Source organism: Hemicordylus capensis, chromosome 5, assembly GCF_027244095.1.
Source record: "Hemicordylus capensis ecotype Gifberg chromosome 5, rHemCap1.1.pri, whole genome shotgun sequence".
In the NCBI taxonomy this organism is placed as follows: Eukaryota; Metazoa; Chordata; class Lepidosauria; order Squamata; family Cordylidae; genus Hemicordylus; species Hemicordylus capensis.
Window position 1 is genome coordinate 38,221,272 of NC_069661.1, and position 144,179 is coordinate 38,365,450.

The 144,179-nt window shown below is 45.3% G+C and overlaps 1 protein-coding gene across 2 annotated transcripts; it reads left to right on the top strand.

Annotated features, from left to right (window-relative positions):
* Positions 1 to 446: 446 nt before the first annotated feature.
* Positions 447 to 103,329, top strand: ENPEP (glutamyl aminopeptidase). Of its 2 annotated transcripts, XM_053251608.1 has the most exons (20): positions 447 to 1,322; positions 19,964 to 20,105; positions 29,298 to 29,429; positions 42,013 to 42,133; positions 45,713 to 45,867; positions 49,797 to 49,910; positions 52,746 to 52,880; positions 56,884 to 56,949; positions 65,065 to 65,130; positions 68,812 to 68,963; positions 71,621 to 71,700; positions 76,523 to 76,662; positions 76,769 to 76,824; positions 88,593 to 88,743; positions 92,232 to 92,305; positions 94,786 to 94,887; positions 95,050 to 95,220; positions 97,599 to 97,739; positions 100,052 to 100,133; positions 102,758 to 103,329. In XM_053251608.1, the coding sequence occupies exons 1-20, from the start codon at positions 697 to 699 to the stop codon at positions 102,893 to 102,895; spliced, it is 2,844 nt and encodes a 947-aa protein (XP_053107583.1). In that variant the 5' UTR covers positions 447 to 696; the 3' UTR covers positions 102,896 to 103,329. The 2 variants fall into 2 exon arrangements, with proteins under 2 accessions (XP_053107583.1, XP_053107584.1); XM_053251609.1 differs by lacking the exons at positions 88,593 to 88,743; positions 92,232 to 92,305.
* Positions 103,330 to 144,179: the final 40,850 nt, after the last annotated feature.

The window sequence follows — 144,179 nt, forward strand, 5'->3', positions numbered from 1 at the left end:
TTTTATGGCCAAGTGTTCTTTCTACAACCACATGGAAAAACAGAGTGAAGCAAAAATTTTAAAAACCCTCCATAACTCAGACGGGGAAACCCCAAATAGAGACATGTAGTTTTAAGAAGAAAAAGAAGAAGAGCCATGGAGATTTTCTTTCCCAAATGTTGCAATGGCAGAAGTTCAGGGGAATCCTTGCTCATCAAAGGAACAGGAGGGGAAAGCAAAGGGTAGTAACAAAGGTTGCAGTTTCCGAGCAGTTATACCTCTCTGTCTATGATCTCTCTTTTGGAAAGCTGCTGACTGAGCCTTGGCATTTGATCATCTCCAACTGTTGATTAACACAGCTCTGTTTTATATTTAACTCTGACCAGAGCAGGAGGAGTTGGGGGTGGGACTGCATGGCTTATAAGAGGAGCAGCAGCGGCCACAATATTCCTCTGTGTAAATTTCCTCTTCCTCCCTCCCTAGCTGCATTCTTCTCTACCGGTCACTTTTCTTGGGTGAAACTGAATGTTATTTTTTAATTAACGGAGTGTCTAATAGGAAAGGAGCTGGGGGAAGAGAGAGAGAGAGAGAGCTATTAAACATAAACTGAGCCGGCTGAACCAATACTAAAACAACGATTACTACAGCACTCCTGTTTAATAAGCTTCTTTTTTCTTTTTAATGTTTAATGATTAGCTGTGGCACAGGGGAGCTGAGATGCAGGGAATGGATTTTGAAGACAAGTCATCCAAAAAGTACTGCATGAAGAAGAAGCATGTGGCTATCATCTCTGGTGTGGTAGTTGCTGTAGGTTTAATTCTGGGACTGGGACTGGGGCTGGGATTAAGATCACAGCCCTGTGGAGGTCCCGAGCTGGTGACCACAGAACCACCCCAACCCTCTGGCCCCACTCCAGGGGTCGAGGACCCTTGCCCAGCCAAAAGTGGTGAACATGGAGGTTGGGAAGATTTCCGACTGCCCCTCTATGTTAATCCGGTTCATTATGATTTGGAACTGAAGCCCGAGATGGAAGCGGATCGTTACACTGGAACAGTCACTATCTCCATCAATCTGACCAAGCCAACTAGGCACTTGTGGCTTCACCTCCGAGAGACAAAGATCACAGAAATGCCCTCGCTCAAGATATCCCCAGACAAGCCTGTTGCGTTACACCAATGCTTTGAATACAAACTGCGGGAATATGTGGTGATAGAGGCAGAAGGAGAGCTTGCTCCTACCAGTGAAAGTAACCTTTATTACCTGACTATGAAGTTCCAAGGCCATTTAAATGGTTCCCTTGTTGGATTTTACAGAACAACCTATGTGGAGAATGGAGAGACCAAGTAAATCTCATTTTTTCTCTCAAAATATTTGTACTTCACTTATTACTCCTTGCTCAGAGTTTCTCTTTGTTTCCCATTCTCTGTTTCTCTCATCTTCCTTTTTCTCTACATCACTATGAAACTGTGTATTTTCAAATTAATTTAGTGAATATGGAGAAAGATGGAGGCTGGGTGGTGGGCACATGGATCCTTCACGGTGTTCATCATGGATTGGGGGAAACTTTCCCAGCCCTACCTGGAGATGCTGAGGATTGAACCGGGGACCTTCTACATGTAAAGCAGATGCCCTACCACTGAGCTATGGTGCCATCCCCTTCTAACTCTTGAAAGGTTTAGCATTTAAATATGACAAGGGATATTTGAATTCCTTCTATAATGATGGGTCAGAGTTTGTTTTTATTTGGTGGTCTAGTTTAAATACATTCAACTTGTATTGGAAGCAGTAAGTGTAATGTAGTTTATTCATGCATTATGTTTCTGTTTTTGTTTTCCTACAAAAATACTTAAGGCAGCTTTTGAAAGTATTGGCAAGTCCTCTTCGGTTTTAGTTGTCACCTACAGGACATCTCAATGTGCAATTGTTTGGCAGAAATCTGGCAGCTTCCAAAGTAAGAGTTTTTGAGTTGAGTCAGAATTAACCTGCTACATTTCTGCTCTCTTTAAACCTGCTACATCCATAGCCTTGTATGCAGGCTGCAGAGCTGCACTGCTTCTTTCATTGTTGCATCAGGGGCAAGGAGCTCATCCATTGTGCTGTATGGCTGGAACACCTCACCCCAGTTTACTTTATTTCTGTAGCTGTTCACAGCCATGATGAGCACTGCCATTTTGTTCCACCAGCGTTGCATTGTAGCACAGAGTGGGAAGAAGACAGGGAAGTGTCGCTGCTTTGCCTAAGCAACCAGGCAACTTGCCAGCAAAATGGCGGTGGTAATCGTCTGGCAAAATGGTGGTGATCATCACAGCTGTGAACAATTACAGAATACTCTCTTTTTTGGCAGGGGGGGAGACAATGTTTTTGAGGAAAGGGATTTTACACTCTCTGTTTCATCCCTGAATGTTCTGCTGGGTGATACTTTGGCTTACCCTTCAATAATTCCCTCTACTCAATAGGCTGTGGAACTGCATAAAAGGCAAAGTAATCAGAACCAGGTTAATACCCATCACCCTCTTTATTGCAGCAGTTTTAAGATAGCAGGTGTTTGTGGGGGCAGGAATGGAGTTCTTAGTGAGTGCAGGGTCAAAGGTCAACATTTCATAAATGTATATAAGATCATGTCTGTATGAACTACTTATATTTTCTGCCTTCTCTGGGAAGTAGCAGTGGGACCTGCATGTTGAATTGACTGTGTCGTATGTATTTCATACTTTTTCCTTTTTCCAGCATAGCACAGTTATTCATACTTACAGTTAACTGCACTACGCTACAACAAACACAGTGAGGCGATTCTCACAATCGCCAGGGGTGGGCTGGGAGGGTGTGGGGTGAAGGCTGTTCTTAACCTACCTTCCCCCCAAATGACCAAACTGTCTGTCGTTGATGCGCCTCCTGAGTGCCGAGACAGGCAACCCTGCTCTGTGCAGCTCCATGAGGAGCAGGGTGGAGGGAGGAGGGATCAACGGAGCAGGGAGGAGGGATCCAGAGCCAGAACCTTTGATCCAGGGCCTGAACTTGTTCCAGTCTCTGGAGATCCCACTATGCAATGCGCAATATGCATGTTGCATTGTGGATTCCCCAGTCTCTGTGTCTCTTTGGGCTAAACTCAGCCCAAGGAGACACATGATACCAAGTATCTGGGGTAAGGGTGCAAGCGCACCCTTAGCCTCTGCTAACAGCTGAGTTTCTTAGAGGGTTAGGCAGATGGGGAGTGAAGGGATCCCCAAGGATCCCGCAGCTTCTCACAACCAGTCAAACTCCATCTGGGCTGCCCCAGGCTGGGTTAGGCTGGTTGTGAGAACAGCCTCAGTATTCCACATATTAACAGCTGAGCCCAGGCAAATATTAGTCTCTGCATTATTCCAGAAGACAGTCCTCCACAATACATACCACCTAAGGTATCACGGTACCTGAAGCAAGGTGCAAAATGCTTCCTTGTCTTACACCTCTGGTGGGAACATAGGAAGCTGCCCTATGTCAGATCATTGGTCCATCTAGCTTAGTATTGTCTCCACCGACTGCCTGTGGCTCTCCAAGGTTTCAGGCAGGAGTCTCTCTTAGCCCTACCTGGAGATGCCGCCGATTGAACCTGGGACTTTCTGCAGGCAAAGCAGATGCTCTACCTCAGAGCTATGGCCACTGTCCCCATGGGGACTAGGCCCCTTTCAGAACCAATCCTTGCAATCTGAAAGTGCATGAAGAGCAGTCCCCTCTTCTCCTTGTGCTTCTTGCAAGCTTTTCAAGGAATGTGAGGAGAGGTATTCTTTGCAAAGTTTTCAAGGGTCAGATCAGTCCCAAAGATCTGCTCTGATGGTAATGGTGGGGGGGGGCATCTTGCTACCCTGATGACACCCTAAAAATATGCCACTTGAGGCAACTGCCTCACCTTACCTCATTAAAAGGGTCTTCCCTGTACAGTGCTCTGGTTGGAAATTAGTCTCATCAGTTTCATTTGCATTTGTTTTCCAGTGAGTCTTTTGCTATGGTAAATACTAGAAGCCAGATTGAAGGAGTGCAGATCAGCACCATGTAAGGGGACAGATTTAAAGCCCCCCCCCACCCCATAATAGTCATGCTCCATGGAGACATGTTGCTACTGACTAAAGAAAAAAGAAGTCCATCAGACCTAAAAACACATTTAATATCATACATTTTTTGTTCCTTAGATGTGATATGCAGATTGGCTGTGCTAAACTCTTGCATGTGGAATTTCCTCCCAGGGCCAAACTACACATGATGTTGTCACTGTTGTGTCCCCCACTGCCACCCCACATTTAAAATACTAGCTGCTGGAGAAGTGATCCAGATCAAGATTATGATGAAAAGAGAGAAGAAATTGATGTTTTCCCTTCATGGCATTGGCCTTCTCAAAACTCCCTCCCCTGCAAGTAGGTCTTTGCCCCCAGAGGTGCACTTCTGAGGGACAAGAAGCCACTTGGGGAGGAATCTTTTACATAAAAATGACACGGCATAAAGTGTTAAGCTTTCCATCTGCACCAGATGCAGGTGATGCAGTCCTAATCTGGATTGGACTCTCTGCTTTGATTGATTGATTGATTGATTGATCAATTGATTGAATTTCTATACCACCTAATATAGACATCTCTAGGCGGTGTAATTTTTAAATTTTATTTAAAAGGGGAAAGGGGAAAATCACATATGCACACATGAAAGGCAATGGGTCTTAATTTCCCATCCTGATTGATCCTCTGTAGAAACTCACTTGAGATCAAATCTTCAGACTCTTCAAAAATAATGCAAAACATTTTTTTAAAATATCCTGATAGACTAATCTAGTCTAGACTAGATAGAATAGTCAGAAATCAGTATGAAAGAGACACTGAGCAGCATCTAGACTATTAATCATGACTAAACATTATGGAAATCAATGAGACAAAGCAGTCATGACTGTCTTAAGTGCCATTCATTTCAGTGGGACTTAGTCTTCACTCACTTTGTCTGGAAGCTGTCAAGTGTGCTTTTAAACACGCTTCCATGGACATTTTAATTTATTTGTCTTTTTAATATTGAATATTTAATGCAGATGTGTTTCTATTGGGTTTCTTATTGAACTCCACTGCCTGTCTCTACACATTGTAGAAGTTTCTGTTATTAATCTGAAATAACTTCCACTAAATGCCCCATATCACACTTTAGCATATATTAAATGTGTAGGAAACTGCCACCTTTTCACCTTCTTTATCTTTCCTGATTATAAGCCAGCAGGGGTGGCCCTTTTATGAGGCAAGGTGAGGCAGTTGCCTCCAGCAGCAAATCCCTGAGACACCAGAATGGTGGCAAGATGCCCCCTGCTGTTGCCATCTGATCAGCTCTTTGGGACTGATCAGATCCTTGCAGACCTTGCCAGGAATGCCTGAGGAGAGAAAAGGAGGCTGCTAGTAAGCTTCCCGTCTCCCCCTGCACTTTCAAAGCTTGCAAGAGCTGATTCTGAAAAGGTCCTGGCCCCCACCATTTTGCACCTTGTCTCCAGTCCTGCAATACCTTGAGTCATCCCATATGACAGAGTGGTTAAAGAGTGTCTTTGTGTTAAATAGAGAATACACCTAACAGCAGTGCAAAAGGGAGAACGAGATCAAAGAATGGTGAGCTTGTTTTTCGCTCCCCTCTCCTCTGTATACATAACTGCTGCCTCCTCAACAGATGTCCTATGAAAAGGGCATCTTATCTTCTGCTGCCTGCTAATATACCCTGCTAATTTTCAAATAAAGTTGGGTCCTGGAAGGGCATGCAAGGCCAGGATTGTGGTTTGGGAGAAATCCAAGGGAAAAAAGCTGCGGAAGAATATGGCTGTGAATGGAAGGGTGTGACCTACACCTTGGTCTTTGCCCCTGTGGGCCTCCTTAGGATTGCTGAATGGCAATCCAACATTCTGCAGGCAGATTGAAGGCACAGATGGGGAACATTTCAAGAGGTGCTTGCTATTAATTAAGAGTCAGTCACAAGTTATATAAAATGAAACCTAGTTTTTTTTTTTAATTGTGTGCTTAACCTCCTCTGTTCTGTGTCACATCCTGATGGTTGTTCTCTCCATCTGTGCTATTCCTCGGTATCATCGAGTTCTTCCTCCTTTCTGCTTTTCTAACTTCTTTATGGAGTGCCAAACTAGATGAATGGATGGGGCAAATTTAGGGACTTGGCTTAGGGTCAAACTTAATAGTGCTTTGCACCAGTGTATTTCACCAATGGGAGCTTCCCACCCAAGCAGCTAGGGAAGTGGAGGGGGGCACTCTGCATCAGAACTGCACTGGGGGCAAAATTTCCTTCCCCGTATGCTGTGGATTGCCCATCCACCCCCTGTGGCTGGTATTTAGAATCACAATGAGATTAGATCACACGTTAAACATCACATTTGGAAACATTTCCTAACTGTGACAACTGTTCAACAGTGGAACAGTCAGCCTCATACAATGGTTGGTTCTCCTTCACTGGAGGGTGGAGAGCCATCTTTCAGGGTCACTGTAGCAGTTTACTGCACTGAGCAGTGGGTTAACACAGAAAACCTCCAAGGTCCCTCCCAAGTCTAAAATTCTATGAATCTATTATTTCGATTAGCACACAGTTCCACTCTAACACAGGAAGTGTTTATAGAATGCAAGAGTAAAATTACAGGTTAGCACTATCACTGCATCAATAATAATAATAATAATAATAATAATAATAATAATAATAATAATAATAGGCCACAGAAATCACCATCGGCCAATTACAAAAAGCAACTTTACTGGGAACAGCCTATATTCTGTGATGATATCTATAACAATTGAGAATAAAATTCAGCCATCCCAGGTCCTTGGGAAGGACTCGATGTCTGGATAAAACAAACCAGTCAATAACACCTGTCTGACTGTGTAAACAAGAAATAATATAATAATAACAACAACAACAACATAGGGGCCACAACACCATAACCTCAACACCATAGGGGCCACAGAAATCATCATCAGCCAATTATAAAAAGCAGCTTTACTGGGAACAGCCTATATTCTGCGACGATATCTATAACAACAGCAACAACACTGAGAATAAAATTCAGCCATCCCAGGTCCTTGGGAAGGACTCGATGTCTGGATAAAACAAAACAGTCAATAACACCTGTCTGACTGTGTAAACAAGAAATAATAATAATTCAATTTCTATACGACCCTTCCAAAAATGGCTCAGGGCAGTTTACACAGAGAAATAATAAATAAATAAGATGGATCCCTGTCCCCAGAGGGCTCACAATCTAAAAAGAAACATATGATAGACACCAGCAACAGTCACTGAAAGTGCTGTGCTGAGGGTGGATAGGGCCTGTTACTCTTCCCCTAATAAAGAGAATCACTACGTTAAAAGGTGCCTCTTTGCTAAATTAAGCTTTAGCTTTAGTGAGGCTGTTCACATGATGGAGGAAAATTGGGCTAAGGGAGCCCAGCCCGGTTTTTCTGCATCGTGAGAACCACCAGGATCATGGGCGTGCCCAGTGGCTCAATGGTGGCTAGCCCATCAAAGTAGCCCTCCCCTTAAATGAGGTTAGCAGAGTGAGCGCTCTGCTAACCCCATTTTCTTTATTGTGAGTTACCATGGTGAGGCTCTGCACCATGGCGCCTCACAAGGAGATCCCCAGCTGGGGGGCTCCAACAAGCCTCCTGGCATCAGGGGGCTCCCCAGAATTCCCTATGTACTCACATGGGGCATTCTGGAACCTATAGGAACCGGGCACACACACACCCAATCCCCGCCGCCCCAACCAGCTCTGTGACAACACTGGTAATTGTGTGGGCAGCCAATCCAGCAGCCCCGGGGCAAGTCGGCGATTATCTGTGGGGTGGGGGTGAGTTAACCCGCTTTCTCCGCAGACCCGCCCAAAGCTCTTCTCCCTGATCATGAGAACAGCTTCAGTATGTCTACACTACAGCATATCTGTTATATTCTATCCAGTGAATGTTTGCAGTTTGGACATTTGTCCGGGGGAGGGGGGGTTTCCTGTAGAGTGTGTGGGGAAGGAGTCAGAAAGGAAAAGGGAGGGAAAGGAGAAAATCGAGTTGTTGCTGATCTACATAAGATTTTAGTCAAATCTACATAAGATTTCAGTGAGGCCATTCACACAATCAAAAACTGTGTTCTACCCAGGTTTGGGAGCCATGTGTGCTCCCAGTTTTTGGTTGTGTAGAAGCAAGGCAGGAGGGGAAAGGCTCCCCAGATTTTCCTCCTACCTTGATACCACACAACCAAAAATTGGGAGCACACATGGCTCCCAAACCTGGGTAGCATACAGAGAGGCTGCTTTTACAAGCTGCCTAGCCCAGGCTAGGACCAGGCTTCTCATGCGGCATGCCAGGATCTGCATGAATCCTGGCAGTCCTGCCCAGCCTAAACCTGCTCCTAAGGCCAGCTCTAAGCTGAGGCTAAGGGAACCAGAGCTCCCTTAACCTGGCTGCCAGGCTCGTGTGCCTCCATGCAGCCCGAGGAGACACAGAGATGAGCGTCTAGAGTGCCCATTTGATTGACTGATTGATTGTTCTGCTCCCCCCGCCACCCGCCGGTGCTTTCCAGGAAAGTGGGTGCGCTGGGCTGCAGCATTCCCTTTCTTTGCAGCCCCAGCTTTGTCACCACACTCATGGCTGGTGTGCATGCACATGTTGTGTGATGTGCACATGCGCGCTGGCCATGAACGTGGTGACACTGCTGGGGCTGCAAGCAGAAATACTGCAGCCCAGCGCACCCACTTTCCTGGAGAGTGCTGGTGGGGGGAAAGCAGCAGGATGGGGGCTGACAGGCCGCGCCTTCCCTCTCATTGAAAGCAACCCCCCGCCCTCCGAACTGATTCAAATGCCGATGGACAGAACTGGTTCAGAGCTCCAGGAAGAGAGTGCCGAACTGGTTCCATGCACATCCCTAATGCAGAACATGTCTGATCCCCTGTGAGCCTTACAGGTTCATCTCAATCTAAGACCAAACCACCTCCGGTTCGGTTTGCAATCGAAATGTGGAACGGATCTGGTTCGAATCAAACCAGTTCACCTCGGACTATTTGTGCACACCCCTACAGCAGTGTTTTAATAATAATAATAATAATAATAATAATAATAATAATAATAATAATAATAATTCAATTTCTATACCACTCTTCCAAAAATGACTCAGGGCGGTTTACACAGAGAAATAACAAACCAATAAGATGGATCTATGTCCCCAAAGGGCTCACATTCTAAATAGAAACATAAGATAGACACCAGCAACAGTCCCTGGAAGTACTGTGCTGGGGGTGGATAGGGCCAGTTACTCTCCCCCTGCTAAATAAAGAGACTCACCACATTAAAAGGTGCCTCTTTGCCCAGTTAGCAGGGCAATTTTTAATATTCTCAGGGCTGGTTCAGTCCTTACTTCCAAAACTACAGCAATGACTATAGCTGCAATTTTTGAGCTTTCTGGCCCCTGGTGGCGCAGTGGTAAAAACTGCCACCCTGTAACCAGAAGGTTACAAGTTCGATCCTGACCAGGGGCTCAAGGTTGACTCAGCCTTCCATCCTTCCGAGGTTGGTAAAATGAGTACCCAGAATGTTGGGGGCAATATGCTAAATCATTGTAAACCGCTTAGAGAGCTTCGGCTATACAGCGGTATATAAATGTAAGTGCTATTGCTATTGCTATTGCTTTCTTCCAATGCATATATTACAATGCTGATGCAATTATGATTCTTTATGAAGGAACAACATAGCCAAAAGTCACGACTGGGTGGCTCCCATTCTGTCAACGTGTTTCATTTTAAGGTATATTGCTAGATAAATTACTTGGTCCAAAATCTGAGCCCTCCAAGACTGGCCTAATCTCTCTAAGAGAATTAATTTATTCTTGGGGGTGGGGGAGTAATCAGTCACAGCTTTGGTCATATCTTATTTTCAAAACAACAGCTGGATGCAGTCATAGAAGCATGTTATTACTCATCATGCTTTTACCCATGTCTAGGCATTATAATATGAACTACAGAGGTCAGACAAGCTGCGGGGAGGGGGACCGGGGGCGACAAAGCTTAATCTTTAAGACCACATAAAATGTTTTGAAAATGATCGATAATATTTCATTTGTACTAGCTGGCCCAGGTGCAGAGCAGCTGCGCCTCTAGTTCTCTCTTTTTTTCCTCCCCCTTCCTCCCCCCTCATTCTTGGCTCTCCCCGCGTTCTTGGCCCCACCGGCTGCCACCACCACTTTCTCTCCCTCCCAGCCACTGCCACTTTCTCTCTCACCCCAGCCGCCGCCGTTTTCTCTCCCGGCTGCCACCACTTTCTCTCCCCCCGGCTGCCGCCAATTTCTCTCCGCCTCCCGGCAGCTTGCTCGCAAACTCTCGCGAGAGCTGCCACACACTGGATTAGCCATGGGTACATCTTAGCAAATTATATATACAGATTATCACTTTCTTAATACAATGAATGAAGGCATGGCCTCACATTCTTTGAATTATTCTTTAAGAAATACAGCACAGAAAATGTTTGAGGTGAAGAGTATGTGGCAGCAAACATGAACTGTCCCCTTTGCTAAGCAGGATTCACCTTGGTTTGCATTTGGATGGGTGACACGTGAGCACTGTCTGCTGCAAGATATTCTCCTTAAGGGATGGGAGTAGCTCAGTAGTAGAGTATCTGCTTGCATGCAAAAGGTTCCAGGTTAAATCCCTGGCACCTCCAAGTAGGGCTGGGAGAGACTCCTGACTAAAACCTTGGAGAGCTGCTGCCAGTCAGTGTAGGCAATACTGAACTAGATGGACCAATGGTGTGACTTGGTATACAGCAGCTTCCTATGTTCCTATGACTGGACACAACTGACTGGGAACAATTGTGTCCTGAATTATGTTATCTTGAATTTGTGGAAGTGAATGGGACCTGTGCAAACATGCTCATGCATTGCTTCCATTCATTCTGATGGGACATGCAACCCTTCCATACACCATGGTGGGGGGGAGGAGTAGGGGCCAATACTTTCCCAACGGGCTCAAACACATACAATTACATGTATGTATGTATGTATGTATGTATGCATTTGTTTATTTTTTACATTTCTATGCTGCCCCATCCAAATGGCTCTGGGCAGTGCACAACAACAACAAAACAACCCACAAATCAGTCCTTTAAAAACAATCCTTACAGAACAATTTTAAAATAGCATAATATAATATAACAGCATGCAAATAATGTGCCATGAGCATGCACAGTTTTCTCCTTCTTCCAGGATGCTGAAATGCCTTTTCATAGTTGCATGGAGGGGCCGTTCATCTGACCCCTTCCTCTGTACGTGCTACAAATAGTATTTGCATTCGCATGCTGGGAGGGTGGAAAGATATGTGTGCTCATGGTGCACACAAACATCTGGCCACATGTGCTTCGACTGAACTGGCCTTAGAGGTATTGTTCATCATGATAATTCTTTTCTTACTGGTTTTGAATTGCAAGGACAATTTAATATAGAACTGTTGCTTTAAAAGGAACAGCTTATAAAATATGTTGTAATCACTTATATAGCAGAATATTTCAGGAGCTCCCATGTCAGCAGAAGTTAACAGGGTCTCAGGGGCAATAGCTTGCAAATGATAAGCATGGAGATTCATGTAAGGTTATACTAATCTAGTTAATCCAGAAGTCCATGATGACAGAAAAGACCTATATCTTACTGCTGGCTACATGGTGGTCAGAGAGAAAGACCTATAAAATCATGGTGCTCAGAGAGTGAGCTAAAAGCATTCTGGGAAGAAGAAGGAGGAGGAGGAGAAGGAGAAGGAGAGGAGGAGGAGGAGAAGGAGAGGAGGAGGAAGTCACTCCCAGGGAGTTCCTGACTATACTCTATCAATTGAGGTGTCAGAGAGGCAGAGATAAACAGGAAAGAGAAAGAGACCCTAACTGACTATCTCTACTCCCAATGCCCTAATGATCATTAGGGTTACTGGTGCAAAAGGTTGATGCCATTTGGAGCAGGATCTCCAACAAAATATTGCCCGTGTAGCTAGGGGAGAGGGGCCCATGTTTGCCCCTCTCCGTGTTGGCCCCTCAGAGTGAGGGAGATAATGAAGAAAATAGGGAGGTTTGGAGTTGGGGGGCTCTCAGGAGCTGGGGGGGGCAGGTTCTTTGAACCCATCCACTCAATTATAGCTACACCCCTGCCCTGGAGGTAGATGTTAATATAATATGTGAACATCTTGTAGCCCTATGAAGAGGAGATAGGAAGGAACATCACGTAATTGATAATCAGTTATGGCAAGGATTATCTGGTTAATTGAAAAAAGATGGATATACTTATGTCTTCTCTTAGAACACAATTTTTAATGTTTGGCACAATTGTGCCCAGAGTGGTTCACTACTGAACCACAAACATACAAATACAAATCAAAAAATGGTGGCAATGATTCAGCAAAGATATCAACTAATTTATCTCCACTGCTGGTTCAGCTGGGGAAGCATATTTCAATGGCCTCTCCTTCCCCAGAAAGTGCTCTGTGCCACCTGAAAATATAGCCCTGGAGGTTGCACAGCCTTCAGGGGCTGAGACTTCCAGGGGCAAGGGGAGGTTGTTCAAATGTTCACACACACACTAGCAGCAGAGTTCTTCTGGAACTCTTCAGAAGCGATGGTGCTACACTGAGAGGCAAGTCTCATGATCAGTGAGACCTGCCAGAGGGGGTTCTGTGGGGACTATGGGCTTAGCCCGCTCTCCCCACAGACGATCAAGGCAGCAGCCTGGGAAGCCGGATTGAAAAATATATAGGGGGAGAGTAGTACTGACACAAAAATACAAAGAAAGATACCACTCAATAAATCAAGCGTGAACGCATATATAAAACAATGGAACCAATATAAATATGCCAAATATCATTTCATATATCACTTCAATACTTCATTCAACAAGGTTTCACATGTCCTCGTTTCACAATAAGCTTCATCAGAAGTACATAAACAATCGTATAATACAATCGTGTGTTTCATATACGTTTTATTGTTTTATATATACTGAGTGGTATCTTTCTTTGTATTTTTGGGAAGCCGGATTGGCCGCCCACACGACTGCCGGGATCAGGGGCTGCGTGGCCCCCAGAAGTTCCAGGATGCCCCGTGCGAGTGTGCGGGGCATGCTGGAGAGACCCCCGAGCCCAGGAGGCTGCTTGCAGCCTCCTGGCAGTGGGTCTCTTCATATGTTGCCGCAGCGCGGAGCAATACACGATCAGGAAGCCCGGGTTAGCGGAGCGCCCGCTCAGCTAACCTGGGCTAAGGGGAGGGCTACTTTGGCAGGCTAGCCGCCAGGGAACCACCAGGCTCGCCTGCAAGCCCGCTGGTTCTCACGATGACTGGAAAGTGGGCTAAGCTCCCTTAGCCCGCTTTCCACTGATCATGAGAATACCCTCTGATACTTCTTCCATCGCACCAATGCGTTGTTACGATGTCCAGCCACTTAGAATACTTATATACCACTTTTCAAAAGGAATGAGAAGATGGTTCCCTGTCCTCAAAAGGCTTACAATCTGAACAACAGCCACTGGAGGGGATGCTAAATGCTGGGATTTATGAGGGACAGTTTCTTTCCCTCTGCTAAACATAAGAGGGCCACTGTTTTAAAAAGTGCCTCTTTGCCCAGTTAAAGGTAAAGTGTGCCCTCGAGTCGGTGCCGACTCCTGGAGACCACAGAGCCCTGTGGTTGTCTTTGGTAGAATACAGGAGGGGTATTCTATTGCCTCCTCCCATGCAGTAAGAGATGATGCCTTTTTTTAGCACCTTGCTATATTGCTGTTGCCCAATATAGGTGAGAAACATACCAGTGGGGATTCGAACCAGCAACCTCTTGCTCCCTAGGCAAGTTACTTCCCCACTGCACCATTAGGTGGCTGCTTTGCCCTGTTATCAGGGGGTCAATTGTTTCAATAGGAGTCAACAGCAAATGTGATATCATCAGCTATAGACTTTTCAGTTCTTGACTTTGAGGTTGAATATTCCTTTGTTTGCTTCCACTGTAATTTGTATTGCCATTGGTCCCAGGCTAAATGCAAATAGTTATGTTGACACAGGGCAGCACTGCATGTTCTCTTACACACACACACACACACACACACACACACACACACACACAAACACACATACACACACACACACACTTTGAAAGTGTCTGTTCTCTAGAATATTCACCTCTATATATTGTGTTTATTCTTTAAAAGAAAAAAGTATCCAACACTGAACACCCTTTCAGCTTCTAGAAACACTGTTCTTTCTCATAGTGTTAAGCTATACTCAGAATGGCTATAAGTTTCCTGATATAGTTTTCCAATAACCTGTCAACAAAGCCAACTTGACCTTTCTCTCCATAATGAGGAAATGCATTATGAGTCTTATTTTGAAAACCAAGATAAAAATTTTATAGCTATTCGATAAGAACATCAACCTATAGCAATATGGTGTGGTAATAGCTTCATGAGGCTTAGCAATCACTACAGTTTTGACTTCACTCTATGGTTTTGGTATTTATCTAGACTATAAATGCTTATTTATAACTGTCAAAGGCCTTGCTATTGCACCATAAAATGGTTTATAATATAGTACATGGATATGAAGCCACCTGGACTTTTTTTTTTTTTTTTTTTTTTTGGCTGGCTTTACTTTCTCTATTGCATCCTATATTCATTCTACCTTTATAGCCTTTTCAGGTATAACCCTATGTTAATCCAATATTTTTGAAACAGGGAGTGAATTTAAATATCCTTGAATCTCCTCCATTTTAGGAGTATTTTTGTATATAGTATTTTATTTTATTTTTCAAATAATTTCTTTTTTTAAAAAAAAGAAAGAAAGAAACACAGCAAAGTCTACATAGTTCTTTTACTGGAGGTGCTAACTTTTTCTTATGACCCTCCTGTATTTCATATGCTAATAACTGGCAAAAGAGCTAGTCTTGTGGTTGCAGGCATGAGCTGTCCCCACTGCTGGGCAGGGTCAACCCTGATTTGCATTTGAATGGGAGACAACGTGTGAGTGATGTGAGACATTCCCCTTAGGGGATGGGTCAGCTCATGGAAGAGCACCTGTGTGCAAAAAGTCCCAAGTTCCCTCCCTGGCATCTCCATGATAGGACTGTAAAAAACTCCTGCCTGTAACCTTGGAGTTGCTGCTGCCTGTCTGTGTAGACAATACTGAGCTAGCTGGACCAATGGTCTGACTCAGTATATGGTTGCTTCCTCTGTTCCTATGTCCCTATCATTTTTTCACTTATTTCCAAAATGTATTTGTTTTGCTATATATTTATTATGTTTGTTATATATATTTGTTATATGTAATATATAATTTGCTTTAAAAACAACAACACCAGGTTGTTTTTTTAAACATTCTAATGTTCTCTGGTCTGCTGCTTTGGGAAGATGCATTGTCTTTTAGGAACATAGGAACATAGGAAGCTGTCATATACTGAGTCAGACCATTAGTCTATCTAGCTCAGTATTGTCTACCCAGGCTGGCAGCGGCTTCTCCAAGGTTGAAGGCAGGAATCTATCTCAGCCCTATCTTGGAGAAGCCAGGGAGGGAACTTGAAACCTTCTGCTCTTCCCAGAGTGGCTCCATCCCCTAAGGGGAACATAGGAAGCTGCCATATATGGAGTCAGACCATTGGTCTATCTCGCTCAGTATTGTCTTCACAGACTGGCAGCGGCTTCTCCAAGGTTGCAGGCGGCAGGGACCTCTCTCAGCCCTATCTTGGAGATGGCAGGGAGGGAACTTGGAACCATCCCCTGAGGGAAATATCTTACAGTGCTCACACTTCTAGTCTCCCATTCATATGCAACCAGGGTGGACCCTGCTTAGCTAAGGCGACAAGTCATGGAATATCTGACAGTGCTCACACTTCTAGTCTCCCATTCAAATGCAAAGCAGGGTGAACCCTGCTTAGTAAAGGGGACAATCCATGCCTGCTACCACAGGACCAGCTCTCCTCCTGTACAACGGGTCACCCACCAAGCCAAACACAGCCCGGCACTCATTTATTGTGGCCCTTCACTCTTCTGTTTTTATAGTCCTAGAAAGCATATTAAACTTCAGATAGGTCACCATACATGGCTGGTTTGTTACAGGTAGACTCCGCTTTATGGGGAATTAGGGAACTCGGCACTTCAGCTCTTGTGTAACAGACTCTAACCAGGGCTCTTTTGCCTGAGAGAGAGAAATGCCCAACCATGCCTGGAGTGTAGAATGTATGCCGTTTTCTTAATTTATAGGAAGTCAAAGTCAGAAAACCTATGAAAGTCTCATCCTCATACTGTCCATATGTTGGTTATATGAATTGCATTTCAGTACTGCTTGTATGAAAGTTCCATGTTTATGGGCAGTATTTAATTGTCCCAATTTCTACTTTTCCGCATCAAGCACAGACATACACTCAGATGCACACCCTAAAGTACGCTTCAGTTACCAGCCTACAACTTATCAATCTAATTTGTGTGCTACCTCTGCTAACTGAGCAATGAGGCACCTCTTATATTTAGCAGGGGGAGAGCAAGTGGCCCTATCCAACCCCAGCACAGCATCCCTCTAGTGGCTGTTGCTAGTATCTGCCTTGAGTTTCTTTAAAGCCAGAAGTTGGAAGCTCGAATCCCCGCTGTTATGTTCCCCAGACTATGGGAAACCTATATTGGGCAACAGCAATATAGGAACATCTCATACTGTGTGGGAGGAGGCAATGGTAAACCCCTTCTGTATTCTACCAAAGACAGCCACAGGGCTCTGGGGTCACCAGGAGTCGAAACCAACTCGATGGCACACTTTACCTTTAACCATCTTATACATTTATTATTTATTTTTCTGTGCAAATCATTTGAGAACTTTTGTTGAAAAGTAGCATATGAATTTTCAAAGTCATCCCCTTACCCATTACACCATCTCCTATCCAAGTGAGATATGAAAGAGAGCCGGTCTTGTGGTAGCAAGAATGACTTGTCCCCTTAGCTAAGCAGGGTCTGCCCTGGTTGCATATGAAAGGGAGACTAGAAGTGTGAGCACAGTGAGATATTCCCCTCAGAGGATGGGGCTGCTCTGGAAAGAGCAGAAGGTTCCAAGTTCCCTCCCTGGCTTCTCCAAGATAGGGCTAAGAGAGAGATTCCTGCCTTCAACCTTGGAGATGCCGCTGCCATTTTGTGTAGACAATACTGAGCTAGCTAGACCAATGGTCTGATTCGGTATATGGCAGCTTCCTATGTTCCTAAGTGCTGGTCGGGCACTGGACAGAATTCAGGATCTGCAGTGTCAGTGAGGGAGTCTTCCCACATGCAGCATGGGCATCAGGGAGGCTGCAGTGAAGAAGCTACCTGGGTCTCTAACTTACCCCCCTTTATAGCTTAATAGTCCTGGGCTCCTAATGGGCTGATAGTGGGGTAATTTGTCACAATTGGTCACTTTAGCTCACCTGACATTAGCCTCCCACTCCTACCCCAACCTTATGTCTATTAGACAACTGATTATGGTTTCTGCATTTTCTCTTCATACATGGCCTACCCACTTCCTCTTTACCTTATCTTTCTCCAGCTTGCTTAGTTTCTATTTGGCTCACAGCTACATATGTAATTTCCTAATTTCAGCTGCGCCACACTTATATAATCTCTTAATCTTAGTTTGCCATGCACATTATGTGCAGAAATATAACACTGCAAGCCAGCATCACACAGGCATAAAATGTTCCAGAGAATTCCTTATCTTGTTAACTTTGCCAGGTTCAATTCCTAATGAGAGTTCCCTTGCTATAGTTTTGCTTTAATTTCCTATTCCCCAATATCAAACATTCAACTTTTCCCCCCTCAGCCTTTCAGTCCTTTTATTTCCTTAAACCATACTTTGCCTCCCAAACTCATGCTACACAACAGGCTGGCTTTGTTTAGCTTGGTGCGACACAAGTTGTGCAAGTTTATTTTATAATAATGTCCTGATATCTCTTATTGCAGAGACAGCTCTGCAAAGTTATCTCCATGATCTTTTTGAATCATTTCATTGGTGTGGGTAGAAGTTATATCACCTGATATGTGAGAGGGTGAGAGAGATAATACACTGTGTTTGGGAGGGACTTTGGTCCTTTACCTCAGAAAATCCCCCAATTGCACCTTCCTGTCAGATGCTACATATGTGAATAGCACTGGATTCTTCTGCTTTAGAGAAATGTCTGTAAGCTCTGCAGTCGTTTCTCCAGACCCCATCCAGTCATTTCTCCAGACTGCCATTGAAGGGAAAGTGGGAAGGAAGAATGGATGAGATGGTTTGAATGAAGCGAGGGGGAGGGAAAGGAAGGAACCAAGGAGAGCCCCTGGGTCAAAGCCTGCAGGGGAAAGAATTTGGCCCTTATCCATCCACTTAGCCCCAGACCATGATTCATTGCCAATTTCCCATCCATAATTGCACCACTTGGTGGGCATCTCACTAGGAGGCAGTAAAACATCAAACAAACTAGTACATTCAGGCTTCAGTATGCCACTATAAGTTTTTTATGATCAGTTAAGCATTTAAGTACTGCAGGAAAAATCCAAGGACACTAGAACATTGACAAATAATCTGTCAAGATAACGTATAGATCTTCAGGAATGTTACAAGTTCTGATCTTTATTCCTAATTACTTTTTGATTTTTTTTTCTTTTAAAAAGAAAAGTGGATGTTATACAGCTCTAAGTATTTGCAGACATGTGGTTGGAAAATAACCGACATTTTAGATTAATTGAAGAGACAACTTAGGTGCATTCTCCCATCAATCAGAAGGAAAGCATGCTCCATCTCTGAGTACTATGTTGATAAGAAGAGCTGTATTCCATTTAGGGAGCAGATATGCATTGTACACCCCAGCAACAATCCTAATGATCCAATTTTCTATAGTCGTTCATTACCTGTGCAGGTGAGATATTCTAATACCCACTGGTATGGTAAACATCACCAGTGTGCTCCATAGCAATTTGTTTTCCTACATCCTATCACCATTCCAGACCATTCAAAATTACTATTATGCAATGCTCCATGAACAATGAAAGGCAGGCATGCAAGGTTATCCCAGAGTGATCAATGTCTCTGTTATGAATGTGCTGTTTCCAGCTAACTTTTGACAAGCTGCTTAAAGTGATCCATCACTCATAAGAGACAGACTAACATGGCTGCCCCTCCAGAAATATTACTTCAGCATACAATCTGTGCGTAGCTTAATCCACATTTACTGCGCCACCATAAATTGCCAAAAGTGGGGTTTGCTGTGGGATGTCCAAGTCAGTGCAGGCAGGTTAAGTAGCAAACTGAGTGCATGCCAAAACCATTACATAACTGTGTTGACACACGTGGCATTTTGCATGAGATCCAAATCCACATTCTTAAAATGCTTGCTCACAGATCTTCATCTCTCATCATACGCTTATCCAAGCCTGTACAGCTGGTTACTTCAAATGAATGGTAACCCAACTGTAGTATATTGGCCCTCCTGGCTTTTCATCCCAGGAAGTGCCCAAGTTCAGCTCTCAGGTTCCATGTTTTCTGTTTCCAATCTAATTCAGTGTTGCCTGCAGCTAGCTGAAAGGGTTTTCTATGTTGTATTAAGTAAATTTGCTAGTTAGTTTTGCACCATCTGTGTAGCCTCCTCCTCCTCCTCTTCATGATACTTAATAACAACAACTTTGATCTTTCAGTTCTTACTGCTTGCCTAGAACAGTAACAAGATGGAAGGCCCAAATACATAGTTGTTGGGTTGCACTTCAGTTTGGCGGATAATTGATTGTGTAGACTTATCTTACACCTTACCTCAGTTTTAAAACGGATGATATTTCAGTGCTTAATATTTTGCAGGACAATCTCTTTAGGTTATTAGCATGTGAGCCAGAAGGGTAGGATTCTCCCTTTTATTTATTTTGATGAAAGATTTGTTTTATTGCCTTTACGTTTGGGAAAATTAGGTCTAAGTGCTCATTTGAGAGTAATGGTTTGATTCAACAATCTTTCATTTATTTCAAAAGGAGCATAGCAGCTACAGATCATGAACCGACAGATGCCCGGAAGTCATTTCCTTGCTTTGATGAACCTAACAAAAAGGCAACTTACACTATATCTATTATCCATGAAAACTCATATCAAGCTTTATCAAATATGCCTGTGGAGGTATGTATTCTGCCATTCATACCTGTGTATCATGTGTGCATGATAGATGCATTCTGGTGTCAAGGATCAACAAATCACTTGCTCTGAATCGGAAGTGTGCCGTTGAGTCAGTGTTGACTCCTGGCGACCACAGAGCCCTGTGGTTGTATTTGGTAGAATACAGGAGGGATTTACCATTGCCATCTCCCGCGCAGTATGAGATGATGCCTTTCAGCAGCGTCCCATATCACTGCTGCCCGATATAATCTGAAGCAGTCCTTTATTACTTCAGGAGATTCAAAGAATACTCTGGAGTGGAGTAGGTTGATTGTAGCCTGTTAGAGTAACTCAGATCAAACTTACTGGATATCATTTATAGAATGTTTGGCATTACAGAATATATTTCTATTTTTCTAATCATAGATGTGGATGTTTTGTCAAAACCCTTTCCCAAACAAAGTACATAGGTTGAAAACAGGCTATTTTTAGCTATTCTGGCCCAAATTCCACTTTTTCTATGAAGTTAAGGACATAAATTCCCTGTCTCTAGGATTTGCAGCGGAAAAAGTTTTTATGAATTTCAGCCAAAAGAATTTCCAATGAATAGCTTGATTGAAAGTCAAAGCCAATGCATAACTTTGAGTGAATGGTTTCCAAATGTCCAAATTAAGTGAACAATTAAAATGCAGATTCCAACCACCCAAGCTTCTGGCTAAATATGTTTTCCTAGATATTTTACATAAGCAAAATATCAGCTACAGTACACAGTTCTAGAAACAGTACTGCTGCTGCAGAAGAGAAAGATATAACCCATAAAATCACATCATATTAATATCATTTATATTCCTGTTAGGGCAGATATCTTATTTAATCTGCTATGGTTGGGAGTGTCACATTGTGAATAGCCAAAATCCATTGCATAGCTGCATGAGAATAGATCTCATGTATTTCATTGGGGTTAATTGCACATAACCATGCACTAGATTGTGGCCAGTGTCTGTTCATGGTTTTAGTTATTATTTATCAAATTTTATTATTTATCAAATGTGTACACCAACCCAAACTTTCATCTCTGAGTAGTAGTTGCCATACAGCTACTACCATTTTGTGGTGAGAAACCTGTGGATATTCACTAAGTCATAGGCTTGGACAAGGGCTTGTAGAACATCTAGTCCAACCCCCTGCTTGATGATCCAGACTTAAAGAATCCCCAACAGATGGCTATCTAACCTCTGCTTAAAGACCTTCAGAGTGGAGAGCCCACCACCCCCTAGGTAATTATTCATTGTCAAATTGCTCTTATTGTTAGGAAGACTAATTTAAGGCCATTAGATCTAGCCCTGCCCTCTGGGGCAGCAGAAAACAAATCTTTGTCCTGTTCTATGTGGCAATTTGTCAGGTATTTGAAGAGTGCCATCAAGTCTTTTCTAAGCAAAAAATATACCTCAACCTTTTCTCATAGGGCTTGTTTTCCTGATCCCTGACCATCTTCATTGGCCTCCTCTAGGCTACCATATTCACCCTCTTGGATTTCTGTGCAAGTGTACACAATTTTGACATCTAATGCTACCCTTCCCTTCTGTGAGGGATATGCACAAAACCAGTTTGCCCAGTTAAGTTCAAGTCTGAACCGGGCCCGAACTGGCCCTGAGCCAGCCTGGAGGGGTCTGGCTCGACCTTGAACAAAACCAGGGCTGGTCCAGCTTGAGGGTGAACCCTCAAGCTGGACCAGTTTGATGGCGAACCGACTTGAGGTTGGGCCAGTTCACACATCCCTACCTTCTGTTACAGTTTTTTCAAACAGGTTATATACTTAAAATCATTGCATTCCAATCCTGAAAGTCATCCCACTAAATCATCATCATCATCATCATCATCTCCTCCTCCTCCTCCTCCTCTTCTTCTTTTTGTTTACACATTGCTGTTCAGTCCCCCGCAAAAGGGTTCGCAAAGTGGTTTACATATCAAAATGAATGAGAAGATGGTTCCCTGTCCCCAAAGGGTTCACAATCTGAAAATAAACACAAGAGTGGGAGCCTTTGGATAGATGCTATGCTAGGTTGAATAGGCACAGTTGTTCTCCCCCTTCTAAAAAGAGAGCCACCACTTTACAAGGTGCCTCTTTGCCCAATGTGCCTATGAAGTCATATTTAGCAGTTCTAAAAGAACATTTGTGTAGTTCAAAAATTCATGCCATGCAGACTTTATGTTAGATTATGTAAAAGGTGACTGATGACAATGAGAAAAGTAAAGTGAGTCATCCAGGCTCCTCTAGAACCCAGACCACAATCAATTGTATCCATTTCTCCACCCCTACCAAAGACACTTCCTATAGATGCCACTGCTACTCTCCAAATAGTCTTCACCAATGAATAAAACATGCTCTCCAATAGTGTTGTCAGATTCCCAGATCTGAGGATTTTCCTCCCAGCCTGACATTTAGGCTTCTAAATGTCATGGAATGTGACTCTAGTATTTTCTAGTATTATCTTCTGTACTGTAATAACCATAACCACCCTGGCATGCACACAAGTACAGACATTCTTGCCACATTTCCCCCACAAAACCTATTTCCTCTGCTTCTAAGGGAGCGGTAACTAGCATAACCACAGATGCCCTTATTACTGGGTGCATAATGGTATGCCATCCAGGAATTCATGTGCTGGGAGAAACATCAGTTTAGCAAAACAATCACAATATCCACATCATATTTCAAAGAATTTCCTAAGAACTATGGCAAAACAATAAATAACATCACTCAGATATGATGAGTTTATTCAAGTAGTACACATCAGGGATGTGCAGGGATGGCTCAGGCATACGCCGGTAGGGTGGTGAGCAGTTCCTTTAAAAAGAACAGGTAAGCTGCTCCTCTCCTGCTCATCCTCTGCTCCGCCAGTTTTCTGCAACCTGCTCCTGCTCTCTCAGAGGCTGTGTGCAGCTGCAAGGCTGTTCCCTGCAGCCTCCATGCAACATCGGCATGCACATTTATTTATTTATTTATTTATTTATTTTTGCATTTTTATACCGCCTTTCATTAAAATATAGCCCCAAGGCGGTTTACAAAAGTTAAAAACATACAATAAAAACACAATAAAAACATCATATTAAAAGTACAAAAACATATAAAAACAGGCATAAAAACAACACAACAAATACAACAAATAGAAACACAAAGAAGCCGCAGTAGAAAACAATCATGTAAAAGCCTGGGTAAAAAGCCAAGTCTTTAAAAGCTTTCTAAAAGCCGTGATGGAGTCCGAGGAACGAATGGCCGCTGGGAGAGCATTCCAGAGTCTGGGGGCAGCAACAGAGAAGGCCCTGTCCCGAGTGCACGACAACCGGGCCTCCCTCATTGTCGGCACCCGGAGCAGGGCCCCCTCAGATGTCCTCGTCCAGCGGGCAGCAACCCTTGGGAGCAGGCGGTCCCTCAAATACCCTGGGCCCAAACCGTTTAGGGCTTTAAAGGTCAAAACCAGCACCTTGAATTGGACCCGGAAACGAACCGGCAGCCAGTGCAGCTCTTTCAAAATGGGAGTGACATGTTCCCAACGGGCAGCTCTGGATAAAACCCTCGCTGCCGCGTTTTGCACTAGCTGCAGTTTCCGGATATTCTTCAAGGGCAGCCCCACGTAGAGCGCGTTACAGTAATCCAGCCGCGACGTGACTAAGGCGTGGGTAACCGTGGCCAGATCTGCCTTCTCGAGAAAGGGACGCAGCTGGCGCACCAGCCGAAGCCGTGCAAAGGCACCCCTGGCCACCGCCTCCACCTGAGCCTCCAAAAGCAGAGCCGGGTCCAGTAGTACCCCCAAGCTGCGTACTTGCTCCTTCAAGGGGAGTGCAACCCCATCCAGAACCGGTAAAATCTCCTCATCCCGATTGGCTCTCCTACTGACCAACAGTACCTCCGTCTTATCCGGATTCAGTTTCAGTTTGTTAGCCCACATCCAACCCATCACGGCCTCCAACCCCCGATTCAGGACATCCACCGCCTCCCTAGGATCAGATGACAAGGAGAGATAGAGCTGAGTGTCATCCACATATTGCTGACAACTCAGTCCAAATCTCCGGATGACCTCTCCCAGCGGCTTCATGTAGATGTTAAACAGCATGGGGGACAAGACCGATCCCTGCGGGACCCCACAGGCCAACGGCCAGGGGGCCGAGCAGTAGTCCCCCAGCACCACCTTCTGAACCCTCCCCTCAAGAAAGGACCGGAACCACTGCAACGCAGTGCCTCCGATTCCCATACTCGAGAGGCGGCCCAGAAGGATACCATGGTCGATGGTATCGAACGCCGCCGAGAGGTCCAGCAGAACCAACAGGGACGCACTCCCCCTGTCTAGTTCCCGGCGTAGGTCATCCACTAGAGCGACCAAGGCAGTCTCAGTCCCATACCCGGGGCGGAAGCCAGATTGAAAAGGGTCCAGATAATCCGTATCATCCAAGACCCTCTGCAGCTGGGACGCCACCACACGCTCCATCACCTTGCCCAAAAAGGGGAGGTTAGACACAGGTCTATAGTTGTCCAGGTTGGAGGGATCAAGGGAGGGCTTTTTTAATAGAGGTCTTACCACCGCCTCCTTGAGGCACGATGGCATCCTGCCCTCCCTTAACGAAGCATTAACGATCACCTCCAGCCATCTACCTGTCCCCTCCCTGGCAGCTTTTATTAGCCATGAAGGGCAAGGGTCAAGAGCGCACGAAGTCGCCCGCACACTGCCCAGGATCTTGTCCACATCCTCAGGCCGCACCAACCGAAAAGAATCCAACACAACGGGACCAGATGGTACCAGAGGCACGTCTGCCGGAACTGCCAAAACTCTGGAGTCCAGGTCAGCACGGATGCAAGCGACTTTATCTGCAAAGCGACAGGCAAACCGATCACAAAGAGCCGTAGATGACTCCTCCCCCATTGTCCGGGGGGATGTGTGGAGCAATGTTTTCACCACACGAAACAGCTCTGTTTGCCTGCACTGAGCAGACGCAATGGAGGCGGAGAAAAAACATTTCTTCGCCGCCCCCACCGCCACGGCATAGTCCCTAAAATGGGCTCTAGCCCGTGTTCGATCGGATTCGTGACGACTCTTCCTCCACCGTCGCTCCAGCCGTCGTCCGAGTTGCTTCATCGCCCTAAGCTCCGAGGAAAACCAAGGAGCAGAACGGGCTCCACTAAGCCGGAGAGGGCGCTTGGGGGCAACCGTGTCAACAGCCCTGGCCATCTCTCCATTCCAGAGATCAACCAAGGCCTCGACAGGGTCACCAGCTCTGGACACTGGAAACTCCCCGAGGGCCATCTGAAATCCAAGCGGATCCATAAGCCTCCGGGGGCGGACCATCTTAATCGGCCCACCACCCCTGCAGAGGGCAGACGGAGCAGTCAAACTAAACCCCACCAGGTGATGATCTGTCCATGACAAGGGAGTGATCTCAAATTCCCCCACCTCCAGATCATTTATTTCCCGATCGGCAAAAACCAGATCCAGAGTGTGTCCCGCCACGTGGGTAGGGCCCGATACCAACTGAGACAGGCCCATGGTTGCCATGGAGGCCATGAAATCCTGAGCCGCACCCACTAAGGGGACCTCAGCGTGGACACTGAAGTCCCCCAAGACAATAAGCCTGGGGGAACCCAAGGCCACCTCCGAGACCACCCCCGCCAGCTCAGGTAGGGAGACTGAAGTGCAGCGGGGTGGTCGGTACACCAGCAGAATCCCCAGCCTATCTCGGAGGCCCACCCTCAAGGACAAACACTCAAAATTCTGAGATTGCCTGACCGGGCACCTGGAAACGGGGAGGGTCTCTCGAAAGATGACCGCAACGCCTCCTCCCCGACCCTCGAGGCGGGGCTGCTGCACGATCTGGAAACCTGGAGGACAAAGCTGAGAGAGACCAACCCCGCCCAGCGCATCCAACCAGGTCTCCGTCACGCATACCAGGTCAGCACGCTCATCCACAATCAAATCGTGGATGAGAGATGTTTTTGCGTTAACTGACCTGGCATTTAGCAGCAGCACCCTAATCCTCGAAGGAGTGTTCACAGAGCTCCCTAGGGTCAGAGGGTTGGGGGAAGGGCCGGAAAAAGGAACAGGCCTCAATTGCCTGGACCGTTTTCCCCTGTAACGGCCTGCCCAACTCCCACCGCCATACCTCCCTCTGCCCGCTACCCATGATATTGCCGCCCCCACTCCAGACCCACTTTTTTGCTCTCCCAGACACATCTCCCCAGACTATTCCACCACGGCTACTTGGCTTAATTTAAAACCAAGACCAGACTCATACAGTCCCTGCTGACTTCTTGCTTGGTGGAAGATGGATCGTCAAGGCAGGAGGAGAAGATCTTCAGGGCTCCAGGCAGCTCGCCCCACGGCTGAGAGCCACAAGGACGAGAGCCCTTATGCTCTCGCCCTTATGCTCACGCCAAGAGGCTCACGCCCCTGGCCCAGCCCCAGCTTTAAAGCCACAGAGGCTGAGGGTAGATGGCACACACCTGGAGAAAGAGGTGGGGCAGAAGCCCAAACACAGTCACTGCCCTGCCAAGATGTTCCCTCTTCCCTTCCTCAGTCCCTGGCCCAGCCCCAGCTTTAAAGCCACAGAGGCTGAGGGTAGATGGCACACACCTGGAGAAAGAGGTGGGGCAGAAGCCCAAACACAGTCACTGCCCTGCCAAGATGTTCCCTCTTCCCTTCCTCAGTCCCTGGCCCAGCCCCAGCTTTAAAGCCACAGAGGCTGAGGGTAGATGGCACACACCTGGAGAAAGAGGTGGGGCAGAAGCCCAAACACAGTCACTGCCCTGCCAAGATGTTCCCTCTTCCCTTCCTCAGTCCCTGGCCCAGCCCCAGCTTTAAAGCCACAGAGGCTGAGGGTAGATGGCACACACCTGGAGAAAGAGGTGGGGCAGAAGCCCAAACACAGTCACTGCCCTGCCAAGATGTTCCCTCTTCCCTTCCTCAGTCCCTGGCCCAGCCCCAGCTTTAAAGCCACAGAGGCTGAGGGTAGATGGCACACACCTGGAGAAAGAGGTGGGGCAGAAGCCCAAACACAGTCACTGCCCTGCCAAGATGTTCCCTCTTCCCTTCCTCAGTCCCTGGCCCAGCCCCAGCTTTAAAGCCACAGAGGCTGAGGGTAGATGGCACACACCTGGAGAAAGAGGTGGGGCAGAAGCCCAAACACAGTCACTGCCCTGCCAAGATGTTCCCTCTTCCCTTCCTCAGTCCCTGGCCCAGCCCCAGCTTTAAAGCCACAGAGGCTGAGGGTAGATGGCACACACCTGGAGAAAGAGGTGGGGCAGAAGCCCAAACACAGTCACTGCCCTGCCAAGATGTTCCCTCTTCCCTTCCTCAGTCCCTGGCCCAGCCCCAGCTTTAAAGCCACAGAGGCTGAGGGTAGATGGCACACACCTGGAGAAAGAGGTGGGGCAGAAGCCCAAACACAGTCACTGCCCTGCCAAGATGTTCCCTCTTCCCTTCCTCAGTCCCTGGCCCAGCCCCAGCTTTAAAGCCACAGAGGCTGGGGGTAGATGGCACACACCTGGAGAAAGAGGTGGGGCAGAAGCCCAAACACAGTCACTGCCCTGCCAAGATGTTCCCTCTTCCCTTCCTCAGTCCCTGGCCCAGCCCCAGCTTTAAAGCCACAGAGGCTGAGGGTAGATGGCACACACCTGGAGAAAGAGGTGGGGCAGAAGCCCAAACACAGTCACTGCCCTGCCAAGATGTTCCCTCTTCCCTTCCTCAGTCCCTGGCCCAGCCCCAGCTTTAAAGCCACAGAGGCTGAGGGTAGATGGCACACACCTGGAGAAAGAGGTGGGGCAGAAGCCCAAACACAGTCACTGCCCTGCCAAGATGTTCCCTCTTCCCATGAACACTGGCCATGTGTGTGCCAATGCCACACGGAGGCTGCAGGGAACAATGCCATACCAGTGCACAGCCAGAAAATCATGGGGTGGGGGACAGTGGGATCTGCTTACCTGCTTTTTAAGGGAACTGCTCCACACCCCGCCAAATTGGTTCGAATGCAAGTGCCCGATCCGGTTCGTCACTTCCCAGAGGAGGCGCCAAACTGGCTTGGGCACATCCCTAGTACACATGATGTACATGGGATGTTCAAAATGCTTGTTTTGATGGGGACCCACTAACCTATATAATAAGCACATGGACAGATTTTTTTTTCCCATTCTGTGTTATGGAAATAGCAGACACGTGACCATATAGCATTCCCAAGAAAGGGAGATATGATGGTTTCAATGTTACTGGTGGCTACATAATGCAGTGCTTTCCTCAAATTATCTAAATTTTTATCATAATTTGAAATAAGTCATTCCTGCTATTTAACTTGTAGGGACAAAACTGCAAATGCTTACAAATGCAGACCGCACTCATATGACCAAGGACAAGGCTAACTCACCTCTTACCCAGGATAACTCACCCAACATGCTCCCGATTTTTGCTCTTCTGCGAGTGGAAATGCTGGCTAACTCACTCAGAAACTATTGTGTGCCGTGGTAGTTGGCACAGGGTAGCCGGGATTTTAAATCTAGAATCAGATCATGGCTAGCTAAATAGTGTCTCCATGCAGCATATGATCATTTTCAGATGATTTGACTGGGATTTCTGAATGTAGATGTGCAAAAATCAGGAGCAGACTGGGTGAATTATCCTAGATAAGTTAGCCTGGTTGTGTGAACACAGCCATAGTAAAGCTGTGGTTTTGCTGAGTATATTTTCTTATGAAAAACCCACAAAAATGTTTTGAGTAAAATTGCAGATGAATAATTCCGTTGAGGCCTCATAAAATTTGCACGTATCTATCTGGAAGCCAAGGACTATTCCTTGACAAAGCTAGTCTGTTTCATTAAAGCTGTGCATGATATGAAAAAGATGGTCACCTTACCCTCCATGCTTTCTCCAGAAATGAAGACTCACTTGATTTAGCTCCCCCGCCTGGCTAATATTTTATGCTTTCATGACTATCAGGAGAGCCTGCTTACAGAAGGAACCAGCTGAACATAAATCAAATGGCTTTCAGCCCTTTTTGAAATTAGAATTGGAAGCTGAAAAATCCACTCTGAGAGCATTAAAAATGAAAAAGCCATATTATATAAGTGTAGCAAAAAAATAACTTTAATGATTCCACTCTGCAAAGCACAGAAGGAATTATAGTAGCGGGGGTTTACTTACAAGCATGTACCATTTGTAATTATTTTTCCCCCCACAGGAAACAGTTTCATTGGATAGTGTTTGGAATCAGACAACATTCAAAAAATCTGTCCCAATGAGCACTTACTTGGTGTGTTGGGCTGTGCACCAGTTTGAATATATAGAAAAAAAATCATCTCGAGGAATTCCTGTAAGTCCCATGTTAATTCTTAATCAACTTCTTCAGTGATTGTCAATGACTTTTGCTTTGCAACATGAAAACAAAGCAGCTACTTTAGTTCATGGTCTAATGGGTTTTTTCTGTTCTGGTATTTTGCGGAAGAATAGCAACGCAGTTTAGAAAAGCTTCTTCTGTTTTCAAAGATCCTTGGGCCCAGATTAAACATGCTGGCTTCTGTTCAGCTACAGTTAATTGTGACTAAGTTGCATTGATTGCATATATTTCTGACCAACTTGTTCCATAGGTTTCAGTGTGACTGAGTCAATCCAGATTTAGCTGGATTTGGGCTAGTGTGCATGTCATGTTGCAGTGAATGGGTTGTGTCCAATGAAAGTTAGTCATGACTAAGTCCCTCAGGGGGTGGGGCTGTAGCTCAGTGGACGAATACATGCTTTGCATGTCTAAGGTTTCAGATTCAATCCCTGGCATTTCCAGGTAGAGCAGGGAAATATACAATAGTGCTTAATATCTAACTTAATATCTAAGTAGTGCTGAAACTAATTTCTTCCCAACTTCCCTTTTTGCCAATGCTGACATTGAATTGTCTCCAAATGCTTGAATGTTGGTCTGCTTTAAAAAAAATAATGCTTGAACATTGTTAGATCTTGGTAGAACGTTGAATGAATGCTTGAACATTGGTAGATTTTTTTAAAAAAAAGTTGTTTTGCCAGTTCCTTCCAGGCATGTCGGGATGCTAGTGTAGTAGGAGATTGGTAATGAGGGTGTTTAAGATATCTCGAGCCCAGTGCTTCCCAGCCCTCTAAGGGTTTCAGTTCCGCTAGCTTCACTTGAGCCAATGCTGGCTTTTCCCCTTCCATGCCGGCTTGTCAGTGTTTAGCTTGTGCGATTAAAAACGTGTTATGATACAATCTAAGATTCACTAGGCTGAAGCCCCCTTTGTCTGCGGCTAGCTGGAGTTTATTATAAGCAATCCGAGGCCTGCTGTTTCCCCAGAGAAACCTCTTCACAGCTCTGTTTGAGCCCTGTGCCCACATGGATATGACACTGTGGGGAAACTTGCACGTATTGATAGGCAAACAGCCAATTTTATGGAAACATTGGGCAGAAAAAGGAATCAGCTGGTTATCACAGCTGATAAATGAAGATGATAACTACAAACCCTTTGCACTCTTGCAAGAGGAGTTCCATTTACCACCGGCAACTGCCTGGCAGTATATGCAACTGAAACATAACATATCTGCTCAATTTGGTCCGGACGCCCTGGTGGCCCCAGCAACTCCAGTTATATTAGTGCATGCCATTAAGTTGTCCTCTCTCCCAAAACTAAATAAATACTTATATGCCTGTGTGCATGGAGACATGGATCCTGGATTAGGTCTACTTAGAGACAAATGGAATCTGGAACTTACAGATAAAGCGTCACCAGCAGAGGCGTAACTATAGGGGGGGCAGGGGGGGCACGTGCCCCGGGCGCCATCTTTTCTGGTCATGTGGGGGGCGCCGCCATGACCAAATTTTTTTTTTAAAAAAATTAATTTTTTGTTAATACAAATGTTTCCTACTCAGTGCAGCAGCGCTGCAGCAGTCAAGGGAGCACGTCGGTGCCCCCTTCCCTACAAGCGGTCCCTTCCACACCGCCTGCCGTCCCCCCATTGCTTTGCTGGCGCCTGGCGGCCAGTCAGTGGCCTGGCTTGGCGGCGGCGGTGGGCGCTTGTGAGGAAAAACCTAAGTATAATGTAGTATGGGGGGGCAGTGGGGGGGGCACGGTGTGGGGGGGTGCCATTTCAGTGCTTGCCCCAGGCGCCGTTTTCCCTAGTTACGCCTCTGGTCACCAGCGCAATGGCAAGATATTTTAGGTAGTGTTAAATGCAGCTCAGTGGATCTCAAATTGCACCTAATCCAACAGAAGATTGTTTTCAGGACCTATTGGACCCCTCTACATCTTAAGTGATTAGAAATTTCCTCAAATAGTAACTGTTGGGGATGCAGTAATCTGCATGCCAATTTAGCACATATGTTCTGGGACTGTTCCATAGTGCAAGGCTTCTGGAGGGAGGTTACTATGCAAATTAACTTAGAGATGGACTCATCTCTTGCACTGAAGGATCTGCATGTAGTTTTGGGGTTTATCCCTTCTGAATGGGGACTAAAATCCAGTTCTAAACAATGCCTATGGCAGCGCTTGCTGGTAGCCAAGAGGTTAATATTGAGGCAATGGAAATCTCCCAGTCCCCCTCGGAGTGAGGATTGGGTGCAGGACCTGCTTGAGCTAGCAGCAGATGAAAAATGGGCCCTCTTAAAAGTAAGCAAATTGGATAAATGGTCCGAAATCTGGGACAACTTCCTTGAACTATTCTTAGAATAGAAATCCTTCTGATCTACCCACACCTACTAGTAGTGCAATGGTGAGTATCCCTTTGCCCCTCCCTCCCCTCCCCTTCTGCTTTGTTCATCTCTCTTTCTCTTTCCTTCTCTCCTTTCTTTTTTCATCTCTCCCCCAACCAGTGCTGAGGGGGGAAGGGAGGCTTGGGCTTGGGGTGGGTGAACTGGGAATGACGTCAAAAAACTTTAAATGAAACTAGCTGAACCCGCACAGAGCATCTGTGCAGTAGTTTACTTACTTTTAGGGGTTTTGTTAGGAGAATTTGATTGGTCGGTTGTTCCTTCTACACCCCCCCCCCCCGCCTCCTGCCCCAGTCTCTCTGGTTCAGAATTATAGATATATGTTAATAAGTACTGATTTTTCACCTTTGAACAAGCATGGTTCTGAACCATTTGGTTCTTTTTCCTGTGGTCATTGTTCGGTATGTTCATTAGCTGTTCCTACCAAGTTTGTACATCATCCTGTTACTCACAAATCATTTCCGCTGCGGGTTTTTTTGCCAGTTGCAGTTCTAAAGCCATTGTTTATGTGATTCAGTGCCCATGCAATCTTTGATACATTGGCAAATCAGAAAGAAGTGCCAAAGTTCGGATTGCTGAACACCGTTCTCGCATTTTGCATAAGGTGGTACAAGCTCCTCTTGTGATGCATTATATTGAAAAACAACATTCTGCTGATTATATTCGTTTATTTTGTATAAGTACTGTGGATCTTCCTTTGCTCTAGCAGACGTCCGTCCAGGGGCGTAACTATAATAGGGCAAGGGGAGACAGTTGTCTGGGGGCCCACTGCCTTGGGGGGGCCCCCAGAGGCAAGTCACATGACTGACTCCCCCAGCCATGCACCCGCCTGGGCTTCCTTCACTTGTATTCATCCTCCGAAGTTGATGTGAATGTTAAGACCTGGAGCTACCAGAACAGCATGTCTTTCTCTAGTACCATTAAATGACTTGCATCATCCACAATTTACAAAACCTTTTAAAAAAACAATTTAGGATGATGTTCTGTTGTGGCACATAGGATAGATAGATAGATAGATAGATAGATAGATAGATAGATAGATAGATTTTACTATCCTTTTTGTTACCACTATTCAGCCTCATTTAAGATTTCTTTACTTCATGAGCTGAGCTTCAGCGACGGAGCACATTTTAAAATCTTGTCTCGGGGCCCACTCTAACATTGCTACGCCCCTGTGTCTGTCAGACTCTTCTTCAGAAAGAAGCTTTTTTCATTCATTATTATTCAACCAAGGTACCTCAAGGTCTGAAATACCCCAATGATCTGTCCTGTTTCTTATGGTATCTTCTGCCTTGAGACCATTCACAGGGTTTCCTAGTTTATACCCTTTGGATTTGTTTCATCTCAGTTTCCTTTTCAGTTTTTCGTTAGTTATTTCTTATTAGAGGATTATCTGCGTTTGTCTTCCTCACCCTTGGCTACAGCTTATGCGGCATTTAGTTTTTTGTTAGTTTGTGGTTTTTCCCTGGTGTGATTTGTCTTCCATCATCAGTCATCATCAGTCATCACAGAGTATGTTGTTTGCTTTTTTTGAATGAAGGATACATGACTTGAACTATATGCATTTACAACATCTCACTGAGTACATCGTTTCCTCCCTTTGGATTTGGGACTTATCACCTGTACTGCATGTACCCATCATTTCCTCATTCTGAAGACATCTCAGACTCTGTCTGGACTCATCATTTCCTCATTCTGAAGACATCTCAGACCTCTGTCTGGACCTGTATACACTGTTTTCTTATTTTTCCATTGTATGTTGTATTTTCATTTGGTATTATGTCATTGTATTTTTACATGTGTTATACAGATGCATTTGATTATTCTCATGTGTGCTGAGAGCTGGTTATTCATTATTTATCATTCATCATTTATCATTCACTATGACTCTTGAGCAAGACTGCCAATGCTTCCTTAGATGTCCAAAACAGTGTGGGCTGATTGGAAATATCTGTGCAACGGTGCACAACATGTGGGCCACAGTATCTAATGACTGAAGTTTAGGTAAAGACTCCCGTTGATTGCAATGGTTTTTAGTCTCGTGTTTAGTTTAGTCTTGCGCCCAGTCTCCTCACTGACTCTTTCCTTGACAAGTTTCTTAACAAGTTACCAAAATCTTATGCCTTCATTTCCGTATCTGCAAATGGGAGCATCTCATTTCCAATGCAGTTTGCTGATGTACATTTCCCCTCAATATTCCTAGGGACCTGGCAAATATTATTTAGCTTTCAAACATAATTTTCTTCCATAATTAAGTTGTTATGCTATGCTTTTGAACAGATAGCTAATGCTAAACTAAGTTCATCTGAGGGAGCAAGCAAAGCAGTGAAGCAGCCTTGATATTCATCCTAATTGTGCTTGTTTCTTTAATTGCTAATCTAAAGATAAAAGCATAGGGTCAGTTAGTCATTAGTGAGGGGAAAATAAAGAGATTAACAGTAGCTCTCAGATTTGTAGCTCTGTTTTTAGTATGAGGATTATCTGGCCAAACACACACATACTCCTTGAAAATTAAGCAACTGTGAAAATCAGAATGTCTTTCGGGCTTTTGGAAAACATCATTAGGAATAAACTTGAAAGAACACAGTAGTCAAAAAATGTGAGTTATGCTAATTTTTGTTTTGTTCCTATGTTCACCAGTTACACTAACAGAGCCTTATTCAGTAGAGACGTGCAATTCTATTCAACCTCAAATTGATTTGGGTCAATTGGGGGCAATTTGCTGATTTGACAGCGAATCACCCTCAAAATAGAGGGCCCAATTCAGGGTTGAAGATAATCACCTCTGATTTAACCCAAATTGATTTGGGTGATTTGAGCACCATTTTGAGGCCCATTCTATAGGGAAATGGGCCTCAAAATGGTGCTTTTTCTGGGGAGAGCTGGTCTACTAATTGGGGCTGGCAAGTAGACCAGTCCTCCGCTCCGGACTTAACATGTCTGCCTGCCTTGGAGGACTGGTCTACTGTGTAGGAGAGAAGGGCTGGTCTACCTACTGACCCCAACTGGTAGACCAACTCTCCCATGAAAAATCACATCATTGTTGTGAGCTTCCCCAAGCAGCAGTAGTGTACTGGAAGGGCGAGGTATAAATAGTTAAAATAAAATAAAATAAAATAAGGCCTGTTTTTCCGGGGACAATTGGTCTTCCAATTGGGGTCAACGTATAGAGGACACCTCCAGTCCTCCGAGGCGGGCTGATGTGCTAAGTCTGGAGCGGAGGGCTGGTCTATTCCCTGACCCCAATTGGTAAACCAGTGCTCCCTGGAAAAAAGCACCATTTCTCCAGCAAAATGGGCTTCAAAATGATGCTTGAATCACCCAAATAAATTCAGGTGATTTGAGGGTGATTCGTTGAGATAGCTGGCCCAGCCGGCTATTTTCAATGAATCAATCTGATGATTAAGCAATTCAATTTAAGCTCAAATCAAATTACAGAATTGGAATTAGTGCACACCCCTACTATTCATATATTGTGCATGTGCAATCTATATAGTGCATGTGAAATTTATGTACTTTGCATGCACATACAGATCTGTACATACCTACACATATACTAATTTTACTCGATGAACATACAATGGAGCATTTCCTATCTGTACTCTCCGTTTGAAGGTCCCTGTATCCAGGTTCACTTTTTGAATGAACTTGGATACAGGGATTTACACACACAATTTACAGCCTGTATGCACATACAGTAAAATATCTGAATAGGGCTCAGGTCTATACATGTGCCAAATGCAGCTCAACAGCCAAGTATGCTGGCTTATCCGATGCCTGAGAGATCCCTGGTTCGGCAGACCCCAGCAACAAATGCAGGACATTTATCAAGGCCCTGATTGGCTCCCATACAAGGCCGGTGGGTGGAGTTAGGCTTGGAGAGTCACAAATTGTCAGGCCCAATTTCAACTGTAAATAGGGAAGGTTTTGTTATTTACAAGGACTAACAGATAATATAACTTATAGATTTAGTTACTCTCTCACCTTCATCTTAAAAAGAGACATGAGAGTTAAGTGAAAATGTTAACTAGAGACACCACAGGCCTGCACAACTTACTAGCCACTAAGCTGATTACAGGATACCAGCCATGTGTGCTGGCAGTGTGTGTGTGTGTGTGTGTGGCCCCAAAGCCTTGCTAAATCTCCTTTGGCTGCTTGTCTCAGATTACCAAAATAGGGTGTGTGTGGTGCGCTTGGCAGATCCCAAGGAAAGGCTGGTGGGCTGGCCACATTTTGGCAAGGAGGCTCACATGTTGTGCAAGCTAAACACTGTTTAAAGGAGTTCTACTTCATTAGTATTTCATGTAAGCATGAAATAAATGCTTCCACCATAGTAACTTCATTGGGGGGGGGGGTCACAGAGGCCAGCTTCCTAACACTGCCTTCACAATTTACTTACTTACTTCCTTATTTGATTTCTTTACCACCCTTCCAAAAATGGCTCAGGGCGGTTTACACAGAGAAATAACAAATAAATAAGATGGCTCCCTGTCCCCAAAGGGCTCACAGTCTAAAAAGAAACATAAGATAGACACCAGCAACAGTCACTGAAGGTACTGTGCTGGGAGTGGATAGGGCCAGTTACTCTCCCCCTGCTAAATAAAGAGAATCACCACATTAAAAGGTGCCTCTTTGCCAAGTTAGCAGGGGTGACTTGGATGTTGAATGTTTTGCACATGCAGTGATTTTTCCTGGTTCCGCCTTCTCTCTGTTGCCCTCATGTATGTCCCTGAAGGTCCCCCAGCTCTGAGGGACATACTTTCAGTGGCCATTAGAGGCAGCAAAGGAGAGGACCAGGAAAAACTGTGTGATTTATCACATTTTAATGTGAAGGTAGCTTTAGTCTGGATGTTGCCCAGTGTTGTGTAATCAATCCTAAAACATTTCGCTGAGAGTCTTTCCAAGAGATCTACTTAGTCAAGAAAATGTATAAGGAATATATTATTAAGATTTTATTAATAATGATTATTATTAATGATATTTTTAATGATTATGAGCAATCCATGCTCTTCCTATGGTAGCAAGCATGAATTCTCCCTTTGCTAAGCAGGGCCCACCCTGGTTTGTATTTGAATGGGAGACTACATGTGAGCACTGTAAGCAGGGCCAGAGCCACCATTGTGCGGACAGGTCCAAAGAACCAAGCCGCCACTCCCTGTGCAGCCACCCTGTCCACCCCCTGCATCTGACGTGGCCCCGTTTGTGAGACGCTTCAGCCAGTGCTGGGTTCCCAGCCTGGTTGGGAATGTGTCTCCCTGCCTTGCGAAGCAGGGAAAGGTGCTTCCAGCCAGGCTAGAAACCCAGCACTGGGTGAAGAAAATGGGTCCCCATGGTCCCATGTCTGCATATGGCTATGGCCCCTGCATCTGATATCAGACACAGGGGGTGTGCCTAGGGCACCTAGGGGCCACCAGTGGCTGGTTGCACCTATGCTGCCGATGGTTACCTGCATGCTTGTCTGTAAGATATTCCCCCCTAGGGGATGGGAAGAGCTCTGGGAAGAGCATCTGCATGCTTTCAGCTTGCAGGCTGAAAGTTCCAAGTTTCCTCCCTGGCATCTCCAAGAGAGGGCCAAGAGTGACTCCCACCTGCAGCCTTGGAGAAGCTGCTGCCACACTAGACAATACAGAGCTAAATGGACCAAGGGTCTGACTCAGTATAAGGCAGCTCCCTAATGTTCTTCTGTCCACTAAGAAACAAACACAGGTTCTTAACCCACTCGTCCTGCACACTCCCATACACTGGCTTCTGGAAGTACAAGAACTACTCATAAGAGCAGTTTGATATTTTGGCAAAGGCAGAAATTTCATGCAGTCATCTAAATCAATAAAAAGATTATCAGAGAGTTCAAAGGGCTTCGCAGAACACTTAGTACCATCTGTGGCTGCCTTTTATGTTTTACACTTGGGTGCTGCTCATACTAAATGTGCCATGCTGAGAACATTTAAAAAAAAATGAAAGAATCCCCAGACAAATCAGTTTATGCAAAGGGAGATTACACTCTCATACAGGGTTGAGTATATGTGAGAATTGCCAAGAGCAGAAATAGAGAGGGGAGCAGAAACAGAGAAGAAACAGATAGCTCTGTGAGCTATCTGGAGGGGAACCCATGCCCCTAGTATGAACTTTGCGGGGAGGGCTACTTATCATGGAAGCCACTAAAGATTGGCCCCAAAAGGGACTCTTCAAGAGCAGGACCATGAATCTGTTGAAGGAATATTCCTGGTGAGAGCAGGAGTGGACCCAATGTTATCCGAGAAAGAGTAGGTTGTAAAGTTGGGGGTCCCTGCTTTGCCCTTTAGGGCAGGGTTTCTTAACCTTGGGCCCCCAGATGTTGATGGACTACAACTACCAGAATCCCCAGCCACAATGGACATGGCTGGGGATTCTGGGAGTTGTAGTCCATCAACATCTGGGGGTCCAAGATTAAGAAACCCTGCTTTAGGGAATAAATGTAGTGGGGTTTTTGTGTGTGTGTGTGTGTGTGTGTTTTGTTTGGCCTCATCTGCTGGTATAGTCATTTTATTGCTTTTCCAGGGATATGTTTGAGAGAGTAGGCCTTGAAATGGGAGAGAGTAGAGTATGATCCAAAGGAGTTCTTGGGGGAAAGGGAGATACCGCACTGACAGGGCAGGTGAGGGGAAGGATGGAGTGATAAAACCCAGAGAGCTATTCCTGCCTCCAGTCCTTCTCCCACCCCTAAACATTCCACGAATGGGCTTGGCTGTTCACTGAGGCTCCAGCTGCTGCTCTGCAGTGCCTGGTCGGTCATCAATCATCCAGGATGATGATTGCAGCAATCATCTAGGATTTTATCTGGGATGAGGCCACAGACCTAACATGATTTACTGAAACCCGGCTTGGTGAGACAGAGGGAATCTATTCTGTCTTCCATATTCCTAATCATATGCTTTTGGTTGTAAAAAGTGGTGCAATGCAGTTTTTAATGCAAGGAAAGACATGCAAAGAGGTGATTCTACCATTTTCATATTCCCTGTCAGAGCTTCTATTGCTTTAAAAGCTCTAGAGATTGACAGGAAGAACTTCCTGTCCCTACAATAGGAGAAGTTAGACCTGTAGAACTGTTTGCCTTTGTCAGGGGTGAAATGACCACATGTTCAGTGAACACTGGTCGTCCAATGGTCAGTGCTAGCAAAGAAAACAGAAAAAGACATGTAACTGGGTTCACCCACAACCAATTCATTTACAAAAGATCCCAAAGCAATAAATTTTCAAATTATATTGTCACATAGAATAATCCTAGTAAAATGTAGTGTGAACAGTCAAACCATATCTTAGCAAACAATCATAAAAACTATATCCACAGAATACAAACTTTAGAAATTAATATCAAAGACACAATAAAAATGTGCCAGTGTCTATCCCAGATGAGTCCATATTCAGTGTACAAGTCCAAAAATGATCCAGTGTTATCAATCAATCAATATCTTTATTTTGGGCTTTGACCAGCATAAGGTAGAAGGAACTGCTATGGCATTAATAACAGTAAGGTCTATGCCTAAAGGCAAATAATAACTATAGAGTTAAAAGATGATAACATAAGAATTATAAAATTTCCCTAAAGCTAAAATATATGAAAATCTACAAAGCTATGAAGTGAAATCATGACTATAAGCTATAATAAAAATATTATAAACTATAATAAAAAATAATAAAGAATTGCTTTGTGCTATCTAAAAAGCTAAAGAGATGAGTTGTGACAATAAAAGCTAAAAAAAAAAAAAGCTGTAACAATAAAAGCTATAAAACTAACTGGAGATTAGAGGCAACAATACAGATATGAGCTGCATCAAGCCAGGTTAACTCTCACTGACATTTAGACCTCGATGAATTTTGCATGCTGCCACACAGAACTTGGTAACATTGAGGCTGTTCTCACATGCAGCCTAATCCAGGCTAGGGATGACCATCCTGGGTTAGGCTACATGTGAGAACTTCCAGGATTGGGGCCCATCCTGGTGAGGCAGTGCTGCCTAGTCCTGCTTCTTAGCCAAGGTTAAGGGAGTGAAAACTCCCTTAACCCAGGATACTGTCTCATGTCTGATGTTGCCTGTCCACACACAGAGATGGGCACCTAGAGCACCCGTCTCTTGGGGGAATTCCCCCAATGCATCATGCAGTGCATTGTGGGATTCATGGTGGCCAAGATTACAGGTCCTGGCCTCTGTTTACCAGTGCTGCTAGAAGCAGCATGGAGATTCGCCTTTAAAAGGGAGGACAGCAGTCCTTATCTGCTTTCCGCCATTCCATGCAGCTTCCTGTGGTAGTGGCGCTCCCCGCAACAACCCATGTGTGGCGGAGGTGGTGGGGTGGTGGCATACACATGCCCTCTGCACATGCACAGATGCCATGGTGTTGCTGACCATGCAAATGGCCTCCGTGCATGTGTGGAGACCATGTGCATGCCAGTGCCACCCTGCCACCACGCATGGGCTGTTGGAGGAAGCGTCACCACAGCAGGAAGCTACATGGAGTGGCGGAAATCAGGTAAGGACCTGCTGTCCTCCCTTTTAAAGGTAAAAAGTGCCCTCACTGCCCCCGCCCCGGCAGTGCCTCTTAACGCCAAACTGGTTTGGCCCTCGCCCGAACCAGTTTGGTGCCAAACTTTTGCATGAACCTCAGTTCATGCACATGCCTATATGTCAAGCATAAGCTTGTGAAAACATTCAATAAGAATAATTATTGAACTCCTAGGACCCTGGAGTTTCTATTTGTTGGTTCATAGATGCTAATTCCACCCCCACACAGTCTCTTGTTCCCCTGTTCATCCTCCAGACACTAGTTCACGGGCCAGTCATTTACTTTGACAAGCAGTCTGACCCTCTTATAGGTCAGGTTCTATAACAAATCTAGCAATAATGTCTGTACAAGTAGGATGGATGAGATCACTGAAACAGATGTGAGAAGAGGGACTGAGCTGCTTCTCAAAAGATACCTGCACGATGCAGAATGGCAGCAGTTGCAGAGGGGTGGGGTTTTTTTGCCCTTCCAGCACTTGCATAAGATGGAGGCACATTAAAAGGTATATGAAATACTGCAAACATTATTATTTTTTTAACCATGCCTTGACTAAAATTTGGAAAGACCTTGAAGTGAGAGCCTCTGTCAATCAGAGCAGACAATCTTGGATGAGATGGACCAGTAATCTGGCTTGGCATAACATAGTTTCAAATGACCCTGGGAATCATACAAAGTTGCTTTGGCACCCAGATCCAACCAGTGGGCTACCAGTTGGCCATCTCTTTCTTAAAGGAGAAACCCTACTCTCAGAAACAACATCATTCATTCACTTAATTTATATCTCACCATTCTGCAGCTCACACATTAAGTATGGCAAACCAAGCCACAGAAAGCAGTGTCACAGACCCTTCTGATTTTGTTTGTAATGTTGATATATTTTGACTGTTTTATGCTCTGGGGTTCTGATCTTTTTTATTTTTCTAAATGGATTTGCAGTTTAGTATGATTGTATATTATCTTTTTATTATTTGCTGTGATGGCTTTGTATTTTGAACTGGTGCCTACTTTGCCGACTGCCTAGAGCTTTTCCTGATTAAGAAAGATATTATTAAATCTAGCAATATATGTGACTGATCCCAGTCAGGTTTCTAAAGCTGCCTGGAGAAGGCAGAAGTCTTCACTTGTCCATGAAGGCATTTGGGTACAATGCATAGCCTCCCTTCAACAAGTAGTTTTAAGGTGCCCCAAGCATAATATACTGTCAGGGCCAGGGGCAGCCCAAGTTATTTATTACAGTGCCTGATGTGAAGTGCAAAATGCTGCCTTACCCCACACTCTTGGTAGGGCTCAGCCCATTTCAAAACCAACCCTTGAAGCTTTAAACGTGCATCGAGGGGGCCAGAGAGGAGAGCAGGTTGCCTGCCGCCTGGTCTTCTCTCCTCAGGCTTCTTGCTAACTTTGCAAAGATGTGAGGAGAGACATTCCTTGCAAAGTTTGCATGGGTCGGATTGGTCCCCAAGAGCTGGGGCTGGGGAGCATCTTGCCTTCCTGTTGGTGCCCCCAAAATCTGCTGCTTGAGACAACCGCCTCACCTTGCCTCATGAAAGGGCCCATCGGCTCTCTGAATTGCACCAAAGCACCCTGATCCTAAGCAAATATTGTGTCCAGCTGGAAACACCTCTGATAACATATCGGCCTTGTTTTACAGCTCCGTGTTTACGCACAGCCACAGCAGATAAAGACAGCAGAGTATGCAGCAAATGTAACAAAGCTTGTTTTTGACTTCTTTGAAGGATACTTCAATATGAATTACTCTCTTCCAAAACTGGGTAATTATTACTTTTTTTGTTCCTCATTTGCTAGTTTATTGTCACAATTTTGTTTCCAGTCTCTCAGACATCTAAAAACTACAAACCCGGGTGATGTTTGAAATACAGGCATTTAGCTGCTGGGTTCAGGCCAAACTGAACTGGGTTCAGGCCCTTGTTCTTAAAGATCCACTATGGACATACAAAGCTGCCTTCTATTGACTCAGACCATTGGCCAGTTTGGTTGACTCTGACCGACAGCAGTTTTGCAGGGTCTCAGACAGAGACCTTCTTCAGCCTTGTTACCTGAGTTTCTTTTAAATGGAGAGGATGGGAATTGCACCTGAGACCCTCTGCATGCAATGCCTGTGCTCTGTCATTTTAAAAGCTGATACAAATGCACTTAAAATTGCACGTTGGTCTTTTTCATATGCACACCACCAGCAGGGAGGATGTCGGAAGACGTCTGAAGTGGCACACACAAAATCAGAAAGCAATGTTTGCAGGCTTATGCACCAGTGGAGCACTCTTTAACTTTGCCATTCTTTGAATCAATTTGAATTCCATGCTAGGCCAAGTAGCTATGCTGTTCAGCCTCTCAGAGGAGTCCAGAGTCCATAATTCTCACTTAAGCTGATATTGATTGCCAGCCATGAAGACATGACCCTACATGTTGTGATGAGTAGAAGCAGATGCCGTTCATTACATGGGGATTTACTTTACTTAATTTGCCAATAAATATTTCTTAGCCCCATTTGCAGAATCCTTTTACAGCCTAATCACAGGAAGGCATTGAAGAGATTAGTTTGGCATTACCAATAAGGCAGCAACAAGTATCCCCAGTGCACGGCGGGCAGCTACCCAGCCTCTGAGAAGCTGCAGCAAGATCCAGACAAAGTAGCAGCTGCCAGCTGCCCATTCACCCAGGCTCCTCTGTTGTTGTTCTCCTCATGGGCAAATGGACTGACAGCAAAAAGAACAAACAGCAGCAGGAAACCTTGGCCAATTGAATAAGCAGCTGCTCACTTACCTACCTGGTTTCTCTCCCCATTTCCCCCAGAATGAGACAGGAAGTGAGCAGGCAGGCACTCAGGCAGTGATGATGGCTTCTGCTGCTGCTCTTCCTTTTTCTTCTTTGCTGCCAGGGGAGGCTAAAGGTATTGCAGTTCCTGAGGAGAGGTGTGGAGTACTACTTTGGCCACACCACACCCCTGAGGTTTCAAAACCAGCCCTTGCAAGCCTTCAAAGTGCATGGGAAACAAGGAGGAGGGAATGGTGCAAGCAGCCTCCTCTTCTCTTCTCATGCTTCCTGCAAGTTTTGCAAGGAGTGTGGGGAGAAGCGCTCCTGGCAAAGCTTGCAAGGGTCAGATTAGTCTCAAAGAGCTGCTCCGCTGGCAATGGCAGGGGTATCTTGCCACCCTGCTGGTGCCCCAGTAATCTGCTGCCTGAAGTGACTGCCTCACTTTGCCACTTGAAATGGCCACCCACATTTGCTGCCAACCCATGTGCCCGTCCTTTCCCTCTGGAAAGTGAGGCTTGTGCGGAAGGAGCAGCAGCATGCTCACTCCCTTGCTTTCTTCCCTTCCTACTTGCCCCTCGTCTCTCTTCCTATGTTTCTTATTTTACAGGCAGAGGACAAGTGCATGGCTACTAGGATGCTTCCTTCTTCTTTGCCCTCGGTCCACTCACTTGCCCTGTCTCTCTGGTGGAACAATGGAGGAAGAGCATCAGCCATCATCCAGTTTAAGGACAGGGGTGGACATACAGACCAAGGATGCACCAGTGCAGTGAGAGAGCAGCCTAACAGGATTTCCCAACTTAACTGGTGCACCGGGTAGGGGCAATTTTTGACAATTTCTCCAGGAAGACCTCTATGCCACCATAAAATATGTCCCCAAGGGCTGCACAACCTTTAGGGACATAGTTTCCCCAGGAAGCCCACTGTGCCATTAGAAAATATGTCCCCAAGGGCTGCACAATCTTTAGCGACATATTTTTGGGAGGGCTTCCTGGAGAAGGAGAGGACATCAAAAATTGCCATTTCCCCACTGCACCAGTGCTGTTAGTTGGGAAGTTCTGTTAGGCTGCTTTCTTTTACTTCACCTTTTGATGTGTTTTAGGTGCCTCTAAAATTCTGGAGCCATACTGCCTGCTCCCGCAATACTATTTTTAGCTTAATTCCAAATGTCAATTCTAAATTGCAAAGTCATTACACTCAGTTTTCAGCTCAGATTGGTATTACTGTTCCAACAAGACAAACAGGCTCAGGCAAACAGTCAGGCAAGCTCCTGCTTTAGAAAGGACTGCAGGATACATGATGCAATGGTTCACATTCATACTAAGAAAAGAGGGGCTGTACATATGAAATAGGACCATTGGAGGGCAACCTTTCCTTTAATACTTCTGTCCTATTTCCTCCTTGCCCCTTGGCATCAGTCTCTATGCCTTCCTCTTGCTGTCTCTTTTCCTACCCCTTCTCACTGGGCACTTTCCAGGGTATTGCAAAATGTGCTTGTATCCCATTTATTGGCAGAAAAATGACAGTAACTGTCTTGAGAATGCTGACTCATACCTCAAATACTAGGCATCCATGCCTTCACTCCTTGTGTTCTTACTTTCAGTACCTTAAACAGAGGTTGCGGGGGTGGGTGGGTTGATCAGGACTAGGATTGTGGCATGGGGTGAGGAGGGAATAATTTTCTCTGCTGTGGCTCTGGTCCAGATCTGCCCTCTCCCAGCTGCTTTCCCTCCGAAAGGTAAGCCCCCACTGAGGCCAATGCAAACTTCTCTTCCAGGTGAAATAGCAGCTGCATGGGACCCTGAATCCCATTCAGGACTGTTAAGCTTGGAGGTTAACCCTTCTGTACATGCCACAGGTCTTGTCTGGAGCCCCTGTGACTGCTATTTAAGCCACAGAGAAGCATGCTGGCCCAAACCATGCATTTATTATTATTTATTTACACAGTCAGAGAGGTGTTATTGACTGGTTTGTTTTATCCAGACATCGAGTCCTTCCCAAGGACCTGGGATGCCAGAATTTTATTGTCAATTGTTATAGATATCGTCGCAGAATATAGGCTGTTCCCAGTAAAGTTGCTTTTTGTAATTGGCTGATGGTGATTTCTGTGGCATTATTATTTCTTGTTTACACAGTCAGACAGGTGTTATTGACTGGTTTGCTTTATCCAGACATCGAGTCATCATTATTATTATTATTATTATTATTATTATTATTATTATTATTTCGATTTCTGTACCGCCCTTCCAAAAATGGCTCAGGGCAGTTTACACAGAGAAATAACAAACAAATAAGATGGATCTTATTTAAGATAGATCAAATAACCGTGAGTAATTTAGCATAACTTTGGCTGATAATTGCACCCGCACTGCCCCAGTGGAAACGTGGGAGCAGGAGGAATTTTCTCCATAGAAATGTGGAATTGGGAACAGCAGGAAGTAGTTCAGCAGCATTGCTTAGACATGACAGCGGCCCAGAATTAGGTTTCAGACCTTCAGGGGCACCAAGCAACCAGCTTCTACATAACCCCAGTTCTGTGACTCCATCATTGCTTACGTATAATTTTCTCTTTTTCCATGTAGACAAAATAGCCATTCCAGATTTTGGTACTGGGGCCATGGAAAACTGGGGGCTGATCACTTACAGAGAAACAAATCTCCTTTATGACCCCAATGAATCTGCCGCATCTAACAAGCAAAGAGTAGCAGCCGTGATTGCCCATGAACTTGTTCACCAGGTACAACTTACAAAGTGTTTCAGCTTATAAAGTTGGTGTATTCTATCCAGTATCTTGTACAGGAGAACCTCGTTACTAGCGGAGATTCCGTTCCTTGCCTACTGCTGCGAGTAATGGAACTGTGAATAATGAAGTATTAGGGCGGGGTTAAGGTTCCAGGCTGGAGGGGGGGGATTTAAGTGCCAAAACAGTCCCCAAACACCCTCCAAATGGTCCAGTATTTACTGTTGCATGTAATATGCCCAGGAATGCCCCCCAATGTGTCCAGGAATGCTCTCCAAAGGGCAAAATGCCCCCCAAACCACAAAAAGTCATGGGGGGAAGTCTGTTATTTTTAATGAGCCACAAAATGGCTCCTCCTGTCTCTTCCTGTGCTCTGAGAGACACAATGGCAGCTGGTGACCTCCGTGGTCACTTCTGGCCCTCTAGGAACCACAGATATGTGGGTTTTAACCCTTTCATATCTGCGGACACTGAAAAAGGGTGTCTATGAGACACCTCGCAGATATGCGGAACCACAAATAGCGGTTCTGAGAATAACGAGGTTCTCCTGTATGTTTTGTTGTTTGGAAGTTTGTCCCCGTGGGGATTCTGTGGAGAGTGTGGGAGGTGGAGTGAGAAAGGAAAAGGGGGGAGAAGGAGAAGGAGAAAATAGAGTTGTTTCTGTATAAACTCTTAGTTAAATCTTAAACTCTTAGTTATAAGATTAATAAACTCTTAGTTATAAGATTACTTTGTGTTTGTGAGGGAAGCAGCTATAAAACAAAAGTGTTTAAAAGCACTAAAAGACAGTAAGGCTCTCCACATGAGTAGTGTGTGGAGCCTGAATGGGGTTTGTGGAGAGAGCAGGCTTGACCCACACGCACCACACACAAGCAGGAAGCCCTCTCTGGGCAGCTGGATCGTCTGCCCAGACGATTACCAGCTCTGTCACGGAGCCAGTTGGGGCAGTGGGGTTCGGGGGCCTCCTGGCCCCCGGAAGTCCCAGAATGATGCTTGCAAGTGCGTGGGGCATTCTGGGGAGCTCCCCGATGCCAGGAGGCTTGTCGTAGCCTCCCGCAGTTGGGAGGCTACTTGTGAATCATTGCGGTGCAGAGCAATGGACAGAAAAACAGGGTTAGCAGAACACATGCTCAACTAACGTCGTTTAAGTGGTGAGCATTTAAGCGGGCTTGCCTCTGGGCGCTGCACAGCTCCTGTTGCAAGCGCACGACCGGGCAAAACCGGGCTGGGCTCCCTTAGCCCTGTTTTTGCTGGTCGTGAGAATAGCCTCAGTGTTTATGCTTGGGGAAAATAATTTGGTTATCCTGTGAATCTCCTTTTTTGGGAATTGTAACTACCTTTGCTTCCCATGTGCAAATTAAGTGGGTTCATTTTAAAGCTTCATAATGCTGAAATACTTTTTGCTTCCCTTAACATTCTTGCTAGAGGTTTATTGTAGGGGGCTACTACAACATGAAGCTGTAGTCAGTCCTCGGCTTTCCACAATCCTTTTTGCTAATGTAAATCCCCATACACGTTGCAGGAGATGCTGTGCATACCTAGGGTTGCCAGCCAGGGGTGTCTTGTGGGGAGGATGGGCTGCCAGATCTCATCAGCCACCTCCTTCTCAATTGGGAAAGCAGCAAGGATGGCTTCTCATTTCTGCTTTTCTAAATGATAAACTTTACCACCTTCAATGTTGATTTCCACGGGGAATATTGCTGCCCGTATAAACAACGTTGGTGCCATTCCACACTTTTCTACCACAAATAGCCCTCAGATCCATGAAAAAGGTAGATTTAAAACAAAACAACCTTTTTGCTGCGTTGATATAGGAGTTTTTGTGTGCATTAGATTAGTGTGTAAACATGGCCAATGGGTTTCTGCAGGAGATGTAGGTGGGACCATTACCTTCTGTGGGCAGTGATGGGTGGGTTTGAGAAGAAGGAGGGTGGGTTTGAGGAGGCTGGCAACAGTGACAGCAACTTCTGTTCTCCCCGACCACCTGCAGATTTGCTTGGCTCTCCCCAGCTTCACTCTTCAGAGCAACTGTTTGGCCAGGATGGATTACCAAATAGAGTTGCTGTGAATCACAGTGGCTGGAGAGGACAGAGGGGTAGTGCTATGGTGGATGCTAGGGATGTGCGGAATGTTCCAATCTCAGAACATTCCACCTTGAAATGGGCCATTCAAATGAAGGGCCTGTTCTGAGCTCCGAATGCCCCGTTTCAAGTGGAAACATTCTGAGCGCCATTTTGGATTCCAAAATGGCACTCTTCTGGCCTCTGTGCACACATTGCAGCCATTTGCATGGCCAGCACCACAACACAAATGGCTACCACGTGTGCCATGTGTGCACAGAGGCCAGAAGTCACAGTGGCCACTCGGAACACTCAGAATGTTCACACTCAAAACGTGGCATTCCATTCCGACCTCAGAACAGGCCATTCATTTGAATAGCTCAACTGGTTGTTCTGACAGAACATTCCAGGGATCTAGCATTCCATTCTGGCTTGGAACAGAATGCTAAATCAGTTTTGTGCACATACCTTGTGGATGTTTGAGGGTTTATATAGCCTGCAGTCACTTTGAATAGAATTAAGTGCATAAATCCACCAATCCTACCCCAACAAACCCTCTCGTTATGAAAGGCTCTGTCTCTTTACTAGGAGGTGCTGTGTTGGGGACAAAATAGATGCTCTAGCCCCTAATATAGCATTTGTCTCCTCCAGTTTCATTTTGGGGAGGAGTCACATGCTCAGAAGCCAGTAGGTGGTTGAAGATAGGGGTGTGCATGGAACTGGTCTGGGACGTTCAGTTTGAATTCATTAGAACTGGCCAACGGTTTGGTTCATGCAGTTGAACTGGGTCAAACTGGTTTGACCCAGTTCGACCCAGTTTGGGATGCTTGTAAAGGGGAATCTGGTAAGAATTCCCTTTTACAAGTAAGGGGGGGATCCCTAACTCTAAAAGGGGGTTGAAAGGGCAGGTGGGGGTGGGTGGGTGAGAGGGCACCTCTAGACCCTGTCAGAGCTTTCCCCCAGCATCATGGGCCAGTGGGGCCCCAGTTCTGGCCTCCTGATTCCCCTTTACAAGCATTCTGAACTGGGCCAAACCATCTCAATCTGAACCGAGCCCAGTTTGGTTCAAACTCGGATCAGCTCCCTTTGGCGGGGCCGGGCCAGTTCGAGCTCAAACCAGTCGAACCGGTTCTGCACTCCCCTAGTTGAAGAGCAGCAGCTGCTGCTGCAGCACTGGACAAGTAACAAATGGGAGCTTAGCCTGGCTGCCAGGGATCTCCTGTTGCTGCCACTGCCTCTTCAGAAGGTAGCTGTGAGAACAGCAGCACTGATTTATCTCCATCCCTCTCCCTTCGCTGGGATCAGAGCCAGCAGAGCTCCTTGTTTCTCTTCAACTCTAGCCTCCTTCACTTCCTCTTCAGGAGGAGTGGGAGAGGAGATACAATCTCTGCGTAAAGTCATTAACAGGGACTCTCTCTTTTTCAAGAAAAGGGAGTCTCTGGCTGGCACATTGAAAAAACAGGACCAAGTCCAAGTTAATGACTTTAAAGACAGTGGTGGCCGGTACAGGTGGGCTGGGGGAGTGGAAAATGAGTCACAGGTGTGGCTACTTCTCACTCTTCTCTCCCCGACTGCCTCACTCTCTTCTGGCCCACCCCACTGTGGTGGAATTTGCTGGGTTGGCAATTGCAAAGTGATGAGCCCTGAAGTACATCATTTATTTTGGGGGGGGAAATGATGGCTTAGTGGACAGCAGGAATAATTCTGAGTGAGGAACCCTCCTTATGTTAACTTTGACCTAGCAAGAGGTAAAAATATCTGTATCTATAAACTAAATAGCTGCATTAGATGAAGGTTTGGTAAGCTAACTAGAGAGCTATTCTCCATAAAGATTAAGCTGGTTTTTTTTAATGCTTCATTTTCTAGTGGTTTGGAAATATTGTGACGATGGACTGGTGGGATGACTTGTGGCTAAATGAAGGATTCGCCAGTTTCTTTGAGTTTATGGGTGTAAATGCTGCAGAAGAAAATTGGCAAATGGTAAATATTCATATGATATTTTATTTGGTATTGGAGAAGAAAGATATCTTTATTACTTATTTCTGTGGATGTTTAGCTCATGGACGTGGGTAACAATTATTTACCAAAAATCCAAATCTATGAATAATGTGCAGAATAAAATACGTTTTGAAAAGCCATTATGTGGTACCTGCTCACCCAGAACTATTATTTAATTTTCATAGGTTAAGTGCCAAAGATTATGCTGGATGCTGAACACTTAACTCACCATTAAGGGTACGGATCCCCCTTAAGCTTTTGGTGGGTTTCCCCTTCATTTTACTGAACTCCTTCCCCCATCAAACCTAATAACCCATATCTTCAATCCCCCAAATACATTTTTCTCCCTCCAATAGTGTCTTTCCTCTCACTGCCACAAAACTAAGCTACTCAAGCTTTCCCATTATCCTCACCCCTGCCAATTATCTCTGAAAATTAGCCTAATTTAGAAGGCATCACTCTGCTTCTAAATACTCAGGCTAGGAAGCTATGAGGATCTTCAGGAGATCTCACTGAATATTAGGGAAGACAGCTAAAGAAATGATTGAGCCGGGTCTCACAATCGGTGAGACCTGGGTCAAACAAGCCGGGTCTCACAATCGACACTGGGGTGGGGGGTGGCTTTAAGAGCGGGTGGAGGGTTTACTTACCCCTCCCACCTCTTTCCCATTCTGGCGCCGTAAGTTTAGTAGTAATTGGGGGCCGGCAGGATATCTCCCTGCCGCCCCTTCCCCGCTGCTGCTCTGCAAAACTCCAAGAAGTCCATTGCGCTTCACGTCTCTGTGATGTGCGCTCACGCAAAGGACTTCTGGGAGTTTTGCAGAGCAGCAGCGGGGAAGGGGCGGCAGGGAGGTATCCTGCTGCCCCAATTACTACTAAAATTATGGTGCCAGAACGGGAAAGAGGCAGGAGGGGTAAGTAAACCCTCCACCCACTCTTAAAGCCCCCCCCCGAACCGGACCATTCCGGAGGCCTTTAGAATGGCCTCCGGACTGGTCCACTCCCATCCCTAGATGTAGGGGGTGGCTTTTCACCTCCCTCCAGGGCTTTCCTCATGAGTAGCCATGGTGTGGCTACTCACGATTAAAAAAAAAATGCGTTCGCGGATTGTTTGCTCCGCAAACCCGGTTTTAGGGGAGGGGTATTTAGGCAAGTTAACCACCTGGGAGCCACTGAGCTCGCTTGCTCCCACTATCAGCCAAAATCAGGCTAGGCTCCCCTAGCCCAATTTTGGCTGATTGTGGGAATAGCCCCATTGTTGAGGAAAATATTCTCTTTAGGCGCAGACCAGAATTTCCATTTTGTTTAAGTTTTAAACCTCCATTTGCTAAAGTGTGCACCTCGCATATGCTCGTTTCTTGTTTGTCACAACTGACCATTTGGTGCTAATAGAGAGCCATTAGCCCAATTCAGACATTATGCCATACAAATGTTCAGATGTCTCTACACTTGTACGTGTGTTTGTGTGAATGACTGTTCCTGTGCTCATTTAAAAAATGAACCTGGATACAGGCCCTTCAAATGCATGGTACAGTTAGGGAGTGTACTTCTGTACCTGAGTTCAGTATAATGGGAATGACTGCACCTGTGTGCTCTGTAGAGAAATTGCTGAGGCTCTCTGACCATGCTCAGAGTTCTTTACACCTCAACCACCCTGTTAATTCAGGGATCTGTCTCAGAAGTGTGAGATAACTGGATACATCTTTTGCTGTTTGAAATTTACCCTTTAAGAGGCTCCTAATTCTTTGTGTGAGAGTTCTGTGTTCCATATTCAGCCCAGAACTGGAAAGGAGAGATAACTTCTGAGACTAGGCAGAGTTATTTTGTCCTGATGTGAGACTAAAGACTCCTACAACAATGCTTTGAGGCTTGAGATTCAAAATCTGTCTTTTTGCAACTAAGACTTTTAGCCTCTTGGCTTACTAATAGCTACGCTAGGATGTAAGTAGAATGCTTATGCTTTCAGTATTTTTTTTTAGCCTCTAAAGCTCTTTTGATTTTTTCCATAATAAATGAGATTTTTTATTTTTTCACTATACTCCTGCACTGTGCTGAGGGGTTTTTTTTGTAACCATGTTCGTTCTACACAAAAATTCAGGGAGTTACCCATGTGAGCGTGTCTGAACATTCCCCTGAGTGGTTGTTTTTGTTTTGTTTTGTTTTTTGGTGGGGTGGGGGGAGATTCAGGGTGTTTCAGGTTTCCAGTCTGCCTTTTAATTATTGGTGGTCACAGCAAAAACCCATTTGGAGGAATCATGGGATATAAAGGCTTGGAAATTAAGTCCTTGCACATCTGGACCTCCATCACAGTGATGACAACTGGTCAGTGGAAAAACTGAATTAAAGAAACTGAAATACCTTTTCCTCTGCAGAATTTAAAGACGAGACCAAATATGAATTTGTCAGGTATTGATTGAGTATAGGACTACTTTCAGTTCAGAGCATTGGGATATATGACCCTCGGAGACCCATCTAGCCCCGTGAGTGAAGGTTCAGTAGAATTCAAGCCATGGTCTTGGCTGATAAAATAATGTTCCCATTCTAGAAGTTTTTGCTAGAGGAAATATACTGCACAATATAGTGTGTATTGTACAGTGGTATAGCCATGTTTGTCCCATAAATCAAAATATTTATGATCATACCTGGCATTTGGCATGATTCTATTGGTGAAGATGTACAACTAATTCCTAATGCATCTGTTTTCATTTGAACTAAGATGCATCTGAAATGTCTACACTGTCATAAACAAAATAATGATTTCCTATTATTGTTCTAATTCATTGTGTTTTGCTCTCTCTTTTGTTTTCCGCTCCATAGCTGGACCAAATTTTAATTGAAGATTTGTTCCCTGTGCTGAAGGAGGACTCCTTGCTGTCTTCCCATCCTATTGTAGTGACTGTGTCTTCTCCTGCTGAAATAACTTCTGTGTTTGATGGCATATCTTACAGCAAAGTAAGAAAGAGTGTGTGTTTTAAACATTTCCACACAATGGGGAGAATGGTGACCCAAATCAGTAGTGTTTGTGTCATTCAGTGGTTATTAGAAAAAGGCCAGGAGATGGAGTGTGAATGGAGTAGGTTTTGCAGCCAGTATTCTAAAGGGGGGTGTCTGCATTGTGTGAAGCTGCAGGTTCCACAAGGAGAGAGGGGCTATTCTTCTGATCAGGAGAGCCTAGCCTGATTTTTGTTGATCGTGTAAACCACCGGGCTAGCAGGCGAGCCCGGTGGCTTACAAGCAGGTAACCCGCTCAAGTAGCCCTCCCTAAAGCTTTCTGATTGTGAGTAGCTTTCTGATTGGGCTTTCTGATTGTGAGTAGCCGCGGCATGGCTCCACACCGTGCCTACTCATGAGAAGACCCCTGGAGGGGAGGCGAAAAGCCGCCTCCCAGCTCTGGGGGTCTCGCCAGCATGCCCTGTGTGCTTGTGCAGGACATGCTGGAACTTGTGGGGGCCAATTGGCCCCCGCTCCCCCCCAGCCCCCGCTGGCTCCGTCACGGAGCCTGCAATCATGTGGACGGCCGATCCGGCTGCCCAGGGCTCCTTCCGCGATTGTCTGCGGGGAGAGCAGGCTTAGCCCGCTCTCCCCACAGTATCGGCAAAAGCGGGTCTCACTGATCGTGAGACCCGCCTCAGGGACAAGTGGAAGAAGTGGGTTTCTTTAATATCAGGAAACATATTGTGGGGGGAACACAGCTGACACAATTCCTAAGGATTCAGGAAGAAATTCCTTCTGAGAAATGTCAGTTATCTTACAGAACATGGTGTAACTTGTCTTGAAAATTCTCAGATGTTTCACCTTAGGAGGAACTCCTAATTTGCTTTGAATTTCACTTTCAAAATTTCTGTGCCAAGCCTTGCAGGGCACATGTTGAAACAGCAGTCAGATTGGCACAGTAGGGTTGCGTGCAAGTGTAGACCCAAGCAGGTGCATGCTGTATATCTTATACTCACTCACTCACTCACTCAAATTTTCATATTTGGGGCTAGCTATTCAGGTACAGACTACACATGCAACACATCAGCTGTGAATGGCCTCTTCTCTCTGCTATGTATATGGCAGTTCACCATCTCTCCCTTAGATAATGCAGGGGGAAGTGGTCATTTAAATGCAAAGGCACAATTTGCAACTGACACGTTACATATGTGTTTTGCACTTGAGGGAGCTAGGCCTAGGTACAAAAAATAAAGTCTGAATTAGCCCTAAGTCTAGGACTTTGGCAGGATGTGCCAATTACTGTACCTATACAGCATCATGATCTATGATATGCCATAGGCAGAACCAAAGGGTGGGGGTGAAGGGGAAAGCAACCCCCTGGGCAGATAGCCCATCCACCCCCTTCTCCACTTTGTTGAATCATAGACTGGAAATGCAAGTAAGCTCGCAGTCCTAAACACAATTACTTGATAATTCACTTCTTCAAAGTAAATAGGACTTAAAGGTAAAGTGTGCCATCAAGTCAATGTTGATGCCTGGCTTCCACAGAGCCCTGTGGTTTTCTTTGGTAGAATACAGAAGGGGTTTACCATTGCCATCTCCTGAGCAGTATGAGATTTATTTTATTTTTATTTTTATTTTATTTTATTTAACATATTTCTATACCGCCCAAAACGCAAGTTCTCTGGGTGGTTTACAAGACAATAAAAGATTAAAACATTTCAACAATTAAAATTTAAAAAGTTAAAACTATAAAACACAATTAAAACAGTATCTAATTAAAAGCCTGGGTAAACAAATGTGTCTTGACAGCTCTCATAAAAGTTGTAAGAGATGGAGAAGCTCTTATTTCAGCTGGAAGTGTGTTCCAAAGCCTCAAGACAACAATGGAGAAGGCTCATTCCTGAGTAGCACCAGACACTACAGACGAATCTCTCCAGATGATCTCAGTGGGCGGTGTGGTTCATAGCAAAGACGTTCTCTTCTTTCAGCATTTTCCTATATCATTGCTGCCTGATATAGGTGTTTAGTCTGGGAAACATACCAGTGGGGATTTGAACCAGCAACCTCTGGCTTGCTAGTCAAGTCATTTTCCCACTGTGCCATTGGGGGGGAAATATATTTTGGGTGGGAACATTAATGTGAAATGGACTGTTGTTTGCCTTTCAGAACTGAAACATGTATTATTTATTATTTATTATTTATTCGATTTCTATACCGCCCTTCCAAAAATGGCTCAGGGCGGTTTACACAGAGAAATAACTAACAAATAAGATGGCTCCCTGTCCCCAAAGGGCTTACAATCTAAAAAGAAACATAAGATAAGACATCAGCAACAGTCACTGGAGGTGCTGTGCTAGGGGTGGATAGGGCCAGTTACTCTCCCCCTGCTAAATAAAGAGAATCACCACATTAAAAGGTGCCTCTTTGCCAAGTTAGCAGGGGTTATGTAGGATAAAACTTACCCCCCCCCTTTGCCCCTTCCTCAATAGATGTTTTCTGATTGCCACCACAGTTATTATGCCTGTTCTGCAGGAATATTAAGGTCCAGGCACATGTGCATTTTGCTATGGATAAGGCATGAGCCTCTCTCATCATTCATGGCGATTAGGTTATCCCAGGTTTTTTTTTACTACAAATTGATGCCATTTAGTTTGGTTGAATGGTAACGAACAAATCTGCTTAAAACAAAGCGTTCAGCCAGTCCATTCATCACGAGCGTGGGTTGCCACAAGCCAGGGCTGGATGTGGGAACGGGGGACCTCACCATGACCATAGTAGTTGTGGGAATTGGCTCTTACACCAGTGCAGATAGTTAGGATCAGTAGCTGACTTTCTGGCTAAGGAAGAGGACACACTTCAACTGCACCAGAGCCCTTAGAGTTTGGAGCACTCCCTGAAGTCCAGAAGGGCTCTGCAAGATTGAGAACAAGTTGCTGAGGGTTAGCAATCTCTTCCAGAGGGTAGGGAGTGCTCTGAACTCTAAGTAGATGTTTTCATGCACTGAGGCTGTGGACTGCAGAGCTCCTGCCGGCATCGAGGGAATCCCCTTAATGCACTGTGCACTTGTGTGGTGCATTATGGGAGTTCCGGGGGCCAGGGCGACGCATCCCGGCCCACGACCCTCCGCACTGCCCTCAGAGGCAGCTGCACATCCACCCAGACCACCAGCGAGGATCATCCGTGGGGGAGGTAAGCTTTTTGAAGCTCCACCCCCCCGCCCTTTCAAGCGCTTTCTCGCAGATCGTGAGAAAGGGCTCTAAGAGTTTGAAGAGTGGCATGAAATATTCCCCGCAGTCCCTCGAAGCACACCCACTTTGTGCTTGGCAGTGTGCCAGGCAGATCGCACTCAGATCCACCTAAGGATGGGTTCGTGGATCATGCTATAAGTGGCACACGCAAAGCTCTTTGCACAGTCCGCTTCCTTGCATGCAGAAGTGAAGCATGAAAATTAGAATCTGACCCAGACTTGAATTTCTGAGAATATTGGTTTTTCTTAGTCCTTTTTTCATTTGAAAAGAAAATATCCAGGCTTCTCAGAAATGGCAAAACATTTGAAAAATCTGGCTGTGGGCAGTATCCGTTGAAGCCACAGAAAACAAACAAGACCTTGGGCTGAGCTATTTGAGGCCAGAGGGTGGAGTTTTCCACCCTTTGGTACTAAGCCATCTGTCTTAACACAGGCAGCTTTTAAGGTAAGCCTCCCACAAACTACTGTGAATTACTGAGATGGATGCCTCTTTGAGCTCTGTGGCTGCTGCTTCATTCTGGGTTGTGTGCATTCACATGCTGTGAGGAGGAAGCCGAGAGTTTTAATCTAAACATTGTAATATAACATACACAACATCTGTATGTAGCTAAATTGTGGAAACATAAGGAAGCTACCTTTTTGGGGGGGGATCAATTTCACTAATTCAGGCAGGCAGGCAGGCAATGACTTTTTCAGGCATCAAGAGCATGGTCTGAAATAAGTGCAAAATATGTGTGTGTGTGTGTTTATTCCCAATTTCTGTTTGTTTAGGGTGCATCAATTCTCAGAATGCTAGAAGACTGGATCTCACCAGAAAACTTCCAGACTGGATGTCAGGTATGAGCTACTCAGTTGTGTGTTCCAAAAATCATCATCATCGTCGTCATCACCATCACCATCAAGTAACATTTAATAATGTTAAATAACTTGCACCATAGCATTGCATTTTGATAGAGACATTAAGGATCTAATTAGAGACAAGAACATAAGATGCTGCCTTATACGGAGTCAGACCACTGGTGCGTGTTGCTGGGTATTGTCTACTCTGATTGGCTGAGGCTCTCGAGGGTTTCCCAGCCCTAGCTGAAGATGCCAGGGATTGAACCGGGGACCTTCTGCATACAAAGCAGATGCTCTAGCCTGCACTATGGCCCCATCTACCGGACTGAATTCTGGTTCTTGAAGGAGGTAATAAGAATGCTTGTGTATCTCTATATTAAATCTCCTACAGGAGCAATTGTTAGCTTACAGACATGCAGGTGTTCTCTCTCTCTCTCTCTCTCTCACACACACACACACACACACACACACACACACACACACAATCCCAGGAAGCCCAGTTCTGAGATTCTGTATCCAATCCAGATGTATCTGGCACTCCTGTTTAACAGCAGGTAAATCCCCTCATAATCACTCTGCTGCTTAAAATCATAAGATGGAAGCACTGATTAGTAAGGCCCAATTTGTATGTGTTACTATGGTATCATGGGTTGCCACCATGTTGTCAAGGCCCCACACTGCAGTTGTAATGCACTGGAGTAGCATACATCCCAACATGTCCCTATTTTCCCATTCACCTGGATGGGAAAATAGGGACATGTTGGCAGGTACAGAGTAGCAGCCCATACCTGTAAGTGGCTTGAATTGCTTCTCAGCTTCTCAGCACCACAGAAGAAGGTACAGTGCTGGTATGGGAACTAGCCATGAGATCCTGGACCCACAGAGGGGCTGTTTGCCCCTGTTGTGGGTTCTGTGTGCGACCCTAGCCATGTGAGAGGTGCTTCTCTTATGGTAACGGTATCATCTTTGACCCAAAGAAAAAGGCTATAAAAGCACAGGCACTCGCTGCAGTATTGTTTTAAAGAAGTGATTTCCTCATCTACTGCCTACTATTATATCATAAGTTCCTAAAGCCCAGAGCATATGTGTATCGAAGTGATAAAGACATTTGAAGAGATGCTTCAGTTGCTGTCCCTATGCTCGCACAGAAAAGTCAATTATGTAATTATGGAGGGTGATGGTTGATTATATTACTTCTTGCCCTTGTTTCTGTACCACCAGCCAACTCAGCTCTACAAACAAGAACCACCCAGTTTACACAGTACATTCCTTGTCTGCCATAATAAAGCCTGGCATCCCCTATCCTTATGAAAGCACCAAGGTAGCGATGTCTGAGAGTGAGACAAACAGCACCATCTACTGTCATACTGTAGTTTAACTAAAATGCTATGGAGCAGCCAGGAAACATGGATGACACACTACTGGATGTAACTTATCCAACAGCACTTCTGAACTAGAGTGAGGAATGATGCTTGCAGTCAGGTCATCCATATTAATTGAGGTGGTGGTGGTTGAAAGACCTTATATGGTGAGTAATTGCTGCTGATGTTGCATACCCTCTAGAATTCCAAAGATGAAAATAGGGACATATACCCTAATACCTGTGCCCTCATGCAAAGATGGATTTGCCGCCCTGAGACCTTGGGTTAGGGTGGTATAAAAATGCACTAAATGAATGAATGAATAAATGGCCATGGCCTTAGCCCAGCCATTACACACTGTATAATAAGATCTGCTCTCTCAGCAGCATGCTGAGAGATCTACGAGATCTAAGGAGATCTACTCTTTCATAGGAACATAGGAAACTGCCATATACTGAGTCAGACCATTGGTCTATCTAGCTCAGTATTGTCTTCACAGACTGGCAGCGGCTTCTCCAAGGTTGCAGGCAGGAATCTCTCTCAACCCTATCTTGGAGAAGCCATGGAGGGAACTTGGAACCTTCTGCTCTTCCCAGAGCGGCTCCATCCCCTGAGGGGAATATCTTATGGTGCTCACACTAGTAGTGTGTCCGAACCAGTCCGGCGGCCATTCCAAAGAATGGCCGAACTGCCGGACCGGTCCGGCCCTGCCTGGTTCGGGTCCGAGTGGGGGGTATGCCTTTAAGGGCGGGAGGGCTTGCTTAGCCCTCCCGCCTCCTTGCCCCCGCCAGCGCCCGTATTTTCCAGTATAGGGGCGCTGGAAACCAGCCGCCCTCCCGCTGCCGCCGCCGCCGCAGCGAAAGAACTCCCAATTGTACTGCCAGCCCTCCCGCCCTCCCTCCCAGCTAGCTGTGCCGGAGCTCCTCTTGTTTCCTATCTGTGCCGGAGCTCCTCTCGTTTCCTATCGGGTGAGCGGGCGGGCGGGCAGCTAGCTGGGAGGGAGGGCGGGAGGGCTGGCAGTACAATTGGGAGTTCTTTCGCCGCCGCCGCCGCCGCGGGGGGGCGGCTGGTTTCCAGCGCCCCTATACTGGAAAATACGGGCGCAGGCAGGGGCAAGGAGGCGGGAGGGCTAAGCAAGCCCTCCCCGCCCTAAAAACAAGGCCCCCCTTCGGTGCCGGTCTGGACTTCTCCGGACCGTGCACATCACTAGCTCACACTTCTAGTCTCCCATTCAGATGCAACCAGGGCAGACCCTGCTTAGCTATGAGGACAAGTCATGCTTGCTGCCACAAGACCAGCTCTCCTCTCCTCTCAACTGCATGCTGCTTCCATTTGCCCAACCCAACTTTCAAGAACAAAGGAAATGTTAAAGGGTTAAAGATATGCTAAAGAACTGTAATTGTCCCACAGTTTGTTACTGACAGTCCAAAAATAAGCCTTACCAGGACATGCAATGGCAGGCAGTGCACTACAGAACACCTCACATGACAGACACTACATGACATCTTCAGATGTTAAGAGGGCAAGTGACACCCGTGGTTACAGTGCTGAAAGTGTAGGAACTTAGGAAGTCCTGCCCTGGCACTGGCACTCACCCCTCTCTCCAGCCATTCATGGCTACGGTGATGTTGATGTGAAAAGACACACACTGTTAGGGTTATTGATTACCAGTATTCCCCAGTAGCCAAATTTTAGTGATGAGGTTTCGCGTCCTGACCAGCTGTTTGCCCGCTGCCTAGAAAAATGAAGCACACGCTCCAAGATATAAAGTTAAAATTTTCTTTGAGATACATTTAAAATAGGTTAAAAGAACTAATCCTAAAAGGTATAAACATATTAAAGAGTTCACAAAGTATCTCACCAATCCAGGCAATCTGCAAATCAGTTTCTGCAACACAGAGGATTGGACAGGAGACCCGATGAAAAATGCAAAGAAAAATAAGCTGTCCACACAAAACCAATCTTTTTGTTCTGAAATTTTGAGTCTAACAACGCTGCAACCATGTTGGTGCCACTTCTGTGATTGGTAGCCTCAGCCGCCCCCCTCCCCTTCTGCTTCAGGGCTGCAGAAGAAGGAAGAAGCACAGCTAGTTGCCAAACTCTTGGGGTCCCTGCAGGCCTTCTACCATCATCCCAGCACTGAGGGTCATGTCAGCCTCTACTAACACAAATACGATACAAAAACAACAAATATTTATACAAATATTTCTTTCCAACAGAAGTTCCCAAAGCAGTTTACATAGATATAAATAAATAAAATGGCTCCCTGACCCAAAGGGCTCACAGGAAGGAAGGAAGGAAGGAAGGAAGGAAGGAAGGAAAAACAGACAACAGCCACTGGAGGGATGCTGTGCTGGGGATGGATAGGGCCAGTTGCTCTCCCCCTGCTTCCCTCTAAAGAGAATCATCACTTTAAAAAGGTGCCTCTGCCCAGTTAGCAAGGTTGGGTTAAGGAAGACTTACATAAGAACAGGCACTTCTATCTGACTCAGTTCTTTAGCCTCCATCCCTGAAAAGCCTAGTTCAGGAACAGGTATATGCTCAGTATCCTCTGCCATCCTCTGAACCTTCGCATCAGGCAGGCAAGTCACCGCGTAGTCAACATGCGGATCACAGACCCATCTCTCTGTACCTCTGATTGAACCGCCCACTACAAGGAGGCCCCCCCCGAAGAGTATCCCCTGTGTGAGAGGATATGGGCTCATCACCCATGGAAGGGGTCCCTTCTAAAGGAGCATTTCCCTCTTCCTCAGACTGATGTCCTCCTTGCCCAAGACCTTCATTCTCCCTGACAGCAGAGGAGCTATCAGCCTTGGAGTGGGATGCCTCTACCACCTCCCTGTAGGTCTCATCTGCATGCCTCTGTCTTTCTGAGCTTCTCCAGATTCTCTGTCATGGTCTCAAGGGAACGAACTTGTTCCCTGAGAGCCAGGAGCTCCTTGCACCGAGCACACACCCATGACTTCTGCCCATGGTGCAAATAGTCATACATGCGACACTCTATGCAATATACTGGGAAGTGTATCCTCCCCTGCTGGCTTTCTATCTTCATAACTGTTTTTGTTGGCTGTTTACAGAATTTGAAGATAGTTTATTAGAAAGTTTGGTCTTAGCTGTTTTGGTCAGCTATTTATCTGTTCAAATTTCCTTTCTCAAGAATATGAAGAGAACTTACCTTATCTTCCCATTGGGCTCCTTGTGATCAAGGGGACTCGTTTCAGGTTACCCCGCACACTTCCCCACCTAACTCCACACAAAACTCCAATAAACAGTTTGCTATCCCTGTTGGTGAATCTCTCAGGCCTTCACTTTTTCTAGAGAGAGTAGGCTTCAAACTGAGACACAGGAATGTGGGCCCTCCCACCAGATGTGACTCACTACAGCCCTAACTGACTCCTCCCTCTGTCCCCCTGCAGGCAAGGAGAAACTAAATTCCACAAAGCCCCCAATGCAAGCCCTGGAAAATGCTAGCCTGGAAAATGCTAGCCCTGGCAAGAAACAAATACAGATACACACACTAGGACGTCTCCCTTAAAGAGAAACCAGTCCCTCAAAATCTCCCCTCCTTCTGTTAGTTAGTTTTAAGGGAAAAGGCTTGATGTTGTTTTGTTTAGAAAAGCTTGCTTATCTCCTGAATCTGCTTCTGCTCTTCTCACAGTAGGCTTCAAACTGAGACGTTCAGTTCCTTGACTTGGCTTAAGGAACTGAAACCTGAAGAACAGCAAATTAGCAACTCCCACTATTAAAGTTTTTTAAAGACATCTTCAAAAGGCAAAAATAGGGAGAATGATTTTACAAGGACCACAAAATAAGGAATGTCTATAGATAGGTGGATCATATAGTGCCATAATATCCCCCCCTGCTCTCTCGCTCTCTCTCACACACAGAGAGTTGCTGCCAACTTCACAGCTCAGTCTTTGAAATGTTTACAAACTGTCTCCATTGTTGTCTTATTTGAGAGAATGTGTCATTATGTGGGCCATAGTCTCTTTAATACATTCCTGGGGGTCATGTGAGAGCAACCAGAGACATAGTGTCAACCACATCACCCCAAGTGTATGTAAAGGGAGCCCAAGACACCAGAGTTATTCAGGCACATGTGTCCATCATGGCTTACACCTTTCAGTCACTGGACGAATGCATAATGGCTGTTTTCCAAGTGGTAACTTAGAATGGTGTGCATGTAACCACTTGGTATTTTTGTTAGCTGTATCATTCTGACAAGTGGTAAGGAGTATTTGACCACACATCTGGACTTGATCATAAGTCTGGAGAAGCAAGGGAGTGGTTAAAATGCTCCTCGCCACTTGGCAAGACATTATGGCCGACTGGCTTACCAAGAAGTCACATGCACACTGTGTGGTAAGTTCCCACTTGGCAAATGTCAATCAGTGTCCAACCCTCCATTTCCTAGCAAACCAGGCATGAAATTATAGCCATAGGAAAAAACATAATCTAGTAAAGTAGTTCACATACATTCTCCGTACCCAGCTCAGCTGTTTCTTTTTAAAGCTGATCTCAGGTATAAGTTGGAGGGGGGGCGGAATCAATCTCAATTAAGAACAAGAGAAGAAAGGACGCAAGACAATTCAGCAAAAGCACAGCTGTTCTGCAACAATACAGTCCAGGGTGAATCATAACGTTATCTTTACATAACTAGCTGGATCCATTCCTCGGTTTGCTGGATCCATTTGCTGGATCCATTCCTCGGTCCCTGCTAAAAGCACATTTCAACACTTTCCAAAGGACACATCTATTCTTTATCCAGCGGTGACACTGGGAGTCAGAACTTTCCATCCTGACACATTTACTGGGCAATATATTAGTACTGGAGAGCTTGGAGAGAGCGCTGGCTGTGTTCTTTTTTGTTTACTGAAGCTTACATGGTGTACCTACATTATAAATTCTTGTCTTGTTAAAAGGATGAGAGCTATTTTAAGATGTGTTCTTGAATAGTGGGAATAAAAGGTGGGCCAGGATATAATGAGAGCAATCTGCACTCTAACATAAATAGAATTTAACTGGGGGAAATAATTAAGGTCAGTGAGAGAGGTACATTTGCAACTGTGTTTAAACAAAGGGCAGATTTTTTTAAAAAACAACTGTCCATTTATTCATGTTGCTGCACTTTCCTATAAAATCAAAAGCGGGGGGAGGAGGAAATTTGGGTGCTCAGCACTTTCCAAATCAGGGTGATCTGGGATGCTTAGCATCTTAAACCTAGATCCTATACATTTTTACTCATAAGTACCACTTTGTCCAATGGAATGTGCTTCCTAATAAGTCTGTTTAGTCTCGCAGCCATTCAGCTCAATGCTATGCATGCTTACTCAAGAGTATAACCCATGGTGTTTATTGGGCTTACTCAATAAACATGTGCATAGACTCATAGCTCTAAAGTCAGAAAATGAATTCTTTTGAGAATCTAGCTTTAGACAGTGGGTTTTGTTGTTGTTGTTGTTGTTGTTGTTTTTGCAGGGGGCTGAGGTTTGTTTACCTGCCTGTTATCACCTTGTTTATATGCAGGTTGCACTCTATGACAGCTCAATTCTAAGATCTGCTACCCCAACGCAATAGCGAAATGCACAGAGAGCAACACCAGTGCTCTATCTAAAGTCATGCCACCACACTGGCATTGCGGCTTTCTTTATTGGCTTTCATTGTTATTTTGCACTGCATTTATTTACTGCATTGCAGGCTTTATTGGCTTTCATTATACTGATTCAGCTCATGCCTAGAATGGTCAAAAGGGACAAATAAGATCTTATGATGTTCACAAGGCTCAGCCTTCATAGGGTGACACCAGCAGCATGAAATGTACTTTCTAAACAGCAGGAAGCCAATGCCAAGTACAATATTTATTCATTATTTTTATTTATTTATTTAACATATTTTATACCGCTCAAAACATATGTCTCTGGGCAGTTTACAACAAAAAATGACAACACAAAAGTTAAAACATTAGTTAAAACAAATACATGACAAAAGAGATTGGGCAGAGGTTATGCTCTCTCCTGATGATGTTGACATGGAGAAACAGATTTGGGTGTCATCAGCATACTAATAGCACCCTGCACCAAATCTCCTGATGATCTCTCATGTAGATGTTAAACAACATCAGAGACAATATGGAGCCCTGAGGGACACCATACAAAAGTTCAGATTTTAAAGAACAGCAGTCTCCAAGGGACACCATCTGAAACCTGCCCAAAAGGTAGGAGCAGAACCACTGCAAAGCAGTGCTCCCCACTCCCAACCCCCTCAGATGCTCCAGAAGGATACTATGGTCGATAGTATCGAAAGCTGCTGGCTGATCTGTTGGATCCAAAAGGACCAACAGAGTCACACTTCCTCTGTCAATTCCCAATTGGAAATCATCCATCAAGCCGACCAAGGCAGTCTCAACCCCCTAGCCCACCCGAAAGCTAGTCTGAAATGGGTCTAGATAATCGGTTTCCTCCAAGACTGTCTGGAGCTGAGAGGCCACCACCCTCTCAATTACCTTGCCCAGCCACAGAAGGTTGGAGACAGGCCTGTAGTTACTCAACTCTGAGGGATCCAAGGCAGGCTTCTTCAGAAGTGGTCTAATAATTGCCTCCTTAATATTGCTGCTACTGACCCACCATGTGGCAGAATTTCTAGCAGCAGATCTTGAGGCTGTTGTGAATACTAATATTTTGTAATTCTTAATAATTTTCGCAAGTAAAAATACTAATATTTCATAATTCTGTTGTCTTTTCCTTCCCAACAGAACTACTTAAGAGACTACCATTTCAAAAATGCAAAGACAGATGATTTCTGGGCATCACTGGCAAATGTATGTTTGGTAAAAAATTTGATTCTTGATCCGAAATGGTTGTATTCTAGTCTTATAAAAAGCCTTCAACTTCATGGCCTTTCTAGTGGCTTTAGAGAGTAATCTTGTGAACAACCACTCTTTCCATCTCAAGCGTAGTATGTTTCTGGCTCACACAAAATCCAGCTAACAACTGCAATATTTTTGTATGGGAAAATTGCTCAGGGCAGGATGGTGAAAGGAAAATCAAGGCGGAAAGGAACGACAAAAGACTAACATTTAATTCCATGAACTTATATGAATAAAATTAACCCTTCTTAAATCATCCATATCTATGGACAGTTTTTTCCAAAGTATACTTTTGATTATGTTACTTGTACTAGTAATACATACATGTAAGTGTTCTTCCATACATGTTTGATATACAGGCAGCCCTTATTCATGTTTCCTACTCTGAGCGGCTTCACTGTTGAAAAGATGTGTACACTGTCCTTCTCTTGTACTCCTTTCCAACAACAAACTCACTTCCTTCAGCGATAGAATTGGACTCAAACATTGCCCTAAAGGAGAGTTGACTACGTGACTATGACATGACTATGGCTTATTGCCACTTTGTAGTGCCTTCCTTGCTAGGCAAGGTAGCCTGTTATTTCTACCCCACCATTCACCAAGGTTTCAGGCTGGCTGAAAGATTAATATAATAACAGTAACATAATAAGATGGCTAGAATCAATTAAAAAACACTGGACAAAAATACACAGGAGAGATAAAAACTGTTAGCCAGTGGCGACAAAAACTTGCCTGAACAGGTGTGCTTTCAGCAGCCACCTAAAAAGAGGGAGAGAAGAGGAGCGGATTTCATAAGGAAGGGAATTCCACAGGGAGGGGGCCATTACAAAGAAGACCCTATCCCAAGTGGCAGCCAAATCAACCTTAAACAATGATGGCACACACAGGAGACCCTCCCTATCAGAATTTATAGGTTGGACAGACTCATATGGGTGATACTTCCGATCAGATACCCTGGCCCCAAACTGTAAAGGGCTTTAAAGGTGACCACCAGCACCTTGAATTGCACCTGGAAACAAATTGGCAAGTAACTATGTATGTACAGGTGAAACTCGGAAAATTAGAATATCGTGCAAAAGTCCATTAATTTCAGTAATGCAAATTAAAAGGTGAAACTGATATATGAGACAGACGCATTACATGCAAAGCGAGATAAGTCAAGCCTTAATTTGTTATAATTGTGATGATCATGGCATACAGCTCATGAAAACCCCAAATCCACAATCCCAGAAAATTAGAATATTACATGGAACCAAGAAGACAAGGATTGTAGAATAGAACAATATCGGACCTCTGAAAAGTATACAGTGTACTGTGCTTGATTGGCCAGCAAACTTGCCTGACCTGACCCCATAAAGAATCTATGGGGCATTGCCAAGAGAAGGATGAGAGACATGAGACCAAACAATGCAGAATTGCTGAAGGCCGCTAATGAAGCATCCTGGTCTTCCATAATACCTCATCAGTGCCACAGGCTGATAGCATCCATGCCACGCCGCATTGAGGCAGTAATTGCTGCAAAAGGGGCCCAAACCAAGTACTGAATACATATGCATGCTTATACTTTTCAGAGGTCCGATATTGTTCTATTCTTCAATCCTTGTCTTCTTGGTTCCATGTAATATTCTAATTTTCTGGGATTGTGGATTTGGGGTTTTCATGAGCTGTACGCCATGATCATCACAATTATAACAAATTAAGGCTCGACTTATCTCGCTTTGCATGTAATGTGTCTGTCTCATATATCAGTTTCACCTTCTAATTTGCATTACTGAAATTAATGGACTTTTGCATGATATTCTAATTTTCCGAGTTTCACCTGTATGTATGTATGTAACTATGTATTGCAAGTAACTATGTATGCATATATACATATGCACTATATAGCTATGTATGGCAAGTAACTATGTATGTATATGTATGCATGTATGTGTATGTATGTCAAGGATACAAATCAATCCAGAAGCAGCACATACCAATACGAATGGATGGAGTCTGATGACAGTTTCCTAGCTCTTCCTGAGATTCCCCTGCCCCTTCCCCTTTAGGAAATAGAGACAGGTCAGCTAAGAGAGCTAAGTAAACGATCACCAAAGAAAATATAAATAAAATAAAAAATAAAGCTAAGCAAGAGATCACCAAAGTGTATAAAATCCAATTCTGCTGCTTCAAAATGCCAGCAATTTCCAGATCATGACTCATATATTTTATTTTTGTTTGTTTGCTTGTTTGTTTATTTGTTGAATTTATATACCACCTAATATAGAAATCTCTAAATAGAGATTGTTACTTCCAGGGAGTTCTGGCACTACTAATTTAAAACACTCTACTTCTTCTATGTCCTATTCATTATAACAAACCTCTTTATATTGAGCTTTGTCTATCTTATCTATATCATATAGATAAGTCATATAAGAGCCCCCGTCATATGAGCCCCCGGTGGCACAGTGGTAAAACTGCCGCCCTGTAACCAGAAGGTTACAAGTTTGATCCTGACCAGGGGCTCAAGGTTGACTCAGCCTTCCATCCTTCCGAGGTCGGTAAAATGAGTACCCAGAATGTTGGGGGCAATATGCTAAATCATTGTAAACCGCTTAGAGAGCTTCAGCTATACAGCAGTATATAAATGTAAGTGCTATTGCTATTGCTATTGCTATATGTATGTGTGTGTATGCGCACATGGGTCCAAAAGCAGCCTGGACCTAAAGGCCGCCACAAGGCCCCCCACCCCCCGCAAGCCCCCCCCTTAATTTAGATACCTCCTGTCTCGGGGGGGGGCTCCAAATGATGGGGGGCTCGCCCCTGCCTGCCACTGCCCTGCCGAAATTTGCCATCTTCACCATTGGGGCAGTGGAGCAGGCCTCCCCCTGTGGTGGTGGCAGCGGTGACCACAGAAGCTGGTGAGCCTGTGCGGCAGGCACGCCTGTGCATTATGAATATGGAGCATCGTGTGCCTGTGATGTCACGGGCTTGCAAAACTCCATATACACACTGCACAGGCATGCCCACTGCACAGGCCCACCAGCCACTGCAGCCGCCGCCACCACAGTGGGGAGGCCTGCTCTGCTCAGCTTACCCCCCGCCCCTGGCAGTGAAGATGGCAAATATCAGCACAGTGGGGCAGGGGTGGGTGTGGGGCAGCGGCACAGTGGCAGGCGTGGGGCAGCACCACCACAGCAGGGCTCTGGGGTGGCCCCCCAGATCATTTGGGTGCCTCCCCCCAGAGACAGGAGACCACAGACCACAGACCTGATCCCCAATGTCTGTGGCTAAGTGTGCCTCTGTATATAGAGAGATAGAGCGATATATCAGTATAGATATAGAGAGGGAGAGGGAAACGGAGAGGGAGTTAGGCACAAACTTGTAGCAACAATGTCAGAAATGGGGTGGCTTGCAATATTCCAAATATCTACCTCCTTCTTCAAAAAGGTGGCTGTCTATGAAAGCAGCAAAATGGTTGGCCTTTGTCTTATTGTTTACCGACAGTAAATACAGTTATTTGGATCACCTGTGCCCATGTGGTTTCTAAAGCCAGCGTGTAGGAGAGAAAACCATTCTCGCCTCCTGAGTAGAAGAGTCATACCTTTCGACTGTCTACTTTTTCTTAGCATGACCATCCATTATTATTCTCAGGCCAGTGGCAAACCAGTCAAAGATGTGATGGACACCTGGACTAGGCAGATGGGCTATCCTGTGCTGGATGTACATTCAGACTTGACAATTACACAGAAACGTTTCCTTCTGGATCCCAAAGCAGATCCTACCCAGCCATCTTCTAATTTCAGGTACAGTTTCTTCAATAGCCGTGTATATTGTTCTTGTGTTGGCCACTTGGAGAGCATGCCATTGTGCTACCTGAGCACAAATAATCTAAAGATTGAACATCAACAACTCGTGTGTTGATAATTTCCACACTCCATAATATAATTGTGGATCAAGCCTCAAACTGATATCAGTTATTTGAGAAATAACCAGGATCTGAAACCAGTACAAGTGGATGTGATTACACCCCCACTATAAATGAAAAGGGCCTTCCAGATTTGCAAAACATTCCCAGCGTTTTACTCTCTAAGTAGCCCTGTTCAGTCATTATGTTGTACCAAGTGTACAAGTGTACCAATGTCTGTACACCCATACGTGTTTTTGTTGCACTGTACCTGCAGTCCTTTTAAAAGTGCCCCTGGATATAAACCCCTCAAATGCATAGCACAGATAGGAACTGTACTGCTATACCTGTGTTCAACATAATGTGTAAATAACTGTACCTGTGTACAGTATACACACATAGGAATGTAGGAAGTTGCCTTGTACCAAGTCAGGTCATTGGTTCATCTAGCTCAGTATTGTCTAAACTGCCTGGCAGTGACTCTCCAAGGTTTCAGGCAGGGGTCTCTCTCCCAGCCCTACCTGGAGATGCCAGGAAGGGAACCTGGGATCTTCTACATGCAAGAAGAAGATGTTCTACTACTGAGCTATGACCCCATCCCTAAAGGGGAATATCTTACCGCAGGAAGTTCTTCTTCCCTTTAATTCACAACTCCTCCAGAATAGAGGGGTTGTGTTATATCAGTCAGATTTACCCCCAAGTCCCTGTGTGTTATCAGGGAGCAGTTCACACACAATTCGGGGTTTTCACTGCGCGTGAGAGTGTAGCCCGATTTATATCCGGGCTAAAAAAATTCCACTATTTGTGACGGGTTTGGGGGACAACTTTGAGTTCTCGGTAAAGCTGTGTGTTAAAGTCCCAGGCAGCACTCACATGTAGATAGCCATCCAAATGCAAACCAGGGGAGACTCTGCTCGTCAAAGGGGACACTTCATGCTCTCTACTGCAGGGCCACCGCTCTTCCCTACTCAGTGTATGAATGTTGAACATAACATGTGACCAGGGCTAGTATTAAGCCAATTTCATTTAGCCCGGCAGAGTGGCAGAGCAGCTTGCATTGTGCCTCTGCAGAGAGAAGCTTGAACACATTTTTAAAGATCAAATCATAAATCTTCAACCACTGCATCGTACAGTCCAGTGGTTGTGCCCCACCCGGCTGTCTTTGGTCGCAGAGGACCCTAGGTGGTGCAACTCTCTGCTTGAGGACCACTTTGCTGGCAGCCCCCCAAGTGACTGCTTAGGCTGCTTGTGAAGTCCAGCCAGCCATTCATGGCTGTCCCTTAATATTATTTACTTCAGGCAAATGTATCCACTTTATTCAGGCTGTTTATATAATGTCCCTTCTATTCATAACTGAAGCTCTCCTCTGAATCGCCTTCCAATTTAACTGCTTTCTTGAACAATGGTGGTCCAGTGCATGAGCAACCATCATATTCATAATCATTCTCATATTCATTCATATATGTATGTATATGTGTATATATATATACACACACACACACACACACACACACACATACACACACACACATATACATACACACACACATTCTCTCTCTCATTAACATCCAGTCTGCATGAGAAGATTGCCAATTAAGCTAATGTCATTAAATCAGTTGGGCTTTTTTTTTTTTTTTGCAGAGACTTTAATTTCTGTTTTTAAGAAGTCATTTTAATCCCATTTAAAGTGTGTGTGTGTATGTATGTATGTTAGGGATGTGCATAGACCTGTTCAGAGGCCCTTTTACGGGCCTCCGAACAGGTTCAAACACTGGGAGGTTTGATGTTCAAAGGTGGGGGGTGGGGTGTTTCACACTTTAAGGGCTGGGGAGGGTGCACTTACTGCTCCCTCCGCTTTCTCCCTGCCGGCGCTCAGTATTTGCAAAGGCCTACAGGACAGCAGTGTACTTCCCTGCCACCCCGCCCGCTCCCTAGCTGGAAGTAGCACATTCTGGGTACGGGCACGCACATGCCGCGCTCACACGAGATCCCTCCCGACGTGCACAAGCACATTGTGCATGTGCACATGCCCAGCATGCACACGCCTGCCAGCTACTTCCGGCCACTTCTGGCCAGGGAGTGGACGGGGCTGCAGGGAGGTACGCTGCCGCCCTGTAGGACTTTGCAAATAGCAAGCACTAGTGGGGGTAAGCAGAGGGAGGGGTAAGTGAACCCTCCCCCACCCTTGAAGTGCAACCTCGCCCCCGCCATCGAACCACCCCTGCCGGGTTCCGTGCACATTCCTTATGTATGTATATATGTATGTATGACATTTATTTTCCACTCTTCCCCCAAGGAGCCCAGAGTGGTGTACATGGTTATGTTTCTCCTCACAACAACCCTGTGAGGTCGGTTAGGCTGAGAGAGAAGCGACTGGCCCAGAGTCACCCAGCAAGTTGCATGGTTGAACAGGGATTTGAATTCGGATCTCCCCAGGCCTAGTCTAATTAAATTAGCCACAGGCTATTGCTACAGCATTGTCGTTTTAACTATGTTTAAATTGTTGTTTTTAAAAATTGCTGTCTCTTTTCTTCTTCTTCTTCTTCAAATTTTCAGTTACACATGGAATATTCCAGTGAAATGGTATAAGGGAAATGTGTCCGATGTGACATTCTACAATAAATCAGAGTTGTCAGGTAACCTTTATTAATGAGGAATGACTCTCCGCAATATGCTATATTAAGAAGGAAGGAAACGGCAAACATCACGTTAAACATTTGCCTTCAAAAGAGAATTATACTGTATTTAGTAGAAAGTAAGTCCCTCTAAACTCCGCAGGATTGACTTTCAAGTAGATATGCTTAGGATCAGGCAGGAATGCCATTAAGGGAGAGCTGCTGTTTAGGGAGACTGTTTTTGTCTTTCCTGCATCTATAAATCAAATCCAAAGGCTACATTTACTAGAATGTCCATTTGATATTTTTTTCCCCCAGAGGCTTTTTAATGCTTTGTAGCCATGCTGGAACATCCAGACATTACACATTCCATACTAACAAACATTCTCAGCTTTATGTATTAAAATGCCCTTTAATAGTTGTAGAGGCCTACATTTTTAGGCTGCATTCCTAGGGAGTGAGTTCTGTTGAACTGAGTAAAACTTACTTCTGAGTAATGCTTAGGTTCATGCTGACACCAAGACAAATAACTAAATATTAACAAAAACATTATCACTCCTACCTTGGGGAGATGATATATATTTCTCATTATATTCCCACCTGCATGAGCAAATTGCCAATTAAACTAAGTTAATTGAATCAGTTAAATTCTTTTGTGGGGACTCTCATTTTCGGTTTTAAGTTTATCAAAGTTAAAGGCTTCCTCAATTGATCTTGCTTGTGCTATGCCAATTTCACTAAAGAGCTTGCCAAACCTATTGTGATTGAATTGGCTCTGGGTTTTTGTGAATGCAGAATGTATCTGTCCGGTTTTCATTGTCTTCAGGAGATATTGAAAAAGAAAGAGAAGTACACAGATTGCCTTGCCAGAGGTATTTATCCTCTAGTAACATACTTACTTCAGTGTGTTATATGTGGGGTTTCTTTTGAGGACTACTCAGAAATACCATAAGAACAGCCCTGCTGGATCCGGCCCAAGGCCCATCTAGTCCAGCATCCTGTTTCACACAGTGGCCCACCAGATGCCTCTGGGGAGCCCACAGGCAAGAGTATGTGCATGCCCTCTCTCCTGCTATTGCTCCCCTGCAACTGGCATTGAGAGGAATTGTGTCTCTGAGGCTGGAGATAGCCCCCAGGCATCAGACCAGTAGCCATTGGTAGACCTGTCCTCCAAGAATCTGTCTAAACTTCATCTGATTCAGAATTTGGTAGTCGGGCTATTGACTAGTATGGGCCAACTGCAACATATCTAGTCAATAGAAGGATATTTTTATTATGTATATACTGAATTCTAACAGAAAGTTCACAAAGTGGTTTACATAGCAGAATAAATAGAAAGAAAGAGAGAGAAAAGGAATGAGGAAATGGTTCATTATTCCAAAGAGGCTCAAAATGGAAAAAGAAACTCAAGGGAGACAGCACCAACAGCCACTGGAGAGATGCTAGGCTGGGTTGGAATGTATTCCTTGCTAAATATAAGAGAGCCACCCCTTTAAAAGGAAAACCTCTTCGGAGAAACACCACTTATAACACAACTGAATGGGGCCTTGCTCAGCCAGCCCCCACCATCAGAGATCAGGCAGGTAGTGACTGAAAATAGGGTCTTTTTGGTGGTGGTGAGATGACCCGCATGTAATAGCATTCTAGGAACACTTGGTTGATGCCTACTTTGTTAACTTTTGGGTGAAGACAATTTTATTCTTCTGAGCTTGCAATGAATGATAGGTCTATTGTCCTTCTGCTTTTGCTGGCTGCTTATTGTTTTACTTCTGCTTTTCTGTTTTATCATACGTTTGATTGTATGTTTTAATTGATTATTTTATTAAGTTTGTAATTGGCTGCCTTGGAAATTTTATACTGAAAGGCAAATTAAATAATGTTTCAAATAAGAACATCAGTCCTGACATTAGCTTAGCTCTAAATAATGCAATAGGATAAGTAAAACTTTCGGGTGAACTCTGATGTGCCATCAAATCCAGGGTTTGAGCAAAGATTTGGCTGATTGCTGTGGTTACTCAGAATGAAATATATCTGTGGGAACAGAGATAAGGAAAAGAAGAAGAGTATGAACTGGAAAAGCATACAGAAGATAAATGTGGCTGGAAAGGAACAAATATATAATCTGGCTAATGGAAGCCATAAGATGAGATACTGGTCGATCATTCTTGGAAAGAGATATTGTTGTTACAGTTGTTTTCCCTTGCTCTCTCTACAATGGTTATAATTTAAAGTCAGCTATGTATCTGCGAAAAGCAACCTGCAGCTGAATCCTATGCACATTTAGTCAGAGGTAAAGCCTACTGAATTCACTGGCTGACATCTTAATGAAGCACATGCGTAAAGAGGAAGTGAGGAGATGCAACAGAGGCCCTCACCCAGTTTCTTTACGTGTGTGCTCTTGTCCAACCAGGTGAAACATTCCTGCTCACACAGGCAGAGCAGGGACATTTTGTCCACTTGCAAAACAGCGTGTGCATAGAAGAATTGGAGGAGTTGTGCATGGGCCTCTGTCATGTCCGTACAGTCCCTCTTTATACTTTGTTATTCACTGGGATCCAGGGGAGGAGCCACCGTTGGGCGAACGGGCTCAAAGAAACCGGTCAGCCGCCCCTCAGGTGTTGCGCCTCGCAGCTGCAGACACACACCCCACGTCTGACATCAGATGTGGGGGTGTGGCTTCACTCCTAAATGGGGTTGTGCAGCCAGCACTGCGTTCACGAGATCAGCCAGCTCTGCGTTTGCAGCACAGCCAGAGCAGTTCTCCCTGCCTTTAAAAGGCAGGGAGAGTTGCTCCAGCCGACTGAGCTCCTAAACGGGGCCATGCAGCCTTGTTTAGGAGCGAAACCATGCCCCCACATCTGATGTCAGATGCAGGGTGTGTGGCTAAACGCTCCCTGCATCTGACGTCAGATGCAGGGGGCGGGGCCCATGGCAGATGCAGCACCCAGGCCGCCACTTGGCTCCCTCCGTGCCTGCTGGGATCTGCTCTCAGGTGTGTGTGTGCATAGGATTGTAGCCCTAGTTGACCACAGGCTGTGTTCTCACAATCACAGTGATCCTGGTTAAAGAGTTAACCAGGATCTCCATGCCTCGTGTTCCGCCCTGCAGCATGAGAATGTGTATTTCCCAGGCAATCCTGGTCAAACCGCTGCAGTTAAATTGCATTTAACTAGGATCAATAACTAGGATCTGATCCTAGTTATCAGTCCTGCTTAAATGTGATTTAATTGCAGTGGTTTGATCATGATTGCCCCAAAAATCCACGTTACCACATCACACTCTGTGAGAGCCCACAGGGCTTGACGATTCTAGTTAACTCTTTAACCAGGATTGCCAGGATTGTGGGAACACAGACATAGTAAGCTAAAAACTGGCTTCCGTGAATAAGAAGAAGCTCAGCCTTATTCAGATTATTATTCATCATTATATAATACATTTGAGGTGCTCAAAGCACTTCACATACATGACCTGATGATGGGGAGAAGCCATAGCTCAGCTGTAGAGCATTTGTTTTGTAAGTAGAAAGTGCTTTGTAGAGCACTTGCTTTACAGGCATCGGTGGCAAAGACCCCTGTCTGAAATGGTGGCCAGTATACTGTACAGCAGCTTTATATGTTCACATCTTGGACCGCATTCAGACATCTCATGAAACCAGAGTTACAGGTTGCTGGCAAACCTGTAACATCTGATGTCGAAATGCATGCAGCCGCGGCTTTGCAACCAAACTACAGGGTCCAGTTTAGTTCCCAAACTGGAATTTGGACCTGGGACCTCAATTTCACCACTCTAAACCTGAAAGAAGGAGGGAAAACTCTAGCCTCTCTTTGGAGTTTCCCAAACTGGGGATGGGGGATTGTCTGTGATGCAATCCCCAGTTTAGAATTTTAACTGCCAACTGCAGTTCTAAGCCAGTTCCTGCTATGTCTAAATGTGGCCTCGGTAATAGTTACAGTAGCCCTGAATGATAGTTCATGAGTATTATCTGCATACCTCCCACAGTTGGTGGGTGTCTAAGGCTGAGAAACTAAAGGCTTATCTAAAGACAGCTAATAAATGTGTGGTGGGGTGTGTACAAAACCAGGTTGCCTGGTTCGGTTCAAGTCAGGACCGGACTCAAACCAAACTAGGCATGTTCGGTTTTAGCACACAGACACCCCAAACAACCCCCCATGTGGCTTGGGAGGGGAGTGTGTGAGGTTTTGTTTTGTTTTTAATTATTATTTTTTAAAGTTTAAAAAATTAAATTTTACTTACACTTATGTACAAATCACCTGGGTCATGACGTGGCCATGCAGAGCTCCATTGGGCATGTGCGGCGGCCTCCATAATGGCCACTGCAACAGAGGGCAGGCCCTGAATGGCCCGAAAGCCGCCCAAACTGGGCAATTTGTACATTGATGGAAGCCAGCAGGGTGGGACTTCTGGAGATCCACACACACACACACACACACCCCAACGGCCGAATCTAAGTCCCTGGACCAGGTAGCAGTAACTAAAATTTAAATTTGTAAACTTTCTAAAAAAAATTAAACTCACCAAAAAAAAAACCCTCAAACAGGGGGCGGCCCGGGTGGGGGGTGGGCTTGATTCAATTGAACTGAACAGGTTCAAAGTCAAACCTGTTCAAAACTGAAGCTGTTTGCACATCCCTAATGTGTGGCAGATGTTAATTTGGGACCAGGGGCTTCCCAGATTACATCTTAGCTTCTTCTGCTACATAAATTTTCAAAAAGCTCTCAGATACAATTTGGTCCTTCCTAAAAACAAATGCAAGCTGAGGAGCCTATATTTTAGGTAGCCATGTGTTTTTCAGTTCTTCACTGCTGCATCTTTACCATCACAGGAATTACTCTTGCACAGGCTGACACTCTTGATCCTAATTCTACTCTGAAAGTTAATCAGAATCATGTTGGCTTTTATCGTGTCAACTATGGAGCACAGTACTGGGAAGACTTAGCCAATACAATGATGAGCAGCTATCAGGTCAGTCTGCTGCAATTAATTTGGTGGCTGGTTTATGGGATTCATGGGTGATTACATCTCGGTTTTACCCACCAGACCTAATACAACTTCGTTTTTCTCCAACTAGAATTTTGGTTTGGCTGATCGTGCTGGCTTTCTAGATGATGCTTTTTCATTGGCCAGGTAGGTGCTATAGTGAACTGAATTTGTGTAGGCATGCCACATCACTGTTTTTACCTTGTAATGTGGACATTTAGATAGCCACAGTAATATTTAAATCAAGAAAAACTTGGGAATTGCCATGTGTCCTTCATCTGTTACTTGGAGGGGTTCTATCTGTTACTTGAAACCCACTGAGCTCAGTGGGACTTCCTTCAGATTAAACACATGCATCGGTTCAGAATGCATGTCCCAGTGAATCCTTTTCACACTCTATGCAGAGCATCGTATGCTTATGCCCTTGCTATTAGTTCCTTCTTTTGGGGGCAGGGATGACTCAACTTCTAACTGACATCTAGGATTGTTACATCCTTTCAGTCTACAGTCTAGACACTGAGGCGATTCTCACAATCGCCAAATAGTGGGCTAAGGGAACTTAGCCCACTTTCTGGTGACCGTGAGAACCACTGGGCTCACAGCCAAGACCGATTGCTCTCAAGCGGGTCACCCACTAAAACAACCCTCTCCTTAGCCAAGGTTAGTGGAGTGCTCCACTAACCCGTTTTTTTTCTCGTGAGTTGCCGCGGTGCGGCTCCACGCCACAGCAACTCATGAGGAGACCCCCAGCAGGGAGGCTAAATGCAGCCTCCTGGCTCAGGGGTCTCTCCAGCATGCCCTGAGCACTTGCGCATGGCATGCTGGAGCTTCCAAGGGCTGCGCGGTCCACAAACTCCCCAGCTCCCGCCGGCTCTAACGGAGTTGGCAGTCATGTGCGCAGCCAGTTCAGCTGCCCACAGCCGACTGACGGGTCATCTGCGAGGAGAGCAGGCTAAGCCTGCTCTCCTCGAAAACCCCATCTCGGCGGTTCCCACTGATTGTGGGAACCACCTCACTGACTCCGAACAGATGCCATGTTCTGGAAAGAAGAAAAGAGAGAGAAAACAACTTGCCATTGTTTTGCCAGTCAGCTTCTTCACTCTCTGGTCTGTCCTTATCTTTCACTGTCCCTCTTTTTCAGTTGAAAGTCTCTGTCCCTTTTCTGCTTTCCCCTTGTTCTGATTTACTGGGCCTGAGAACAATGTTAACCATGCTCTGTTTCTTGAAAGACACCATATGACCCTATGATAGTTAGCAAACTTTCAGTTATTTCCATTCAGAATTGTCAACTGCATGGAGTGTTTTCTTGTTTGACGTTGTTTTTTTTTAAAAAAGAAAAATTCATTGACATGATGATAGGATCATGGAGCCTAAGCATTTGTTTGTCCTAATGGAAAGCCTTGTGTAATAAACTTCAATGGGTTTTGGCAGCGGATAACTTGGTCTATGGGATCTTTCTGAAAAACTATATTGGCAGATCAGCAATCAGGCTTGCTTTGCTCACAAAAAAACCCTTGGCAAGTCTGCATTTGTACTTCCTTCCAGACTGGCCAAAGCACAAGCACACTGACTGACATTCTCTGCATCATAACGGAAGTGGTTAGAGAACTGCCTGTGCTGCTGTGAGGCTATAAAAAAATATGCTGGCACTGCTGCATGTTGGAGATCCGGCTCTAGATGGCATCTGCCTTTTGCACCGATAACCCTAATGACCACTAGGAGCACTGGAAGTAGAGATAGAGGCGAGTCTCACGATCAAGGAGACCGACCTCCATAAGCCTGCTCTCCCCGCAGATGAGCAGGGTGGCAGTCCTGGGCGGCCAGATTGGCCACCCACACATCTTCTGGTTCCATTACGGAGCCGGCAGGGGCTAGGGGGATCGGGGGCCATGCGCACAGGGCATACTGCGAGTGCGCAGGGCATACTGGAGAGACCCCTGAGGCGGGAGGCTGCTTTTGAGCCTCTCAACTGGAGGTATACTCACGAGTAGCCATGGTGCGGAGCCGTGCCGCAGCAACTCACAAGCAAAAAGCCCCAGGTCTGCGGAGTGCTCGCTCCACAAACCCAGTTTAAGGGGAGGGTTACTTGAGCAGGTTACCCACTCAGGAACCACCGGGCTCGCAGCTGAGCCCGGTGGTTCACACGGTCTGCAAAAATCAGGCTAGGCTCCCTTAGCCCGATTTTTGCAGACCGTGTGAATAGCCTCATAGTCAATTAAGCTCTCCTTCTCTTTCCTGTTTATCTCTGCCTCTATGACCCCTCAATCGATAGAATGTACTCAGGAACTTCTTGGGAGTGACTTCCTCCTCCTTCTCCCCAGAATGCTTCTGTAGGTCTCTCTCTGACCACCATGTAGCTAGCAGCTAGGGTTTGGGTCTTTCCTATCATCATGTACTTCTAAATAAAGTAGATTAGTTAAACCTTAAATCAATCTCCATGCTTATAATTTACAAGCTGTTACCCCTGAGACCCTGTTAGCTTCTGCTGCGATGGGAGTGAGTTAGCTCCTGAAATACTCTGCAATATATACTGAAGTAGCTTACAGAGCTGGGCTATTCCATTCCTACTAAGCACTGCATTATCGCATGTTGTGGCACGGCTTTGGTTATTCCCAATGGAAGTAGTATCATGATGTGTGATTGCACAACACATAGCAGGAGTGGAGCAGCCCTGCCCTGCAGCAGCGCAAGTGTTTTTTTTTTAGAACCTCCTATCAGCACCGATGGCTCTCTAACTGCCTCCATTATGCAGGTTTAAAAATGCAACATGATCCTGAACATATGTCCCTCTATATTCTGAGATAGACAGAACTTTCTTTTTGGAGACAATATACAGAGACTGATACCCTTGCTAAGCCACAAAGTGGCTTTCTACAAATCACTAAATCTCTCTCACACACACACATTTCACAGTTTCTAAAATAGGAATTAAAGTGACTTACACCCAAACAAATCACACAAATATTGTATGATATTTTCCATACTGACACTGAAATGTTATATAAGTTAACCGTAGAAGGCAAAACTGCCCTATTGAATAAAGGAGACTTGTGTGCTCAAAACATATTTAAATTTCTTTAATTTCCTTGGAACTTTAAGAGCACTTTACTTTCTCAGTCATTTTGCACTACAGTATTATTTTAGATCAATCAACATGCCTGCTGGATTTTGTTGCTGCTGTGGACCAGTGTTCTCTCTCATTTTTTCCTTCTGTGTGTGGAATGAGTTTTGTTCTGCGTTGCATTATCAAGGCGGTGTGCGTGCGTGTGCATTCAGAATGGGGCCTTCTTAATTCAACCTGAGTGGGATCTAAAATTAACTGAGCGGACATCAAAAAACTTGTGAGCACACACATGTGTGCATGCCTTAGAGGGAACACTGCTGTGGACTGATAAGTACTAGAGCTATGATTAATGTGTGGTTGCTATATGTGTCTTACAATCTTGTTGCATGCAACTTCAGCTAAGTCCTCCTTTGCCCAGACTTAATTGTATCTAGGCAGCAAATTTCCCAATGACTGACATTAACATTGTAGAACTAAGCTGAGGAAAAGGTGCCTCAAAGTATCTCAAAGGGAAAAGGTACTTCAAGTTAAGTTGATAGCCTGGGGCTTTTTTGGTAGCTCTTGGATTGTGGCACCTGCACCGATCTTGCTAGACCTCATTCTGCTGTCTGGACTAGTTGCCATCCACATGGAAATCTTCACCATACCATTGTGGCATGTGGATATCAGGCTCATTGAATCAACACATATGGCACTTGAAAAAACTTCCATCTAGAAGTGCCCTAAGATCAAATTGCATGGCATGATGACAACAGTTTTAGTAGCTTCCTGTCTGTTATCACCTGGTGTAGGCAATTGCTTTTGCTATGGAATGAAGCTGAAGGGCTCTTGTAGGAGTAAAGCTAAGTAACTGTGTACAAGAAGAGAGCGAGAGAAATGCTCAAAACTGGGAGGGCTCTTCATAGAAATCCTGCAGAAAGTCAAGAGAACATAAAGTCAATTGAGACTTGTTGCTAAATTTGTAAGGCATGGAATTGCAGGAACAAAATGAAGTCACTGCCTTGTCCCTAGGTTGCTCAGAGTTACTCACATTGTGTTTTCAGAGAAACAGCATTGATCTGTTGTGTATCGAAATCGCTGATCTGGCTCCAGTTCTCAGGCTGTATGTCTCCTCTTTGGCAGGGAGGGACTGCACTTCCAGACACTGAGGGATGCATACAATCAAATGCAGTCAACAGTGTCCTTCGGGGTTCCATTCAGTTGGGGCTGAGGACTTTGGTTAGGTGTTGCCAAAGAGTTCCTTGGGAGAGAATGGATTTTAAGGAGGGCTTTGATAGAAGGGTAAATGCTGGCATGATCTAGGGTTTTCTGGAAAGGAATTCCAAGAATAAGGGAGGACTGGGAGAAAGGGCATAGGAGTTCAGGTGGCTGAGGGTGGTAGAATTGGAGAAGAATCATGGGCAGGGATATAAAAAGAAATCTAGGCAAGGCATTGCTAGGTACTTAAAAGATTAGGGGCCCCAGCCCACAGCCCCTCTTCTGATAATTAAACTCAATCATATCCCCCTATGAATAATTACAAGAGGTTTTTTTTTAGATCTCTATTATATAGCCCATGTGAAGGTGGAAGCAACAGAGAGCTACCTGAGGCTAGGAGCTCTCTCCCACGCCCTGTGCAGGTGCCTCCACTGCTGCACTTTCTTTCTGGAAGAGGTCCTGGAGGAGGAGGTGGCTGGTGAGAATCGGCACTCTGAGCAAGCCATTGGGGGGTCCTTCCCCATGGGCTACCTCCTAATGAGGCCCCAGCTAGGCAGAGAACTATTATTTCTTCTGATGCAGTTACTGACCACTGAGCCAACTCTCCCCACCTCTACAGAGGTTGTGCATCTCCCTTCCCCTGTGCTGGGATACATCCTGGTCTTTTTCTCCCTCACTCTCAGAGTGAAGAGCAACACAGCTATCTCCCAGCTGCAATCTCTAAACAGTGTTGGTATACTGTTTACTAGGGCTGTGCATTGAATCAGAGCAATAATTGAATTTGATTCAATACAGTCCCCATTGGGGCATTTTTCACTGGAAACTATTCTCATGCAAAATGACCCCAGTATTGATAATCAGCCCGCTGCAATACTGCATTGTCGGCATTGCATCAAGTATTCTCAGAGGTTGGGGGGAGCTTATTTTTCTTGCCAATTCAGCTGTGAAGAAATTGGCTGCCCAGAAGGCAACCACTGTAGTGTTTCAAGTAGCCACCTTTCTCTCCACTGTCCTTCCTTAGAAGTCACCAGGGTGGGAAGCAACATCATGATGCCACATCCTTTTCTGGTGCATTACTGGAGGTGGTGGGGATGACCATGCCTGATAGTTACAGGGTGTGGCTATTATTTTCTAGTAATATGCCAGGGAAAGGACACAATGAAGCTCTTCTCATGATCAGTGAGAAGAGCTGTAAGGGGGGTTGTGGGGAGAGCGGGCTTAGCCCGCTCTCCCCACAGACAATCAGAAGGAAGCCCTGGGCGGCTGGATTGTCTGCCCACACGACTGCCGGGCTCCATCACGGAGCCGGCGGGAGCTGCAGGGATCAGGGGCCGTGCAGCCCCCGGAAGTTCCAGGATGCTCCGCACGAGCGCGCAGGGCATCCTGGAGAGACCCTCGAGCCCAGGAGGCTCCTTGCAGCCTTCCGGTCAGGGGTCTACTCATGTGTCGCCGTGTGCCGCGGCAACACAAGAGGAAAAAGATGAGGTTAATGGAGCGCTCGCTGCGTTAGTCTCGTTTAAGGGGAGGGGTATTTATGGAGACTAGCTGCCGGGAGCTGTGCAGCTCCCGTTGCAGCACACGAGTGCCCAAAAGGGGACTAGGCTCCCTTAGCCTGCTTTTGGGTGATCATGAGAATCACCTCAATGTCATGATGTTGCTTCCTGCACTGGTGTATTTTAGGACAGGATAGTGGAGGGAAAGGCGGCTATTTGAAATGCCGCTGTTGCAGCTGCCTTCTGGGCAGTCTAGTTTCTTCAGGAACAGCTGGATTTGCAGGAAGGCGAAGCCTCCCACCTCCATTCCGATGCATCACGTTGATAACAATTATTGGGTTGATGCGCCCCTGTTACCTGGTACATAGGAACATAGGAAACTGCCATATACTGAGTCAGACCATTGGTCTATCTAGCTCTGTATTGTCTTCACAGACTGGCAGCAGCTTCTCCAAGGTTGCTGGCAGGAATCTCTCTCAGCCCTATCTTGGAGAAGCCAGGGAAGGAACTTGAAACCTTCTGCTCTTCCCAGAGCGGCTCCATCCCCTGAGGGGAATATCTTGCAGTGCTCACACATCAAGTCTCCCATTCAGATGCAACCAGGGCAGACCCTGCTTAGCTATGGGGACAAGTCATGCTTGCTACCACAAGGCCAGCTCTCCTCTCCTGGTACATAATGCAGTCAGTACTGGGCTTGGGTCAGCCCCAAGCCTAAGAATGGCCACTGTGCAACAGCCCCAGGGTTTACCAAGTTGGGCCCTCTGTCAGAGGTAGAGAGAAACAGTAACTAGGTAGCAGCTGATCTTGTTGCTAGGCAATGGTGCCAGGGCTTTACTGGCTGGGGCTACTGACAACGTCTAAGACACTAAGGATTTACAGGTTTATAGTGGTCAGGAGAATTGGAAACTCATATTAGGATTAGCTGGAGAAATGTATTTTAGGATTTAAGCCAGTGAAGAAAGGGTTGGACTTGTGTCGGTGTCAGATTGGTCAGAGGGTCCCAGAAAGTTTTGAGCTACACATTAGGAACATAGGAAGTTGCTTTCTATTGAGTCAGACCATTGGTCCATCTAGCTCAGTATTGTCTACATGGACTAGCAGCGGCTTCTCCAAGGTTGCAAGCAGGAGTCGCTCTCAGCCCTACCTTGGAGATGCCAGGGAGGGAACCTGGAACTTTCTGCATGCAAGCATGCAGGTGCTCTTCCAGCCCCATCCCCTAGGGAGAATATCTTACAGTAATCAGACATGTAGTCTCCCATTATAAGAGGACCAGCAGAGAGCTCACGATGAGAGGCATCATTTTAGGACTAGGGATGGGCAAACAGGCTCAAAACTAAACCAGTTCGATGTCAAACCAGTTCAGTTTGCAGGTTCAAGGTCGAGCTGAACCCCACCCACCCACCCCAGGTTCGGCTCGACTCCAAACTGACTTCCCCAATTCGGGGGTTCAACAAGCCTTTAACAATTTTTTTTAAAAAAAAAAACTTACCCCCTCCAGGTGGCTTCTCCAAGGTGGCGGGGAGGTCCGCGGAAGTTCCTCTCCGCCTGCTGGCCTTCCTTCCTTTAAAATTTACCCAGCTCGGGTGTCTTCAGCCCTTTCCGGGTCTATTCCCTGGCGTAGCAGCCTGCGCAGTGGGACCTTGCATGGCTGGGTCACCAGGCCACACAGTATCCCACTGCGCAGGCACAGCGGCCTCCAAAATGGCCACTGCACCAGGGAATAGGCCCAGAACAGGCTGAAGTCACCCTAACTGGGTGAATTTTGAAGGAAGGAAGGCCAGTGGGTGGAAATTCCACGGGACACACACACACACACACACGCCACCTTGGAGAAGCCCCCCAGAGGGGATAGATTTTTTTTAAAAAAATAGTAAGGCTCGTCGAACCCCCCCGGACCAAACCAAACCGGGGCGGGGTTGAAGGGGGCCAAAACCAAAATGGCCCCGTGCAGTTTGAGTTCTGTTCAAACCCAAACAAAAACAGACCAAGTGGTTTTGTGCACATCCCTGTTTAGGACTCAGAAGAAGGAACAGGAGAAAGGACTTTGGGTTAAAAGGTTAGGCAGCAGAAAGGAGAGAGCTGAATTCAGTGAAGGGAAATGAGAAGAAGGGGCCAGAGGCAGAGCAGAGTTATCCGTGGCAGACTTCCAAGGGAAGTTTCCAAAGAGCTGAAATTACAGCTGCCTTCTGTAGGCTGGGAGTGCCTTAGAAGAAAACTACCTGAAAGAGAACTGAGGCAGCAACAGGAGCAACTTGCCGCACAGAAGTACAAGGAGAGGAAGCTAGGACCCTAGGCTGGCAAGATTACTATGTATTGGACTGACGTCTGTGGACTTCTCTCTCAGTACAAGCCATACAGCCTGCACTCCAAAGAGGATCAGAACCAGGGAGAAGCATCCTATCTGGCTAAGCAAGATGCCAGAGGCCTGGATTTTAGAACAACCTTCAAGCCTGCTGGCCTCCTACTAAAAGCACTCTAAGGCACCCTCAGAGTGAGTGGCCACTCAGGGAAGGAGATAGGGAAATTGGCAAACACGTTTTAATTAGAGGGTAGCCTGAAGCCAAGAGTTCTAGCCACCCTTTCTTAATAACGTTATGTTCCATGATAGAAACGATCATTCTGCTTGTTGGAAATTGCTCCTTTTACTTAATATCGTAAGGAAATGTCTTGTACTTTAGTAAGTAGAGTACTCAATATGCAGTGCAGTCCCCTTGGAACCTATGGAAGCCACCATTCCTTTTGAGCAGTGCTTTGCTCATTACTGGTGGGGCTCCATTGAAACAAGGACCTTTCAACCCCCAGTGCCATCTTGGAAGGTGCACATGGGATGCTGGGTTTTCCCAAGGTTTCCCAAGTACTTCCTAAGGTTTTCCCTATGGAGTGCTATTAATAAAGCCCTGAGAAGGACTAGACTTCCCATCATCCCTTGTGTGCCTTCCAAGATTGCACTGGGGGTTGACAAGCCTCTGTTTCTCTTAAATGGCCCACCCTACCCCAGCTCTGTGAGAAGCACAACACTGCACTGAGGTTAACTTGATGGGAAATGGCTCTCACAGAGGCTGCATTCGGGCATAACATGAAACCAGAGGTAAAGGGGCCTCCACTTGAAATTTGTGTACGTCCAAATGTGTGCAACCTCAGTTCATACAAAAAGCTGACCCATGGTTTCCCTCCCCAGACTCCGATCTGTACCTTCAGTTTCTAGGGAGTTTCACTGCCTTTAAATCCAGTTCTGCGATGCTAGTGTTACATCCAAATGCGGCACCATTGTCTCCCTCATCGGCAACCAGAGTTGAGGGAAGAAGCTTCTCCCTCCATCCCTCCAGTCAAGAAGAAAGCCCAGGCAGCCAGTTACCTCTCCTCTCTGCAGTCTGGCTGATCCCCCTTACATATTAATTTGGATGGGAGAGCAGGGGAAGGGGGAAGTGGAACCACGATTCCACATTACATGCAAATGTGGCCAGTGAGAAATAGGAATGTGGCCCACTTGAAAAATAGTGAAGGTCACTGCCTTAGGAGCATTCATCACACACCCTCACTGACAACATTCCAAATTCTGCAAACACCATACACACAACATGGGAGGCCTGGGAGGAACCCACATTGCTGCTGTAACATCTAAAGGGCACCAAACCCTGAAATTATATTAATGCAAGCATTCGTGAATGAACATTTGAATTTTCTAGTCACAATGTTTTTGAAGGGGAGAGGAGGTGCTGAATACAAGTCCTCCTTCTCCTTCCATATGATATGCAAGGTCTATTCTCTCCCCGCCCCCTGCTCCCACATATGCTGCTTGTCTGATCTGTCAGGAAACTGGGCATGTCTCCAAACCAGGCTTTGAGGGCAACCACTGTGTTATTACAACAGGCATAGCACTGATCTGTTGCTTGTTTTTTATGTGCCCTGATTTAATATTAAAGCTAGATGACACAAACTGAATTCCCATGAGTGCCAGAAAATTTCCAAGTTCAGCACTTTGTATGAATGAGAAATTAAGCCAATTACAGCCTGCCTTGCCTCCTCTGTGGTATTTGAGAGACTGGAAGACTTTGTGACTGTCTGAAATACACATGCCTAGATTGTTTATGGCACTGCCACAGGTTGAATTTCACTAGATGTAACAATTTGGCAACTGTCCCTTAGCCCAGTATTTTGTTGGGAATTCAGAAATACCCAGGATTTGTTTAAACCTCTTTTTTTTTTTGGCCTTGCTAAAGGCTTTCATGTGCTATGTCTGAACCTTGTTTCTGCTATTTATGTCACTGGTCTAGTTATTAATGCAGGGAAGACTGCAGAAGATAAAGTGTATGTACATTTTTGGCAGTGGTTTTAGATTTGCATTATGAGAGCACCCTTAGAGTGGTTTACAATGTATTCCACCTTACTAGTACTAGAAGTCTACCATGTATGCATAACAAGAATTGTCCCTGAAGTAGTGTCTGGAGCTTAGAAACCAAAGGTTCAGTGCTACTTACAGGAGTTCAGAGGGGGCAGGGCTTCTGTACTTCAGTGTGGTCTCAGCGTGGTCTTTCAGTTTTTTAGATGTTTGTTCTTTCTTCTCCACTTTACCATGAGTCACAAATATCCTTTTGCGCACTACTTGACACACCCACACCCCACTCAAAGGAAGCTAGTGCAACAGAATGAAGGGCACAAATAGTTGGGAGGTTTGTAGGTACCTCCCATTAGGCAAAGGTCCCATGATGTAGGAAGGGAGTCCACATTGGGCACAGGAGATGCACCGCATCAGTTGTGAACTGTGGAAGGTGCAGCCGCTGGGCATGGAGGCAGCAGTGTCTTCCAGCAGCTGACCCAGGGAAGGGGAGTATGATGCAGAACTCATCTTGGTGCTGAAGCCCAAAGCACTCTCCCAGTCAGAAGAGACTGTAGCTAGCTCAGGAGTCCCTAATACTACCACTACTATGAATATTTTATTTATATACCGCTTTTCAACCAAAGTTCCCAGAGTGGTGATTAGAGAAAGAAAAATAAATAAATAAAGAGAAATAAAAATAAATAAAGAGAAATACAGAGAAATAAACATAAATAAATAAAGATGGCTCCCTGTCCCCAAAGGGCTCACAATCTAAAAAAGAAACATAAGATGACACCAGCAATAGCCACTGGAGGGATGCTGTGCTGGGGCTGGATAGGGCCAGTTGCTCTCCCCCTGCTCCATAAAGATAATCACCACTTCTAAAAGGTGCCTCTTTACTTAGTTAGCACTTAAGTAAGAGCTTAATCATGAGTAAAGGCTTAGTCACGCTTATGGAGATGGAAGGGGGACATGATAAGGATACTGCAGCTCAGGGAGCTGTCTGTAAAGAGTTGGGAGAGGCTGAAGAGCAAGGATCTCTTAAGCTTCTCTCAACGTCAGAGGATTCACAGTTTAGAGCCAATCCCCTCCCCTGCTTCTGATGCCATGGTAGCAAAGGAAAGTCCCGCTGGAGGCAAAAAAAATACACCATCCCATAACCACTTATGATTCCAGTGTCAAAATCTCAGTACTCAGTGGCAGCCCACATGAAAATATAAGGGAGAAACTCCATCCATAAGTAAGTGACACAACAACCCTCCCCTCAAAAAAGTGTAGAACTTGTGGTGGTGTAGAACCTACATAACTCCAGCAGCATCCCAATCAAACAAGGCTTGTGTGATTCAATCGACAGCCTGCTTTCTTGTTAGCCAACTCCATCCCATTATAATTGCTTCAAGCTATATAAATTTCAGGAATGCAGGACTATACCTAAAAAGCTTGGTATATAGTGGCTAAGGACTTTAAGAGATCAAATCAAAGACTTCTCATTTAATTCAATAACTTTAGATGATCTATTTGCAGAGTCCTATCTCTGCACCATCTCATAAGTTCGTTCTGTGCAATAACAACAAGGAGTGTTGTAACTGCATCACATCTGTGGAATGCCACAGGTTGTGACAGTCTAATTGTACATCAGTTCTTGTGCCTGATCTTACATGCTTTTTTTCAGTATAGCAGTTCCTACTACTTGATTGCTAAATATAACATACAAACACCCTTGAATTAAAAAAAGAGAGAGTAGCAGAATATACGTATAAACACCATTTAAACAGATGATTCTTCAAGCTGCAGTTGTAAGGTAAATCAGATTTTGAAATCTGTTTCTTCTTACCTTCTTCAGGGCTGGACTTCTGAATTATACTTATGTCATGAACCTAACAAGATATCTGAAAATCGAGAGAGAATACATACCTTGGCAGAGAGCTGTATCAGCTGTATCCTATATTAGAGACATGCTTGAAGATGATAATACACTCTATCCCAAATTTCAGGTAATGAAAAATTTTATGTAGAAATATATACCATGATAAAACAGAAGGCTATGGTCCTGGCCTTCAGATGACTCCATCTCCCGGCTGTAATAGAGCCATACTGGAAGACCAAGGATGGAATCCTGATTTTTTTCAAAGGATAGTCTTGGTAAATATTATTGCATTTCCATAATCCTCTCTAATAAAACGCTTGGTGTCCGTCCGTGGACGGACACCAAGCGTGTGTCCGTGCCTCCCTGCCCTGTTTTGCGCCTGCACGAAGCGCAGGCGCAGAACAGGGCAAGGGAGACACGACCACCGGCACCCGGTGGCCATCTTGGGCGGCCAGAAGCGGCCGCCCTGAAAAAACGAAGCCTGGCGGTGGACGGCGAGTGGAGGAGGCGGCGGGGGAAAGCCAGGCAAGCGGAGGAGGCGGCGGTGGCGGCGGGCCCGGCCGGAGCCGCCGACTCACCCGGAGAAGGCGGCGGGCCCGGCAGGGGAAGGCCAGGGAAGGCGGCGGCGGCGGCCCGGCGAGGCGAGTGGCCGCCCCGAAGAAGCGAAGCCTGCAGGAGGCGGTGGACGGCGAGCGGAAGAGGCGGCAGGGGAAGGCCAGGCGAGCGGAGAAGGCGGCGGCGGGCCCAGCCAGAGCCGCGGACTCACCCGGAGAAGGCGGCGGGCCCAGCAGTGGAAGGCCAGGGAAAACGGCGGCGGGGGCCCAGCGAGGCGACGGGGCCGGCTGGGAGAGGGCGAGGGCGGGGGCAGGGGCTACGGGGAAGGCAGAGACGGCAGCGGAAGGCAGCAAAACTCTCCCCTACTAGCGCCCGTTATTACAACGGGCTAGAAAACACTAGTCTATTATATGAAATATTAAGGGAAAGTTACAATGATTGTACCATTAATTGTCCAGTTCTCCAGAGTAGGGCTGTGTTGTGTAATAAGAAAAGCCTAATTTCCCCCAAATATGGTAACTTTTTCACCATCTTGATTGTTTATCACTCAGGACTGTGACAAGGAACAGTAAAGGCATATTTACACTACAAACTTGTTTTGCTTTTATACAAATACAGCCACCCCCCAAAGAATCTTGGGAATTCTGGCTTGGTACAGGCACCAAGAATTCACATGGCCCCTCACAGAACTATGGTTCCCAGATTTCAGTGGAAAAGAGAATTGGTAGCCTTCTCTGGGCACAGTCCAGATGCCCACATACAGTTTTGCTCTTCCAGTACAAGCGGATTTAATAGCGATCCTCTCCACATCCAGTTAGTGTAACCTGAGAATAGGTGCACTCTGTAAATGACATAGGATAAATACAGAGCCTAACAAGTCCTGAGCACTTTTTATTTAGTGCTGATGAAAGAGAGAATTATCACCGGTTGTTCTCAAGGATAGGACAAGACAAGCAGTATTTCACTGGAACAAGTTCTGTTGACACAACAGAATGCAGACTTTTGTGATAACAATGGGTGAAGTTAGGATGTATGTGATGGGGAGACTGTTTGGCCAGACACAGTGACAGTAGGATGAAGAATCGCCCTGCTTATTGTGCCTACCACACCCACCCTAGTGAAATCCCCCCCCCCCGTCAAAAATCTGTTGAATGCAGAGGCCCAACTTGCATTCACCAACTAATTTTGGTCTGTGAAAAGGTAAGGCTATTCTTACCTTGATTCTCATTTCACTATTATTTATTTGTTTAAAACATGCATATGCTGCCTACAAGGGCCCATGAGATGGCCACCAGCAATTCATTTTAAATATGAAAACAAGAACAAACCATAAAGACAACAAAAGCAGTTGACAAAACTGAAATAACTGGGGGAAACTCCAATTAAAATCTCAGCAGCAACCAAGTGCAAAGCTCACATGCTTGGTGGAGGGGGGGAGCGTTTATAGCCCTCTGAAAGGCAGTTAGGGAGAGTCAAGTGGGAGGGAGTCCCACAATCTAGACACCATGGCCAAAAAGGTCCTATCCTATATTCTGGAACACAGACCTCTAATGACAATAGGCAGAGGCACTCTTGGGGCAAAGTCCAGGACCTCCACAGCCCCTGGGGCCCCCCAAATCCTCTTTAGTCTGTCCCAGGTGGTGTGGTCGCCTGGCAGAGCATGATGATGCTTAATTTGCAGGGGAGAAGAGCCTCCAAGGGCCTTTAGGTCCAGGCTCCAGAATTACCTAGGTGCACCTCTGACAATAGGATGCAGAGGAAGACTTCTAACACAGTGAGACTATTCTCACGATGGGGGGAAACTGGGCTAAGGGATCCCAGCCCAGTTTTTCCCCCATCGTGAGAACCACCAGGCTCTCAGGCAAGCCCGGTGGTTCAACGGAGGCTAGCTCGCCCAAGTAACCCTCCCCTTAAGCGAGGTTAGCAGAGCGAACGAGGTTCATGAAGCAAATGAGGTTAGTGAGCACTCTGCTAACCCCGTTTTCTTGATCATGAGTTGCTGTGGCATGGCTGCATGCCGCGGCGACTCATGATGAGACCCCTGACTGGGAGGCTACAACAGCCTCCCAGCCTTGGGGGTCTCCCCAGAATGCCCTGCACACTTGCACAGGGAATATGGAAGAATATGGCCCCTCCTCTCTGCCCCACTTGGCAAAAAAAACCCACCAAAAAACATACCAAAAAAACCCTCTAGTTCATGCCCTGGTCATCTCTCACCTTGAATTTTGCAACATCCCCCTCACTGGTCTTCCTTTGGTCTCTCACCTCCATCTCTTGGTGCACCAGGCACTTCACTCCTTAAATCCCTGCACTGAACTCCTGCCCATCTCCAAATCTAGCGCATGCTCCTGACCTGGTCTTTCTCTTGTGCTTCCATGGCTTGCCCTTGTGCTTCCATGGCTTGCCCCTCTCTGCCTTTCAGATCTCTCATCCTGTTGCACACCTGCCCATGACCTTCACTCTCCTCTAGTTCTGTTACCCTCAGCCATCCGATGGTCTCCTGCTCTTTCAAATGTCTCTGCAATTTCTCCCTTGCTGCCTCTTATCCTTGGAAATGCCTCCTGGAACACTTGCAAAATGCCTCTTCTTTTACGACCTTCAAATCCCTCCTGAAAGCCCGCTTTTTAAAAATTAAGTCTTTGACACAACACCTTAGTTCGCATTCCTTACTGAAACTTAGCTTAAGTATGTGCCACAGAAACATTCACATAGTCTTCCCCTGCTTGCCCCTGCCTCAATTTCTCTTTATTTCTTCTGTTGTTACCTCTATACATGTTTAGACTGTATGCCCCTCAGGGCAGGGACCTGTCCTCACTTCTTTGTACAGTACCATGTACATGGATGATGCCACATAAATCATAATAATAGCCAGAGTCTGCAAATGTGGATGCATCCAGTAATGATCCAGGTTATAACCAAGTTATTTTTCATTCTGTCTGATTTTTTTCGAGAAGCAGTTTATCTGAAAATCTCTTTTCCTTGTCTTCCAGCACTTCAAAACAAATTGTAACTGAACAAAAACTTTGTTAACTAAAGCTTCAAACTATGTCTGTCTTCTAGGAATATTTCCGTAGCCTTGTGAAACCTATTGCAGATGAGTTGGGATGGAAGAGTGATGGAGGCCATCTCAACAGGTGAAGCATTTATCTCAGTAGTATGCAGACAGACCTCCTTTTCCAGAACTCAATTGCCAAATATTTCCGTATTACACATATGCCTTATGTTTCCAGTTCCATTCAACATTCCCTTCTGTATTTGGCAGGAGGAAACCGTACGGATAGAGGTTGCAACCCTGTGCACAGTCAGGATGCTTAAATGCTCATTATTGTGCATGCAGTTGTACAAAGGAAAACAGCCAACTCTTTAGCGTCAACTGACAATGAAGCTGTTCTCACGCACCGCCAAGATTGGGCTAAGGAAGCCAAGCAAGTTCTTGGCTGCGCATGAGAATCAGCAAGAAGCTTCTGGCAGCGCCACAACAACCAATCTGCCTGCAGAGCCTGCCTCTTAAATGGGGTTAAGGGAATGAGTGCTTCCTTAGCCCCATTTTGTGACTATGGGGCTCCCAGCTGACACTGGGGGAATCCCCACAATGCACAGCACGCTCTATGCAGTGCATTGTGGGATTTCCAGGGGATGGGACAACGCATCAGGCCCCCCAACCCTCCACACGGTCAGGGGCAGCCAGCAATTGTCTGGGTGGGCAATTTACCTGCCCAGGAAGGACAGAGGAATCGTCTGCGGGGAAGGTAGGTTTGAGCAGCCTTTCCTGCCTCCCGCTGCCAAGCCCTTCTCACTGATAGTGAGAAAAGGCTCATGTCATGCCCCCACCTGAGGGCATTGGAGAAGAGGGGGGGGCAGGGGACTTTCCAGGAAGTGGGGAGGCGCCTGAGGAGGAGCGGGCCTGTGATTTGAATGGGGAGGTAGTTGAGACAGGCCAGGCCAGCTCCATCTTTGGAGAGAAGGATCAGCATCTGAGCCAGAGATTGAACGGCCACTATCTCCTAGAGGACGCAGGCGGGAAAGACATCAACAGCAGGTGAGGGAATTATGGAGAAGTAGTCGACTGACAAGAAGGCAGCAGGAGATGGATTGAATCAGCTGGAGGGGATGTTGATTAAATGCATGTGGCTGCTGACTAGGAGTTTGGCAGCCTGTGCCTTGAACAAACTGCTGGAAACAACACGTCTCATCTGCTTTGAGCTTTTATCAGAGAGTTTGTGACTCTGGAATTTGCAGCTTCTGAAGTTTTACTGGAAAGCCTGATTTATCAGATATGTACTGGGTCTATGGTTTTTTCACTCCTCGTATCGCTATGCATGGTGAGACTGTTAAAACTCACCATTTATCAGTAAAGCCGAACTTGAGTTACAATTCCAGCTGGCTATTGTATCATAAATTTCTAGTCAGCTTCTTCAGTAGAGTGAGCTTGTGACAGCTCAGTTAGTGACAAATAGCTGAACACAATCAGCTGTTTAACAATATGAAAATTGGGGTCCTCTCCATTTGAAATGGTCCCTTTTGTGGTACAAGTCACATATTTCTGAAGGTGTCACTACATTGTAGACTGGCTGACATCTTTTTCTAATTAAGCACTTGTGCAACAAGCAAAGTTGCATTAGCACAAAAAGATAGCATAATTGTGTGTCAAATAACCAGGGATTCACACAGTGACTGTGCCATTTCCCAGTTGTTCAAAAGTCCCATTTAAAATGAATGTGAAGTGCTGCAGTTGTGCATTGTTGTACATGCACAATCATGCTTGTGATAGCCCAGTGCAAGCTCCTGCAAGTAGCTAGCGCAACAGCTTTGCGTCCTTCCACAAGCACTTCATTAGTCAGGATGTCAGCCGCTGTGTAGATGTGTATACAGCCAAGAACCAGGATGCAAAGGCTTCAGCATGCCCATTTTAACAGCAGATTCCTATACCCTATCACAAGGTCCTCTCAATTTCAACAGCAGTTTGCCATGCGGCATGGAGAGGTGCTGTTTGAGAAGCACAAACCCCAAGTCTCCTTTGGTGTATAGAACTAGCTGTACTGGCTGACAGGATCACAGTGTTACAGTGCCACTGTGCAAGGCATCGGGACTGCAGTGGACACGTAAGGCAGCCCCAATGCTGCACAGAACAAACGAATGCACAGTCAGTGCTACCTCAGCTACTCCAATCGTAACCATGGAGACAGTGTTCCCTCTAACAGGGATTCCCAGATGTTATTGACTATAATGCCCAGAACCCCCAAGCAAAGGCCACTGCATTTGGGAATCCCTGTTAGAGGGAGCACTGAATGGAGATGACCATAGCTCAGTGGTAGAGCATCTGCTTGCATGCAAAAGGCCTCAAGTTCCCTCCCTGGCATCTCCAGGTAGGGCTAGGAGAGAGATTCCTGCCTGAAACCTTGGAGAACCACTGCCTTTAAGTGTAGACAATACTGAGCTAGATGGACCAATGGTAGCTCCCTGCATTCCTAAAAGCTGCCTTATGAGCCCGCAGCAGACTCAACAGTGCACCATACCGCCGTGCATTAAGCAAGTCACTGTCTTTTTACATTACATTGTTCAATGAATGTACAATATATTCAAAACAGATTTTTCCCTTCCTTTTGTTCCCAAGTCTCCTTCGTGTGACAGTTCTAGAATTTGCATGCAGCATGGGTGACCCAGAGGCTTTGAGTAACGCATCCAGTTTGTTCAACGACTGGCTAAACGAAACAAGGTAATATATACATTGTAAGGTAATATTTTTGCTACACACTAAAGATTGGTTAGGTTAGGTTAGATGTTTTCATTCAAAGAAAGAAATGGCATACTTATGCAAAATAAGGTGAGAGGTGTACAGTATCCCCTTTTCTAATTCTATGTAATTTATTGATTTTAGTCCAGATGTAAATCTTCGTCTCTTGGTGTACCGCTATGGGATGCAAAACTCTGGCAATGAGGAAGCCTGGGAATACATGTTTAAGAAGTACCAAAATACAACATTAGCCCAAGAAAAGGAGAAGCTGCTGTATGGCTTGGCATCAGTGAAGAATATCACCCTGTTGGACAGGTTGGTTAAAATAAACCAATGTAATTTCCCAGTAGATGCGACTCTACTTCTCTGATCTCCTTCAGCCAATAAGAACATAAGACAAGCCCTGCTGGATCAGGCCCAAGGCCTACCTAGTCCAGCATCCTGTTTCACCCAGTGGCCTACCAAATGCCTCTGGGAAGCCCACAGGCAAGAGGTGAGGGCATGCCCTTTCTCCTAGGGCTACTCCTCTGCAACGAGTATTTAGAGGCATCATGCCTCTGAGGCTGGAGGTGGCTACCATTGTTCTCGGGCTACCATTGCAAACACATGGTGTAGCTAGAACAATTCCTTTCAAACTGTGTTCCACTTCCAGTCATCCATGATCTTCCCTAGATGCTTACCTAGGATCCCTCAACTAGGTGATCAGTAATGGACAATCTTCCCTGAAGAGAGTGTCCCACACGATGTGCAATGCAGCAACAATGTTGCCCATTGGCCGGCACTGCAGAGCACATTGCAGGCAGCCCTGGTGGTGCAGCATGCCTGCAATGGTACAGCCTACTTACATATTTTCCCATGTAGCACTGCACGGCTGCAGGCATGCTTTTTTAAGTAGTCAAACACTGGCACTCTTGCACAACACTGCCAGGGCTACCTACAATGTGCACAGTGATGCCAGCTGACATCAGCCAATCTCCCCAAAACATGCATCTGCAGGTGTGTATTTTCCAGTAACACACTCTGGTGGACAGAGAGGCCTCACTGGCCTGGCCAGTGCCCCAGGTTCCCAGTCTTAGTACTGAGGATCAGCCTGGACACAGCACCATTTTAGTAGGTATGGTGGGCCCTCCATACAAATGCAAAGCAAGGTCTGCACATGGAAGCAGATATCCAGGTATGCTTTGCCCCCACTCTTCTCACAGGAGGTTGCTAGGTGTGTTCTGCCTCCATCAGCTCTGGTTGCACATAGGGTTTTAGCTCCAGTCTGTGAATATAATATTTATTATTTATTCATTCATGTATTTAAAATATTTATATACCACCCAAAACATACATCTCTGGGCAGTGCACAACAAAATAGCAGGTGTACAACCAGTGAACATGGAGGTGTGCAACTCATGAAGCTGCCCACTACACCGTCTTATGAAGTATCTGCACATGCATGTGTGAACACACACCAAAATCCTCTACCCCTCAAGGGTTAATCTGTATACTCTGAGCAAACACTGTTGACCATCCAGTTGATTGAGCTGACTCTCTGGGGAATTGTCTTTTTGTTTCCTGCTGTCAGTTTTTTGAATTTTCCCCCACAGTTGGGCTGAATTGTGATGTTTTCATGTTTTAAATTAGCTTGTGCTGTGAGGCGCATCACGTTACTTTGGAAGAGAAGCATGGTAACTGTTTTAAACTAAATAAATTCACTTGGCAGGAAAAGGATTCTGCTGCTTGATCAGAGACGTAACCTGTTCCTCTTCCTAAAGCAGGAGTACACAACCTTGGTTCTCCAGATGTTGCTGAACTACAACTCTCATCATCCCCTGGGGATGATGGGTTGTAGTTCTGCAACAGCTAAAGTGCCAAGATTGCCTACCCTTCCCCTAAATGATGTCACATTTAATGTGAAAATATACTAAGGTCATTCACATGACTTGGCAAAGCTGAGTAGGAGCAGAAAATCCAGGATAAAGAGGCTCATGTGGAACCTCGGGACCTGCTTCTACCAAGCTGCTCCAAAGCAGGGCTATCCCATCCTTTTACCTTGGTTTTAACCAAGGTAAAAGGTGAAAGCCCCTTCCTACCTCAACAGACTCTATTGTGTGCGCAATTGGAGTTGTTTGCAGCAGCTCCCAGCAAACCAGCTCACTCTCCACCATTGAGTGCCACCTATGGAGTGGACAGGAATCCAGGAGTTGCTGCACTGATGCCTCTCCACTGCCCGTGCAATGCATTGTGGGATACTGGAGAACTTCTCCCTCCAGATCCCTTCTGCAGAGATCGCTGCTACAGTGATTGTTGGACATGTGGCATGGCAGAGCACAGGCGAGCCCTTTAACATGTGTACGGAAAGGTAGGATAATCCTGCCTTCCCATCCAGCCCTCCCTAGCCCCAGGGATTTTGGTCATGTGAATGACCTTGCTATGTCACAGCATCAAAGTTCGGCTAGCCCAATGCCTCCCACTCACCATGCCCATTACATTCCTCCAGAATTGCTTCTGGAGGATTCTGACTTGGTTAATACAAGCTACAGAAACAGGGTTTTTTTGGTTTTTAGTTTAAAAAGCAACTTGCCGTTTTCTTACAAATCAATCTCGACAGAAGCATATTTCAAGATGTAGCATACAGCTCATTCTGTAACAGCCCTAATGAGATACTACGCACCATGTGTAATTGCTTCATATCTGATCGCTCCTAGATTTTTAAAGGATATCAAGAATACAAGTCTCATTAAAAGTCAAGATGTGTTCACTGTCTTGAGGTACATCTCCTACAACAGCTATGGCAAAACCATGGCTTGGGACTGGGTACGGCTCAACTGGGAATACTTAGTCAGCAGGTAAGTCAATAGGTTATCTGCCTAGTGGTTCACCCTCCTTTCAGTGTTTCTTGATTCCCCCCTCTCCCTTTTAATCACTTGTAATGACTTAATGCTGTTCTATCTACATGCTGTCAAAGCATAAACGAGAAAAATCCTTCATTCCACCCCTCCCCCACACATTCACTTCTTGTGAAAACAAACACACCCTAAGAACAATGTTATTTGCATAATAAATCCAGAAATAGTGTTTCTGCAGAACCTGCCCAAGACATTTTGCTGCTTAATCCAAGAGGTGTGTCTTGTAATGTCACAGATACTCCATGCCTAAAGAGCAAAATTCACATCTGGGTGAAACTTTCTTCCAAATTTAGGTCTGCACATACCAGAGTCTGGCATCCGATAAAGGCATATTGGGAAAAGGTTTTGTCAGTGGAAGAAACAGACTGGTTACAAGTTGCCTACCAAGGTTGAGGCATAAGAGATGGTCTTCATCTCTTGGTAGATGGTCTTCAGGAGCTGAGGACAAGAGCTCTCTGGCCTGGGTGCCTCATTTCTTGCCTTCCTCTCAGGGCACACAGGTTTTTCAGTACTCCTGGGAAGGTGAGAGAGGGGCTGCCCCACAGTCCTCCCAGGCCAGTGCTGGTCTCTATGGGAGCTGATCTTATGTTCCCCCCTGGCCTGGGTGCCTCCATTCTTGCCTTCCTCTCAAGGCACACAGGTCTTTCAGTAGTCCTGGGAAGATGGAGGAGGGCTACCCCAGTGAACAAATCTGCACTAATGAAAGAAGATCACGTTGCTGCATAAAATCAAGGGGATGCTCAAAACTGTGCTGTTGTGCAAAAGTTCCCTGCAAAACATATATGGCATGCCACAGGTTTCTCACCTTATTGTGCGTGTGCAAATATGTCTGTGCTAGTGCAACACAGGAGAGGGGAGCTGGTCTTGTGGTAGCAAGCATGACTTGTTCCCTTAGCTAAGCAGGGTCTGCCCTGGTTGCATATGAAGGGGAGACTAGAAGTGTGAGCACTGTAAGATCTTCCCATCAGGGGATGGAGCCGCTCTGGGAAGAGCAGAAGGTTTCAGGTTCCCTCCCCGGCTGAGAGAGATTGCTGCCTGCAACCTTGGAGAAGCTGTTGGCAGTCTGAAGACAATACTGAGCTAGATAGACCAACGGTCTGACTCAGTATATGGCAGCTTCCTATGTTCCTAACAGTTATCTGGAACACAGGTTCTAAGGATGTGCATGAAATTCACATGAATCGATTTGAATTTGAATTGAATTTGAATCGATTCAGTTTGGAACCACTGCAAGAGGTTCATTCAAATCAATTCAGATTCATGCAAATTTGAATTCAAGTAGATTTGCCCAAATTTGATTTAAATTTGGGCAAATTTGAATCATTTTGAATGAATCTCCACTCTGTTCAGTGGTTCCAACTTGAATAGATTCGAATTCAATTCAAATTCTAATTGATTCATGCAAATTTTATGCACATCCCTAACAAGCTCCAGCTCAGAACAGCTTAGCAACATCAGATGTCAGTCTGTGTCTCCAGATTTCTGCTTTTCTGGCACTCTTGCTACAGAAACTGGAAACGATTTAAAGTTATAAGGACAAATAATTAAACATACACTAGATGGCTTACAGAGTAGCAGTGACTGCATAGAATGTATGGCCTGCTAGGGATTGGTCTGCAAGTGTTTTCCAGAGACAAAGATTACCTGGATTTGGTTCCAGGGAGCTAATAAAATTTCATCAATAATTTCTTGTATCCAAGTAAGTTCTCCTAAATCACAACAATGAAAATTTTCACAAAACTCTTATAATTTCTCAGTCTTTAAATATTTCTCTTTGTCTTTACTAACATGTATGTCTCTCTGAACTATTTGGAAGAAGGCGGGAAACAAATATGAGAAACAAATGAAGCAACCACTGGAATATTGTAAAAATCAGAGCATTACAATTATTCATTGTTCCCTTTGCATTAGATACTTAATTTAAAGAGCAATATGCTCTTTGCTCAGTTTGCTAAATCCCTGCTAACTGAGCAAAGAGGCACCTTTTAAAAAGTGGGGATTCTCTTTATTTAGCAGGGGGAGCAACCAGCCCTATCCACCCCCAGCACAGTATCCCTCCAGTGGCTGTTGCTGGTGTCTATCTTATGTTTAGGCTTAGATTGTGAGCCTTTGGGGTCAGGAATTAATCTTATTTGCCTGTTATTTGTCTATGTAAACCATTTTGGGAACTTTTGTTGAAAAGCAGTATATAAATATTTGTAGTAGTAATATTCATAGCAGTGTACAGATAAAAGAAGGTTGTTTTTTTCTAGATACACGCTCAATGACAGAAACCTTGGCCGTCTAGTAGCAAGAATAACAGATACATTCAATACAGATCTCCAGCTTTGGCAGGTATGGATGTAATTCAGTAGCTGCAAGATTGTAAATTTTTAACATAAGTCCTCTGAAGGCTCCCAATCCAAGCAAAAACCCATCTCCACTCACTAACATCAGGAATGCAAAGTTGCCTCAGGCTGTGACTATTCCTTGAGGAGGGGTATAACATCTAGGCAGCAGGCAGTTAGAGACAGACATTAGAAAGCACAAAAAAGATGGCTAGCCCATTTGCACAGAGCAAAACTGGCAGTAGATACTTATGATCCTGTCATTTGGTAAGTTGGAAGAACACACCAACATCCAGTAAAGAGCCAGGGATACTATCACTGTTGACTTCTTTTGATATAGATGAGGGCGCCCTGTGAGGCTGTGAATTAGATTGATATCTGTTGTATGATACTGACTAGCTTACAAAACATTAGTGTAGCTTGCTAATATAATGAAGGTGACAGAGAGATAATGCTGTGTTTTTTCAAGACCTATAGCAGTGTTTCTCAACGTTTTTGGAGTCATGGACCAGTACAGTCTTTGTGTGCAGTTTCCCGGACCAGCAGTTAATAAAGGGGTGACCTCCCCTCGCCCCCACCCCCAGGCACCCCCCAAAACAAGTTCAAGTGGGGGGGCACCACCACTGGGAGCTCTCCAGAGCTCATTTCTAGGCAGGCAGCCCTTGCTGCTGGGATAACACTCATTTAGCTTCCTCGAAATGAACGCTATCCCAGCAGCGAGGGCTGCCTGGTGGCCCCCACCAGCTTGAAATTGTTTTGTGGGGGGATTAATTCCTCATGACCAGCACGGACCGGCACTCAACTCCTCACAGACCGGCACCAGTCCACGGACCAGTGGTTGAGAAACACTGACCTATAGTGTGGTGATATAGCTTTGCACATGGTCAGAACTTGCATTCAGCACATATCTGTTCCTTCACCACATGAGGGTGCAGCACTTATGCCTAAGAGATTATCAGAAGGTTCAACAGAGCTCCATTTCCCCCCCTCTCCTCCTCCTCGAGATGTACTACGGCCTCACCGGCTACCCTTCCCCATCTTGGGTTGCTTTGCAAGACAGCAAAGTAACCCAAGTGACAAGATATTTGGATGTTTGCTGGACAGATCAACTTGTAGTGGTCAAAGAGGAAAAGCTTTAGGGGACATGGGAAGCAGACACAAAGCTCCAATTCCCCATAATATTGTTTCAGCCCTGTGTCCAGGGCTGTCCGTAGGGGGGTGCAGGGGCTGCGGGTGAATCAGCACGTGCAGGGCCTCCTTAACATTTCATATCATTACAGCATTGTACTGATTGATGACATACAGTGTGAATAGCGTGAGTGAGGTTTTTGGACATATGATGCATTTCTAAAGAAATAAAAACAAAAAGCACAACACATACTTCACAGTCTCACTCAGACCTTCTGGGTTACAAATCAGCTTGAGCACAGAGCATTCATAAATAAACAAATACACAAATAAATAAATTAATTCAATTATATATTGTTTGTTCCAGAATTTTTAGTAATTTTCTGCTATGAAACAAGCCACGTACAGGATTTTTGGGATGGGGTTGTTGTTGTTTTAAATGAAAGAAAATAAATTTTAAAACCAACATTTTGTCCAATCCACTTCAATTTAAATATACATATTCCTCCCACCCTGCTCAGTACCAAAGCCCTATGCCAGGTCATTCCAGCACAGGTGATCTAAAGGTTGGGGCAGAAAGGGGGGCGTTTTACCCTTTTTTATGAAGGCAAAGGGCAGATTCTTCCACATGAGGATGGAATGATGGTCAAGGGGGGGGGGGGGGGCTTCAGGTCCAGACATTTTTGTAATTTTCTACCATGAAGCAAGCCACTTATAGGACTTTTTGGATGGGTTTTTTAAAATTACAGAAAATAAATGTAAAAACCAACAATTTGTCCAATCCACTTCAATTTAAATATACATATTCCTCCCACCCTGCCCTACATCTCTGCTCGATACCAAAGTCCTATGGCAAGCCAATCCCTAAATATTCAAGTGTGGGGAGATAACCACAAAATGGAAATCACATCATACCTCCATTACTAAGGCTGGGCTGGGCTGGGCAGAGGGTCTGCAGAAAGCTCTGGACATTCTCTGCTTGCTAGCCAGCCTGCCAGCCAACCTGCCTACCAGCTTGCTTGCTTCTTTCCTGAGCCTCAGGCTTCAGGGAGGCCTGCATGGAGGCCTCTCTGGAAGCCCTGCCCACTCACTAAACAGCTGAGAGGCGAGGCTCTAGCAGCTTGCCTGGGAGCTTTCAAACTGCACACAGACACAAAAGATTGGCTCCGGCTGGGCTGTGGGGAAAGATAAGTGGCTGGGACTGGGGGAGAGAGGAGAGCAGGCTACAATGCAGTGTGCCCAGAGCAGGGCTTGTGCCAGCGCGGGGCTCGGGGCAATTGCCTGGGTCGCCCCACCCTAAGGACAGCCCTGCCTGTGTACATGTGTGCTAAAGAGCAGAGGGTGGAAAACAAGGGCCCATCATGTCCTATGGCAATCTAACTGCATGTGGTCACTGTGTGCATGTGGGAGAGGATTGTGATTGCAAACTTGAATGAGAAGCCATGGTTTGTCTTTTGGCAAGCAACTTCTACCATTTGTGCATTAACGTTTTCTTTTCTTTAGATGGAAAATTTCTTTGAGAAATATCCTAATGCTGGAGCTGGAGAAGCATCCAGACAACAGGCTATTGAAACTACAAAGAGCAATATTGAATGGATAAAGCAACACAGAGATGAGATAGCAGCATGGTTTGAAAGTTAAAATGTATCATGCCTTCCCTAAAGTAATGCACTTCCTGTTCCTTACAGAAATTCTTAGGACTTTATTATCAAAATACTACAAGTGGGCTTTTGTATAAATCTCAATTCCTGGTATGGTTGCCACCTCTCAGAGAAAACACATGCTCATATGCATATGTTAATTTATTTAAATGTATGTTCAAACCAGCTAGTGCTTTAAAAAAAATTGTCATTAAGAAGTTTGCTCTTGTTTATCTTGGCAGAACTACTTATGTGTGTAAAATTATCATACAACAGGGATAATGTTGTTAGAATTCAGGTCATACTTGTGTGTGATGACGATCATTTAGATGTATATTTACCAGATACACAACTTTGAAAATAAGTTCTTTGTTTATACAAAACCCTACATATTATTTCATGTACTCAGGATGTCCTTCCAAATGTACCTCAATAGTGATCCATTCCAAAATGAGAATGTTTGATTCCATTAAGAAAAATTAGACTAGAAACATTTTCTCAAAGGATGTTAATTAGGAAATAGAAACCAGAGCCAAAGCACTTAACATGACCTTGTAAAGCAAGCCTCAGACATCTCTCTCTACTGTATATACAGCAGTGATGGCTGGTCAGTAAGGGAAGGAGGGGCAATGCCCCCCCCCAAAAAAACAACAACCAACAAGCTAATAAAGAATCAGGCTTACCTACAGTCAGGGAAACCTTCAGAGCAGGGAGCTTCTTCCAGCCCCTCCTCCCCTGCTGATAATGTTTTGTTTTGGTCTTACTGGCTGGAACAGCCAATCTGATTCCCAGGGGGCGCCTCCTGGCACTTCTCCCAGGAAGACCTAAAGGAATGGGTTAAAAATGCACTTCCTGTTTGTTTCAGGGAGTATATTTAAATACATGTTTTCCCTTCTTCCTGAGAGCAGTTCCAGGAGGAGCCCCCTAAGAATCAGATTGGCTGAAGCAGCTTGAGTAGTAGCTGTTACAGCCAGTAAGACCAAAAGAGGAAGATGCAGGCAGGGGAGGAGGGGATGGAGAAACTGTCTCCCTCTGATCTTTTACTAGCTTGTTTGGTGGGCGTAGGGATACAAACCCTACTTTCTCCTTCTCTCCCTCTTTCTGCCTTTTGCCCTTCCTTTCTGCTTTGTGCCTTTCTGCTTCCCCCCACCTTTGTCCCCCCCCCACCAAAAAAAACGGGTTTTGGTTTTATACTTTTGCTCCTGCTTTCTGGAAAAAAGAGCCATGCATGCATTACAAATTCCCATGGGGATACCACCAAAGACAGTTTTCCAATTGCAAGCAATTGCCTGTCATCTGCAGTGTTTGGATCACCATCATCATGGAAAGAGTCTCCATCAGCAGCAGCCAGAAACAAAAGTACTCAAGAAGAGCCTTGCTGGGTCAGGCCCGGGGCCTATCTAGTCCAGGCCCCTGTTTCCTACAGTGGCCCAACAAACATTTCTGGGAAGCTCCCAACTAGGAGATGAAAGCATTCCCCTTCTATTGCTGTTGCTCCCCTGCAACTGATATCAAAAAGTATCCTGCCTCTGAGCTTGGAAGTAGCCTATAACTATCAAGAATAATAGCCGTTGATAGACCTGTCCTCCACGAATTTGTTTAAGCCCTCCCTGAAGCTTAACTCAAGATATTGGCCATCATCACATCCCATAGCAGAGAATTCCATAGAATAAGAACATAAGAGCTTATTCTGTACCATCTATATAAATATATATATAGTGTATATAATATCTATTTAAATATCTGGTGTGGACATGGAGACGTCCATTTGATAATTGCAATGAACTGCACAAAGTTCTAGACATGATGGCCAATAGTAGGATAACTTGCCTGTCTGGGATGGCATCCTTATGGGAATATTCCATGCACAATGTAATTAACTGTAAGTGCAATTTGGCAGTGGAACAGTCTTCCTCATGCTGTGGTGGACTCTCCTTTGCTAGAGGTTTTCATACAGAGGCTGAAAGACCATGTATCAGGGACGCTATAGTAAATTCCAGCACTGAGCAGGGGGTTGGACTCAAAGACTGACAAGGTCCTTTCCCATTCTTAAATCCTATTATTCTCTTTGTAATCAGGATGCCAAAAAGTATGGCCTTGATTTTTGGTTTTTTTAAATCACTCCCAAATAAAAAATGCTTTCCAATTCTTAAAACGAGTCTGTTCATTCTTTCAAAGAATTCTATTTTCTGTAGTAATACTGCTTGGATCAATACTGCTGGGATAAGAATGCTTTCATTTTAGTATTTTACTACTATAGTGCATGTAGATTGTTTTGGAGCATCAGCCAGTTCAGAATTGTGCTGCACAACTCCTAATGGTATTGGTTTTCAGAGTAGGGGTGTGCATGAACTGTGGTTTGAATCATGGTTTGAGCACCTTTTGGGAGTGGGGAGCAGGAACTTTAAGAAAGAGGAGAGCAGGTCCTTACTTGCTCTCCGCCACCCCATGAAGCTTCCTGCTGGGATTGCGTGAGTTCTGAGTACCCCAGCGTGGCACCAGCATACACATGGTGTCCGCGCATGCGCGGACTTGAGCTACCCCAGCAGGAAGCCACTTGGGGCAGCGGAGAGCAGGTAAGGGCCTGCTTTCCTCTTTCTTAACATTCCCATTCCCAAAAGGTGCTCGAATGGTGGTTTGAACCGGGGTTTGTGCACACCCCTATTTCAGAGGGTCTGGTAAACTAATTCTTGCTTAGTTGTACAAAAGGGAAAAGAGAAAAGACAAATATGGCCTAATGAAAAGTAATAAAGAAAGAGGCCATGTTGCAGGACATTGAATGACAGAGGTTCAGGTAGCCAATGCTGTTTAAAATCCCACCAATCAGCTGCTTGGTGAGGAAAGGGGAAGTGAAGGTGCTTATATCCAGAACCTCACTTGCTCTTCCAAACAGCTGCAGAGCTTTAACTTATTTGAAAGGACGACAGCAGTGCAAGACAAGTAATGGTGGCAATGAAAAGCAGGAAGGAGTGGCCATAGCTGAGTGGTAAGAGCACCTGCTTTGGATTCAGAAGGTTCCAGGTTCAGACCCTGGCATCTCCAGGGTGTTTTTCACACAGGGCTTTTAGCTCGCATCTCTCCGGAATGGAAGATGTGCATTCACATAGCCAGATTTACCCCCAAGTCCCTGTGAGCTATCGGGGAGCACTTCACACACCATTTGGGTTTTTCATTGAGTGTTAGAGTGTGGCCCTATTTAAATTGAGAGTACAAAAAAAGTTCCATTTTTGCATCAGTTTTCTGGGGCAACTTCAAACTCGCAGTAAACTCATGGTAAAGCCTGCTTTGTGATAAACTCTCACATACAGTTGTGAAAGACCCCTGTCTAAAACTCTGCAGAGCCACTACTAGTCAGTGTATATAATACTGACCTAGATGGACCACTGTTTCTGACTCTGTCTAAGGCAGCTGTATATGTTCATATTTCTTTTTAAATGCTTTTATTAGTATTATAAGTAGAAACAGAAAGGTTACATCTCTGAGAGTCCAACAAAACCATACAAGTTTACATACAAGATCTTGTCCATCAAAAAAAACAAAACATAAGAAGAATACAATAATATTAATTGTGTCTAAAAGATCTAAGACTAGGCATCAATAGCCATCAATAAAGAATCTTGAACCCCTCAAGGAAAAATTCCTCCCAACCTAATTGATCATCATACTGTCAAGCAGTCTAAAGAGAGAACCAACCCAGCCATGACATACAAAATATAAGTAATGTAACTAATTCAAGCACAGAACCAGACATCCTCAGTGCTCATATTTCTTTTAAATTGGAGCTTTACCAACCTCCTCACCTCATGTGTCATGGACCATTCATCTCTGCCAAGGCTGTCAACAGCCCTTCTGGAAGGGCGGTATACAAATTGAATAAACAACAACAACAACAACAGTATTTTGCCATGTGAAAGACTTCCACTGCTGTTCTGTTGAAAGAAACATCACCACAAACCAGGTCTTAAAGATCGGAGATCAACAAGGAATAAACTGCGATGAACTGATTCTGCAGCATCATTGTCCAGGTTCTCCAAAATAACCAAGTGAGTGGACATCAGTTCTAGAGAAAGTATAGCTAGTGTGGAAGAACCCTGGGTCCCTCATGACCACTCAACATTCCATTCACTGTATCACACTGATCTTGAAAGAATATTTTCTATAGTTCTTATAAATCAACTATCACAGGGTTTCTTAAATGCTGATGTCCAAAGTTAATATCACTTTACTGAATTAAAAAAAATAGGGCAAGGTAATAGCATCTATGAAACAAGTAAACAATATGAATGACGTTTGCAAAAAAAAAATTCAAGCCATCTTTCAACATACAGTGTATTAAGAGCAACCTCTAGTGGCAAACAGAAGTCAATACAGCCAATTGAAATGTCTTTATTCACACAAGCTTTTGTTTTTGCTCATCTCATTCTTAATCGACACCAATCACAACCACATAATTTTCACATTACTGTAGAGTTTATGATGGGTATATTCCTCCTTCTCTTCCCAACTAAGAAGCAAGGAGATCCCAAGCCAATCGGAAGCGAGTGCCAGAAAACCAGTCAGCAAGAGGGGAAAGCCCGCCAGAATGACACTCAGATCACTTGAATTGATTCAAGCTCAAATTAGGGTCGATTTGATTTGAACTCGAATCAGGCCATTTATTCTAAGGGTACTTCAATTTGAGTTTGAATCATTCAAATCGACCCAATCTGAGCTTGAATCAATTCAACTCAAATCGATTTGCACATCTTATCACATTGAACAATTGTGTGAATATGTAAGAATATATCCTGGGATAGAAGTACAGATAATACAACAAGGTTCATTCAAGAAAATCTTGTATCTCGCATCAGAATATTAAACACTGCTAAGCAGAAAACATGCTAAATCAATAGCAAGGAGGCCTGTCAACAAAACTAAACATAATATGTGCACTCTATACCAAGTATTCTACCAAAGACCAGATGAAAGAGCCTCAAGATGGCCATCAATCCTCTAAAGCCCAATAAATGCCCCAAAGGACAACTAGCAAATGTACTAGAGTTCTGGAATTCTTGCCCATATGAAGGTGACTCCTTTACCAGCGTCAATAAACTTTAGCACTGTGCTAAAGTTTCATCATAACAGATCAACATAGCTTGCAACAAGAGCCTAAATCAAGAAAATGTTCTTCAGCAGACCCTTCGGAGAATAATAACTCATATGTTTACATAGTATTTCCTACACTACTTCCCTCAAACAGATGATTCAGTCCATGTCATTACATTTTCAGATATATCTTGGTGTGTCTGAAGATATGTGGAGCTTAATGAGTTATGGGAATCTTAAGGAGGATACTAGCAATTTTCACGTGTTTTCACATCAGTGCTGTTATGTCAGCCACTGCTTTGATGTCTTGATTAACACACTCGCCAACCCAAAATAGGAGCCTTTTTGAGCTCCTAGAAGGCTTCCATACATGACTGGTGGGTCATGACCTGCTTGATGGATTACAAGGCCTGATTCAGAAGGGAAAGCCCTGACTCCATATTAAAAAACAAATGAACAAAATTGGCACTATCCTACTCCCCCCACAATCCCATCCTTATTGCAATAGCAGCTTCCAGTTATGATGTCACTTCAAATATTTGCCTTTTCCCACCATCAAGATGTATCAGTGAAACAATATATGTGGGGAAAATATGTCAGAATGGAAAGTCCATACAGGTTTTACAGGAAAGACCAGAGATAAATGGACAGGAATTGAAGATGCCAGTGTGTACAACATGGCTGCAATGTACAGGATGATTATGTACAGGGTGTATTGTCTAGTGGTTAGAGTGCTGGATTAGGATGGGGAGAAGAGTTCGAATCCCCACTTGGCCATGAAACTCCCTGGGTGACTCCAGAGGTGTACTTATCCCCGGACCTTGGGGCACCAGCCCGTGGCCGCCTGTCTCCGGGGGCCTCCTGCCACCACCCCATGCCCACCACACCACTGCACCATGCCCACCCCTACTCCTCCCTGCAGCAACTGGGTGGGGAATCTTCCTCAGAAAATGTCCACCAGAAACCAAGCCTCCCCAAGTTGCAGGCGAAACCTCTAAAGAAGAGTTTCTCCCCCCCACAATGCACGCACGAGGGTGAGCACACTGCTAATTCAAAAGTGTGGGGGAGGTTGGAAGGGAGGTGAGCTCGAATCTGAGGCCTGGGTCGCCAACACAGCACAATGAACCTGCGGTAGACCTGAGGGGGCAGAATTCAGACTGCCATGAGGGGGTGGGAGAGGCCTCTTCAGAATTCTCCTTGACAGAAAAGATCTCATGCAAGTGGAGAAAAAAACCCAGAAAGGTCCAGACCAATCCCCACTGTGTGCTAGTTTGCAGGGAGTTTTTAATGTAGCACTCAGAAGCAGCAATATCCTCTCCTCTCCTCCCCACCTGACGCCATAGCCTGCAGTCCCCACCTCTGCTGCCTCATTCCTCGGCCTGAGCCGAGTTCCCAAGGGGGTTCAACTCAGACGCCGAAGCACAGCAACGCCAGAGGTGAGACCCAGAGTCTAGCAAGGCTCCCTACCCCCAGCCCTCGAGGAAGGCGGAGAGTGCGCAGCTCCTCTTGTGTCCCTGCCCGGTAGGTTGCCCCCATTTTGCCTTCTTTCTCCTGCCCCGTGACATCTGCCTGCACGTGGCAGCCCTTCAGGGGAATTAGGGAGGGCTCCCACAGCTCCCTCAGACCTAGTCATGTTGGGGCCTCCTAAGCCCTTCAGGTCTGGGTGCCAAAATCACCTAGGTGCACCACTGGTTGGCTCTGGGCCAGTCACTTATCTCTCAGTCTGACTTACCTCACAGAGGGTTGTTGTGGGGATAAACATCACCATTTAGACTGCTCTGGGCTCCCTGAAGGAAGAGTAGGATACCAAAAAAAAAAAAAAAAAATCAATAATAAATTAATGCCATGTGAAAAGCCATCTCATGGTGACCACTAACACCAGTGTGTACTAAAAATACTGGCTGACACCCTGACGAAATTTATTGTGGCTGGAGATGTTGGGAGTTGTAGTTCAGCAACATCTGGTGGACCTCATCTTAAGAACCACTGCTCTAAGTCCTCTTGAAATTAAAAGGACAAGTGGAACATGCCTCACTTGTCCTGTTAATGTCAACGGTTTAGTCAGGATGTCAGCCACCTTCTTAACAATACCATTGAAGACTGAAGGCCAAGTCACTAGAAAGGATATACAGTACTTAGAGCCATAAATATACTTTTTGCCCAATAAACACATCTTCACTGATCACCCGCCTGCAACCCCAATTTTTGCTTCCCTTAATGATGCCCAAAATCCACCTCCTGAAGTAGCTATTTCCTCTTATCACCCATTGAGACTTTCTCAAATAGCAGCAATGGTCATGCTCAAATAGTAGACAAACATGGAAGGCATTCTTATTGGCTTCTCAAGGTAGCCCCTTCAGAAGATTTTTCAAAGCAAAGTATGGCCATTCTCAGAAGGTCCTGTAAAATCTTTTTAGGTGGACTGATTTGTGGTCAGTTTCTCTTCATTTTTTCTCATCTCAGACAGTTTACTCATTTTAAAGCATAGGTTAGGATCCAAAAAGCGATTTGGGGATTGTACTAACCAAATCCTTGCTAACTTGGCAAAGAGCCACCTTTTACGTGGTGATTCTCTTTATTTAGCAGGGGGAGAGTAAATGGCCCTATCCACCCTCAGCACAGTACTTCCAGTGACCGTTGCTGGTGTCTGTCTTATGTTTCTTTTAGATTGTGAGCCCTTTGGGGACAGGGAGCCATCTTATTTATTTATTTATTTATTTATTTATTTATTTATTTATTTATTTATTTATTTATTATTTCTCTGTGTAAACCGCCCTGAGCCATTTTTGGAAGGGCGGTATAGAAATCGAATTAATGGGGTTTTTTAAATAAAAAGACAACACCACACCCTATCCAAAAGTGCTTTTGAAAAGCCCCTCAGTTTTAAAAAACAGTTTTCCATGAGGTATGCAGGGAATGAAGTTGCTATTAAAATCATGTCCCTCTTTGGCTCATGGAACTGGTTTCATGGTCCTTTGGATCCTGGCTATAGGAGACACCTTTAAATTTTAAAATAAGATCAAGTCCTGTTAATGTTAATGGAAATTTTAACCAGCTAAGGAGTTCTGCATCTGATTCATGTTGGGGGAATTCTAGGTTTCGCCAGCTCATAAAACAGAGCACAAATCCATGGTACAGTCACGTCTACCAGATGTCAGTTCTATTGTGACCTCACTAGAGGGAGCAATTCATTTTGAAATATTAGCCCAAATTTCAGAAGCTCAGTGCTTAACCAAAGCTCTGGTGAGTCAAAACTCAGAAGATGTTTCAGAAGCAAACATGCAATTTCTTGGTGGGGGGGGGAGGGGTGTGGGGGGGGGAGGGAGGAGCACAAGTCAGTGAAAACACAGTGACATTCTTTCAAAAGTATCTGAAAACTTCCAGACTCTCCAAAAAGTTGTTTCTAAGTTGGAATCACAGGAACATAAAAATCTGCCTTATACTGAATCTGATCATTGGTCCATCTAGCTCAGTATTGTCTACACAGACTGGTAGCGGATTCTCCAAGGTAACAGACAGGAGTCTCTCTCAGCCCTTTCTTGGAGATGCCAGGAGGGAACTTGAAACCTTCTACATACAAGCATGCAGATGCTCTTCCCAAAGTGGCCCCATATATCTTACAGTGCTCATACATGCAGTCTCCCATTCAAAGCAAACCAGGATGTGCCCTGCTTATCAAAAGAGGCAATGCATGCTTGCTACCACAAGATTTTTTGACCAATATTAAGTTCGACTTTTCCACTGAGATTGCTGCTCTTAACATTTTGCTCATGCATTCCTGCCCCCAAACCTTTCTTCTGCTTTAAGAAAACAACTCTGACTGAAATTATATATTAATTTTAAAAGAGACCTGATATTTAAAAGCCTGGTTTGGAAATCAAAATAAATTCCAGAATACCATCCTTTTTTAAAAAAAAAGACAATGAGGTTGAAAATGTGTCAACATTTACTTTGCAGCCTCTATTCAAATGTTAGGCATTTATGACTACTGTAAACATTCACTTAGGACTGCCTACTGAGAGGCAAGGCCACAGCTGAGGTAATATGTTGGTTTTATTGTTCAAACCCCTAAATGACTGCTTGTTTTGAAGCAATGTTTTCAAGGCTAATAGTCTAATCAACAAGCAGGTCAGGTGAAGTTTTAGGATTTAAGACAATTGTCCCATCAAAGTCAACTGAGGCTGAATTGTTTTAATCTAGAGTTTCAGTTTAACCAGGGTGTAGACTGGGCTGTTATTTACAATGAATTCCCTGAAGTTTCTAAAATGAAACAACCCCTGTGTTCAGTGTAGATTCTAACTATTTTTCACCCGTCTCCCTGATTGGCCTGGCGTCTCCAGGAATTCAGCATCAGTCTCCAGGTGATTATTGAAAGCAATACTGCAAACATTGATGGGTTGTTGAAACGGTGAAAAATACAATTAAAACGCAAACAAAATGCAGCAGGGTTGCAGATGATTCAGCTTTATGCAGAGGTAACCAAAACAGAATTGTTTTGATCATTTAAAAGCTTAAAGCATTTATGCTGTCGGGTTGGTGTCGACTCCTGGTGACCACAGAGCCCTGTGGTTGTCTTTGGTAGAATACAGGGGTTTCACCATTGCTCTTTGTCGTCGAGAAATATGGCCCTGCGGGCTGTGCAGCCTTCAAAAGAAAAATCAAAGTGGGCACCAGGCAAACTCTCTCAAGGAGAGCATCTCCTAAACAGGATGCCACAAATTATCAAAAAGGCACTTTCAGTAGTCTCCACTTGCCTAACTTCTGAAGGCAGAGGCACCTGAAAAAAGAGTCTCCCAAGATCTTTGCAGGTTTGTTTTGGAGTAGGGCAGGTTCCCAAACATGGGTCCACAGAGAGGGATAATGGGAGCTGTAATCCAACAGCATCTTGGGGACCAGGTTTGGGAAACCCTGGTCAGGGGCATAGCAAAGTTGAAGTTGCCCTGGGACAAAAAGTGAAGATGGACCTCCACCCTCCACCTTCTTCTTCAGACAGGTGCAAGTGAGAGTACAAAGAGCAAGCTGTCCCCAGATGATGGAGGGGGGAGCTCCCTCAGGTGCCCAGGGATGTCCATCCGCCACTTGCTCAACTGTAGCTGCACCCCTGACCCTGGTATAGGTGGTTCTGATACCTGGATCCAGGTCATGTAGGGCTTTAAAGGTGAGTATTCCAGCACTTTGAATTGTACCCAGTAATAGCCTAGCAGACAGTGTGATGGTTTTAGCACTAGTGACATGTATGCCAGATGGCTGATCCCAGTCAGTCTTGCAGAAGTATTTGGGCCCTTTGAAGTGTCTGAGTGATCTTCAAGGGAAGTCCCACATATGATGCACTGCAGTAGTCGTGTGTGTGTGTGTGTGTGTGTGTGTGTGTGTGTGTGTGTGTGTGTGTGTAACTGATATTGATAGCAGCTACCTAATGGTGCAGCGGGGAAGTAACTTGCCTAGGGAGCAAGAGGCTGCTGGTTTGAATCCCCGCTGGTATGTTTCCCAGACTATCGGGCAGCAACGATATAGAAGAATGCTGAAAGGCATCATCTCATACTACATGGGAGATGGCAATGGTAAACCTTTCCTGTATTCTACCAAAGAAAACCACAGGGCTCTATGGTCGCCAGGAGTTGACACTGAATCAATGGCACAACTTTACTTTACTTACCGATATTGATACTTCTGCTGCTGGGGAAAGTGGCTCCCAGTGGAATGGATCTAAGAAAAGCACAAAAACCTCTGTACAGCAGAGCAGCAGGGTAACTATGTACTGTGGCTACCTCTCCCTGAGCATTGCACAGACCAGAAGGAATAACTGAGAGTTCGATATTGAATTAAAGATTTATGCATTTGGCTGAAAATCAAAGGTGTTAAAGGCTCTTTAAAGTGTGCAAATGCAAACTTCGGAGCTGCAAAGAGTTAAATCTGAACCTGAATTTCTCTGCAAACATCTTGGATTACACCTAAAATCTTTTAAATACTTGAGCTTACCCATGAGGCTCAGGGAAGCTCAAGCTCTTTGGCCTTCGGGGGATTTCACAATGGGCCACCCACTGAGAACGCTGAAGTTGCCACCCATGCCAATACAATCCGTTGTTAAGAAGCCCTTCGAAATACTGCTGTGGGCTTCCCTGTAGAAACAAAAACATTGATGGAAGTGTCTGGCCTCCTGATCTGGAAAAGGGCTGATCATAAATGATGTTACATTCTTTAGAACATCTGAATAAAATCTCTTTTTGTTCAACTGGCCTAATATAATCAGCTGCTTATAAAAATACAGAGTGATGATAGATAGATAGATAGATAGATAGATAGATAGATAGATAGATAGATAGATAGATAGATAGGATTTTTTAACTGGGAAATGTTCTATCCTGCCATTCAGGCCATATACAGCTTCGCAAAGCAGCTGACAAAGAATTAAAAGATACAATTTAAGAATACCATAATACAAAAAACCAAAAGATAAAAGCCAGAGGACAGCATCACAAAGATCCTTAAAACATCAGTGAAACTCAGGGATGTAACAAGGCTGGAGAAGGCCTTGGGACAAAAAGTCAAGGCATGCCCCTGCACTCCACCTTCTTCTTCAGAGTGGTGCAAAGGGGAGATCAAAGAGCAAGCTGTCACTCAACCAGTGGGGCTCCTCCTTCCTCAGGGGTGAAGGGACATTTGTGCCTTGACCCCACCTTGCTGAAGTGTAGCTACACTCCTGGTGAAAGTGTTGAAATGACCAAAAGACAACTAACCGCCCAGAGACAAAAGTTTGGGTGGTTAATAATAATAATAATAATAATAATAATAATAATAATAATAATAATAATAATAATAATAATTCAATTTCCATACCGCCTTTCCAAAAATGGCTCAGGGTGGTTTACACAGAGAAATAACAAATAAATAAGATGGCTCCCTGTCCCCAAAGGGCTCACATTCTAAAAAGAAACATAAGACACACACCAGCAACAGTCACTGGAGGTACTGTGCTGGGGGTGGAGAGGGCCAGTTACTCTCCCCCTGCTAAATAAAGAGAATCACCACGGTAAAAGGTGCCTCTTTGCCCAGTTAGCAGGGCAAAAATAAAATAATTAATAAATAAATAATGCTCCTCCCCAGAAGCCTGGAGGAAGAGAAAGGTCTTAACAGCTTTTTTTTAAACTTGTCAAAGAAGGGGCCTGGTGCACTTCTGGAGAGGGCATTTGACACTTGTGGTGCCACCAGAAAAAGGCCCTGCTCTTGGTCACCACTGTGTCTGGGGAAAGTAGCGGGCCAGAGAGCAGACCTTGTGAGGCTGATTTCAAAGCTCTGGTAGGTTCATAAAGTAAAGTTGTGCCATCAAGTCGGTGTCGATTCCTGGCGACCACAGAGCCATGTGGTTTTCTTTGGTAGGAGGGGTTTACCATTGCCATCTCCCACGCAGTATGAGATGTTGCCTTTCAGCATCACCAGCCCCTGCTAACTGAGCAAAGAGACACTTTTTAAAGTGGTGATTCACTTATATTTAGCAGGGGAAGAACAACTGGCCCTATCCAACCCCAGCACAGCATCCCTCCAGTAGCTGTTTCTGGTTTGTGCCTTATGTTTATTTTTAGACTGTGCATCCTTTGGGGACAGGGGACCATCTTATTTATGTATTTTTCTACATAAACCACTTTGAGAACTTTGGTTGAAGAGTTGTATATAAATAGTCGTAGTAGCAGTATATTGCTGCTGCCCGATAAAGGTGTTTCCCATAGTCTGGGAAACATACCAGCAGGGATTCGAACTAGCAATATTTTGCCCCCTTGGCAAGTTACTTCCCGCTGTGCCATAGTTTCATGCATTGATTTCTTTCTTTCTTTCTTTCTTTCTTTCTTTCTTTCTTTCTTTCTTTCTTTCTTTCTTTCTTTCTTTTGTACATTTATATACTTCCCAATACAAGGGGAAGGTTGGTCCCTGGGCGATTATGAATCAGTTAAAAAAAAATTAACTGAAGTGGGCCAGGCAGGCATTCTTTGTTTTCCAGCTTATTCAGTTCTGATCCATTACTTTACTAACCATTAAAAAGAAAATGTTAAAGAAGGCCTTTTCTTTTAATAGTGAGCCAGTTCACTAATGACTGGGAGAGCAAGACGGGTTCACATACCCTCCCTCCCCACTGTACCTAGTAACCTTTGGTGAGGACCAGTGAGTAGTCCAGCTCTTCGGAAGCAGATGGATCTCTCAAGCAAGGTCTATTCATACAGTAGGTTGGGTCTGCTACTGGCTCTACTCATGGGTGTATGCCTTCAGTCTCAATAAAATAGCAATCCACATGTTGCACAGCCATCCATTGCCATAAGGGAGCGGCATCCCCGTGCAGCGAGGCTGCTCGTGGAGCAAGCATGGGGTGAAGGCACAGTGGTTTTTGCTGTCTCCCTGCCTCCATTAGTACTGTTTGCTAGAGATGTGCACAAAACAGATTTTTCCATTTGTTTTGAATTTGCATTGAATTCCAAAAATTGATTTCTAATTTGAATCAAATTTGAATCTGGTCCAAAAATTTGATTCAAATTCAAATTGAAATTGAATCAATTCAACCCTGTTTGGGCACCTTTTTAACCAATCAGGGGTCCTGAATTGTTTTTAAAAGGTGCCAAATGGCTCTGGAATTGAATTTGAATCAAATTTTGAAAATGTGATTCAAATTCAAATCAAATTGCCCTTTTAAGGGGTGATTCGATTCAAATTTGAATCACTCTCATTCAAGTTGAATTGATTCAAATTTGAATTGATTTGCACATCCATACTCTCTGCAGTTTAGAAAAATGTCCTTGAAGGCAGGGGTATAGCAAGGTTGGAGTGGGCCCAGAGACAAGATTTTAAAATGCCCCCCACCACTGAAGCTCAGCTATCTCCTATGTGCCACAGTAGAACATCATCCTAAATTATTTTTAAAAGGTTTTGTAAATTGTGGATGATGCAAGTCATTTAATGGTACTAGAGAAAGACATGCTGTTCTGGGAGCTCCAGGTCTTAACACTCACATCCATTTCGGAGGATGAATACAACTGAAGGAAACCCGGGCAGGTGCGTGGCTGGGGGAGTCAGTCATGTGACTTGCGGGGGGGCAAGGCAGTGGACCCCCAGACAACTGTCTCCCCTTGCCCTTTTATAGTTACGCCCCTGCTTGAAGGCTGCACAACCCTCAGGGCCATATTTCTGGATGACAAATTGATTCAGTTAGGGGAACTCAGCAAAATGTGCTGCACCCTCACCAGTGCACACTCTGCAAAGTGCTGTTCGGCAAGCTGAGCTCAGAACAACCTAGCTTGCAAGGACACAACTCTCTTAGGGCAACAGATGGCTGTGCAACATGTGGATCACTATAACTTGTGGGGACCCTGGGAGGACATGTGAGGACCATTGGTCTATTTAGCTCAGTATTATCTACACTGACTGGTAGTGGCTTCTCCATGGTTTCAGGCAGAAGTCTTTCCCAGTCCTACTAGGAGATGCTCCTAAAGAGTGACCCTGAGACCCTCTGCTCTTTCACTGAGTTATGGTTCCATTCCATAGCTGGAGGCTCACTCCTATGATATAAGCCACAGACATATAAACCAAATGCACGAACCAGCCCACTAAGCGGTACCTTTCTAAAGTAAACTGACAGTTCACACTTTCTTCAGTATTTCCAAAAGGCACTTATTGAGGCTTTGGTGATATACGAATGTGTTTTATCAATTCACCAACAGATAATTCCATTAGGACTCTTCAGATCAATTAAAGCATCTGTAAATATGAAAACCATGCCATATGGCAAGCATTTCCTACGTCAAATCACCCATTAAATTCCTGTATCTTGTTCTTCAAATACTTGCATCTCAGAATGAAACTGGGTTGGTGAGGATGGCCATGCTTATCAACCACCTCGTTACCAAGCTGTTTACAACTTCCACTGCTTCCTTTTCAGAGGCAGATCCAATAGGGGATGCCAGGGTGCTCTGGCATCCTCTGTGAACAGGGCCAGACCAAGGATTTTTTGGCACATCGAAGCCTGGCCACTGCCGCCACCCCCACCGTCACCCCCACCACCACCATTGCCAGAGCAGCTGGCCAGTGAGTAGACTGGAGGAGGAGGCGGCATGGTGGTGGGTGAAAGATGAGGCATCTCTGGTTGCTGGCCCTTCCAGCTTCTGGCTAGGAGTGGGAAGCAGGACGCGCGGCTGCGAGGAGAAGAGGGCTGTGAGCACAGCTGCCGCCTGGCTCCTCACCGCCTTCTCTAGCCACCTGCAGCATCCCTACCTTAAACAGATTGGCTGACATTCTGACTAAATTACTCATGGAAAACCTTTTAAAATTACATCCGACTTTTGAATAACTGCTGAGTAATACTTCTGAGTCACTTCGTCTGGATGCCAGTCATTGGCCCCAGTCGGAAACCCCAAGGACAGTCTGCTTTGATTAGCCCATGGAACTCAGGCCTGAGCAGGGCTCTGTACACACACACACAAATAATGTGATTGAAGTGAATGTGAAGGGAGCACAAAATATGTGCAGTAGTACTCTGGAAGGAGCCCCTAGAAAGAAGCACACCTGTGCAAGGAGGTCGCACTAATTTCATGAAGATTTGCAACCCAATCCTTTCCTCATTCACTTGGAAATAAATCTTACTGAATTCTATCTATCTATTTATTTTTACGTTTTATATCCCGCTCTTCCTCCAAGGAGCCCAGAGCAGTGTACTACATACTTGAGTTTCTCTTTCACAACAACCCTGTGAAGTAGGTTAGGCTGAGAGAGAGGCGAATGGCCCAGAGTCACCCAGCAAGTCTCATGGCTGAATGGGGATTTGAACTCGGGTCTCCCCTGTCCTAGTCCAGCACTCCAACCACTACACCATGTTGGCTTTCTTCAAGGAGGCTTACTCCCAAGCAATTGTTCATAGGACTGCAGCCCTTCATTTCGGAGGCAATTACTAATGATGTTCCCATGGTTCCATATCATAGTCTAGATCCTTTCACTCCTTGGACCAGAATCAGCCACAGCCTCCCAACTCTTTTTCTTGAGACACAAAGAACAGCTGACTGGCAGTAGCTACAGAAGCTCCTATGAAGGTTGCTTAAAAAGAACACACGAAGTCGACCAAAGTCCTTCAAGTACAGACAGCCAGCATGGTGTAGTGGTTAGAGTGCTGGACTAGGACCAGAGAGACCTGAGTTCAAATCCCCATTCAGCCATGATACTTGCTGGGTGACTCTGGGCCAGTCACTTCTCTCTCAGCCTAACCTACATCACAGGGTTGTTGTGAGGAGAAACTTAACTATGTAGTACACCGCTCTGGCCTCCTTGGAGGAAGAGCGGGATATAAAATGTAAAAAATAAAATAAATAAGTAAAGCCGAGATCTTCAAGCTGAAGTGTGTGTGTGTGTGTGTGTGTGTGTGTGTGTGTGTGTGTGTGTACTTCCCTACTTCCGTGGATTTAGAGTCTGATTGAAATACGCTTATTTTCCATGGAGATAATACAGGAAATAGTTTCTTGCCACTATTTTTCTAAAACACAGATCTAGCTCCTAGTCCTAAATTTTGTTCGTATTGGCAGGGGCCCCAAATGGGTCAGCAGCACTGCATGCAAGATCTGATCCTTAATAAATCCCACCTGTTATTTCATAGGACTGCCGTTGCAATCGGACTATGAAGACAAGTGCTAACTGGACTATACATGCCATGCCTGGTTTCATGTCAGGAATCCTTTGCTATTCAAAGGAAAGAAACTCACCATTAAAAAGATTACATATGTGGCAATGGCTCAGACATGTGCCATTCATTTGATCAATATCACATATCACTTAACCAAAACAAAGATCACTTATTTTAAAACAAAAAAACATCTGAGCATCATCTGGATAAATGAACGTTTCTTTGGGAAAATCCAAAAATGCCACATACCCATCAAATATGTTGGCCACAGGATCAGTAAGTACTTAAAGTATGTGACCAACAAAATATAAGAAACATACAAATGACTTTGTATGCTGATGTGTGCAAGTCATTCTCTCCTAGTTTAAGTTTTCTTATGGTAAAATAGAAGCACTAAGGATATACCTTGCAAAGCTGCTGGGAACATGAAGGCGTTCAAATACTAAAGCCAAAAGAGCTAATAAAACCATTGTCATTCTCTAGAGCAGTGGTTCCCAACCTGGGGTGCTTCAGATGTTTTTGAACTACTACTCCCATCACCCCCAACCACAATTTATTGTGGCTGAGGATGATGGGAGTTGTAGTTGAACATCAGCTGAAGGGCCAGGTTATGTCTCATAACTTATGTCTCTAGGTGGAAGTTGATCAACCCAGACCACTAGATCTGGGTCAAACCAGCCATGAGTCTTTGTCCTTCCATTGTTTTGGCTTCTGTGTGTAAAGCCCTGTGTGTAAAGCTTCCAGGAATCTCTCCCAGCCCTGCCTGGAGATACCAGGGACTGAACCTGGGACTTTCTTCATGTAAAGCAGAATGCTCTGTCCCTGAACTAGAGGTTGATGGGGCTTACTCCTGAATTAACTATGCATGTTTCTTCCTAAGCTATGAACCAAAAGTTTCCAGTCTAAATCTTGTCTCTACCATGAATTCATTAGATGGCTGTAAATTCCATCATCATTCAGTCTTAGTCCCGCACCTGAAAAAGGGAAGAATAATACAGACCTACCTGAGATTGCAGAGATAATGTGTGTGAAGTTATTTTAACCCTCTAGAGCAGGGATCCTCAACGTTGGGCCCCCGGATGTTCTTGGACTTCAACTCCCATAATCCCCAGTGGCCTTTGGCTGGGGATTATGGGAGTTGAAGTCCAAGAACATCTGGGGGCCCAGCGTTGAGGATCCCTGCTCTATTGGACTTCAACTCCCATAATCCCCAACCAAAAGCCACTGGGGCTGGGGATTATGGGAGTTGAAGTCCAAGAACATCTGGGGACGCAGTGCTGAGAATCCCTGCTCTAGAGTGTTCTATATATACTGTAGTGTTACTATCAATCAGTTGGTTTGGGTGCAAACTAACTATCTGGTATTCTCCCTTCCTCCTTCATCCACCGTAGGTCTTCTAAACTTAGGAGATCTGCACAAACACAGTGGCAGGAAAGGATTTTCCAGATTTCTGGCTCATGATCCTAGTCCAATGATTAAAAATCCCTTCTCTGAACAAGGAGCCTTAGAAGTTTTCTGCTTTGGGAGCATACTAAAACCTCATGTTGTGCATGATGTGTGTGTCAGTAGGATCTGAATTATGTCTAAGATGTGGTACTAATAATTAAGGACAGATATCTGACAACATAAATTATGGGGAAAGCTGTGTTCCAGTCACGGAGAAACAACTGAAAACACAGACCGCACACTGGCTGAATAACACAGATCCCACCACCCCCTGCTCGGTGTGTCAAAATGCATTGTACTTTGCAGTAAACCCACGTAAACGGACTCCGCTGGTGTCAGAGAGTTCAGTCCCTCTGGAAGAGAACTTCAGGAATGCTGGGAGGAGAAAGCAGCTTCTTTCCTCTTCTAAATTGCTCTTTACTTTCCTTGCTGGTTCTGCTTTGTCAGCAGTACAACTCCCAGTCCAAAAATAGCTTTTAAAAGGAATCATTGATGTTTGGACTTAGTGACAAACTCCTGGAAACGATCTGGGTGCAAACTATTTCCAGGGGTTTTCTAGTCATCTCTCTCTCAACATGGATGCATAGAGGAATATATATGGACGAGAGTCAGCATGGTGTAGTGCAGGAGTTCTCAACCTTGGGTCCCCAGATGTTGCTGGACTTCAACTCCCATAATCCCCAACCAAAGACCACTGGGGCTGGGGATTATGGGAGATGAAGTCCAACAACATCTGGGCACCCAAGGTTGAGAATCCCTGGTGTAGTGGTTAGAGTATTAGACTAGGACCAGGGAGAGCCGGGTTCAAATCCCCATTGGGGACATGACATAACTACAATGAATATTTATATACCGGACAGCTAGATCGATAGATAGATAGGGATCACTCCCTGTCCCCAGAGGGCTTACAATCTTAAAAAATAAAATAAGGAAGATAACCAGCAACAGCCACTGGAGAGATGATGTGCTGGAATTGGATAGGGATAGCTGCTCCCTCCGGGCTGCTAAATACAGGTGGACGACATTATCCTCAGGGCTTCTATTCCTGCAGATTACTGCGGGTAATGAGGCACTGAATCTATGGGAACGTGGGTGTTAGGTTCCCAGACTTTTAAGAAACAAACCAAAATTGCCCCCAAATTGTAAAAATGGGAAATATAAAGTACCCTACCATGCTCTGTGAATCTCCTGGTGTTCAGCAATGCCCTCCAACAGTCCCAAATGGTCCCCAAAAGTCCCTGTTTTCCCATTTTTAAAACTCTTTTGACAAAATGAGCCACAAAACAGCTCCTGCTGACAAAATGGTGGCCAGAAATTACCTCCGCGGTCACTTCTAGCCTTCTAGGAACCACAGATGTGTGGGTTTTAACCCTTTAGGCACATAGGAACATAGGAAGCTGCCATATACTGAGTCAGACCATTGATCGATCAAGCTCAGTATTGTCTTCACAGACTGGCAGCAGCTTCTCCATGGTTGCAGGCAGGAATCTCTCTCAGCCCTATCAATGGGACAAATTGTGGAAATGGACATTGGACGTAACCCCCCCCCCCCCAATTACCTGATGTGCCTTGAAATACCCCACTCCCGAGTTACAGTACTACCTGCATATACTTCATAACCTTGTGGGTTTCCAAATCTTTGTATGTAAATTTTTGTAGATATATGATGTACAAACAACCACTTTGTATATAATTGTGCTTTGGCAACGTACTGTACGCTTTGGTAGTTTGTTGGTTCAATAAAAAAATCTTGTCCTATAAAAAAATCTTGTCCTATCTTGGAGATGCTGCCAGGGAGGGAACTTGAAACCTAGATGTACTTCCCAGAGCGGTGGTTCAATCCCCTGAGGGGAATATCTTACAGTGCTCACACTTCTAGTCTCCCATTCATATGCAACCAGGGCAGACCCTGCTTTGCTAAGAGGACCAGTCATGCTTGCGACCACAAGACCAGCTCTCCTTTCATAACTACAGATGAGGTTGGATGTCTATTTGACACCCGTGGATATATGAAATAGCAAATAGCAGTTCCGCATATAACGAGTTTTGCTTGTATAAACAAGTCACCACTTTAAAAGGTACCTCAGATAACAGGGGTGAAACCAATGATAGCTGCTGGATCACAACCACAGCTAGTGTGTGTGTGGATGCCTCTGTGGATGCAAATAGGTCCCCATCCCCCGCAAGTGCCAGCTATGTATACCCTTGTCGCCTGCCTCTGCATCCTCTGCACATGCACAAATAGTGATCTGGCCATAATTACCCAAACTTGGTAACATCCAGGCTTGATTACCACTGTGTTATATCTGAGGCTGCCCTTGAAAACTGTTTGGAAACTCCAGCTGGTTTAAAATACAGCAGCCATATTGCTATTTGGTGCACTCTCTAGTAACCCTCTCTCCCATTACCTAAGATCTGCACTGGCTTCCAGTTTGTTGCTAGGCACAATGCAAAGTGGTAGTCTTGACCCGTTCCACACTAAATAGTCTGCAACCAGAATATCCAATGTTGAAGGACCTCCAATTGAGTACAATTGTGATATGTACAGAGCTGAGCACCATACAGCAGCTGAGTTGGGGTCTTGGCCTCAAACACTTTAATGGCAGCCAGAATGAAATGAGCCCCTCTAGAATGAAAAAAAAATGGGGATAGCAAGGGCACTCCTTTGGGCATTAGCTGTTACCTGATCATTCTGGGCCTTCCAGGAACCAGTGCCCCAGAAGACAACTGCCAAATATTTGTAGCTCATCACCTGCTCTCTTGGATTCCCACTAATCTGCCGCTTATGTTTAGTCAGCCTTTTGGCCTGCTTAAGTTGTTGTCTCCAACTGCTGCTATTTTTATTAATGTTATTTTAAAATGGTGTTCATTGTAAGGCCTGGGGGCCAGTGGCAGCCTCCAACAACCCCGTATGGCTCCCGAATTGCTTATCGGGCCTGTGTGAAGTTTCAGCCAATGCCGAACATTCAGCACAGTCTCCCGGTCATCATGTCGAGATTACCATTCATTCTCACTGTGCAGTGCTGCACTTTGCCCAATGGCAGGGGGGCGCTCCTTGAGGGGAAAGGAGCCCCTGAGCCATGCTGGAAGGTTTGCTGAGAGGTGTAGCCCTTCCCAGTGCCTTCCTGCTCCTAGAGGTCTTAAGAGAGGGCCCGGTCTCTCTTAAAGGGCCCTCCCAGCACTAAGAAACTCCCAGCAATACTGTACAGAGGGCAGCCCACTGGGAAATGGCTCTCACATTGAAGGGTTTGGGGTTTTTGTCTTTTGCCAAAGTGGCCCCCAAATGAAGAATAATGAAGAGCACCATTTCAAATGGTAGCTTTTAAGCAGCCTTAAAGATGCTTTTACGTTGGGAAGCAGGAAATACCCTTCGAAAACCAATCAATAGTGTGTCACACCATTGCCCCTGCAAAGCCAGGTGCGTCACAACAGATTGACAGAATGTAACAGTTCCTCCCTTTTAGCTGAATTGCACCCAGTGTATTTAAGACTGGGGGGGGCAGTTTCCAGTTTCACTCAAGTGGTCATTAGGTAAGAGTACTTATAAAATAAAACCCATCCTTTAAAAAAAAAAATATGCTAGCTATATGCTTTCTAAAGCTTGTTTGCTTTGCAGAGAGCTTACAGTAGCGTTGTTTGTTTAAATTCAAGACCAGTTGAGGCACTGTATGCAATAGCAACAAAGATTAACAATATTGAAGAGGCTTCTCTGCACTCAGTGAATATAAAGTGCTACGGTTAACCCAGTTCTGCACAGTTCTGTGTTAACCAGGGAGTGTCGTCATATTGTCCCCTGCAAAGTTAATTATTAGTTCATACGAAGGCCCACGAGAAAAATAGACTGAATATGGATTAAAAGAGAGCTTGTTTGAAGTCAAGCTCGTCTCAAGCCTGTTTGGACAAGGGCTCAGTGCTGAATTGGTCTGAAAATCAGCTAGCAAACCGAGTTTAACTAACATTGGTTAATTATACCAGTATTGGGAGGAACCTATGAGTTTTCTCCTGAACTGTTAGAAGGTTTTGTGCCCTGGACCTCCCACAAGTTCATTAAAATTCCTTTGATAGAGCTGCCATCATCTCGCCCGTGAGAGATTAATAACTTTAAAATCTTCCCTATTCTATTTAGAACCTGGGTGAACTCAAAATACAGCAAAATGCCTAGAAACCAGTCCGTGTAGACTAGATACTGGATGGAGCAATGGTCTGACTCGATATAATGCAGCTTCCTAGGTTCCTAAGGCAGAAAGAATGGTTTGGAATAGCAAGAGCAGCACATTATTTTCATTTAGAAAGCCAAGGGCTTTGCATCCCTGCTGGGACCCTGGAGGAGGGAAAGTACCAGGTCTGCAGCCCTCCACTGCACTTTGCTCAAAAACTCGAGTACGAAAACTCAAGTACAACTCAACTCAAGTACTGTGGTGACTGTAACTCATCCTGGAAAGTACCAAGACAAAGGAGGAAGCTAGCATTTGTTTGGATACTTTAATGAAAAAAAAATCTCTGTGTGTGTTTGTGATACAAACAAGAGCCTCCTTTCACAGCTCCTCCAAGTGTAATGCTCTTTCAACAAGGAAGAGGACAACAAGTGTTCTTGTTCCTTCTTCGGTGGGTAGCAAAACTATTCCTGGCTCTTCAACCTATGGGTGGTCGCCACCAGACCCTCGCTCATATGCCAGATGCATATCCCAAAGTAGCGATGGAGGCAGGAGTGGACCGGATTCATGCCTGCACCTAGTCAACACAACCATGGTCTGTAGTTATATAACCCCTGTAGTGCACTATTTGATGGTTTTTAAAACATATTTATCTTAAATATGTGTATCTCACCTTTCCATCTAAATGATCCCCCGAGTGATTTTACAGCACATTATACAACCAAGTACAAAGCATTTAACTAATCCCTCGGTGGTGAGGCAAGTAAAAGACACCAGAAGCCCATCTCAAGGTTGGTGGTCTTGCAGTGGTTGTCCTTACAGGGCCTGCGGTAGACCTAAGGGAAATACCCCACAGAAGGAAGTGCAGCCTTCACTGGCACTTCAGGGTGAACAGACCAGGTGGAATGCAACTGTAGGACAATCTTTTGGTGGGAGAACAGGTAAGAGAGGTTCTGGGGGGACATGATGTTACAAAGAAAGACTACAGTCAGTCCATCTTACCCGTCCCTATAAGTACTTTTCTGTCCCAGTGAGAGAATTAAGCACATGCTAGATTGCATTTTCTGTAGTTCATGGAGCATTGCAATTCCTTTGATGGTAGGTCAATTCAGAGACCTGTATTTATTAATTTAAAACTATTTCAACCCCACCCCTCCAGTACACTACTGTTCAGGGTGGCTCACAGTGTTACGCACAGTCAAGTGAGGTTCAGGTCAATAACATGGCTCCTACCATTTGTCCCTGCAAGGAAATTCACAGAGGAAACATTTTATTTTCTGGCAGGGCTGTTGTGCTTTTCACAGCTGTGTAGCAGGCAGATATTCAACAGGTGAAGCCATTCATTCTTTCCACTGCATTTGCATGTTGGGAATCTCTGAATCTGTCCAATTTCTCCTAGTCCTTCAGAATTATAATTATTCAAGGCCCTGGGAACCTGCCAGGAAACATTGTGGCATCACGCTAGAGGGAAACTTTTCACATACCCAGTGTTCCTCCTTATTACTGCAGGCATGGCAACAACATTAGTACTGAGCATCAGAAGGTGCCAGGACTTTCTAGAAGGGAAATCCAGAATTGCACAATAGTATATTCTAATTCATGTGCTCAGCATGCACTGCTTCAGCATACATCTGTGCAACCCCTGCTAATTTGGCAAAGAGGCACCTTTTAACATGGTGATTCTCTTTATTGAGCAGGGGGAGAGTAACTGGCCCTCTCCACCCTCAGCACACTACTTCCAGTGACTGTTGCTGGTGTCTATCTGATGTTTCTGTTTAGATTGTGAGCCTTTGGGGGACAGGGATCCATCTTATTTATTTATTATTTCTCTGTGTAAACCGCCCTGAGTCTTTTTGGAAGGGTGATATAGAAATTGAATAAATAAATAATAATAATAATTTTCCTTGTCTGTGTGCACACATACTTTGTTGCCCAGAGTCATCTTCCCTGATATTTAGAAGCCTATGCAGAGTGGGAGAAAATCCTCAGAACAAGGAAATACAGGATTATTCCAGGAAAGTGTGTTATATTCATTAGAGAAGACTCTTTGGGAAGTAACAGTGGACTGAGTAAAGTCTACGGGAAGCATCTTTTGGCAGGGGGGAAAGAAATGGATACATTTGGTCCGGCTCCTAGAGAAGCTACTTTTCTGATGGTCATCATTCACTTTTTACATCATCTAACCTAACTTTTGCATGACTTGCATTTTTGAACGGCACAAATGCTCTTTTAGAACTTCACTTTTTCTTTTCTTTATTTGCCTTTCTTTCTCCCCCACCCCCTTTGGAACTGCATGTTTTGTGCCTGGTTGCCCTTTAAAAAAAAAAATCCTGGAGAGTGCTAATGTACTCCTCTCTTCTAGAAATATAGATAAAGAATGAAGCCATAAGAGGTGGGGACACAATTGCTATTGCCTTATCACTGGCGGGTTTGGGTAATGCTCTTGGTTGGTTGCTGCTTTTATTAAAAGAACAGCAACTGGGGGGGGGATGAAAAAAACCACGAAGAACCAGTTCTCTTTTCTTTTTTCAAGGAGCCATTAACAATACAATATAGAATATGTAATAAAGGCATTTTTGATTGATGGGGGGCGGGCGGTGGAAATGGCAGCCGGTGTGTGTGTGTGTGTGTGTGTGTGTGTGTGTGTGTGTGCGCAGTTACTTAGTGTCTGCGAGAAGTAACCGGCCAAAGAATGGAAGCGTCTCTGTCACTGATCAAGAAACAAAGGCAAGTTGCAAGCAGCGACCAGCCACGTGGGTGGCCCTTACCTTGCCCCAGGTTGGACTCTTAGCGGGAAACGTGGCCTCAGGCGATCGGGAGGCTGGAAGAGGGATCAGGACCTGCAGACAGAGGGAAATTCCTTCGTGATCCTCAACCGGTTTTCAGAACAGAAGCACGACTTCCGTCGGAGCTCTCAGAGATGCCGCCGCTGTAGCTCTGTGCTTGTGCGCGCGGGGTTCCCTTTTTATGAATGAGTTCTGCGAGTTTATACAAGAACGTGGGGCCATTAAAAAAGAAAGAAAGAAAGAGAGCGCCAGCTTGAGCCAGGGAGACTTCTCCCGGCTTCTCAGGGAAAGCGACTGCCCTTCGAAGACCACATCCCCCTGATCGGCCTGTCCACTGCACCAGCCAGGCACGGGCGTGACGAGATGGGTCTGCTAAAAGCGTGCTGTTATTATTCACCTGCGCCTTTTAAAACGCGCCTCGGCCATTGACACGTTTGTTACTCGAACTAGAATAACTTTTGAACCCCTTTGGACTTTAATCCAAAGGACCCTCCCTTGGTCCGATCAAGGCTGCAATCCTAGGCACATTTACACACCCGAATAAAACGTATCGAGCACAGTGGAACTGACAGCTGAGGTTACACTATAAGTGTGTAATGGCTTGAAGTTCCAACCCGGGTGTGTTGGGATGAGATCCCTGCGCATAGATGTCTGTGGGTATCTGAGATGTGTAGGGCAAACCTATGCATATTTATTTACACCCAAGTAAGATCCACTGTGTTCAAGAGGTCTTACTCTTAGAAAAGGGCGAACAGTATAATGCATGCAGCCGAAAGAGAGACATTCTAGAGTTTTGTTTTAAGAACTGCCAATCACAGCGAAAACAACCAAGACTCTTGTGGCACTCTGAAGACTCACCATTTATTATAGCAAAACTCCACAGAAGTGTCTGCGAAACTAAACTTGTTAGCCTTAAGGTGCCACTAGACTCTTGGTTGCTTTTGGAGTGCGGTGGAAAAGGAGGTTCTACTTAGGTACACACGGGAGCGAAGGAGACAAGCAAAGCAGATATGGGAGTAGGAGAATTTTTGTTTCCCCTCTCCTTTCAGCTGCAGTTATTTACGAGTAGGACCGTCCTACCGAATTCAATGTAACTTCTGAGTCAACATAGATAGGATCGGATTGTTGGCTCCCCGCCCCACCCCCCGACTCGAGGGCAAAGGCTGCGCTCTTGCACACACAGTTACTCGGGAGTAGACCCTACCGGCCTCATTCCGAGTAAACGTTTATTGGATAGGACTACATTACATGACAGTTAAACGCCGTTTCCTTACGGGTTTTCCTGAAGATGCAGTCCTTCAATCACTTCAGTCAATGAATCTACTCCGGAAGAACAAATATGACCTCACGCTCCAGATCGCCTGCTGTTGAACTAGAACTGGAGAGACCCGAGTTCAAATCGCAGCTCAGCCGTGAACCACAACAAACAACAAACATTTATAATATATCACTTTTCAACAAAAGTTTCCAAAGCGAAAGAAAGAAAGAAAGAAAGAAAGAAAGAAAGAAAGAAATCGGGGAGAGAAAGAAAAGGGCTCACAATCTAAAAAGAAGCATAAGATAGGCACCAGCAACTGTCACTGGAGGTACTGTGCTGGGGGTGGACAGGGCCAGTTGCTCTCCCCCTGCTAAATAAAGAGAATCTCCACGTTTAAAAGGTGCCTCTTTCCCAGTTAGCAGGGGTTGAGTGAAGCTCACTGGGTAATCTTGGGCCAGTGACTTTCTCGTAGGACTGTTGTAAGGACAGAATAAGTCGAAGAATGACCATGCAAGCTACCTTGAACCCCATGGAGGAAGAGGAAGAGATAAGTATGGTTAATCTAAATAATAATCAAGGTTCACCTCTCGCAGGATGGATAAAGAATGGACGAAAGGAAGATTTCTTCTCTCCCTTCTGGTTTATGTCTGAGTGCTGAGTGGAGATTCTAGTCAGTCTGGAAAGATCCAGCTGCGTGCAAGGCAATCTTATGCAACTTTGCTCAGAAGTAAATCCCATTGAATTCCATGGAACCTACCCCCTAGTAAGCATACTCAGGAGTGCAGCCTCCTTGACTCCAGAATATGTGTGGGGTCTTGTGTAAGACCACTCAAAACACTCTCCATAGATTTTTCTAAGCAATCATGCCAGGAGTATATCATGTTATTGTGGAGTTGTTGAAATAAATGCGGCTGTGCCAGAGAAATTGAGCGCCAATATTTTTCTCCTTCCAGAAATATGTACAGGTACATACACACACGTCCTGATATGGACTGCTCTGTCTCCTCAGGATCCTCAGGTAAGTGTGCCGTCGAGTCAATTTCGACTCCTGGCGCCCACAGAGCCCTGTGGTTGTCTTTGGTAGAATACAGGAAGGGTTTGCCATTGCCTCCTCCCATGGGCAGTATGAGATGATGCCTTTCAGCCTATATGGCTGCTGCCTGGGAAACATACCAGCAGGGATTCGAACCAGCAACTTTCTGCTTGCTAGTCAAGCATTTCCCTGCTGCGCCACTTAAGGCAGCTTCAAGTAATCTACTCCACAGTAATCCATTCACTGCCTGAGAGCAATATCGTTCTTACCATCTGTGCTCTGGTCCTCGCCTCGGTCTCCATCGCGGTGTTTTTATGGCCGAATTTAATTTTGGTGGCTGTTGAGAAACCCCCTTACATTTCTGTCCGTATAAATAGGGATGTGTGTGTATCTCTGTGATTTAGATATTGTGGCGTTAAGGGAACAAAATAACCTCCAGACAGTCATTTAATAGCAGCAGGTTTCATGTTTTTAGGGTGCAAATATTTAGTGGTAACATAAGAAGTCAAGTCGAAAGGATTAAGTGCATACCAAGATTTATAGAGCTACTTTTATGGGGCCTTTTACAAGCATCTGAGAGATGATTCATTTTTATATGTAACATTTTACACCGCAATGCAGCTCCCTGCCTGTTAATGTTCAACAGAGTTTGGGGGCAGGAAAAAAAAGCAGAGGATGGACTGGGGGACTTTTTTTCACCGTAGAAGCTCTTCCAAACAGAAGATTCCAGTAATAACCGGGAATGGTGGGTAGAATTGCTTTTTTTCTTACGAGTAGTCTCCAAACAAGTATTAAGAATATATTTTCCATCATCTGCCAACCCAAGGAATTACGGGTGTAGTCCTATGCACAGATAGGGAGTCGACTCATTGGACTCCGACCAGTTTTCTCTGGACCAGGAGAAAGGCCAGAAGTAACTCAACAGGACGGTGGGAAGGGGACAGTGGTAGGGTGGTTTTTGAAGGATCAACAGCCTTGTGGCTTATTACTCAGAAGTGCTGCTGCAGGAATCCTTAAGATGGGGCCCCAGAAGTTGTTGGACTACAACTCCCATCATCATCAGCCACAATGGAGCCAGAGTAACTGTGGATGATGGGAGTTGTAGTCCAACAACATGCACACTTAGGGTCGGGTTGCATGGGGCTCAGTTCTTGAGCATGTTTAATAGGGAATTCATCCTGCTATATCGTACCCCTGCTAACTGAGCAAAAAGACAACTTTTAAAGTATTGATTCTTATACTTAGCAGGGGGAGAGCAACTGGCCCTATCCAACCCCAGCACAGCATCCCTCCAGTGGCTGTTGCTGGTATCTGCCTTATGTTTCTTTTTAGATTGTGAGCCCTTTTGGGACAGGGGACGATCTTATTTATGTGTTATTTATTTTTCTATGTAAACTGCTTTGAGATTTTTGGTTGAAGAGCAGTACAGAAATATTCGTAGTCGTCGTAGTAGTAATATATTCAATAATGCTTAACCCCAGGAGAAAAATACTCATATGATTGCCTTCTAAGGCTCCCTAGAGAGCAAGTACTTACTTCCAAGTAAGCATGCATAGGACTGCACTGTAGGTCATTTGATCAGCAATGAGGAACCCATTGAATAGCTCTTCAGTAATATGGAGCAGGGCTGCACAAGGTTGGCCCTCCAGCTGTTGAACTGGAACTCCCAGCAAAGGGAATCCTCATCAGATTTGCAGATGACACAAAACTGGGAGGAGCAGCTATAACACTTCAGCAAACAGGCATCAGATTCAAAATAAGCTGACAGGATGGGAAACTGGGCTGAAACTGACAACGTGAAATTCATCAGATACAAATGCAAAGTTCTGCACTTAGGCAAAAAAGAAAATATGTGCACAGGTGTAAGATACCTGGCTTGGCAGTCGTCCAAAGGAAACCGATCTCAGGATTACAGTCAATCACACAAGCTGAACATGAGTCTATGATGCAGCTGCAAAAAAAGGCTAATGCAATTTTAGGCTGCATTAGAGAACCATAGTTTCCAAGTCATCGTTCCACTTTATTGTACACTACTCAGACCTCACCTGGAGGTCCAGCACCCCTTACTGGGCACCACACTTTAAGAGCAATGTGGACAAAGTGGTTCAGAGGAGGCCAAGATGAAGATGATCAGAGGGCTGGAAAACAAGCCCTATGAGGAAAGGTTGAAGGAACTGAGAAAGAAGAACAGATTAAGGGAGGACAAGAAAGCACTCTTTAAATACCTGAAAGACTGTCAAAAAGAAGATAGTAAAGACATTCTGTACTGCCCCCAAACAGGACTATATCTAATTGGCTTCGGACAGAGGAGGACTGATTTTGGCTGAACATTGGGAGAAGTTTAACAATAGAGCTAATTACAAGAAGAGGGCCTCTCCCTTGCTGGAGGACTTTATTGCCACCTGCTAGGGATCTCCAGCTCAGCCCGTCCTTCATTGAGAGGGGTTTGGACTAGATAGCTTACAAAGACATTCCTTCCCAACTATGATTTTATGCCTTTAAAGAACTAGGTCTCCGGATATCAGTCCAGGACTAAAGATGGGGGCGGGGGACCAAGAAACAGAGGGAGTTACCTGCATCAGTCTGCTGTGGATCTTGAGAGATTTGCTCCCAGATGAGTCTCCAGATGATGCTGGACCACAACTCCCATCATCCCCAGCCACAATGGAACAATTGTGACTGTGGATGATGGGTGCTGTAGTCCAACAACATCTAGGGACCCAAATTTGAGAATCCCTAGCATGAGATACTGAATTAACTGGAAGTTGCTCCCAAGTATTAGTAAGTGTTCCAACCTACACAGAATTGCAGTCCTAAAATTGTCAGAGTGGTGGTTATATAGAAAAGCTACAGTTTTGGGATGAAAGTGAAATTCCTCTCTGAAGAATGAGGTTCTCCTCGAAAATGAACGCCTTCCTGTGCAGTCCTGTGTTCCTTTGTCTGTAAGCCCCGGGGAGTACAGACTTGCTTCTGAGTAAACATAAAAGGGATCATCTGTGATGTAGCATGCACTCACCTGGAGTATAAGGTCTATGCTGAACTTAGTGGAAGCGTGCCTAGACTAGGTTGCATGGCTGCAATCCTTACTCAAAAGTAGGAGCCAATTAAATCAATGGAGGTTCCACTTCTATAGGCTAGAAATTAGCTATCAGTCTTTCTCTCTGCCCTCATTTATAGTTAGTATTAAGGCTGTAATCAATGTACAATCCATGTAATCAATGTACATTTACATGGGTGTAAGTCCCACTAAACTGCGTAGCACAATATGTATACCTTCCTGGGAGCAAATCCCTTTGAAATCAATGGGACCTAATGCCGAGTAGAAATTCAGGGTTTCCTGAATTGAGCCCGTCCTATGTATGCATGCCTACCTCAGAGTAAGTGCCATTGAACGCAGCACGACTTGCACTTGAACACACACGCACTGAATGGCACTGTAAGTACCCTTGAAAAGTATAAAGTTGTGCGACCACAGAACCCTGTGGTTGTCTTTGGTAGAATACAGGAGGAGCTTACCATTGCCCCCTTCCGGGCAGTGTGAGATGATGCCTTCAGCAGCCTCTTCCTAGATCGCCGCTGCCCGATATATGAGTTTTTGGGAAACCTCATCGAGGATTCGAACCAGCAACCTCTTGCTCCCTACGCAAGTTACTTCCCCACTGTGCCATTAGGTGGGTTTGGAAAGTATACTTTCAAGTAAACATGTGTTTTAGATGGAGCGCCCTCCTGCGTTCAGATTCTTGCGCAGACAGATCCTATGCATATTTACTGTACATATCTAGTGAGTCAAGGGGACTTGATCCCAGCTAAGTGTGCTCAGAATTGCGCAGCTTTAAATCCCGGTAGTTAACTTTGGAAGTGTGTGGCTGCTTACTCGCTTTCCAAAGCAGCCTGATCCTATCCATGTTTACTCTGAAGGGAGCCCTATTAACTTTTATGGAGCTCGTTCCCAAGTAAGGATTGCAGTCTTCGGAGTTGCAAACTCAAATCAACACACATCTCAAGTTCCGTCAGATGGTGTAGTGGTTCCCAGATCCTAAGGAACTATGGGAGTGATGAGAAGAGGAACCTTTACACCAGCGAAACGCGGTATAAATCCAGAGGCAAGTCATATTCCAGGTGCAGTCGTGAAACATGTCTAGTAAGTAACATTAGACTCCAGCTACTGCTCTTAGAACATGAGGCTTGGATTTTCTGGAATTAAATTCTACCCCAGTCAATCACACAATTCTGAAGTAACATTATATTCCGCAGTTAGCTGCAGGCACAGGGCATAATTCCCCAGGGAAGTTCTCCTGCGCAAGCCTTATTAACGCATATGGAAGCTCTGCAAGAGCAGAGGCAGTATCCGCCCATTAATTGGCTGCTAGCACAGAATTAATGGGGGGGAGGGTGTTTATTCCAGCTATAGCCGTGGAAACCTGGAGTCACTTTTGGCTCAAGATAGAGTCGCTTTCTGGATCTCTAATGAATTCTCCCCCACACCCGGACCCGCAAAATCAGAGGGGAATAGCAACGGCCGCGCTTATCCGCAGCCCAGTTAAATAGCTTGAGTGTGCAAGTCGGTTTGTTCCAATTCACTTCAGAGAGGCATTGCCCAGCTCAAATTTGTAGGGTCCTGGAGTCATTGACCTCAGTGGAAACATCTGCTTGCAAGGAACTGAGCAAAACCGAACGTGGGATGATCGTGGCCTAAATGAGGGAGGTGCAGAATGCAGATTCTCCCATAACTGAGGAGTACCGCCCTGGTTTTACTGAATTTCCCACCAACAAACCTAATAACCCATATTCCGCCCCGAAAACAAGTGTCTCCCCCAGCAAAAATAAAAATAACAATTGAGAGAAGTCATTTACTACTGACCTTAACCGCCTCCCAGGGCTTTGGTTTACTAGGTTGTGGATTGGACTGATAGGCTGCAGTTTTGTTTTTAACTCCCCCCTCTCTGTTTCCTTCCCCAAAGTGCTTCTCCCCCTCTTCTTCTCCCTCTGCTTCTCGGTCAGGTTGTTTGGGAGCGGAGAGGACGGAATCGCCCCCTGGCGGTCAAAGACGGAGGCAAAAAGGTTCTAAGGCTGAAGGGGCAAAGAGGACTGCTGCATCATCTGCCATAACTGCTGCTGAGAAGACCCGCACAATTCTGACATTCCCCACCCCAACGTTCCTGCTTTCTGATAGAGAGCAGAGAGCTATAGCTAAAGAAAGAAAGGAGACATTGTCTCAAACACAGCTAAACAAGAGGCCTATCCTCTGAGGAACTTGAAGGGGAATTACTTTATCGTGGCTCCCAAATCCCACCCACCACTGCTATTCAATGTCAAAGACTGCTCGGCTCCTGTCCTCCCCCTCCCCAGCAGGGCCACCATAGCTGGGGGATGATGGGAGTTGTAGTTCAGTAACATCTGGGGACCCACACTTGAAAGCTCCTGCTAATTGAGCAAAGCAACACCTTTTAAAGTGGTGATTCTCATATATTTTGATGCGGGGGTGGGGGTGGGGGTGGGGGGGAATGGCTCTATCCATCCCCAACACAGCATCCCACCAGTGGCTGTTGCTGGTGTCTACTTTTTGTTTCTTTTTAGATTGAGGACAAAGGACCATCTTATTTATGTATTATTTATTTTTCTTTGTAAACTGCTTTGAGAACTTTGGTTAAAGAATGGTATATAACTATTTTTATTTATTTATTTATTATTATTATTATTATTATTATTATTATTATTATTATTAATCAAATTTGCATACCACCCCAAACTTTCATCTCTGGGCGGGTAGTAGTAGTAGTAGTAGTAGTAGTAGTAGGTCCCAAACAAATTGCAACTACCATTAGGAATGGATATTTAATTTTAGCATCAGCAAAATGCCTTCATCATGACTTTGCTTCCAAACTGTGCTGGCTGACATTCTGATGAATGAAGCACCAGTGGAACCAGGGAAGAACCAATGTAGCACTCATACTTCTGAAGAGTTCCATACTAATACAGCACCAGGGCTAGTGTGTGTGTGTGTGTGTGTGTGTGTGTGTGCATGCATTTCAGTGATCTCCGCCTCCCTTGGAAGGTTTCTATGTCCCCAAGACTATCTCCCTGAGGGCTGCACAACCCTCAGGGACATATTTTCAGGTGTCATAGAGTGCTTCCTAGGGAACGGGAAGTCATTGAAATTTGCCCCCACCACTGCACCAGGAGTGGAGTTGAGCTGGCTGAACTTTTCAGAAACACCTATGCTTTTCCTGCACTGCTGCCTCTTTAGTCAAGATGTCAGCCAGTGTCTTTAAGAACAGCTGATGAGGCCAAACAGGTTTAGATTAGGTTCAGATAAACCAACCAAAGGAGGTCCTACAACTGAACTGAATGAAGCTAAGTCGCTTCAATGAGACTGCCCAGCTGATCTATAAATGAAGCCTTTTACAGCCTGACTGTATGAATATTCATTTAGAAGCACGTCCCACTGTAACCTTTATATTCAACACTCCTACAATGAGTGTGCAGTGTATACAGATACAGATCTGTACACTGGCACACTTATTCACAAGTTATGTTGAACACAGGTACAGTAGTACACTTCCTGTCTGTACCATAGGTTTGAGGTGCTTGTACCCAGGATCACTTTTTAAATTAATGTAGGTGCAGCCATTTACACAAAGACCTGTATGATTGCACAGACATCTGTACACTCATATAACATTTGGTCTGAACAGGGCTTAAGTTCAAGTGTATACTGGACTGCAGTCTTAAAGCAGGGGTTCCCAACCAGTGGTACTCCAGATGTTGCTGAACTACAACTCCTATCATCCCCAGCCACTATGAATTGTGGCTGGGGTTGATGAGAGCAGTAGCGGAGCAATGTCTGGAGTACCGCTGGTTGGGAACCCCTGTCTTAAAGTATTCAAAGAACATACCATACATCAAGTTGGTAATCCTTAGGACAACCTTGTGAGCTGGAGCAATTTTATCATCCCCATATTGTAGAGCACCGAAAATGAAAAACAGGGGTAATCTTAGATTAAATATGAACAAGGGATTTTCCCCAGAATGCAGTGATGCCATGAGCATAGTTACTCAGAAGTAGCCCTTCTCCTCTTCAATGGGACTTACTCCTCCCTGGCCAGTGTCCATAGGATGGCAGCCTTTGTCTCTCTTAGGCAGGCCACTGCACTAGCCTCCCAGTCTGAAACAGGTGTACTCAACCCCAGGACAGCATCCCTCCAGTGGCTGTTACTGGTGGCTACAGGGGTGTAACTATAATAGGGCAAGGGGAGACAGTTGTCTGGGGGCCCACTGCCTTGGCCCCCCCCAGGCAAGTCACATGACTGACTCCCCCAGCCACACACCCGCCGGGGCTTCCTTCAGTTGTATTCATCCTCCGATTGATGTGAGTGTTAAGACCTGAAGCTCCCAGAACAGCATGTCTTTCTCTAGTACCATTAAATGACTTGCATCGCCCACAATTTACAAAACCTTTAAAAAAATAATTTAGGATGATGTTCTATTGTGGCACTCATTGGGGGCCCATTTTAAAATCTTGTCTCTGGGCACACTCCAACCTTGATACGCCCCTGGGTGGCTATCATGTTTCTTTTTAGATTGTGAGCCCTTTGGGGACAGGGAGCCTTTATTTATTTATTTATTTATTTATTTATTTATTTATGTAAACTGCTTTGGGGACTCTTGTTGAAAAGCAGTATATAAACATTCCTCGTCGTCTGTAGAATCCTCATCAAGTCAACAGAATTTAGCTCCACAAACACCCCAAGAGATGTCCCAGTCAGGCAGGAGTGCAGATCCGTCCAGCATCTGAGGAATTCCTTCTCCTCCCTTCACTGAGCTTCCCCGCAAACTCTCCAATCCCCTCCCAAGATCCAAATTGCTCCTCCCAGTTTGCCTTCTTTCTGAACCCCTGGATCACAGATCACTCTGAGAACTCCCCTGGCAGTAAACAAAGATCACCCTCTGTGGACACATGCGACTACTCCCGCCCCACCACGCCTTTCCAGGGCGACCCACACGAAGCTCTGCGGCTCACTCTCCCTAGGTCAACATTGCTCTGCCAGACCCCCGATCAGTCTTAAGACTCTGCGTGTACCTGGTGGTTTTGATTGCATCCGCGAGGTCACGACAGGACTGGCGATGCTCAAGGGAGGGACCAGCGGTCATTCGGCCACCGCAGGGCGAATGTCTTCTGCTCTGCAGCGCAGAAGCAATGGGAACAATCGCAGAGGAGGAGGTGCCTCAGTGTCCTCGGTGTGTGCAGTGTGTGCCTGATGGATACACTTTTCGTTCCAATTCTTCCTCTTAGCTTTCCTGATGGAGCTCGGGGGCAAGACCTGTCCAGCGCAAGCCCATGCCTGTTTACGCGGAATTAATTCCCGCCGGGTTCCGTGGGGCTTTCTCCAGGTTAAGTGTGTTGATCGCAGCCGCAAACACTTTAAAAACGGGACTCTGTAGGGGGAAATGAACTTGTGTCTAAAATATCACCCTCTGAAATATTTTCACTTGGAAGTAAAGCCCATTGGTTGACACCCCGTGCTCAGGATGTTCGGGAAAGTCTCTGGCACACTCTGCCATTCGCACGCAAGGGTTTGGATTCCACCGCGTTCATTCCGCCCAAGGTTCCATGGACCGACCTCATCTCCTAAAGAACTTTACTTGAAACTTAACTCCTTTAAAGAAGTAAAGAAGAAAGTACCATAGGTTTCCATGGATTTTACATCAAAGTAGGGTCGCATTGAGGCTCCTGGGCCAGCCACAGTTCTGGGAGAACACCAGGTAGAACTCTCTGTGGCCATTTGCGTCGACATGAAGGAAGAGGCGATGACAGAAGCATTGGGATTAGGCGCAAGGCCACAACTTTATTAAAATTAGCAGCCTCTGAAAACAGGCTTCCTGCAGGTAGCCGGATGGTAAAGTCAGGGCACCCTTCAAACGCTCTGGTCTGCCCTGCCAGCTACTAGGCTGGATCAGGCCGACGTCACTCCTTCTTCTCGGGACCCGGTGAAGTAGACTGACAGGAGCATGGGCCATGGTCAACCCCACCCCCAGCCGCCCAGAGGTGCACCTAGGTAATTTTGGACCCTGGACCTTTTGGAGGGCCCCCCTCCCCTGCAAACTAAGCATCCTCATGCTCAGCCGGTGACCACACCACCTGGGACAGGTGGTGGATTTGGGGGATCCCAGGAGCTGCGGAGACCCTGGACTCCACGGTGGAAGTCCAGGGGTAAGAGCACCTCTGACTTGGGAGGGGGTTCCTATGCAGCATCTTCCTATGCAGGATAGCAGCCCAGTTAGCCTTCTAGCCTTCTGGGCTACTCCCCTCGAGCCTGCCCACTCAAGTTGTGATATATGCCCAGCAACCAGATTGCTTGATAATCAAATCAACACCAATCACTCGATTGCCCGCCACCAATAACCCCCGCTACTGGCGGGGGGGGGGCAGGGCTGTTCATTCTAGGGAGAATGGGAGGGAAAGATCGTCTTTCCCCTCCACGGCTGTCTCAAAATGACGACTGCCATTTAACACCCGCACCCCACACTCCCACTGACCCTCGCGATACTTAGCTGGGGGTGGGGTCCTACCTCCTGCGAGAGGCGGCTCAAAGGCAGCATGGGAGTTAGGGCCCTTGTAACCAGCCCCAACCACCACCCGCCTCTTTTCTCCTCAGCACAGCTGGTTCTCCCATAGTATTGCAGTGGAGGAGGCCCTTCCCTTCCGATGCAGCATGCATAGGATCGGACTGCGCGGCTACCTACCTTCGCACACTTACTTGCGAGTACGGCCTTGTGAGTTGAGCGAGATTTACTCCCCGCGGGCACCTATATCGGGCAGCAGCGATACAGGAAGATGCTGCAAGGCATCATCTCATACTGCGGGGTAGGAGGCAATGGCAAACCCCTCTGTATTCTACCAAAGAAAACCACAGGGCTCTGTGGGCGCCAGGAGTCGAAATCGACTCGACAGCCCACTTTACATACTTGTAGGACCAGGCTGCTAGCCTGGAATGCCCACATCACTGTTAAAAGTTTGGATGTTACTCCGAAGTAAGTCCTCATGATTTCCAACTTACCTTCCTTACTTGGAAGTAAATCTCATCGAAGTAATAGGATTTATTGCCACGTAGACATGTTAGGAATTGGATGTAGTTTTGCTTCCGGCAGAGGAGTAGTACTTCCTTTAATAAGATGCAGTAGGTCTGTAACTTTTGTAGAAAGGGGAAATGTTTCTTAGGACTGAGTAGTGATTAGATTCCAACCGCCCGAGTCACCTCTCGGGTGGGTCCACCTTTTGAAACCTGCAGTAGTTAATGGGGGGGCCGGTTATATGAGTACTGCCAGTTCATAGCTAATTTAAGCAGGAATGGATTTAAACTTACTATAGTCTTGACTGTATACTGGGAGGAAACCATTTCAGCCCATGTTCTTCCTTTTATCTAGGGTTGTGGACACCGGGGCGCAGCTCCCCCCAGCCAAGCCTCTGAAGAATCTCCCCATGTTTTTCTGAATGCCCCCTGCCAAACCGAATAACCCACACCTTCCATTTCCCCTTCCCCCCCAGCCCCCCCCCCCAACTGACACAGTGTTGGGTCTCTGGAGGAAGACACAAACAAGGAGAGAACCCGACCCTCGGCATGTTTCCTCCGAAGCAGGTCTAGTTGAGGCCGACGGGACTCCTTACACTGAATTGCAATTCTCCTAGCCAAAAACCAGTTAAATCCGAGATTCTGGGTTTAAGCAGGTTTGTATGTCTTGAATGAGGGTCAGGTGGGTTTCAGCACAAACACTCCCTATTAGTTAAGGTGAAGGACTGCGGACCTGTAAAAGACTCACAGGAGGGCAAGGGGTGTGTGCGGGTGCGGGATGCAAAGCAAACACTTTTCATGGGGGAGGCGGAGAGAGCCATCAATTTAGCCTAGTCTTGGTCTGAAGCCGGAAAGGTGTAAATCCTTCCTGGTTCATGGATTATTGACTGCTCCGGTCCATCGGGAGCAGAATACTGAGAGCTACGTCTGTATAATCTGCGTACCAAAAGAAGCCTTTAGCAAGGTAAATTATATGCCCGTAAAATGCTTTAAGTATGAGTGAGCGCGGGAGATATATAAAATGAACTTGTGCGTTTATGGGGGGGAATCAGATTAAAGAAGGTTTCACATTATGCTCCTGCGTGAGGAGCTTTCCAGCGACGGACTGTATTCAGATTTCTCTGTCCAAGGATAAATGCAAATTAAATTAAACCCGTGTGTGTCCACGTGTGTGTGCACGTAGAAAATATATACAATGAGCTCATACGGTTCCAGTTAGCATACAGTTGTACCAGAAAGCTGAAGTACACCGGCGTCATTCTACAATATACATTGATCATACATAAAATAATACATTTATGTACTTTTCTCTTCCTTTTCCAAAGTCTGGAATTCTTGAAGGATGAATTTACTGCAATAAAGCAACATTTGTGAAAAACTATTTGTAAACCCGTTTGTAAAACCCAGTAAGTGTGCCTTGTCTTTCAAGTGTGTGTGGGGTGTGTGTATGGGAATTTACATGTGTAATCCATGAGGAAATCAAAGAAGGCTCTCCTCTCTCCTCTCTATCATATTCCTTGGTCCTTTCCACGTGTGTCTTGTTGTTATCTTGATAAACTCAAGGGCTTTCAACTGATGTTGTTCTTCTGGGTCTCTTTGTGTGTGTACACACACACATATATATACACATATCTGCATCTATCTATCTATCTATCTATCTATCTATCTATGTTATCCTTTCAGTCCCGCCATCCAACCAAATGAATAGTTTAACAATGCACATTTCTTTCACTATTAAAGGAATATGTTGAAAACAAAGAAGCCCCCAAACAGCTGCAAAACGAGTTTAAACTGGTCAGTTATCTGGGGGAAAGAAAAAACAAAAACTAAAACCACAAAAAAAATATTTATTTATTTATTTATTTATTTATTTATTTATTTATTTATTATAAAAACTATTTCAGTGAGCTGCAATGTTGGATCATTCAGATGCATGATGCCTGGCACGATCCGACGCCTGTTTACTCGGAAGTAAGCCCCATTGAGCTCAAAGAGACTAACACCCAAGTATGCGCTTGGCCTATTGCGATTTTTTTAATGTCATGTGTGGAAGCACGAAATAAATAAGTCGCATGCTCTTTCGAGAGAGAGGGAGGGAGAGAGCTTGAGGAAATGTCCTTCTTGGTCGTCTTTTGCTGCCTCGGTCGCTGCAGGAACTCCCAGAAGCCTAGCCGGGCTTTGATGCCCTCCCTGGCCATTTACTGACGTGCTGAGTTCAGATGAACTGCGCTCCTGAAGTCCATCAATAGCCAGTCTATATTCATAAAACTTTCAAAACATCAGCTCTTATTACAGGCCCACTTCTGCTCCTCCACGCAGCCCGTCCTCCCTCCCTCCCTGCTTCCCAACGCCTCGCACGTGAAAGGGAAACAAGAGCCAGGAGGACCCAGAGAAGGCGGCGGCCAGGAGAGTCAGCCAGAGCTTGCCTGCAAGGCGGCGGAGCAGGCCGCTTGGGGCGGGGGACCGGGGGGGAGGTGTCGGTCTTTTTTGTGGATTGCGATGTGGATTCCCAGCCAGACAGCTCTGTTTGTTCCCAGGCCTTGGGTCAGCCATTAGGATCTTGCTGGAATTCCTTTAAACAGAGTCCTCAAGAGAGTAACCGCGACTCCGCGTGGTTAATTTATGGCCTTTAAGATCTGTAACTTTGAAACGCAAAGTTGCTTTGCTGAGTCGCCCTCTCCGCCCCCGCCCCCTGTACAATTTTCCCCGAAGCCCGACCTGCTTCCAGCTCCAACCGCGATTCTAAGGAAGACGCCGAGAAGCCACCTCCGCCCAAAGACCAGCCTGTGATTTACTACCTATTCAAACCATCGGATCATTTCTGCTCCCCCGAGAATGCGATGCGCCCCCTCCTCGCTTGCCCTGGGGCTGAAGGGGCAGGAGGAGAAAGGGAAGATATTCTGCTCCCACTCGGAGAGGGATTTAATTTAGACCCTTTCTGAGATAGGAGGTAGGGGTACATTGTGGGGGTCGCTGAGAGTTTAAAGGGTTCAGGAGGCTGGTGGGAGTCTCTTGGTGGGTGTTGGGCGGGGGGCTGAATGCCGTAGAGACCAAGGACATTTTCTTTGCCAGTCAAAAAGGGAGATCCAGAGCAACTTCAGGGAAACTGAAGAAACTAGCAGGATCTGAGGTTGTAGCCATCCTAACTAAGTGATTACGATGATTAATGAGTTCCATTGATTTCAACAGAACTTGCTTCCAACAAAATCCACTAGTAGGTCCGGAGAGGTCAAGATTCCTTGTGAATCACCACCCAACCGGCCAGATATGAATGGCGAGGGACAGGAAATATAACTTTAAAGAGAAAAGAATAAAGCAACAGAATGGACTAAAAAGGAATTTTTAAAAATTCTTTCTGAAGATTTTAAAAGACTAGCTATTGTTGAAAACAAATGGATTCGCAATTACCATTAATAGAGTGTGTGTGTGTGTGTGTGTGTGTGTGTGTGTGTGTATAAAATTATTATTATTAGGAACAAGAGTAAGCGAAATAAATACCAGCAGGGGTAATTCAATCACAGCTCTACAGGGTTGCCCTGGGGAAGGGGACAATCGTCCAAAAACTTTTCGACTGGGCAGAGAGTTATGCCCGAGAGTTCTCTGCATTTCGAGCAAAGAAGCAAGCAGCGGGCACTCTTTGCCCCCAGGGGTCTCCGAGAAGACCAAGCACTTGGGGAACAGCCTGTTTTCTGGGACTTATGAGGTTTCCTCTTTAACCATTTACCGTATCCCCTTCCCAACAATGAGATCCAGGTAGTTCAGTAGATTCCTACCATAATAAGATGGGGGCTTATTCTCCCACTCTT

Bases quoted from the DNA above. Each gene is read 5' to 3' on its own strand.
- ENPEP (XM_053251608.1), top strand. From the start codon at position 697: ATGCAGGGAATGGATTTTGAAGACAAGTCATCCAAAAAGTACTGCATG. The intron at 52,881-56,883 runs GTAAGAAAGAGT...CTGTTTGTTTAG, and splicing joins ATGGCATATCTTACAGCAAA to GGTGCATCAATTCTCAGAAT. The intron at 92,306-94,785 runs GTGAAGCATTTA...TTTGTTCCCAAG, and splicing joins GATGGAGGCCATCTCAACAG to TCTCCTTCGTGTGACAGTTC.